Source organism: Pristiophorus japonicus, chromosome 1 (assembly GCF_044704955.1).
Source record: "Pristiophorus japonicus isolate sPriJap1 chromosome 1, sPriJap1.hap1, whole genome shotgun sequence".
Lineage (NCBI taxonomy): Eukaryota > Metazoa > Chordata > Chondrichthyes > Pristiophoridae > Pristiophorus > Pristiophorus japonicus.
Genome location: NC_091977.1, coordinates 961090 through 1090461, shown reverse-complemented (window position 1 = coordinate 1090461; position 129372 = coordinate 961090). Strand labels below are relative to the sequence as shown.

At 49.2% G+C, this 129372-nt stretch overlaps 1 protein-coding gene across 1 annotated transcript; it reads right to left on the bottom strand.

Moving 5' to 3' along the window:
* Window positions 1–15490: 15490 nt before the first annotated feature.
* LOC139261598 (uncharacterized) lies at window positions 15491–59811 on the bottom strand. Its single transcript, XM_070877074.1, has 7 exons — window positions 59707–59811; window positions 48468–48809; window positions 44613–44882; window positions 37478–37819; window positions 37130–37399; window positions 20874–20983; window positions 15491–15664 (listed from the first exon to the last, which is right to left on the bottom strand). Exons 1-7 carry the CDS (start codon window positions 59792–59794, stop codon window positions 15551–15553), a joined length of 1536 nt encoding a protein of 511 aa, XP_070733175.1. The 5' UTR covers window positions 59795–59811; the 3' UTR covers window positions 15491–15550.
* Window positions 59812–129372: the final 69561 nt, after the last annotated feature.

The following is a 129372-nucleotide window of genomic DNA, read 5'->3' as shown; positions in this document are numbered from 1 at the left end:
GGCAGAAGCTGGCTGGGAAAAATCTGCTGGAACTGGGACGACATCCGAGCGCTCTCGTCCAGCGACGATGCCTCATGTGCCCAGGTTCTGAGCATGTTTCTGTCGTTGTTTGAGCCAGGCATCGGAAGTTTCTCTGGGGCGAAGGTGCAGATCCACTTGATTCCCGGTACACGACCCATCCACCACAAGGCACGGGCGGTGCCATACATGATGTGAGTGAAAGTGTAGACAGGCTGCAACGAGAAGGCATCATCGCTCTGGTGGTGTTCAACGAGTGGGCCAGTCCGATTGTTCCGGTTCTCAAGGGCGATGGCACGGTCAGAATTTGCGGGGATTGTAAAGTAACGATTAACCGTTTTTCGCTGCAGGACCAGTATCCACTACACAAGGCAGACGACCTATTTGCGACACTGGCAGGAGGGAAGATGTTCACCAAGTTGGGCCTGACCTCAGCCGACATGACGCAGGAGCTGGTGGAATCTTCGAAAGACCTCACCTGCATCAACACGCACAAAGGTCTGTTCATCTACAATAGATGCCCGTTTGGGATTCGATCGGACACAGCTATTTTTCAAAGGACCATGGAGAGTCTGCTAAAGTCGCTTCCGCGCACCGTGGTTTTCCAGGACAACAAACTGGTCACAGGTCGGGACACCATCGAACAGTTGCAGAACCTGGAAGAGGTTCTAAGTCGGCTCGATCGTGTGGGACTCAGGTTGAAACACTCGAAGTGTGTTTTCCTGGTGCCAGAGGTCGAGTTCTTAGGGAGAAGAATCGCGGCAGACGGTATCAGACCCACCGACACCAAGACATAGGCCACCAAGAACGCTCCGAGATCACGGAACGTGACAGAGCTGCGGTCGTTTCTGGGACTCAATTATTTTGGTAATTTGCTACCCGGGTTAAGCACCTTACTAGATCCTCGACATGTGTTGCTACGCAAGGCAGATGACTGGGTATGGGGGAAATCACAAGAGACAGCTTTTGAGAGCCCAAAATCTGTTATGTTCCAACAAACTGTTTATCCTGTATGATCCTTGTAAATGTTTAGTGTCAGCTTGTGATGCGTCATCGTACGGGGTCGGGTGTGTGTTACAACAAGCAAATGAATCGGGAACATTGCAACCAGTCGATTTTGCGTCCAGGAGCTTGTCCAAGGCCGAAATTGCCTACAGCATGATTGAAAAAGCTCTGGCATGCATTTATGGGGTAAAAAAAATGTATCAGTATCTGTTTGGGCTTAAGTTCGAGTTAGAAACTCACCATAAGCCGCTCATATCGCTATTCTCAGAGAGCAAAGGTATCAATATCAATGCCTCTGCTCGAATCCAAAGATGGGCGCTCATGCTGTCCGTATATAACTATGTAATTCGCCACAGGCCAGGCACAGAGAACTGCACTGATGCTCTCAGTCGGCTATCATTGCCCACCACCGGGGTGGAAATGGCACAGCCTGCAGACTTGCTCTTGGTGATGGATGCATTTGAAAATGAAAAGTCACCCGTTGTGGCCCGCCAGATCAGGACCTGGACCAGTCAGGATCCTTTACTGTCCCTTGTAAAAACCTGTGTCCTCCATGAGAGCTGGTCCAGCGTCCCAGCGAAGCTGCATGAAGAGATCAAGCCGTTCCAGCAACGTAAAGATGAAATGTCCATATAGGGGGACTGTCTTTTGTGGGGTAATCGCGTGGTTTTGCTCAAGAAAGGCAGGGAAACGTTCATATGCGACCTACACAGTACCCACCCAGGCATAGTAATGATGAAAGCTATAGCCAGGTCCCATGTGTGGTGGCCTGGTATCGACTCAGATTTGGAGTCTTGCGTGCGCCAATGCAACACTTGCTCTGAACTGAGCAATGCACCCAGGGAGGCAGCGCTAAGTTTGTGGTCATGGCCCTCCAAACCGTGGTCGAGGATCCACATTGACTTCGCTGGCCCATTTCTAGGCAAAATGATCTTGGTTGTTGTGGATGCTTATTCAAAGTGGATTGAGTGTGTAATAATGTCTGTAAGCACGTCCACTGCCACCATCGAAAGCCTACGAGCCATGTTTGCCACGCATGGCCTGCCTGATGTCCTTGTCAGCGACAACGGTCCATGCTTCACCAGCGCTGAATTCAAGGAATTCATGACCCGCAATGGGATCAAGCACGTCACATCTGCCCCATTCAAGCCCGCATCCAACAACCAGGCAGAACGGGCAGTCCAAACTATCAAGCAAAGCTTGAAACGCGTGTGGGAATGCTCCCTACAGACTCGCCTGTCCCAAGTCCTACTCAGCTACTGCACCAGACCCCACTCGCTGCGGATCCCCCAGCCGAGCTGCTCATGAAAAGGGCGCTCAAAACAAGGCTCTCTCTCTTCCACCCTGATCTCCAGGATCACGTCGAGGGCAGGCGGCATCAACAAAGCATGTACCATGATCGCGCAAATTTGTCACGTGATATTGAAGTCAATGACCCTGTATTTGTACTCAACTATGGACATGGTCACAAATGGCTTGCTGGCACTGTCATAGCCAAAGAAGGGAGTAGGGTGTTTCAGATCAAACTTGCGAATGGACTAAGTTGCAGAAAGCATTTGAACCAAACCAAACTGCGATTCACAGACAGCCACGAGCAACCTGAAGAGGACACCACCAACTTCGACCCTCCGACACACACACACACACACACACACAGTGGCAACCCACATCACAGTTGACCACAAAGCTGAACTCATCATCCCCAGCATCCAGCAAGGCCAGCTGTGCAGCAGCCCAGCGAAGGCCCAACCAACTCACCTGTGTTTGTACCGAGACGATCAACTAGGAAGCGGAAAGCCCCAGATCGTCTCACCCTGTAAATAAGTGTACTATTGACTTTGGGAGGGAGTAATATTATGTATGTAACCCGATGTAATCAACATTCTACCGCTCTCAGAGCGTGTATCTGTTGGAGTGCCAAGGGATCCCAGCATCCCTTGGGAGCACCGTATATAAGCAGGCCTCCCATGCTGTGCCAACACTCTGGAGTTAGAATAAAGAGACAAAGTTCACACTTACTCACGTCCACAGTACTCAATCACATTACTTTATTCTGAACATAACATACCCAATGACAATTTTGACCAGTTTGCTGTTTTTAGTCACTGCCTTATCCCGGTAAAGAACATAAGAACATAAGGATTGGATCAGGAGTAGGCCATACAGCCCCTTGAGCCTGCTCCGCCATTCAATACGATCATGGCTGATCCGATCATGGACTCAGCTCCACTTCCCTTCCCACTCCCCATAACCCCATATTTCCTTATCAGTGAAGAAACTGTCTATCACTGTTTTAAATTTATTCAATGTCCCAGCTTCCACAGCTCTCTGAGGCAGCGAATTCCACAGATTTACAACCCTCTGCGAGAAGAAATTCCTCCTCATCTCAGTTTTAAATGGGCGGCCCCTTATTCTAAGACCATGCCCCCTAGTTCTCGTCTCCCCCATCAGTGGAAACATCCTCTCTGCATCCACCTTGTCAAGCCCCCTCATAATCTTATATGTTTCGATAAGATCACCACTCATTCTTCTGAATTCCAATGAGTAGAGGCCCAACCTCCTCAACCTTTCCACATAAGTCAAACCCCTCATCTCCGAAATCAACCAAGTGAACCTTCTCTGAGCTGCCTCCAAAGCAAGTATATCCTTTCGTAAATATGGAAACCAAAACAGCACGCAGTATTCCAGGTGTGGCCTCACTAATACCTTGTATAACTGTCGCAAGACTTCCCTGCTTTTATACTCCAACCCCTTTGCAATAAAGGCCAAGATTCCATTGACCTTCCTGATCACTTGCTGTACCTGCATATTAATCTTTTGTGTTTCATGCACAAGTGCCCCCAGGTCCTGCTGTACTGCAGCACTTTGCAATCTTTCTCCATTTAAATAATAACTTGTTCTTTGATTTTTTTCTGCCAAAGTACATGACCTCACACTTTCCAACATTATACTCCATCTGCCAAATTTTTGCCCACTCACTTAGCCTGTCTATGTCCTTTTGCAGATTTTTTGTGTCCTCCTCACACATTGCTTTTCCTCCCATCTTTGTATCATCAGCAAACTTGGCTACGTTACACTCGGTCCCTTCATCCAAGTCGTTAATATAGATTGTAAATAGTTGGGGTCCCAGCACTGATCCCTGTGGCACCCCACTAGTTACTGATTGCCAACCTGAGAATGAACCATTTATCCCGACTATCTGTTTTCTGTTAGTTAGCCAATCCTCTATCCATGCTAATATATTACCCCCAACCCCGGGAACTTTTATCTTGTGCATTAACCTTTTATGTGGCATCTTAAAGCAACTCTGCTTTTGCTACAAGCCTCTCCAATCTCTGAATTAATACCTTCTGCCACTTCATTGCTGCTATCAGTATATATCAATGAGTCGGACTTGAATGTTGGGGGTATGATTAAGAAGTTTACAGATGACACTAATATAGACTGTGTGGTTGATAATGAAGAAGAAAGCTGCGGATTGCAGGAAGATATCAATGTACTGGTCAGGTGGGCAGAACAGTGGCAAATGGAATTTAATCTGGCTAAGTTTGAGGTAATACATTTGGGGATGTCTAACAAGACAAGGTAATACACATTAAATGGAATGGCACTGAAAAGTGTAGAGGAACAAAGGGAGTGCAGGTCCACAGATCCCTGAAGGTAGCAGGCCAGGTAGATAAGGTGGTTAAGAAGGCATACAGACTACTTGCCTTTATTAGTCGAGGTATAGAATACAAGAGCAGGGGGGTTATGCTTGAATAAAACACTAGTTAGGCTGCAGCTGGAGTACTGTGTGGAGTTCTGGTCACCACATTCCAGGAAAGATGTAATTGCAGAGGAGATTTACAAGAATGTTGCCTGGACTGGAGAATTTTGGCTATGAGGAAAGATTGGAGATGCTGGGTCTGTTTTCTTTGGAACAGAGGAGGCTGAAGGGAGAACTGATTGAGGTGTATAAAATTATGAGGAGCCTGGATAGAGTGGATAGGAAGGAGCTGTTTCCCTTTGAAGAGGGGTCAACAACCAGGGGGCACAGGTTTAAAGTAATTGGAGGGAGGTTTAGAGGGGATATGAGGGGAAATTTGTTCACCCTGAGGGTGGTGGGGGTCTGGAACTCACTGCCTAAAAGGATGGTAGAGGCAGAAACCCTCACCACATTTAGAAAATTCTTGGAAATGCATTGAAGTTGCATGTTCAGCCATGAACTCATTGAATGGCAGTGCAGGCTCGAAGGGCCGAATAGCCTATTCCTGCACCTATTTTCTATGTTTCTATGTTTCTAAAGTGCCGTAACCTACAGGGCTATAGACCGAGAGCTGGAAAGTGGGATTAGGCTGGATAGCTCTTGTTTGGCCGGCGTGGACACGATGGGCCGAAATGCTCTCCTTCCGTGCTATAAATTTCTATGATTCTATGATCAGGAGGCCTGTAGACAACTTCCATTGCAGGTTGATCAATTCTAACCACAGAGTAACTGTTGATTGATTTCCCTTATCTATTTCTGCTTTTGCTAATGTTTTAATAGTATCTTTAATCGATAAGGCTTCACTTCGCCTCTTCCTGTGTCCCAATCCTTCCTAAAGATGGGAATTACACGCATAGAATTCTAATGAATGATTTTCAATGTAGTCAGATTTTTGTAGGTTATATTTTAAAATAGTCCATGTAAAAATGAAACAGTGGTAAAAAATGGTAAGACCTATATAGAAAGAGGCAGGATCTGTAACTCAGTGAATGTTCCCTTCTGGTTATGTCAAAGTCCTGTGAGTGACACATGGAGGTCTTTTCACTGAAGTGATACATTTTGGTCGGAAGAACGAGGAGAGACAATATAAACTAAAGGGTAATGTTGTGTATCTGTAAAACATGCACTCCCATGTCCTGCCACCAGGGAGCGCATCCCCTGAAGTCCCAAGGGATCCCAGCATCCCTTGGGAGCACTGTATATAAGCCGGCCCCTAAGGCCTGTTTCTCACTCTGGAGTGTCTTAATAAAGACTGAGGTCACTGTTACTTTAACCTCCCTGTGTGCAGTCTCACCTGTGTTAGAAACACAACAACTGGCGACGAGTATACGAATTCAACGCAAAGATGCAGCAAACTGTGGGCATCCTGGAGAAGTTCTCGGAGGGTGAGGACTGGGAAGCCTACATCGAATGGTTAGACCAGTACTTTGTAGCCAACGAGCTGGACGGAGAAGGAAGCGCTGCAAAATGGAGAGCGGTCCTCCTCACAGTCTGTGGGGCACCAACCTTCAGCCTCATGAAGAATCTTCTGGCTCCAGTGAAACCCACAGATAAGTCATATGAGGAGCTGTGTACACTGGTTCGGGAGCATTTTAACCCGAGGGAGAGCGTGCTGATGGCGAAGTATCGGTTCTACACGTGCCAGCGATCTGAAGGTCAGGAAGTGGCGAGCTACGTCGCCGAGCTAAGGCGACTTGCAGGGCAATGTGAGTTTGATGGCTACATGGAGCAGATGCTCAGAGACCTTTTTTGTACTGGGCATTGGCCACGAGATCATCCTATGAAAACATTTGACTGTAGAGACACCGACCCTCAGTAAGGCCATTGCGATAGCACAGGCGTTTATGTCCACCAGTGATAAAACCAAATAAATCTCTCAGCACACAAGTGCTAGCAATGTTCATAAATTAACTAGAACTGTGTTTGCGAGCAGAAATGTACAGGGTAGAACCCACGAGTCTGCAACTGCCAGCAGGCCTCAGGTGACCCAGATGACTCAGAGTCCACAACAAAGGATGAATGCAAGGCGATTCACACCTTGTTGGAGGCATTGTGGAGGCTTCCATTCAGCCTATTCATGCCGCTTCAAAGTGTATGTTTGCAAGAGCTGTGGAACAGACGAGCTACAAGCTCTGCAAAACCTGCGAACCACCACGTGGCAGAGGAAGATCGGTCCATGGTGGATCAAAGCAATTTCGAGCCTCAGAGAGAGGAGGCAGATGCTGAAGTACACGGGGTGCACACATTTTCAACGAAATGTCCACCGATAATGCTAAATGTAAAATTGAATGGCTTACCTGTAGCCATGGAACTGGACACTGGCGCTAGCCAATCCATCATGAGTAAAAAGATGTTTGAGAGACTGTGGTGCAACAAGGCACTCAGACCAGCCATGGGCCCCATTCACACGAAACTGAGAACGTACACCAAAGAGCTTATCACTGCCCTGGGCAGTGCCATGGTCAAGGTCACCCACGAGGGCACAGTGCACGAACTGCCACTCTGGATTGTCCCGAGCGATGGCCCCGCACTGCTTGGGCAAAATCCGCTGGAACTGGGAAAACATCCGAGCGCTATCACATGTCGATGATGCCTCATGTACCCAACTTCTTAACAAATTTTTTTAAATTTCAAAATATACTTTATTGATATAAAAAGTGGCACAATACATTGGAGGCAGTTCAGTACATTTGGATGTGGTCAGCAATTCCATACAATACATTTGGGTGCTGACGGCAGTTCCGTTCAATACATTTGCTTGCTTTATATTTCGAGGTACATTTCAGTACAATCCAGGATACATTGTAATACAGTCATCAAATTACTTTACTAGTGACACTATACGGTACACGGAATGGGTGAGGGTACAGTTACATTTCTTTGCAACATACATTACTAAACAGAACTTGCATTATACATGGAACTACACAGGTGTTTTCAGATCATGGTGCTCTATGTATACAACAAGTTTACAAGTACAGCCCGAGGGGAGTTTTATACTGATTCCAGCCCCTGGGTTTACCGTGGTGGAAGGACTTTAAACTGTGGCCCTTCCCCACCGTGCCTTTGCGGCGACTGCACCAATTGTTAGTGTGACCCTCAGCACGTACTCCTGGACCTTGGATTGTGCCAGTCTGCAACACACAGACGTGGACATCTCCTTGCTCTGGAAGACCAGCAAGTTTCGGGAAGACCAAAGTGTGTCTTTCACTGAGTTGATGGCCCTCCAGCAGCTGATGATGTCTGTCTCGGTGTGTGTCCCTGGGAACAGCCCGTAGAGCACAGAGTCCTGTGTTACGGAGCTGCTCGGGATGAACCTCGACAGCAACCACTGCATCTCCATCCAGACCTGCCTTGCAAAGGGGCAATCCCGAAGGAGATAGATGACAGTCTCGTCCGCACCACAGCCAACTCTGGGGCAGAGGGCCGTGTCTCTGAAACCCCGGCTGTGTATGAAGGATCTGACGGGTAGGGCCCTCCTCACCACCAACCAAGCTACACCTTGGTGCTTGTGTGAAAGCTCTGGCGATGAGATGTTCTGCCAGATGAGTTCGACAGTCTGCTCGGGGAACCACCCAACAGGGTCCACCCTCTCCTTCTTCCGTAGGGCGTCCAGGACCTTGCGTGCCGACCACTGCTTTATGGCCTTGTGGTCAAAGGGGTTTTTTCTGAAAAACTTTCCCACGAAGGACAGGTGGACAGGCATGTTTCAACTTGTGGGGGCGTTTCGCGGCAGCGTGGCCAGACCCATCCTTCGCAACACCGGGGACAGGTAGACCCTCAGCACGTAGTGACACTTGGTGTTTGTGTACCGTGAGTCTGTGCACAGCTTGATGCAGCCGCACACAAAGGTGGCCATCGGGATAAGGGCCACGTTCGGAACATCCTTTCCTCCACTGTCCAGAGATTTGTACATCGTGTCTCTGCGGACACGGTCTATTTTCAATCTCCAGACAAAGTGGAAGACGGCCCGGGTGACTGCCACAGCACAGGAGCGTGAGATAGGCCAGACCTGTGCCACGTACAACACCGAGAGCACCTCACTCCTGATGACCAGGTTCTTTCCTGCGATGGAGAGGGAGTGCAGCTTCCACCATCCCAGTTATTGTTTCACTTTGGTGATACGCTCTTCCCAGTTTTTGGCGCACGCCCCGTCCGCTCCGACCCATATTCCCAACACCTTCAGGTAATCTGGCTTAACAGTGAAGGGAATAAAGGATCGGTCGGCCCAGTTGCCAAAGAACATGGCCTGGCTCTTGCTGTGATTGACCTTCACTCCCGAGGCCAGTTCAAACTGGTCGCAAATTGTGAGCAATCTGCGGACCGACTGCGGATCAGAGCAAAAGATGGTGACATCGTCCATGTACAGGGAGATCTTGACCTGAGCACCTCCGCTGCCTGGGATCGTCACCCCTCTAATGCCCGCATCCTTCCTGATGGACTCGGCAAAGGGCTCGATACAGCACACAAACAAGACAGAGGAGAGGGGACAGCCTTGCCTGACTCCAGACCTGATCGGAAAGCTTTCAGTTTCCCACCCGTTGATTAGAACTGTGCTACTGATGTCTGTGTAGAGCAGTTGGTTCCAATTGCAGATACCCTCCCAAACCCCATCTTGGAGAGCATGTCCATCAGGTACGTGTGCGATATCCTGTCAAAGGCCTTCTCCTGGTCTAAGCTGATTAAACAGGTGTCCACCCTCCTGTCCCGCACGTAGGCGATCGTATCCCTGAGTTGCGCGAGGCTATCAGAGATCTTCCTGCCGGGGATCACCAGCTCCAGAGCAGACTTGACCATGTTGGCGATGACCTTCAACAGGATCATGTAGTCCATATTGAGCAGCGAGATGGGCCGCCAGTCTTTGATTCCCTCCCTCTCCCCCTTCTGCTTGTAGGTGAAGGTGATGATGCCTTTCCTCATTGATTCTTAACAAATTTCCTTCCCTTTTTGAGCCAGGCATTGGAAACTCTTCCAGGGCGAAGGTGCGGATCCACTTGGTCCCAGAGGCACGACCCATTCACCACAAGGCGCGAGGGAGAGAATAGAAATCGAGCTGGACAGGCTGCAATGCGAGGGCATCAGCTCCCCAGTGGAATTCAGTGAGTGGGCCAGCCCGATTGTTCCAGTACTCAAAATGATGGCACGGTCAGGATTTGCGATGATAAAGTTACTCTTAATTGTTTCTCGTTACAGGACCAATACCCGCTACCTAAGGCAGATGACCTATTTGCGACGCTGGCAGGAGGCAAGACGTTCACCAAGCTCGACCTGACTTCGGCCTACATGACGCAGGAGCTGGATAAGTCTTTAAAGGGCCGCACCTGCATCAACACACACAAAGGACTGTTCATTTACAACAGATGCCCGTTTGGAATTCGGTCGGCTGCAGCGATCTTCCAGAAAGACATGGAGAGCCGATTCAAGTCGGTACCACGCATGGTGGTTTTTCAGGGCGATATATTGGTCACGGGTCGGGACACCATCGAGCACCTACAGAACCTGGAGGAGGTCCTCGCGCAGGGCTGCGGCTGAAGCGGTCAAAATGTGTCTTCATGGCAACAGAAGTGGAGTTTTTGGGGAGAAAGTTCATGGCGGATGGCATTCTGTCCACAGACGCCAAGATAGAGGCTATCAGGAACGTGCCCAGGCCACAGAACGTCATGGCTACGGTCGTTCCTGGGACTCCTCAACTATTTTGGTAACTTCCTACTGGGATTAAGCACCCTCTTAGAGCCCCTACATGTGTTATTGCGTAAAGGTGAGAAGTGGGTATGGGGAAAAAACCAAGTAGTTGCTTTTGAGAAAGCCAGAAACATTTTATGCTCTAACAAGCTGCTTGTATTGTATAACACATGTAAAAGACTTGTGCTAGCATGTGACTTGTCGTCGTACGGAGTCGGGTGTGTATTACAACAAGCTAACGTTGTGGGGAAGTTGCAACCTGTCGCCTATGCTTCCAGGAGTTTGTCTAAGGCCGAGAGGGCCGACAGCATGATTGAGAATGAGGCATTAGCGTGTGTGTTCGGGGTAAAGAAAATGCATCAGTAACTGTTTGTCCTCAAATTTGAGCTGGAAACCGATCACAAGCCCCTCATATCCCTGTTCGCTGAAAACAAGGGGATAAATATAAATGCCTCAGCCCGCATACAAAGGTGGGCACTCGCACTATCAGCATATAACTATACCATCCACCACAGGCCAGGCCCCGAGAACTGTGCGGATGCTCTCAGTCGGCTACCATTGCCCACCACGGGGGTGGAAATGGCGCAGCCTGCAAACTTGTTGATGTTGGCACAGCCCGCAGACTTGTTGCTGGTCATGGAAGCGTTTGAAAATGATAAATCACCTGTCACGGCCCGCCAGATTATGACTTGGACCATCCAAGATCCTCTGCTGTCCCTAGTAAAAAAAACTGTGTACTGCATGGGAGCTGGGCCAGCATCCCCGTTGAAATGCAAGAGCCAATCAAGCCATTCCAGCGGCGAAAGGACAATCTGTCCATTCAGGCAGACTGCCTGTTGTGGGGTAACCGCGTAGTGTTACCCAAAAATGGCAGGGAGATGTTCATCTCGGATCTCCACAGCACACACCTGGGTATTGTAATGATGAAAGCGATAGCCAGATCCCACGTGTGGTGCCCGGTATCGACTCTGACTTAGAGTCCTGTGTACGGCAATGCAATGTGTGTGCTCAGTTGAGCAACGTGCCCAGAGAGGCACCACTAAGTTTGTGGTCCTGGCCCTCCAGACCATGGTCAAGTATCCATGTCGACTGTGCGGGCCCGTTTCTCAGTAAAATGTTCCTGGTGATGGTGGATGCTTTTTCAAAATGGATTGAATGTGAAATAATGTCGGGAAGCACTGCCACCGCCACCATTGAAAGCCTGAGGGCCATGTTTGCCACCCACGGCCTGCCTGACATACTGGTCAGTGACAACGGGCCATGTTTCACCAGTGCCGAATTTAAAGAATTCATGACCCGCAATGGGATCAAACATGTCACCTTGGCCCCGTTTAAACCAGCCTCCAATGGGCAGGGCAGAGCGGGCAGTACAAACAATCAAACAGAGCCTTAAACGAGTCACAGAAGGCTCACTCCAAACCCGCCTGTCCCGAGTACTGCTCAGCTACCGCACGAGACCCCACTCACTCACAGGGGTGCCCCCGGCTGAGCTACTCATGAAAAGAACACTTAAAACCAGACTCTCGCTGGTTCACCCCAACCTGCATGATCAGGTAGAGAGCAGGCGGCAGCAACAAAATGTAAACGATGGTCGCGGCACTGTGTCACGGGAAATTGATCTGAATGACCCTGTGTATGTGCTAAACTATGGACATGGTCCCAAGTGGATCGCGGGCACGGTGATAGCTAAAGAAGGGAGTAGGGTGTTTGTAGTCAAACTAGACAATGGACAAATTTGCAGAAAGCACCTGGACCAAACGAGGCTGCGGTTCATAGACTGCCCTGAACAACCCACCTTTTTCGAGCCCACAACACACACCCAAAGGATCAACGACACCACCCCAGACCAGGAAATGGAACCCAGCAAGGCCAGGCTCACCCAGCAGCCCTGCAGGACCAATAACACGCCAGCCCAGCGAGGGCACAGCCAACACACCAGAACAGACATTTGTACCGAGGCGGTCCACCAGGGAAAGGCTCCCGACCGCCTCACCTTGTAAATAGTTTTCACTTTGACTTTGGCGGGGGAGTGATGTTGTGTATCTGTAAAGCATGCACTCCCATGTTCCACCACCAGGGAGCGCATCCCCTGAAGTCCCAAGGGATCCCAGCATAAGCCGGATAAGCCGGCCCCTAAGGCCTGTTCCTCACTCTGGAGTGTCTTAATAAAGACTGAGGTCACTGTTACTTTAACCTCTCTGTGTGCAGTCTCATCTGTGTTAGGAACACAATAGGTGCAATTCTAAAGGGAGTGAATGAACAGAGAGACCTGGGGGTATATGGAGGTGGCAGGGTGGTTGACAAAATGGTTAAGAAAGCTTATGAGATCCTGGGCTTTATAATTAGAGAGAGAGTGCAAAAGCAAGGACACTATGATGAACCTGTATAAAACACCGGTTCGGCCTGTGCTGCAGTATTGTGACCAATTCTGGGCACCACACTTTAGGAGGGATGTGAAGGCCTTAGAGAGGGTGCAGAGGAGATTTACCAGAATGGTTCCAGGGATGTGGGGCTTCAGTTACGTGGATAGATTGGAGAAGCTGGGGTTGTTCTCCTTGGAGCAGAGAAGGTTGAGAGGAGATTTGATCATGAGGGGTCTGGACAGAGTAGATCGAGAGAAACTGTTCCCATTGGTGGAAGGGTCAAGAACCAGAGGACACAGATTTAAGGTGATTGGCAGGAGAACCAAAGGCGAGATGAGGAAAAACGTTTTTATGCAGTAAGTGGTTCAGATCTGGAATGCACGGCCTGAGAGGGTGGTGGAGGCAGATTCAATCGTGGCTTTCAAAAGGGAATTGGATAAGTAGCTGATGTTAAACAATTTGCAGGGCTCCGGGGAAAGGGCGGGGGAGGGGGATAAGCTGAAGTGATAGTTTTTTATTTACACAGATCCATTACCTTGGATACATTCCCGTAAATGGTCAAAAGAATGAAGTCCAAAGGAAAGGGAAATGTATTCTCATTATTGCAACATGGGTAAAGAGGAATAAGAACAGAACACGCAGGAAATACTCAGCGGGTCAGGCAGCATCTGTGGAGAGAGAAACAGAGTTAATGTTTCAGCTCGATGACCTTTCAACAGAACTGGAAGATGTTGGAGATTTGACAGTTTTCAAGCAAGTCGAGATCCAGAGAAAAGTGTGTGTGGAAAGAACAAAGGGGAAGGTGTGTGATCGGGAGAGGGTCGGAGTGATTCAATGACAATACTTTCCCATTCCATTCCCAACCAATCTCTTCATCACAATCTATCAGTGCAATCAGCAAACAATTGATTAGCAGGGCTTTTAAATGATTGTTGAGGATAAATTAATAGAACATTCCCAGAACTGGAATAATTCCCACTTTAATTTGCATATTTACTTTCCCACAACTTTTATTCATGCTGGTTCTTTTCTGTTAATCTTTCAGTCGCAGTCTGCTGCAAACAATTCCCTTGGTGAGAGCATGGAGACATCCTTCCCCTGAGATTGTCCGAGGGACTGTCTAAGGGAGAGAAAACTGTAGCCCCAGTGTGGAGCCTCACCGGCCGCGAGTGGAGATCAGCAAATCTGCCCAATGTCCGATGAATTTCCACCCTTTGTAATTTCATACAGTGACCGGGAAAGTTAGCACTTGTAAAGTAAAATAACAGATACTGAGACTGACTGGGAACTATTGAACTGTAAACTTTGGGATATAAACTAATCCAGTTACATAAAAGATTACCACAAAATAAATCCAGAATAAAAACACAAATCTATTTCTAAAGTTTCCACGATGTATCGATGTAGGTTCCTGAGGCTGCAGAACTCGATGGGCAGAGACACCATGGGCTGAATGCAGGGCTGGATTAAGGCTGTGTGGGGCCTAAGGTTAATAGGAGGGAAGGGCCTATATATGTACTATATATTGGTATCTATGGGGGATATCTAGGGGTATCTATGGGGGATATCGATGGGTATCTATGGGGGATATCTAGGGGTATCTATGGGGGATATCTAGGGGTATCTATGAGGGATATCTAGGGGTATCTATGGGGGATATCTAGGGGTATCTATGAGGGATATCTAGGGGTATCTATGGGGGATATCTAGGGGTATCTATGAGGGATATCTAGGGGTATCTATGGGGGATATCTAGGGGTATCTATGAGGGATATCTAGGGGTATCTATGGGGGATATCTAGGGGTATCTATGAGGGATATCTAGGGGTATCTATGGGGGATATCGAGGGGTATCTATGAGGGATATCTAGGGGTATCTATGAGGGATATCTAGGGGTATCTATGGGGGATATCTAGGGGTATCTATGGGGGATATCTAGGGGTATCTATGGGGGATATCTAGGGGTATCTATGGGGGATATCTAGGGGTATCTATGGGGGATATCTAGGGGTATCTATGGGGGATATCAAGGGGTATCTATGGGGATATCTAGGGGTATCTATGGGGATATCTAGGGGTATCTATGGGGGATATCGAGGGGTATCTATGAGGGATATCGAGGGGTATCTATGGGGGATATCGAGGGGTATCTATGAGGGATATCGAGGGGTATCTATGGGGGATATCTAGGGGTATCTATGGGGGATATCTAGGGGTATCTATGGGGGATATCTAGGGGTATCTATGGGGGATATCTAGGGGTATCTATGGGGGATATCTAGGGGTATCTATGAGGACATACTTACTCGACTAAATACTTTTCACATTTGACTTTGTCGTCTACATTTCCACTTTCAAAAGATAAATGAAAATACTTCATCCTTTTGTAAGGATTCACAATGATCAGACCTGATATTATAGCACTGGTCCTGTGAACAGTGCACATAACTCTCTGGGTGAATCATTTTTGGATATTTAAACATGTTTCCAGATTGTCACAGAATTTTAAACACACTTTGAGCCATAAGGACACAATATTTTGCACCTCTGAAGATATAATTATGCAGTTATATATGATATTGCTTCGCCAACCTTGTGATAAAGATTTAGGGTTAATGGTATAAAAATGAGGGCCTAAAGTCGAGGGCCGAAAAAATGAGGTCCTAAGGCTATAGCCTTCTTAGCCAATGGGTTAATCCGGCCCTGGCTGAATGGCCTCCTTCTATGCTGTACCAGTCATTCTATGGTCTCCAGATCAGGGTCAGAGTTCAGGGTCTGTAATGCGATAGCTTCTGGTGCATCATCTGTTTCATTTCCTGTCGCCTTGTGTGGGCTCCCGCTGTGCGATATCTGACAAAAGACAAGAAATGTGCTTTAAATAAAGAGTTTATGCTTCAAGAATAAACAGTGGACTGGAAGTGATGGATAAAGAGGAAGTTGAATAGAGGAGTAATTTTACAGAATGGGGAACAGAACAGAACATGGCCCACACATCACTGGCTCAGTGTTACTGAGATAATTTCAACAATTAAAGGTTCAGTCATTGGAAGAAGTAGACCTGATTAAAACGATAAACTAACTCCAGTTACTGAGAGAAGATATTGTGGAAGATTTTTCCCACTATGAATATATGAATGTAAAATAAGTTTATACTTTTGAGGTTAAAGGTCATGGCCATAGTGTGACCACATTTCTAAGAGGTTCTCCCTGTGGTTGACTGACCTCACCAGTAAAGTTACCTCGTTGAACTTATAACTCTGCTTCTGACACAACAATGGTCTCCTCCTGAAGCTACTGATCCTGTCTCTTTTGTTACCTCCCTGAGCTGTGATCTGCTGTGACGTTTATCAGAATCATTCATTTTCACAAAATCAGTCATACTGTTCAATTTATTGTCATTTTTAATCTTACTTTTCAAATAATATTGGTTTCTGGCAACATGGAAGTCATTAACTTCCAATATCAAAGAGGAATATGTTTGATAGTAAATTAAATGAACATAGAAACATGAACATAGAAAATAGGTGCAGGAGTAGGCCATTCAGCCCTTCGAGCCTGCACCGCCATTCAATAAGATCATGGCTGATCATTCCCTCAGTACCCCTTTCCTGCTTTCTCTCCATACCCCTTGATCCCTTTAGCCATAAGGGCCATATCTAACTTCCTCTTGAATATATCCAATGAACTGGTCTCAATGAGTCTCTGCGGCAGGGAATCCCACAGGTTAACAACTCTCTGAGTGAAGAAGTTCCTCCTCATCTCAGTCCTAAATGGCCTACCCCTTATCCTAAGACGGTGTCCCCTGGTTCTGGACTTCCCCAACATCGGAAACATTCTTCCTGCATCTAACCTGTCCAGTCCCGTCAGAATTTTATATGTTTCTATGAGATCCCCTCTCATCCTTCGAAACTCCAATGTATAAAGGCCCAGTTGATCCAGTCTCTCCTCATTTGTCAGTCCTGCCATCCCAGGAATCAGTCTGGTGAACTTTCGCTGCACTGCCTCAATAGCAAGAACATCCTTCCTCAGATTAGGAGACCAAAACTGAACACAATATTCCAGGTGAGGCCTCACCAAGGCCCTGTACAACTGCAGTAAGACCTCCCTGCTCCTATACTCAAATCCCCTAGCTATGAAGGCCAACATACCATTTGCCTTCTTCACCGCCTGCTGTACCTGTATGCCAATTTTCAATGACTGATGAACCATGACACCCAGGTCTCATTGCACCTCCCCTTTTCCTAGTCTGTCACCATTCAGATAATATTCTGTCTTCGCGTTTTTGCCCCCAAAGTGGATAACCTCACATTTATCCACATTATACTGCATCTGCCATGCATTTGCCCACTCACCTGACCTGTCCAAGTCACCCTGCAGCCTCTTAGCGTCCTCCTCACAGCTCACACTGCCACCCAGCTTAGTGTCATGTGCAAACTTGGAGACATTACACTCAATTCCTTCATCCAAATCATTGATGTATATTGGAAAGAGCTGGGGTCCCAGCACTGAGCCCTGCAGTACTCCACTAGTCACTGCCTGCCATTCTGAAAAGGACCCGTTTATCCCGACTCTCTGCTTCCTGTCTGCCAACCAGTTCTCTATCCACGTCAGTATATTACCCCCAATACCATGTGCTTTGATTTTGCACACCAATCTCTTGTGTGGGACCTTGTCAAAAGCCTTTTGAAAGTCCAAATACACCACATCCACTGGTTCTCCCTTGTCAACTCTACTAGTTATATCCTCAAAAAATTCCAGAAGATTTGTCAAGCATGATTTCCCTTTCATAAATCCATGCTGACTTGGGCGGATCCGGTCACTGCTTTCCAAATGCGCTGCTATTTCATCCTTAATAATTGATTCCAACATTTTCCCCACTACTGATGTCAGGCTAACCGGTCTATAATTACCCGCTTTCTCTCTCCCTCCCTTTTTAAAAAGTGGTGTTACATTAGTTACCCTCCAGTCCATAGGAACTGATCCAGAGTCGATAGACTGTTGGAAAATGATCTCCAATGTATCCACTATTTCTAGGGCCACTTCCTTAAGTACTCTGGGATGCAGACTATCAGGCCCTGGGGATTTATCGGCCTTCAATCCCATCAATTTCCCTAACACAATTTCCCGCCTAATAAGGATTTCCTTCAGTTCCTCCTTCTCACTAGACCCTCGGTCCCCTAGTATTTCCGGAAGGTTATTTGTGTCTTCCTTAGTGAAGACAGAACCGATTTGTTGACTTGGTCTGCCATTTCTTTGTTCCCCATTATAAATTCACCTGATTATGACTGCAAGGGACCTACATTTGTCTTCACTAATCTTTTTCTCTTCACATATCTACAGAAGCTTTTGCAGTCAGTTTTTATGTTCTCGGCAAGCTTCTTCTCACATTCTATTTTCCCACTCCTAATTAAATCCTTTGTTCTCCTCTGCTGAATTCTAAATTTCTCCCAGTCCTCAGGTTTGTTGCTTTTCCTGGCCAATTTATATACCTCTTCCTTGGATTGAACATTATCATTAATTTCTCTTGTTAGCCACGGTTAAGCAACCGTCCTCTTTTTATTTTTACTCCAGACAGGGATGTACAATTGCTGGAGTTCATCCATGTGATCTTTAAATGTTTGCCACTGACTATCCACCGTATCATTTGCCAGTCTATTCTAGCCAATTCACGCCTCAAACCATCGAAGTTACCTTTCCTTAAGTTCAGGACCTTAGTTTCTGAATTAACTTTGTCACTCTCCATCTTAATAAAGAATTCTACCATATTATGGTCACTTTTCCCCAAGGGGCCTCGCACAACAAGATTGCTAATTAGTCCTTTCTCATTACACATCACCCAGTCTGGGATGGCCATCTCCCTCGTTGGTTCCTCGAGATATTGGTCTAGAGAACCATCCCTAATACACTCCAGGCAATCCTCCTCCACCGCATTGCTACCAGTTTGGTTAGCTCAATCAATATGTAGATTAAAGTCGCCCATGATAACTGCTGTACCTTTATTGCATACATCCCTAATTTCTTGTTTGATGCTGTCCCCAACCTCACTACTACTGTTTGGTGGTCTGCACACAACTCCCACTAGCATTTTCTGACCTTTGGTATTCCGTAGCTCCACTCATACCGATTCCACATCATCCAAGCTAATGTCCTTCCTTACAATTGCATTAATTTCCTCTTTAACCAGCAACGCCACCCCGCCTCCTTTTCCTTTCTGTCTATCCTTCTTAAATGTTGACTACCCCTGGATGTTGAGTTCCCAGCCTTGGTCACCCTGGAGCCATGTCTCCGTGATGCCAATGACATCATTACCGTTAACTACTATCTGCGCAGTTAATTCGTCCACCTTATTCCGAATACTCCTCGCATTGAGGCACAGAGCCTTCAGGCTTGTGTTTTTAACACACTTTGCCCCTTTAGAATTTTGGTGTCATGTGGCCCTTTTTGCTTTTTGCCTTAGGTTTCCCTGCCCTCCACTTTTACAATTCTCCTTTCTATCTTTTGCTTCTGCCCCCATTCTAGTTCCCTCTGTCTCCCTACATAGGTTCCCATCCCCCTGCCATATTAGTTTAACTCCTCCCCAACAGCACTAGCAAACACTCCCCCTGGGACATTGGTTCCGGTCTTGCCCAGGTGCAGACCGTCCGGTTTGTACTGGTCCCACCTCCCCCAGAACTGGTTCCAATGTCCCAGGAATTTGAATCCCTCCCTTGTGCACCACTCCTCAAGCCACGTATTCATCTGAGCTATCCTGCGATTCCTACTCTGACTAGCACGTGATTAGTTATCCTGAGATTACTACTTTTGAGGTCCTACTTTCTAATTTAGCTCCGAGCTCCCTAATTCGTCTCGTAGGATCTCATCCCGTTTTTTACCTATATTCTTGGTACCTATATGCCCCATGACAATAATTTGAATTCTAGAATATTGGACTCAATGTGAGCAATCTCCTTTGATTTTCCATTTTAATTTTATTCACTGATAATCAGGTACGGCTCTCAGAGATCTCTCTGACATTCCAGGCTGGAGCTCACACACACACACAGAGGTTGGGGTGAATAGTATAGACTAAATTTAGGGGAGGCTAGATAAGTACACGAGGGAGAAAGGAATAGAAGGATGTGTCGATTGGGTGGGAGGTGGCTCATGTGGAGCATAAACCCCGACATGGACCAGCTGGGCCGAATGGCCTGTTTCTCTCTGTGAATTCTATGTAAACATCCTGAACAATACAGGTTACCTCACATCCTTCATGTAAGTTCAAACCTTCCACTAGTTACCACATTGCTGTGCCTCTCACCCCAACAGTTCCCATTCTACAATTCCTCGCACACAGCCCTGAAACACTCCTTCCTCGAACACTACCCCAACTGGGCTCTCCCAAACAGAAACTTTCCTTTTGAATGGACTGAGATTTGACCGTGAGTTAATCAGGTGAACCAAACCTACCACAGAGGAAGTGGTTTACAGAGCGACAAATTCATTTCTATGCCCCAACACTCCTGCAGCTCTCTGGCGCCACCAGGCCACAGCAACAGGAATAACAGCAACGTTAAAATGATCAAACTCATTGCCAAACAAGCATTTGTATTTTGAGTTCATCTTAATTTTTACAGGTCGTGCTTTAACTGTTCAACTATTGGTTCCTGACAACTTTCAAGTTACTAATTTCCAAGAGGAATACTTGTGACAGTAAATGAAAAATAGTCAAAGATTGGGCCCCTAGTTTGAGCATTGTCCAATCATTGTCCAGCTATGGCCCTCCGAGATCTCCCTGATTCCTTCCTCAGAGCCTGGTGGAAAGTGGCAGCAGGGAAGTTAGTGCTGTTTGAATCAGGAAAAACATTCAAAGCTGTAAGAATTTAGCGAATTTGGAACAATTGCTTTCTTTAAATGTGCCAATCAATGATTCTTTAAATTCAGTACAATGTACAATATTTAAATAACATTTAAAAATACAGTTTGTGACATAATATCTGTTCAAAGAACATCAGTTTATCCGTGTCAAGTGACAGCTCGGCACTAATTCCTGATTTACTGGAAAGCTAAAAGAAATTCTTACTCTGTTCATCCTCTTCAAGCAGGAAATGAGTCCGACAGCAATGCCCAGTTTAACCAACAAGTAGCCCGAAACTGTGACCATCCAAATGGTCGGAAGTGGTCTCACTCTCACTGTGAAGGACAAAGTTAGAGTTTCAGTTTCACTCTCCATCTCGTTGAATATTTAAATACTCCTGTCAGTCATTCTATAAAAGATGTGGAAAGTGAAAACATTCAGCTTTAAACACTGGGAGCCAGAGGGCCAAATATTTCCACCAAGACCAAGTCCACGTCTTCTTTTTGTCCCATTTTATGTGTCTGGATTTGACTATTTTCATCAGATTATAGTGGGTGCAATAGCTTTAAATTAAAGTGAGCAGCTCTGAGGGAAAAGGGAGCGAATTAACGGGCATCAACTGGATGTAGACGTTAACCATCAAGGTGTCAGACAGACCCAGATCTGGAACTGGCATCACTAAAAAACACCCACGGTAACAAGGTGCAATTTTGTTGGAACTGTTCATATCTACCAGTCCGATCATGCGTGTTTTTAAAGTTCCGTGTGTTCTTGCAATGTTTATCTATGGAAGTAAAGTTCCCTCGACACTGTCCCATCAAACACTCCCAGGGCAGCTACAGCACGGGGTTAGATACAGAGTAAAGCTCCCTCTACACTGTCCCATCAAACACTCCAAGGGCAAGTACAACACGGGTTAGATACAGAGTAAAGCTCCTTCTACACTGTCATAAGAACATAAGAACATAAGAATTAGGAACAGGAGTAGGCCATCTAGCCCCTCGAGCCTGCTCCGCCATTCAACAAGATCATGGCTGATCTGGCCGTGGACTCAGCTCCACTTACCCGCCCGCTCCCCGTAACCCTTAATTCCCTTATTGGTTAAAAATCTATCTATCTGTGACTTGAATACATTCAATGAGCTAGGCTCAACTGCTCCTTGGGCAGAGAATTCCACAGATTCACAACCATCTGGGAGAAGAAATTCCTTCTCAACTCGGTTTTAAATTGGCTCCCCCGTATTTTGAGGCTGTGCCCCCTAGTTCTAGTCTCCCCGACCAGTGGAAACAACCTCTCTGCCTCTATCTTGTCTATCCCTTTCATTATTTTAAATGTTTCTGAAAGATCACCCCTCATCCTTCTGAACTCCAACGAGTAAAGACCCAGTCTACTCAATCTATCATCATAAGGTAACCCTCTCATCTCCGGAATCAGCCTAGTGAATCGTCTCTGTACCCCCTCCAAAGCTAGTATATCCTTCCTTAAGTAAGGTGACCAAAACTGCACGCAGTACTCCAGGTGCGGCCTCACCAATACCCTGTACAGTTGCAGCAGGATCGCCCTGCTTTTGTACTCCATCCCTCTCACAATGAAGGCCAACATTCCATTCGCCTTCCTGATTACCTGCTGCACCTGCAAACTAACTTTTTGGGATTCATGCACAAGGACCCCCAGGTCCCTCTGCACCGCAGCATGTTGTAATTTCTCCCCCATTCAAATAATATTCCCTTTTCCTGTTTTTTTTCCAAGGTGGATGACCTCACATTTTCCGACATTGTATTCCATCTGCCAAACCTTAGCCCATTCGCGTAACCTATCTAAATCTCTTTGCAGGCTCTCTGTGTCCTCTACACAACCCGCTTTCCCACTAATCTTTGTGTCATCTGCAAATTTTGTCACACTACACTCTGTCCCCTCTTCCAGGTCATCTATGTATATTGTAAACAGTTGTGGTCCCAGCACCGATCCCTGTGGCACACCACTAACCACCGATTTCCAACCTGAAAAGGACCCATTTATCCCGACTCTCTGCTTTCTGTCAGCCAGCCAATTCTCTATCCATGCTAATACATTTCCTCTGACTCTGCGTACCTTTATCTTCTGCAGTAACCTTTAGTGTGGCAACTTATCGAATGCCTTTTGGAAATCTAAATACACCACATCCATCGGTACACCTCTATCCACCATGCTCGTTATATCCTCAAAGAATTCCAGTAAATTAGTTAAACATGATTTCCCCTTTGCATGTTGTATCTGCTTGATTGCACTATTCCTATCTAGATGTCCCGCTATTTCTTCCTTAATGATAGCTTCAAGCATTTTCCCACTACAGGTGCTAAACTAACCGGCCTATAGTTACCTGCCTTTTGTCTGCCCCCTTTTTTAAACAGAGGCGTTACATTCGCTGCTTTCCATTTTCCAAGAGTAAAGCGATAAATACCAATGCATTGGCCCGCATCCAGAGATGTGCGCTCGCGTTGTCCGCATACAACTACGCCATCCGCCACAGGCCAGGCACAGAAAACTGCGCCGAGCAGCAGTCGGTGAGAGGCGGGAGCAGCGTGGTGAGGCCTATAAAGGCCCAGCGGGTGTTCCACAGGCAGTCGGTGAGAGGCGGGAGTCGAGGTGAGGCCTATAAAGGCCCAGCGGGTGTTCCACAGGCAGTCGGTGAGAGGCGGGAGTCGAGGTGAGGCCTATAAAGGCCCAGCGGGTGTTCCACAGGCAGTCGGTGAGAGGCGGGAGTCGTGGTGAGGCCTATAAAGGCCCAGTGGGTGTTCCACAGGCAGTCGGTGAGAGGCGGGAGTCGAGGTGCGAGGTGAGGCCTATAAAGGCCCAGCGGGTGTTCCACAGGCAGTCGGTGAGAGGCGGGAGCAGCGTGGTGAGGCCTATAAAGGCCCAGCGGGTGTTCCACAGGCAGTCGGTGAGAGGTGGGAGTCGAGGTGAGGCCTATAAAGGCCCAGCGGGTGTTCCACAGGCAGTCGGTGAGAGGCGGGAGTCGAGGTGAGGCCTATAAAGGCCCAGCGGGTGTTCCACAGGCAGTCGGTGGGAGTCGAGGTGAGGCCTATAAAGGCCCAGCGGGTGTTCCACAGGCAGTCGGTGGGAGTCGAGGTGAGGCCTATAAAGGCGGGGCTTGTGCACCTCCAGCCGGGAGAAAAAGCAGAAAAGAAGTAGAAAGGAATCAAAAGGTGACGTCACAGCCAAAGGGGTAAGTGATTGGCTGGTGATTGGTGAGTAGTTTTTCTTTTTCTTTTTTATTTCAGGAAGTAACCTGTAACAGTGTTGTCACCAATTTAAGGGTATCTAAGGGTTAATTCATGGCAGGAGAGCTCGGTCACGTGATATGCTCTCCTGTACCATGTGGGAACTCAGGGATATTTCCAGTGTCCCTGACGACTACATCTGCGGGAAGTGTATCCGCCTCCAGCTCCTGACAGACCACGTTGCGGAATTGGAGCTGAGGGTGGATTCACTCTGGAGCATCCACGATGCTGAGAATGACGTGAGTAGCACGTGCAGCGAGTTGGTCTTACCGCAGGAGAAGGGTCCACAGCCAGCTAGGGAATGGAAGACCAGCAGGAAGAGTAGTGCAAGGAAGGTAGTGCAGGGGTCCCCTGCGGTCGTCCCCCTGCAAAACAGATACACTGCTTTGAGTACTGTTGAGGGGGATGACTCATCAGGGGAGGGCAGCAGCAGCCAAGTTCATGGCACCGTGGCTGGCTCTGCTGCACAGGAGGGCAGGAAAAAGAGTGGGAGAGCAATAGTGATAGGAGATTCAATTGTAAGGGGAATAGATAGGTGTTTCTGCGGCCGCAACCGAGACTCCAGGATGGTATGTTGCCTTCCTGGTGCAAGGGTCAAGGATGTCTCGGAGCGGGTGCAGGACATTCTAAAAAGGGAGGGAGAACAGCCAGTTGTCGTGGTGCACATTGGTACCAACGACATAGGAAAAAAAAGGGATGAGGTCCTACGAAACGAATTTAAGGAGCTAGGAGCTAAATTAAAAAGTAGAACCTCAAAAGTAGTAATCTCGGGATTGCTACCAGTGCCACGTGCTAGTCAGAGTAGGAATCGCAGGATAGCGCAGATGAATACGTGGCTTGAGCAGTGGTACAGCAGGGAGGGTTTCAAATTCCTGGGGCATTGGAACCGGTTCTGGGGGAGGTGGGACCAGTACAAACCGGACGGTCTGCACCTGGGCAGGACCGGAACCAATGTCCTAGGGGGAGTGTTTGCTAGTGCTGTTGGGGAGGAGTTAAACTAATATGGCAGGGGGATGGGAACCAATGCAGGGAGACAGAGGGAAACAAAAAGGAGACAAAAGCAAAAGACAGAAAGGAGATGAGGAAAAGTGGAGGGCAGAGAAACCCAAGGCAAAAAGGGCCACTGTACAGCAAAATTCTAAAAGGACAAAGGGTGTTAAAAAAACAAGCCTGAAGGCTTTGTGTCTTAATGCAAGGAGTATCCGTAATAAGGTGGATGAATAAACTGTGCAAATAGATGTTAACAAATATGATGTGATTGGGATTACAGAGACGTGGCTCCAGGATGTTCAGGGCTGGGAACTCAACATCCAGGGGTATTCAACATTCAGGAAGATGGAATAAAAGGAAAAGGAGGTGGGGTAGCATTGCTGGTTAAAGAGGAGATGAATGCAATAGTTAGGAATGACATTAGCTTGGATGATGTGGAATCTATATGGGTAGAGCTGCAGAACACCAAAGGGCAAAAAACATTAGTGGGAGTTGTGTACAGACCTCCAAACAGCAGTAGTGATGTTGGGGAGGGCATCAAACAGGAAATTAGGGGTGCATACAATAAAGGTGCAGCAATTATAATGGGTGACTTTAATATGCACATAGATTGGGCTAACCAAACTGGAAGCAATACGGTGGAGGAGGATTTCCTGGAGTGCATAAGGGATGGTTTTCGAGACCAATATGTCGAGGAACCAACTAGGGGGGAGGCCATCTTAGACTGGGTGTTGTGTAATGAGAGAGGATTAATTAGCAATCGCGTTGTGCGAGGCCCCTTGGTGACCATAATATGGTGGAATTCTGCATTAGGATGGAGAATGAAACAGTTAATTCAGAGACTATGGTCCAGAACTTAAAGAAGGGTAACTTTGAAGGTATGAGGCATGAATTGGCTAGGATAGATTGGCGAATGATACTTAAGGGGTTGACTGTGGATGGGCAATGGCAGACATTTAGAGACCGCATGGATGAACTACAACAATTTTACATTCCTGTCTGGCGTAAAAATAAAAAAGGGAAGGTGGCTCAACCGTGGCTATCAAGGGAAATCAGGGATAGTATTAAAGCCAAGGAAGTGGCATACAAATTGGCCAGAAATAGCAGCGAACCCGGGGACTGGGAGGAATTTAGAACTCAGCAGAGGAGGACAAAGGGTTTGATTAGGGCAGGGAAAATGGAGTACGAGAAGAAGCTTGCAAGAAACATTAAAACGATTGCAAAAGTTTCTATAGATATGTAAAGAGAAAAAGGTTAGTAAAGACAAACGTAGGTCCCCTGCAGTCAGAATCAGGGGAAGTCATAACGGGGAACAAAGAAATGGCAGACCAATTGAACAAGTACTTTGGTTCGGTATTCACTAAGGAGGACACAAACAACCTTCCGGATATAAAAGGGGTCAGAGGGTCTAGTAAGGAGGAGGAACTGAGGGAAATCCTTATTAGTCGGGAAATTGTGTTGGGGAAATTCATGGGATTGAAGGCCGATAAATCCCCAGGGTCTGATGGACTGCATCCCAGAGTACTTAAGGAGGTGGCCTTGGAAATAGCAGATGCAATGACAGTCATTTTCCAACATTCCATTGACTCTGGATCAGTTCCTGTAGAGTGGAGGGTAGCCAATGTAAACCCACTTTTTAAAAAAGGAGGGAGAGAGAAAGCAGGGAATTATAGACTGGTCAGCCTGACCTCAGTCGTGGGTAAAATGACGGAATCAATTATTAAGGATGTCATAGCAGCACATTTGGAAAGAGGTGACATGATAGGTCCAAGTCAGCATGGATTTGTGAAAGGGAAATCATGCTTGACAAATCTTCTGGAATTTTTTGAGGATGTTTCCAGTAGAGTGGACAAGGGAGAACCAGTTGATGTGGTATATTTGGACTTTCAGAAGGCTTTCGACAAGGTCCCACACAAGAGATTAATGTGCAAAGTTAAAGCACATGGGATTGGGGGTCGTGTGCTGACATGGATTGAGAACTGGTTGGCAGACAGGAAGCAAAGAGTAGGAGTAAATGGGGACTTTTCAGAATGGCTGGCAGTGACTAGTGGGGTATCGCAAGGTTCTGTGCTGGGGCCCCAGCTGTTTACACTGTACATTAATGATTTAGACGAGGGGATTAAATGTAGTATCTCCAAATTTGCAGATGACACAAAGTTGGGTGGCAGTGTGAGCTGCGAGGAGGATGCTATGAGTCTGCAGAGTGACTTGGATAGGTTAGGTGAGTGGGCAAATGCATGGCAGATGAAGTATAATGTGGATAAATGTGAGGTTATCCACTTTGTTGGTAAAAACAGAGAGACAGACTATTATCTGAATGGTGACAGATTAGGAAAAGGGGAGGTGCAACGAGACCTGGGTGTCATGGTACATCAGTCATTGAAGGTTGGCATGCAGGTACAGCAGGCGGTTAAGAAAGCAAATGGCATGTTGGCCTTCATAGCGAGGGGCTTTGAGTACAGGGGCAGGGAGGTGTTGCTATAGTTGTACAGGGCCTTGGTGAGGCCACACCTGGAGTATTGTGTGCAGTTTTGGTCTCCTAACTTGAGGAAGGACATTCTTGCTGTTGAGGGAGTGCAGCGAAGGTTCACCAGACTGATTCCCGGGATGGCGGGACTGACCTATCAAGAAAGACTGGATCAACTGGGCTTATATTCACTGGAGTTCAGAAGAATGAGAGGGGACCTCATGGAAACGTTTAAAATTCTGATGGGTTTAGACAGGTTAGATGCAGGAAGAATGTTCCCAATATTGGGGAAGTCCAGAACCAGGGGACACAGTCTAAGGATAAGGGGTAAGCCATTTAGGACTGAGATGAGGAGAAACTTCTTCACGCAGAGAGTGGAGAACCTGTGGAATTCTCTACCACAGAAAGTTGTTGAGGCCAATTCACTAAATATATTCAAAAAGGAGTTAGATGAAATCCTTACTACTCGGGGAATCAAGGGGTATGGCGAGAAAGCAGGAATGGGGTACTGAAGTTGCATGTTCAGCCATGAACTCATTGAATAGCGGTGCAGGCTAGAAGGGCCGAATGGCCTACTCCTGCACCTATTTTCTATGTTTCTATGTTTCTCAGTCGGCTGCCATTGCCCACCACGGGGGTGGAAATGTTGCAGTCCACAGATCTAGCCATGGTTATGGAAACATTTGAGAGTGAGCAATCACCTGTCACTGCCCGACAGATCAAAACCTGTTCAAACCAGGACACGTTATTATCTCTCGTCAAAAGCTGTGCGCTTTACGGGAGCTGGTCCAGTGTCCCAGTGCAAATGCAGGAAGAGATAAAGCCATTCCAGCAGAGCAAAGATGAAATGTCTATACAGGCAGACTGCCTTCTGTGGGGCAATCGAGTAGTGGTCCCCAAGAAGGGCAGAGACACTTTCATCAATGACCTCCACTGTACCCACCCAGGCATCAGAATGATGAAAGCGATAGCCAGATCCCATGTGTGGTGGCCCGGTATCAATATGGACTTAGAGTCCTGCGTTCACAGATGTAATACATGCTCGCAGTTAAGCAATGTACCCCGAGAGGCGCAGCTCAGTTTATACTCTTGGCCCTCCAAACCGTGGTCTAGGGTACACGTGGACTGTGCAGGCCCGTTCTTGCGTAAAATGTTCCTTGTGGTTGTTGATGCATACTCCAAGTGGATTGAATGTGAGATAATGTTGACTAGCACGTCCGCTGCCACTACTGAAACCCTGTGGGCCATGTTTGCCACTCACGGCTTACCTGATGTCCTGGTGAGCGACAACGGGCCATGTTTTACCAGTGCTGAGTTCAAAGAATTCATGACCTGTAACGGGATCAAACATGTCACATCTGTCCCGTTTAAACCAGCGTCCAATGGTCAGGCAGAGAGAGCAGTGCAAACCATCAAGCAAGGCTTGAAGAGGGTAACTGAAGGCTCACTGCAGACTCGCCTATCCCGAGTCCTGCTTAGCTACCGCACGAGATCCCACTCGCTCACTGGGATCCCACCTGCTGAAATGCTCATGAAAAGAGCACTTAAGACAAGGCTCTCGTTAGTTCACCCTGATCTACATGAACAGGTAGAGAGCAGGCGGCTTCAACAAAGTGCATACCATGATAGCGCAAATGTGTCAGGCGAGATTGAAATCAATGATGCTGTATTTGTATTAAATTATGGACAAAGTCCCAAGTGGCTTCCTGGCACTGTCGTGGCCAAAGAGGGGATCAGGGTGTTTCGGGTCAAACTTTCAAATGGACTCATTCACCGGAAACACTTGGACCAAATCAAACTCAGATTCACGGGCTACCCTGAGCAACCCACCTTGGACCCTACCTTTTTTGATCCTCCAACATACACACCAGTGGCAACCGACACCACGGTTGACCACGAAGCAGAACCCATCATCCACAGCAGCCCAGCAAGGCCCAACACACCAGGCAGCCCAGCAAGGCCAGCTGCACAGCAGCCCAGCGAGGGCCCAACAAATGATTCAGCAACACCAGCTTTCACACCGAGATGATCAACCAGGGCAACAAAGGCCCCAGATCGACTCACATTGTAAATAGTTACACTATTGACTTTGCGGGGGGGGAGTGTTGTTCTATATGTGGACTTGTATTTACTCTGTACAGCCACCAGAGGGCTCATCCTCTGGAGTCCTAAGTGATCCCACAATCCCTTGGGAGCACAGGTATTTAAGGAGGCTTCACAGGTTGGAGAGGCACTCTGGAGACCTGCAATAAAAGACTAAGGTCACACTTTACTTTGAGCTCACAGTGTTCAGTCTGACTCTTTCTCCATACACAATATCCTCAATACACGGGCAGTGACCCCGTGCATGATGTCACTGAGGCGCAGCATGTAGATTAGGAAAAGGAAGGAACATTATATTCGGAAACAACCAGCTGCCTTTTTCAACCTCATCTACGTTTTTGCTTTTCCACAGGTATCTAGTCTGTTTATGTACCAGGGCAGAGAAAAACTCCAGAACTTTAGGTGGGCTTTCTTACCCTCCAGATGGTGGGCAGCACATTCTGGACCTTTTCATGGCATCGCCCTGTGACCAAATATCCCCAACACTCCAGGTTCATGCTGGACCCCTGCAAACTCTCCTCCTCCACCACATACTGTACCACCTCTTCAGACCTCCCTTCCCACAGCCTCCACTGTTGGCCATGATAACCACTGCTGAAACCCTCATCATTGCCTTTGTTACCTCGACACTTCACTATTCCAAAGCACTCTTGGCTGGCCTCTCACATTCTACCCTACGTAAACTAGAGATGATCCTAAACTCGACTGCCCGTGTCCTAACTCGCACCAAGTCCCACTCACCCATCACCCTCTGTGCTCGCTGACCTACATTGGCTCCCAGTTAAGCAACACCTCGATTTCAAAATTGTCATCCTTGTTTTCAAATCCCTCCATGGCCTCGCCCCTCCCTATCTCTGTAATCTCCTCCAGCCCCTCACCCCCCGCCCCCCCATCCCCCGAGATGTCTGCGCTCCTCTATTTCTGCCCTCTTGAACAGCCCTGATTAGAATCGCTCCACCATTGGTGGCCATGCCTTCTGTTGTCTAGACCCCAAGCTCTGGAACTCCCTGCCTAAACCTCCCCGCCTCTCTAGCTCTCTTTCCTCCTTCAAAACACTTTTTAAAACATACCTCTGACCAAGCTTCTGGTCACCTGCCGTGATTTCTACTTATGCAGCTCGGTGTCAAATATTTGTCTCATAATATTCCTATGAAGCACCTTGGGATGTTTCACTACGTTAAAGGCGCTCTATAAATACAAGTTGTTGTGTTATTGTTGTTGTGCAATGAGTTAATGGAACGTTTTGACCAAAATCTAGGCAGCCTGTGGCTCCTCTGCTCCCTCCTCTCCCCCATCTTACACACTGCTTAGTGATCCAAGGAGGAAGACATTCACTAATCGCCCAAGGGTTGCTATGGTAACTGTGCTTACACTTTGCCTCCTTTTACAATCTGACCTTCCAACACAGGCTGTCAGCACTTCACTGCAAGTTTAATGGGGCATCAAGGTGGGAAAATGTACAGCTCTCTGACAACTGTTCACCCACTTTCCAAATACACAGAAACACTGTACACCCGAGCACACTGCCAACACAAGATATCTGCACACTGCGTGTTCACAGACTCACAAACGGTGGAAGTTAGGCTCGGTCTAGGGTGGCACTGTCTCTGCTCACAATACCAGAAAATGTCTCTTCTATATCTGCTAACAGAAGGCTGCACAGGTGAAGAGATTTGTACCTGAGGGGGACCTCCCAACCAGTGCTCACTGACTGAGAGTAAACTCAGCAATTCCACACTCCCAGTGTAAATGTTTCTGACAGTGAAATGGGGAAGAAGTTGTTTACTTTTCATACCAACATTAATCCCCGGGAATGTCCCTGCCCACAATCTGCCTGTGGAGTTCCCAAATTAGCTCATTTACATACATTATAGGGAGGGCCAGTGGATTTGCAGCCTTGAGTTTCCTGCTTTTGATCTCACAATGCACAAGCCCGAGCAGACTGCCGAACTCGTCTGGCAGAACGTCTCATCGCCAGAGCTTTCACACAAGCACCAAGACTAGACACCAAGCACCAGGGTGAGGAGGGCCCTACCCATCAGACCCTTCAGGCACAGCCGGGGTTTCAGAGACACGGCCCTCTGCCCCAGAGTTGGCTGTGGTGCGGATGAGACAATCCTCCATCTCCTTTGGGATTGCCCCTTTGCAAGGCAGGTCTGGATGGAGATGCAGTGGTTGCTGTCGAGGTTCATCTAAGCAGCTCCGTAACACAGGACTCTGTGCTCTACGGGCTGTTCCCAGGGACACACACCGAGACAGACATCATCAGCTGCTGGAGGGCCATCAACTCAGTGAAAGACGCACTTTGGTCTTCCCGAAACTTGCTGGTCTTCCAGAGCAAGGAGATGTCCACGTCTGTGTGTTGCAGACTGGCACAATCCAAGATCCAGGAGTACGTGCTGAGGGTCACACTAACAATTGGTGCAGTCGCCGCAAAGGCACGGTGGGGAAGGGCCACAGTTTAAAGTCCTTCCATCACGGTAAACCCAGGGGCTGGAATCAGTATAAAACTCCCCTCGGGCTGTACTTGTAAACTTGTTGTATACATAGAGCACCATGATCTGAAAACACCTGTGTAGTGCCATGTATAATGCAAGGTCTGTTTAGTAATGTATGTTGCAAGGAAATGTAACTGTACCCTCACCCATTCCGTGTACCTTATAGTGTCACTAGTAAAGTAATTTGATGACTGTATTACAATGTATCCTGGATTGTACTGAAATGTACCTCGAAATGTAAAGCAAGCAAATGTATTGTATGGACTTGCTGACTGCATCCAAATGTACTGAACTGCCTCCAATGTATTGTGCACATTTTTATATCAATAAAGTACATTTTGAAATTTAAAAAAAAGGAGGGATCATCATCATAGGCAGTCCCTTTTGGGAGCTGAGTGTTTGAAGTGTTGCTGCTCAGTGGCACTCTCTGTGGATTGGCCATTCATGTGCTAATTGACTAATTGCAGAAACTCATCTTTCCAGTTTGGCTGGGTCTGGTCTTTTTGCTCGGGACAAGCACCAATTGTAGAAATCTGCACGTCGAACGACCAACGGTCAGCCAAGGTGCCGGACTGGCACCACGAAAGATTGAAGGCTTCGGCCAAAACACAAGCCGAAAGGAGGAATCTGCAAATGGATGGTGGCCAACCAAGCGGTGAACCAGGGCGTCCGAAACACCATCCGAGTGAGGGTGAAGAAAGTGGAAGGACAGACAACGATGCACCGGGACCTCTTCGTGAAGAAAGTCCTGCTTGGAACCTGTGGCATGAAAGTCGCGGATATCTTCACCTTGCAGGACATCCCGAAGAGAGGTTACTTTGATGTGTCCTTCAGAAACGTCACCCTATGCCTGAAGTTCCTGAGGGGATTGAAGGAGGTGAGTGAACCACTGCGGTCAATGCTGACTTGGGAACCACTGTTCATCCTCCCGTCGCAGAGAAGACGCACTATCACAGTGCAGATGTACAACCCCCACATCCCGGTCATTGATGTGCTGACATTCCTCACCAGGTATGTCGATGGGGCAGGAAACAGCATCGACCTGAAAGACCTCCACGGGATTTGGACCAGCAAGTGCCAGATCCAGGTCACCATGAAAGTGGACGCCAGCGGAACCATCCTGCACCCTCCCTCCAGCTTCACCATCGGAGGAAGTCGGGGCTACATGGTGTACGCCGGACAACCCAACGTGTGCCGGACCTGCGGGAAGGCAGGCCACGTGGTGGCAAGCTGCACAACTGTCATCTGCTGCAACTGCAAGAAGGAAGGCCACCAGACAAAGGACTGTAAGGAGACCAAGTGCTGCAACCTTTGTGGTCAGGCTGGAGATCTGTACAAGGCCTGCCCCAAGCACAATGTCAGCTCTGCGCAGGCGGCAAAGAACATGGTGACATGTGAGGAGAAAGCTGAGGAACACAACACCCCAGAGGAGACCGACACCGCCCTCCCTCCCAACACACCGTGCGAACAAACCACTGCCCTAGTCGACACTGACCGAGAGGAGGAAGGGCAGTCTGCCACAGCAAGCCGCCAGACACTAGCACCCAGCAGTGAAACTCCCCCCGAGACACCGAGTCCATGGAAGAGGAGGGAGCAGGAGCAGAAGGAAAACACGAATGGCAGCTCGTCAAGATGAAGAAGAAGGCGGCCCACAAGTCAAGGGAAAAGAGGCCTCCTGCAGAAACGAGAGGCAAAAGACAGCTACTGTCCACGACGGACAGCAGTGGCTGCAGCTCACCCGATGACGAAGGGCGAGGCAAAAGCCCCCACTACCACCAGCAGAAGGGGCAAAACACCAATGTGACCAGCGCAGTCCAGCTCCGGGACCCTGGGAGCAGTGATGTCACCAATACCCCCCGCTCCGGATCTCTGGGAGTGACGAAGTGACAGATGCACCCCCGCTCCGGATCTCTGGGAGCGATGAAGTGACAGATGCCCCCCGCTCCGGATCTCTGGGAGCGATGAAGTGACAGATACACCCCCGCTCCGGATCTCTGGGAGCGACGAAGTGACAGATGCCCCCCCGCTCCGGATCTCTGGGAGCGATGAAGTGACAGATGCCCCCCCGCTCCGGATCTCTGGGAGCGATGAAGTGACAGATGCCCCCCCGCTCCGGATCTCTGGGAGCGATGAAGTGACAGATACCCCCCCGCTCCGGATCTCTGGGAGCGATGAAGTGACAGATACCCCCCCGCTCCGGATCTCTGGGAGTGATGAAGTGACAGATACACCCCCGCTCCGGATCTCTGGGAGCGATGAAGTGACAGATACCCCCCCGCTCCGGATCTCTGGGAGCGATGAAGTGACAGATACACCCCCGCTCCGGATCTCTGGGAGCGATGAAGTGACACATGCCCCCCCGCTCCGGATCTCTGGGAGCGATGAAGTGACAGATGCCCCCCCGCTCCGGATCTCTGGGAACGATGAAGTGACAGATGCACCCCCGCTCCGGATCTCTGGGAGCGATGAAGTGACAGATGCCCCCCCGCTCCGGATCTCTGGGAACGATGAAGTGACACATGCCCCCCCGCTCCGGATCTCTGGGAGCGACGACGTGACAGATGCCCCCCCGCTCCGGATCTCTGGGAGCGATGAAGTGACAGATGCACCCCCCGCTCCGGATCTCTGAGAGCGATGAAGTGACAGATGCCCCCCGCTCCGGATCTCTGGGAGCGACGAAGTGACAGATGCCCCCCCGCTCCGGATCTCTGGGAGCGACGACACCACAGGGGATGCACACAAGGAACAACCAACACCAGGCAAGGGCAGCCCAGTTAACATGGAGGTCTCCCGTCCACACTGCTGGTGTCCTCTGGTCAAACCATCCCCAAGGCAGAGGACAACCCATATCTCAGCCAAGGTGCAGTAGAAAAGTTTAAAGTTAACCTATGTATACGGGAACAGGCCACAGGGCCAAAGGACTGCGTGTTTGAAATGTAATGTTTGGATTGTAATCACCAATTTAAAAATGGGTTTAAAGATAGCATCCATTAACGTGCGTAGCATTAAGTCATCTACGCGATGTGTTTCCACCTTGGGGTACCTCGCCAAGGTCAAGGCAGACCTGCTGTTCTTGCCGGAGTGTGGCCTGCCGCACTTCAGCAGTTACCGGCAGTGGTCGCAATGGACCATCCGTCTGGTCAGGAGGCAACGATTGCCGGGCCTCCGGCCTGGGCATTCTGCTGCGGGGAGGTCACTTCACCATCACCGAAGTTAAGGAGGTGGTGGGCGGCCGCCTCCTCGTAGCAGATGTATTGTATAAAAATGTTCCTCTAAGGCTAATTAACGTGTATGCCTCACCTCTCAGAAGCCAGCGACTGGCCCTCCTCCAGCAGCTCCCACTGCTGCTGGCGACATCCAGACCGGTCGTTCTGGGCGGTGATTTCAACTGTATCATCGATGTGGCTGGACGATCCAGCAGAGCCGACAGCAAACTGGACGCCACGTCCAGACTCCTGATGGACGCGGTAAAAGATGCCAAGCTGTGCGACATCTTCAGCAACCCTGCAGACGGAGCACCGCGCAGATACACCTGGTCGAGACCAGACGGGTCCGTCCATTCCAGAATAGACTTCCTGTTTGTGTCCCACACGCTCAAGGTTGATCCACATACGTCACGCCGGTGTTCTTCTCTGACCACTGCCTCCTACTGGCCGACTGCCTCCCACAGGAAAGCCAGAAAGTTGGCAGGGGGATATGGAAGCTCAACATGAAACTGTTGACCCCGGAAAACATTGAGGAACTCAAGAGGGATTACAAAGGTTGGAGAACTGTAAAACCCCTCTGTGATTCCCCGATGCACTGGTGGGAAACAATCAAGACAAACATCAAGAGGTTCTTCATCCTCAAAGGTGTTCAGCAGGCAAGAGGGAGACAGAGGGAATTGTCCCAACTCCAGAAGAGTATGCAAAACCTGTTCCTGCTGCAGTCGATGGGGGTTGATGTCGCGGAGGAACTCCAAGAGGTGAAGGGCCAGCAAGTCTCGCTCTTTGCCTCAGAGTCCTCCAAAATCATCTTCCGCTCCAGAGTCCGCTCCGTCGAGCAGGATGAGACGTGTTCGCGTTTCTTCTTCCAAAAAGTACACAGGGGGAGCTCTGTGATCACCAGCCTAAAGGAAGAAGACGGTTCTGTGACGTCTTCGCAGCCCGACATGCTGAGGTCCAGCAAATCCTTCTATGCCGGGCTGTACGACGTCAAGCCCACAGACCGTGTGGCCTCTCAGTCTTTCCTGTCGTCTATCTCAGAGATCTTAGATGACAGCGAGTGGTAGAGTCTGGACCACCCACTAACTCTGGACGATCTGACAAAGGCCGTCTGGTCCCTGGCGACAAGTAAAACTCCCGGAAGCGACGGCTTACCGGTCGAGTTGTATTGGGCTCTGTGGGACTGGATGGGCCCAGACCTGCTGGAAGTGTACGGGGGTATGCTTCTGGCTGGCAGTATGTCAGAATCAATGAGGAAAGGCATCATCACCCTCATCTACAAGCAGAAGGGGGATAGGGAGGAAATCAAAAACTGGCGGCCCATCTCGCTGCTCAATGTGGACTACAAGATCCTGTCAAAGGTCATCGCCAACAGGGTCAAGTCTGCTCTGGAGCTGGTGATCCACCCGGACCAGACCTGCGCTGTCCCCGGCAGGAAGATCTCTGATAGCCTCGCGCTACTCAGGGATACGATCGCCTACGTGTGGGACAGGAGGGTGGACACCTGTTTAATCAGCTTGGACCAGGAGAAGGCCTTTGACAGGATATCGCACACGTACCTGATGGACGTGCTCTCCAAGATGGAATTTGGGGAGACTTTCAATTGCAATATTTGCAGCTGGGAATTATTTGCTCTGATTTTTCGGAGCATTCTGATTGATTCTGTGTCAGAAAACCAACAGAAATGACTTCTGTACCACTGGATTGTCAAACTTAAATGCTTGTCCTGTCTCAGTGAGTTTACCAAGAGCGTAGTTGAGGCACACAGACCAGGAAAGTTCCTCGCTCGATCCCAGGCTGTGCTGAGTTATCTCAGGGTAGATTTCCTGAGGCTCTGAAACACTGTACAGCTTCACACACAGGATATAAAGGAGGGGTTACTCCAGGCAACAAGAACAATAAGTGACAAGAATTTCCTGTGGAGATTATAAGATTAAAGAGCAAACCCTGAGTCACTTACCACTGGGCTCCAGATAGTACGGGACTAAAACCTGGGGCCGGTTTTGATAAAACACAGCACATATCCAGTTCCCTCTGCCTCTGTCAGCTTTCTGAATAATCAGTTGCAATGATTTCTCTTCCCCATTCCGTCCATTCAATGTTTTCTCTCCAACAGTTCTGCCGTCACTATTGATCCAAACCAGTCTCATTGGTTCAGTGACATCAGACACAGAGCAGGTCGGGGTAACGGTGTCTCCCTCAGTCTCTGCATCAGATGGTTCAGCTGTGACTGTGGAAACAGGAAAATCATTCAGCTTTTACACAATGACTTTATCATCGAAAACACCAGCAACATTCTGTGTCCTACCTTTAACTGTGATTAGTTTAATGGTCACAAATTTACGTGATCCCAGAGAACATGTGTAAACTCCTGCATCGTCAAACAGTACAGGGACAATCCTCACACTGAAGATATAACCATTAAAATGTCCCACTGTGGGCACCAGTCGACTCCCAAAGTCAGTCCTGTTCACATCGATAGGCTGAGATTTCGAAGCAGTTGCTATTTTTTTCTCCTGATTTGGAAGATGATGTGAGCTCCAGGTCCATGCAGCAGCATTGTAAGTAGAGGCAACAGAATAGCAAATCAGGTCGAGTTCACTGCGATCTGTGCCTGACCGATAAAGTGTGTAACTCTCTTGATATAAATCTGTGATAGAGAGACAGAGAACAACGTGTTAGAATTTAACAGTTTCTAAGGTAGAGAGAAAAGCCAGAATAATTATTGGCAAAAATTATATAAAACTATTTTGTGTTTTGATTATCATAACTAGCCACGCCTCTCGCCAAGCTGTCCCAGTACAGCTACAACACTGGGATCTACCCGACAATGTGGAAAACTGCCCAGGTATGTCCTACAATCAAAAAGCAGGACAAATCCAATCCAGCCAATTACCGCCCCTTCAGTCTACTCTCAATCTTCAGCAAAGTGATGGAAGGTGTCGTCAACAGAGCTATCAAGCAGCCCTTACTCACCAATAACCTGCTCACGATACTCAGTTTGTATTCAGTGGAGTGGTTCATTCACAGTGAGCATCTGTCTCCTTCTGTATTGAACATTCTGCACAGACTTTATACCTGTGCCTTTTCTATTCTTTCTTTGTTACTTTCTTTCTTTCTCCTGATATTTCTTTCACTATTTCCACTAAAGCCTTCACATTTTCTCAGCAAGACTAACCCAGAGTCATTTTAATTGCTTTTGCAATACAACTTGGCAGTTGACAAGATTGGAAAATTGGAAAACCTTTCCTTATTGTCCAAGGGGCAATCACGATACTTTCTTTCAAAAACATGGGGGTAATTTGGCCTTGTGCGATAGTGTAAAAGAGGTGATAGTGAATGTGATATCTGCCTTACCACATCACAGACACACACATGCACAAGATGGCTCGACAGGAACTTGTTATGTCTTGTCACATGATGCTTGCATTGAATTTGCATGAGAAGTTGCATTACCACAGTAGTCCACTAAGTGGAGCTCTATTACACTTCTCCCTTAATGAAGAAGTAATCATAACAATGCAGCTCCAACAACACTCAAGAAGCTCGACACCATCTAGGACAAAGCACCCATTTGATTGGCACCCCATACACCACGTTAAACATTCACTCCCTCCACCACCGGCGCACCGTGGCTGCAGTGTGTACCATCTACAAGATGCACTGCAGAAACTCGCCAAGGCTTCTCCAAAATCACCTCCCAAACCCGCGACCTCTACTTCCCAGAAGGATAAGGGCAGCAGGTGCAAGGGAACACCACCACCTCAACGTTCCCCTCCCAGTCACACACCATCCCGACATGGGAATATATTGGCCGTTCCTTCATCATCGCTGGGTCAAAATCCTGGAACTCCCTCCCCAACAGCACTGTGGGAACACCTTCACCACACGGACTGCAGCGGTTCAAGAAGGCGGCTCACCACCACCTTTGAGGGCAATTAGGAATGGGCAATAAATGCCGGCCTTGCCAGCGATGCCCACATCATTGGGAACAAATAAAAATAAACTGCCTTTAACCCCTACTTTTTTATTCACCTTCCTTTTAATCCAGTTTTCTATCCTCCTCCAAATTCCATGCCCCTTAATCTTCTCGAGTAATCTCTTGTGCAGTAATCTTATCGGATCGACTAGGCTTATATTCACTGGAATTTAAAAGAATGAGGGGGATCTCATAGAAACATATAAAATTCTGACAGGACTGGACAGGTTAGATGCAGGAAGAATGTTCCTGATGTTGGGGAAGTCCAGAACCAGGGGTCACAGTCTAAGGATAAGGGGCAACCATTTAGGACCGAGATGAGGAGAAACTTCTTCACTCAGAGAATTGTGAACCTGTGGAATTCTCTACCGCAGAGAGTTGTTGAGGCCAGTTCGTTAGATATATTCAAAAGGGAGTTAGGTGTGGCCCTTACGACTAAAGGGATCAAGGGGTATGGAGAGAAAGCAGGATGGGGTACTGAAGTTGTATGATCAGCCATGATCATATTGAATGGTGGTGCAGGCTCGAAGGGCCGAATGGCCTACTCCTGCACCTATTTCCTATGTTTCTAAACAATCACCATACATAATTTGCATGGTTAAACACAACAAATATAGACTTATTTTTCCATTTTTACAAATCAAACTTTACCACTTGTTTTCTGTTTCGAAGAGGATACCTTCACTCTCGAACAGATCTTTCCAAACTTGGTGTCGAACTTAAACTCATTCTAGGCTGAGCCTGAGGAGAGTTTTTCTTCAAGGGCAACCCTTGATCTACATTTTGACTCTCTACAACTTCAGACTGTCTGTCTGCCTGACTCAGACTCAGACTTAAATTCTGACTTTCTCTTGTACTTGTTTCTAGTACATCTGATGTAGGATTTGCTACTGGTACTCTACTTGTAATAAGACTATCTGTCTCATCAGAAATAATCGAATCATTCCAACTTTCAACTCCTTCCACATCTGTCGGTAAAATATGATCAATGTGAACAAACCTAACCTTTCCATGATCAAACATCTTGTCCAAATATGTTCGAGAGTCGCATATCCTCACTACGCTTCCTGGTAACCATTTTAACCAATTATGGTGATGGTTCTTCACTCTCACCTTCTGATTTAATTTCACACTTCTCTCTCTTATTTTACCTCTATCATGATTCTCTTTCTGTCTTAGTTGTTTCCCTTCTACTAACTGTGCCAAGTTTGGCTTCAACAACGAGAACCTGATTCGTGGTTGTCGTTTGAGAAACAATTCTGCTGGTGTTCTACCAGTAGTTGTATGAGGAGTATTACGATACATAATCAGAACATTTGCTAGTTTGTGATCCAATGACAACTGCCATTTCTTTGGATTTGGATCCAATATTTGCTTGTTGAGGACAGGGTTTTACAATTTGTACTGTGCACTCGGTGCACCATTTGAAGCAGGGTGGTAAGGTGGAACCTTGGTATGTTTCACACTGTTCCTGCTCATGAACTGTGAAAATTCTTCTGAACAAAATTGCGGCCCATTATCAGAAACAATTTCTTCTGGGAGACCATATGAAGAAAACAATATTTGCAAATTGTCTATTGTTTTATTTGTTGTTATTTTCTGCATCGGAAATACTTCTACCCATTTCGAATGATTATCAATCACAATGAACAATTGTTGTCCTTCTAGCTCAGCAAAATCTACATGTAACTTTTGCCACACCCTGGGAGGCCATTTCCATGGCTGTAATGGTACTGATGGTGATATCGTGCTTACCGATTGACATATTGTACACTGACTGATGATGCACTCTGTATCTTTACCTAGACCTGGCCACCATAAGTAACTGAGTGCAAAACTCTTGGTCAGGCACATTCCCAGGTGCTGGTCATGAAGATCTCCTAACAACTTGGACCTGAACTTATTTGGGATAACTACTCTTGCACCCACATGATAAATCTTTATCGACTGATAATTCATTCCTATGGACAAAGTATGGATGAATATCTTTCTCTGATATCTGGTTTGGCCAGCCATTTGCTATACAATCATACACCTTTGACATAACTGAGTCATGCTTAGTTGCTCTACCAAGTTCTTCAGCTGTGACAGGCAAGTGATCAATGTATGAAAAATAGAACACTTCTTCCTCATTGGGTGTAACTTGTGATGGGGATGGCAACCTGGACATAGCATCAGCATTACCATCTGACTTAGGTACAACAACAATGGGTATAGCCCAATACTTAGGTCTACTTTAGAGATAATGTTCTCAGTTTCTAGTCTTTTGAGTACTTGATCAACTTTCTCTTTGAGTTCGTATGGCATGGGATATGGCTTGCAGTAAACTGGTCTAGCATTCTTCTGTACCCTGACACTCACCTTGAAACCTAGGATTGCACTGCCTGTTTCACGGACACCTTTGGATACTGTTTGATGACATCATCCTTCGATGCAAATCTCGTTTCAACTCAAAAAATCTCACTCCAATCCAGTTTCAATGATCCCCACCTATTTCTACCTATTAAGGCTTGTCTCCTGCCATGAATAAGAGAGGTAAGCTCTGAAACTGATCCTTGTATTTTACCAGTACGGTAATACATCCTACCACAGGGATTTGCTCTCCTGAGTAGCCTCGCAGTTCTATGTTTGACTTTTCCAGTGAAAAATCACTCAACTTGTCGAGATATAACAATTCCAGTACTACGCTCACGGATGCACCAGTGTTGATTTCCATGGGTATCCTGGTTCCTGCAACGTCTACTTGGATGACGATACTTCATGAATCGTTGTTAGGTACCGTTGTGCTCCTGATGACGTGTGTCTTCAGAACCTCCTCATCCTGTTGCTTCTGTTCAATGCTACATAGTCTCTGGTGATTTCTACTGATAGTTTACCCTTCAGTCGGCATGCCTTCGCAAGATATCCAGTTTTCTTGCAGAAGAAACATTCTGCCTTCACATACGTACAATTTTGAGCGATGTGTTGTCCCAATCACCGATAGCATGACTTCAATGCACTGTTACCTTGGTCAGTTGCGGAGGCCTTGGGGCCCAACTGCTTTTTACTTCTAGCCTGAAGCCGATTCACTTCGGTTGTCTGAAGACTGGAAATGGCGTGAAATTCTCAGGAATATTGGTCTGCCATACCCATCGACATAGCTGTCTTGCAAGCTAAATCAAAAGTCAAGTTAGGGGTTGTCAACAACTTTCTTCTGATTGCTTTATTTTTCATCCCACAGACAATGTGGTCACGCAATGCTTGGTCCTGAAAGTTTACGAAATGACAGTGAATGGAAAGCTTTTTTAAAGCTACAATGTACTCACTGATACTCTCGTCAATGAATTGATTTCATATTCCAAAACATTAACTTTCAGCAACTTCCAGGGGCTCAGGACTGTCGTGCTAACAATCTCCGTCAGTGGCGGGCCCTTTGTCTTGTCAGGAACAAGCACATTTTTCAGGGTTTCATCCACCTCCAGGCCTGATTAAGTCAGGAAAATAGCCCGTTTTCTTTCTAACACCACCCGGTTACGGTTTTCATCATCAGGGACTTTGATGATACTATTTGCGGTGAAAAACATTTCTAGCCACTCCATGTATGCTCCGAAAGTCTCTCAGTCAGGCTGGAACTCACCCAAGCACCCTATTATTCCCATAGGTGTGGCCATCTGGACTCTGGCAATGTCAACAGTGTGCTTGAAATTTACCTTGGATTTTTAGTTGTGTTGCAAAACAAAGAACCTCTCAAAGTCTCTCTGCTGGTTGGCTGGAACAGCCACCAAAAAAATTTCAGCTCGGGAATCCAGAAATCCCATCCTACATCGCCAATGTGATATCTTCCTCACAACATCACAAACACACACATACACAAGATGGCTGTACTGGAACTTGTCAGGTGACCTTGTCACATGATGCTTTTATTGTATATACGTGAGTAGTTACATTACCACAGTAGTCCACTAGGTGGATCAGTAGTCCACCAGGTTGAGCTCTATTATGTGATAGTGTAAAACAGCTGGTAGTGAATTGGAAACACATTTTACATCTCACAAAGATAACTTACTATTGCACAAAGTCAAAATGACCCATCCACATTCTCTCCCACACTAAAACCTCCTACTTTGTCTACACACACACTGAAAACCTATCTCTGACCAAGCTTTCAGTCACCTCTCTTTCTCACTAATACCGATGTCCACTTCATTCTTCCTCAGTGAAGCATCGTTTTATTTCTTTCTTCAAGGTGCTGTTACTGAAAGCATTTTCTGTTTTTGTTTTATCTCCGGTACCATTTATTAAAAAAACGCTGCAATTCAGATTTTCTACCTTCCAGTGTTGAACTGCTTCATTTACTTTAACAATTCTAGACAAGATAAACCAACATTGACTGCAGCCTTGTCACTCTCCTCCACTTGCCTCTCAACAGCTGGTGAAGTGGTTCCCCATTCAGTTACCTGTACAGAACCGGCCACATTATAACCACCCACCCTCCCTCCACTCCCAATCTATTGATATCAGATGCTAACGACCACACAGCACCATAACTGTTTGTACACTTCTGGTACGACCAATGATGTTCAACCAAAGTCACTCAGTATTGTCCCCTATGTGTGTGTATTGGGAGAGCACTGAGTAGTCAGTCAGGGCTGGACTGTAATTCTGTGCCCTTGCAGTGAATAAAGTGAACCATATTTAGAAAATAATTGTCTCTGTGTTATGGTCATTGATGAGTTGTGTGAGAATGTTTCTGTTCACCTTTAACCCTTTAGCTATTTATTATCCAATCCATCAAGATCTGGTTGTTGATATTTGCCCAGTGTATTGCAATGTTATATTTACACCAATGTTCCAAAGAGAAAATACAGCCCAGTCTGTAGTAAAAGCATCTGATGTCTCTGTGCTCCCTGGACATTGTGTGGAACAGTGTTATTTCAGTAACTCTTTAATATCTACTGTAAGGTAGTTCTGGGCTTACCCAGATCCACATCAATAGTTTTGATGCTATTTTAATAAGAGTATTTTTTCTACACTTCACACAAATACACATTCTTATCTTCTGTTCCAAAGCCCCACTCCCAGCTTTTCCTCTCTCCCTCCCCCAAAGCCCCACTCCCAGCCTTTGTCGTTTCCCCCTGCCCACCATCTCTCCTCTACATTCCCAACATTTCCATCCTTCCCTCTCCCGTTCATGGCCACTGATTCCCTGCCCTTCCCTCTTCCCTTCGTCCTGCTCCCGGCTCAGTGCTTATTTGAAGCTGAGAGTATGCAGCGCCTGGAATCACTTCCAATAGCAGCAGAACTGGGTTAGAAGTGACATTGAGGGGAGAGAGGCCAGTTTGTGTTCAATGCTGATATGTGCACCAGGCCCCCACATGCTGACTGTGGGCATGGTGCTGATGGTTGTAATGTATGGTTCCACTTTATATGTAACAGTTTTATATTAGTAACTCTTTAATATCCACTGTGAGGTAACTGCACTTACTGGGGTACACAGAGAAATGTGCTTTTCCTGTGAGAATACTGGATCCATTTTCCTGCACTTCACACGTGTACAACTCCTGATCCTCTACTGCAACGTGTCTGACTATCAGATAGACTGTGTTATTTAGTCGGATCTGATCAGTGTTCCTCCTGTCCTGCTGAGATGAGTCTCTGTGTTTCCATTGAAGACTGACTGTATCTGAGAGTTTGGAGATGGTACAGCTGAGTGTAACGTCACTGCCCACCACAGCTCTCTGTGGACTTCTCTCAACTGTGAAAAACAGATCAATAAGATTTAGTGTACGTCGTGACATGTACAATCCAATGATTAGGTTCTAACTGACAGTAGAATGTGCCCATTATCAATACTTGTAACTTGCTGCATTAAAGAGTCAGGCCAGGTTACACACAGTGCATTTTAATCAGTAAAATATTGGGCCCGAAATCTCTCGGTCCTGCTCCACCAATGTAAGTGAGGCAGAGTGGGGTCGATGAACTTTACCCCTGACCCTGCTGGAGTATCCGGGGTCAGGTCAAGGTTACACTGTATGGATGGTATTTGGGGATGGTCAGGTGAAGAAACTCACCAGAGGAGGGTGTGCTAGAAATGTAGCACCATATTATCAGACATGGAGAGGGCTCCAGTCCTACTCAGTTCTCTATGGGCCGAGCACACTGCAGTAAGACCAGCCAACACATGCACTGGGAGCCTGTTCACAAAACCCACCTCAAAGGTCATTACAGTCCCAGACATTATTTAAATGAGTGTGCTCCCAGAATGCTCCTGAGCAGAGCTCCAATCATTGAGCCTCCACGAGGAATGGAACTTCAGGAGACACTTGTTCTAAAAATGTTCACCCTGACGTTCAGTCCCACCAACAACATAACAAGTAAAAATCAAATCTTCAAAAGGGACTTTATTTCCAATGCCAGGCAATACAATGGTGGCATCCATTAGGTGCTGGCACCCAACACACTGGTGCCCGACCCATGTGGCATTCCCCATGTACCACGCACGATGTACCATGAGTGCCACTAACACGTGTAAATGGGTGGACTTTCTATCATGGTCAACTCGTGCTGGTGCAGTTTGGGCCAACACCTCAGGAACAATTTTCTTTTCTCTTGTCTATTGAATAGAGTAGGCTGAGGGGTGACCTGATAATGGTCTTTAAAATGATGAAGGGTGTTGATCGAGTAGATACAGAGAGAGAGTTTCCACTTGTGGGGAAGAGCAGAACTAGAGGCCACCAATATAAGATAGTCACCCAAGAAATCCAATGGGGAATTCAGAAGAAACTTCTTTACCCAGAGAGTGGTGAGAATGTGGAACTCACTACCACAGGGAGGGGTTGAAGTGAATAGTATCGATGTATTTAAGGGGAGGCTGGATAAGCATATGAGGGAGAAGGGAATGGAGGGTTATGCTGATAGATTTAGATGAGGTAAGACGGGAGGAGGATCCAGTGGAGCATAAACTGGACTGGTTGGGCCGAATGGCCTGTTTATGTTCTGTATATCCGATAGCTGAAGGCGTGGTCACCGATGGTGAGATGAAGGAGGGGATTTACAAGAGGCGAGAGTTAGAGGAATGCAGTTATGGGGCATGGAAGGGATGGGTTGCATGGTTAGTGGAGGTTACAGTGACCTAAGGGTGAAGCCATGAAAGGATTTAAACACAGGGATGATAATCTTCAATTAGATTAATTGTGGGATCCAGAACCAATGTAGGTCCTCAAGAACAAGGGTGATGGATGAGTGGAACTTGGTGTTGGATAGAAATTGGACATCAGAGTTTTGAACAAGCTGAAGTTTACAGAGGGTAGAGGGTGTGATGCCGGCCAGGAAAACATTGCAATAGTCAAGTCTGGAGGTGACAAATACACGAATGAGAGTTTTAGCGGCAGATAGGCTGGAGTAGGGGAAGAGTCGGGCGGTGTTGCAGAAGTGGAAGGGATACTCTATCTGTAACTGATATATAGCCACCATACAACCACAGGCGGCAGATGGATGTTTGATATTAACAATCAATTTAGTGGTTGGAGATCAATGGCTCATTCTATGTTTCCGAAACCCCTTAGTGACCCCTCGGGGCCATAAAAGGAGCAGTGAGCGATGGCCATGGGCAGTGTGGAGACCCCGACCTGCGAGGGAACATCAGCGGCAGGTCAGGGCCATAAAAGGAGCAGTGAGCGATGGCCATGGGCAGTGTGGAGACCCCGACCTGCGAGGGAACATCAGCGGCAGGTCGGGCCATAAAAGGAGCAGTGAGCGATGGCCATGGGCAGTGTGGAGACCCCGACCTGCGAGGGAACATCAGCGGCAGGTCGGGCCATAAAAGGAGCAGTGAGCGATGGCCATGGGCAGTGTGGAGACCCCGACCTGCGAGGGAACATCAGCGACAGGTCGGGCCATAAAAGGAGCAGTGAGCGATGGCCATGGACAGTGTGGAGACCCCGACCTGCGAGGGAACATCAGCGGCAGGTCGGGCCATAAAAGGAGCAGTGAGCGATGGCCATGGGCAGTGTGGAGACCCCGACCTGCGAGGGAACATCAGCGGCAGGTCAGGCCATAAAAGTAGCAGCAAGCGATGGCCATGGACAGTGTGGCTGCATACCACGACAAGGTACTGCGCGAGCTGGTGCAGGAGGGCGACGGCAACCAAGAGTGAAGTCATCAAGGTCCAGGTCAGTGATTGGAGCGTGGGCAGATACAGCAGGAGCAGCGAGGTCGGGGCGAAGGAGCTGTGAGAGACTGTGGAGGGAGGTGATCGGGGCCCAGGGGAGGCATGAGTTCAGGGCCAGGGGCCCAGGGGCAGCATGGTCCAGCCCACACTGCGATATGTGTGCGCACTAGGTCCGTGCAGCAGAGCAGGTCTCCAGTTGTCTTGGGTAATCCTTGCCACTGGACCAAGACCTAGCTCTGTCAAGTCCGTGTGGTGGCTGGTGTGCAACGGTCACCCCACGTTAAAAAATCCACGCACTGACATCTTCCACCCTTCAACATGGAGTTCGGGATCGGGAATATTAGGTCCTTCATTGAAACACCTGTGAACTCGTCCTTTTTTTGGCGTTTCGAGGACCGCCTATGATGATGATATCCGATGTATTCCTATGTAATGGTCCAGGGACAGTACCGTCACGATCATATTTTGTCCATGATGATATTTCAGGATAGGATGATATTTTGTATCAAGTTCATTTGACGGTGACCTTCGCCTCATTTAGATGTTCCACCCATCAATCAACCAGGATGTGAAGCTGTTCAGCAACATCTTTTGTTGGCACCATTTAAAGATTTTGATTTATTTACACTAAAGATTTTAAATATTATTGAATTGACACAATATACCTATTTTTCTCCGTCATGTTCCTTCCCGCTTTCCTGAAGGCGTTAACTCTTTGGCAGAGCACAAGTTCCACAGACACCCCACATCCTCTGGGACCTGAACCAAGTGCCACATCTAACGGTTCAGTGGGCACCAATCAGGAGCAGTGATACTGGCCCATCGTATACCTGTCCCACAGTGCTGAGGCCTATTACTACAGTGACCTACTGTTGTGGTAACAGTGTTCACTGCATCTTACAGGGAGTGCGTCAGTGTACAGACCATAATACTCTCTGTGGGCTAGATTCCTCCGTTTGCTATTTCTGGTGAAATTATCAACACATTTTTACTCATGTTGACTATTTCAGGAGAAACAACGAACAAAATCTTTCCCCTGTTTAATGAGAGCTGCTCTCTGCACTGGGTGATATCAATCTCACGTGGTCCTGGCAATCTCTCATCATTACATGTGAAATTATTTACCGAGAATCGTTTTGTTGACCTTTTTCTGCTCTTTGTCCCACTCACCTTTGATCCCAAATAGTTCGTACAGTTTCAGGGTTTTATTACTCGGCTGTGTTTGAGTTAAGATGAACGATCCCGCAAGTTTAAATGTGAGATTGTAAATTCTCAGATTGATGGTACCAGGATCCTGCCGTGCTTTACTGTACAAGTCCTGATCTCCAGTCTGATCATTCCATTGTGCGTCCCACCAGCCCGAACTCCTCTTGTGAAAAGTAACCAGCCGCTGCATTACTTGCCCTGAGTGTGCTTTCCATTCCCAGACAACAGGGCCATCCCCAGGATTGTCTGGTCCTTTTAATGGAATTTCAGCTCTCTCATCTAAAAAATAAATATGATTGGTGTTTCCTGTTGGAAAGAGAAACAATGTCAGCACTTTGATATCAAATCACAATTCCTTAATCCATGTTAGTAATTATTTATATAGTTCATTTATTTACAGTCATATTTGTATATTTAACTGATCATGTTACCTTCACTGCAGTCACTATTACAGAGAAAAACAGAACAATTCCATTATACATTCAGTGTATCCATTACTAGAGTGATAAAACATACAGCATTACTACAATTATCAACATAAAAAGAGAGGAAATAGTTCATTCCAGGTTACAGGATATAAAGGCTCCAAATATCTTTAAAAAAATGTATTCATGGGATGTGATCGTCACTGCCAAGCCCGACATTTATTGTCCATCGCTAACTGCCCCTTGAGAAGGTGGTGGTGAGCCGCCTTCTTGAACCGCTGCAGTCCGTGTGGTGAAGGTGCTCCCACAGTGCTGTTCGGGAGGGAGTTCCAGGATTGTGATCCAGCGACGATGAATGAACGCCGATATATTTCAAGTCAGGATGGTGTGTGACTCGGAGGGGAACGTGGAGGTGGTGGTGTTCCCATGTGCCTCCTGCACTTGTCTATCGAGGTGGTAGAGGTCGCGGGTTTGCGAGTTGCTGCCGAAGAAACCTTGAGAGTAGTCTGATCGGGCTGTAATTGGCCAGATTGGATTTGTCCTCCATTTGTGGACAGGACTTACCTGGGCAGTTTCCCACATTGTCAGGTCGATGCCAGTGTTGTAGCTGTACTGGAACAGCTTGGCTAGAGACGAGGCTAGTTCTGGAGCACAAGTCTTCAGCACAACAGTCAGGATGCTGTCGGGACCTATAGCCTTTGCTGTATCCAGTGCGCTCAGCCGTTTCTTGGTATCACGTGGAGTGAATCGACTTGGCTGAAGTCTGGCTTCTGTGATGGTGGGGACCTCAGGTGGAGGCCAATATGGATCACCCACTTGGCACTTCTGGCTGAAGATGGTTGTAAACGCTTCAGCCTTGTCTTTTGCACTCACGTGCTGGGTTCCGCCATCGTTGAGGATGGGGATATTCATGGAGACTCCTCCTCCAGTTGTTACATTCATGACTGGATGTGGCAGAACTGCAGAGCTTTGATCTGATCCGTTGATTGTGGGATCGCTTAGCTCTGTCTATAGCATGCTGCTTCCGCTGTGTAGCATGTATGTAGTCTTGTGTTGCAGATTCTCCAGGTTGGCACCTCATTTTCAAGTACGCCTGGTGCTGCTCCTGGCATGCTGTTTCTCCACTCCTCATTGAACCAGGGTTGGTCTCCTGGCTCGATGGTAATGGTAGAGTGAGGGATATGTCGGGCCATGAGGTTACAGATTGTGGTGGAATACAATTCTGCTGCTGCTGATGGCCCACAGGACCTCAGGGATGACCAGATTTGATCTTCTAGGTCTGTTCTGAATCTATCCCATTGAGTACGGTGGTAGTTCCACACAACACGATGGAGGGTGTCCTCAGTGTGAAGATGGGACTTTGTCTCCACAATGACTGTGTGGTGGTCACTGCTACCAATGCTGTCATGGACAGATGCATCTGTGACAGGTAGATTGGTGAGGACAAGGTCAAGTAGGTTGCTCTCTCGTGTTGGTTCTCTCACCACCTGCCGCAGGCCCAGTCTGCCAGCTATGTCCTTCAGGACTCGGCCAGTTCGGTCAGTAGTGGTGCTACCGAGCCGCTCCTGGTGATGGACATTGAAGTCCCCCACCCAGAGTACATTCTGTGCCCTTGCTACCCTCAGTGCTTCTACCAAGTGGTGTTGAACATGGAGGAGAACTGATTCATCAGCTGAGGGAGGGCGGTCGGTGGGAATCAGCAGGAGGTTTCCGTGTCCATGTTTGACCTGAAGCCATGAGACCTCATGGGGTCCGGAGTCAATGTTGAGGACTCCCAGGGCCACTCCCTCCACACTGTATACCACTGAGCCACCACCTCGGGTGGGTCTGTCCTGCCGCTGGGATGGTGATGGAGGAGTCTGGGACATTGGTTGAAAGGTATGATTGTGTGAGTATGACTATGTCAGGCTGTTGCTTGACTGGTCAGTGGGACAGCTCTCCCAATTTTACCACAAGTCCCCAGACATTGGTGAGGAGGACTTTGCCGGGTGGGCTGGGCTGGGTGGGCCGTTATCGTGCCCGAAGCCAGTGCCAAGGTCGATGTCGGGTGGTCCGTCCGGTTTTATTCTTATTATTGTTTTTCATTGCGGTTTGTTACAACTGAGTGGCTTGCTATGTGATTGCAGAGGGCAGTTAAGGGTCAACCACATCTGAGGCCTTGCAGAGAGCAAGGGGAGAGGCGTTGAAGTGTGTCAGCACACTGTGTGGAGCATCCACATAGAGCTTCCTTCAGTTCCCCAATAGTGCTCCGGGTCCCACCCCCAAAGGAAGTGCAGCGCGTGAGATTGTGTTCCACTTCCTGTGTGGGGCAATTCCGGGCGCTCAAAGTCCTGGCCCCAGAAACTTACTGCCCCAATCAGGGCACAGGGCAAGCTTTCCCCCAAAGTATTGTTAGATCATTGTGGCCAGTGATTATTCCTTTTCTCTGTACTTCAGCAATTGTAAAAATGTTTTTTTGAATTAATTCTTGTGATATGAGCATCACTGCCAAGGTCACCCTTTATGGGCCCTCCCTAATTGCCCGTGAGAAGCTGATGGTAAGTCGCCTTCCTGAACCGCAGAGGGCAGTTCAAAGTCAATCACATTGCTGTGGGTCTGGAGTCACATGTAGGCCAGACCGGGTAGGGCATTAGTGAACCAGATGGGGATTATAACAATCAGATAGTTTCATGGTCACCATTACTGATAATAGCTTTTCATTCCAGATTTTAACTCACTGAATATTTTATTCCCCAGTTGCCGTGGTGGGATTTGAACTCTGGCCTCTGGATCATTTGTCCAGGCCTCTGGATTACTGGCCCAATAACATAACCACTATGAACATAAGAACATAAGAAATAGGAGCAGGAGTAGGCCATACGGCCCCTCGAGCCTGCTCCCCATAATCTCTTATTCCCTTATCAGTTAAGAAACTGTCTATCTCTGTCTTAAATTTATTCAATGTCCCAGCTTCCACAGCTCTCTGAGGCAGCGAATTCCACAGATTTACAACCCTCTGAGAGAAGAAATTTCTCCTCATCTCAGTTTTAAATGGGCGGCCCCTTATTCTAAGATTATGCCCCCTAGTTCTAGTTTCCCCTATCAGTGGAAACATCCTCTCTGCATCCACCTTGTCAAGCCCCCTCATAATCTTATACATGTTTCGATAAGATCACCTGTCATTCTTCTGAATTCCAATGAGTAGAGGCCCAATCGACTCAACCTTTCCTCATAAGTCAACCCCCTCATCAACCCAGTGAACCTTCTCTGAACTGCCTCCAAAGCAAGTATATCCTTTCGTAAAAATATGGAAACCAAAACTGCACGCAGTATTCCAGGTGTGACCTCACCAATACTCTGTATAACTGTAGCAAGACTTCCCTGCTTTTACACTCCATCCCCTTTGTAATAAAGGCCAAGATACCATTGGCCTTCCTGATCACTTGCTGTACCTACCTACTATCCTTTTGTGTTTCATGCACCAGTACCCCCATGTTACTGTTACAACTCCTGGTCAACTGTGGCTGTGACAGTGACAAATGTACTTCAGGTTAATATATTCCGATACTTCCAGGTGGCCTCTGGTGACAGTGGTCACATCATTCAGTCAATAGTCCATCACTACCAATAACAGAACTGCACTTTCTCCTTTGATTCATGAGGTGCCTTCACTCTAAGCACAGCAGTAAACAAATATTATTGGATACTCAAGGGTAACAGTACAATCCCCATTGTAACAATTTTTAAATTTACTTGTTCATAAATGAACTTAGCTGAAGCGATAAATTCCAAGTATCTGTGACTCTAGATTAAATAGCAATTCACATCACAGTTACCAAAAATAAAAGTGTTCCATGCTCAATGTATACACAGTGAAGTTTAAACACAGAGGTCGAGGAATTGGCCTCCTGAGCACCTCCCGTTGTTACCTCTGGGGGGCGATACTGGTCCCTAAACATTTACTGACCATCTGCAGCGAGAAGATCAACTCAACAGTTGTTTATCGCACTGGAGGGAGGTACACAGTGGTGTACCCCAGGATCGGTATACAGTGGTGTTCCCCAGGGTCGGTACAAAGTGGTGTACCCCAGGATCGGTACACAGTGTCGTTCCCCAGGATCGGTACACAGTGGTGTACCCCAGGATCGGTACACAGTGGTGTTCCCCAGGATCGGTACACAGTGGTGTACCCCAGGGTCGGTACACAGTGGTGTTCCCCAGTGTCGGGACACAGTGGTGTTCCCCAGGATCGGTACACAGTGGTGTACCCCAGGGTCGGTACACAGTGGTGTTCCCCAGGGTCGGTACACAGTGGTGTTCCCCAGGGTCGGTACACAGTGGTGTTCCCCAACGTCGGTACACAGTGGTGTTCCCCAGGGTCGATACACAGTGGTGTTCCCCAACGTCGGTACACAGTGGTGTTCCCCAGGGTCGGTACACAGTGGTGTACCCCAGGGTCGATTCACAGTGGTGTTCCCCAGAGTCGGTACACAGTGGTGTACCCCAGGGTCGGTACACAGTGGTGTACCCCAGGGTCGATACACAGTGGTGTTCCCCAACGTCGGTACACAGTGGTGTTCCCCAGGGTCGGTACACAGTGGTGTACCCCAGGGTCGATTCACAGTGGTGTTCCCCAGAGTCGGTACACAGTGGTGTTCCCCAGGGTCGGTACACAGTGGTGTTCCCCAGGGTCGGTACACAGTGGTGTTCCCCAGAGTCGGTACACAGTGTCGTTCCCCAGGGTCGGTACACAGTGGTGTTCCCCAGGGTCGGTACACAGTGTCGTTCCCCAGGGTCGGTACACAGTGGTGTTCCCCAGGGTCGGTACACAGTGGTGTACCCCAGGATCGGTACACAGTGGTGTTCCCCAGGGTCGGTACTGGGACCGCTGCTTTCTGCAAAGTCTCTGCTCCACGGCTCTACTCAGTGACCCCCCCCTACCCCCCGGCCCAGTGTGCACCCCCCACCAGATCAGTGACCCCCCCCCGCTACCCCCCCGGCACAGTGTGCACCCCCCACCAGATCAGTGACCCCCCCCGCTACCCCCCCGGCCCAGTGTGGCCCCCAGCCCAGTGCCCAGTGTGCCCAGTGTGCCCCCCAGCCCAGTGCCCAGTGTGCCCAGTGTGCCCAGTGTGCCCCCAGCACATTGCCCAGTGTGCCCCCCAGCCCAGTGCCCAGTGTGCCCCCAGCCCAGTGCCCAGTGTGCCCCCCAGCCCAGTGCCCAGTGTGCCCCCAGCCCAGTGCGCAGTCTGCCCCCCAGCCCAGTGCCCAGTGTGCCCAGTGTGCCCCCCAGCCCAGTGCCCAGTGTGCCCAGTGTGCCCCCAGCACATTGCCCAGTGTGCCCCCCAGCCCAGTGCCCAGTGTGCCCCCAGCCCATTGCCCAGTGTGCCCCCCAGCCCAGTGCCCAGTGTGCCCCCAGCCCAGTGCGCAGTCTGCCCCCCAGCCCAGTGCCCAGTGTGCCCCCCAGCCCAGTGCCCAGTGTGCCCCCCAGCACATTTCCCAGTGTGCCCCCCAGCCCAGTGCCCAGTGTGCCCCCAGCCCAGTGCGCAGTCTGCCCCCCAGCCCAGTGCCCAGTGTGCCCCCCAGCCCAGTGCCCAGTGTGCCCCCCAGCCCAGTGCCCAGTGTGCCCCCCAGCCCATTGCCCAGTGTACCCCCCAGCCCAGTGCCCAGTGTGCCCCCCAGTGCCCCCCAGCCCAGTGCCCAGTGTACCCCCAGCCCAGTGCCCAGTGTGCCCCCCAGTGCCCCCCAGCCCAGTGCCCAGTGTGCCCCCAGTGCCCAGTATGCCCCCCAGTGCCCAGTGTGCCTTCCAGCCCAGTGCCCAGTGTGCCCCCCAGTGCCCAGTGCCCCCCAGCCCAGTGCCCAGTGTGCCCCCAGTGCCCCCCAGCCCAGTGCCCAGTGTGCCCCCCAGCCCAGTGCCCAGTGTGCCCCCCAGTGCCCCCTCCCCCTGCCCACTGCCCATCGCGCTCCAGGAAGGAAGTGGAACCTTACTGCCCACTGGGCAAACGGAAAATGTTGTAAAAGTTTGAAATCATTCGCGTTTGGAACTAATTTTTTAAACTTTTAAAAGTTAACAGCCCACACGTGGTGCTCCCCAATTTCAGCCCCGATGAGTCTCTGATTCTAAAGGAGCAGGGACATGAAAATTATGGGTCTCAATTTTCCCCAGTGATTTGTGCCGTTTTTTTGGCCTAAATTTTAAAGATTGTGTGCCAGCGTAACTCAGTTAGTTACGGTTTGTTTGAGACATAGTAACCTGATGTCTGTGTCATTTTTACACAATTATGCAAGTTTGGCCAACTTCCATTTCTCCGAGGACAGCGAATGTGGCCACTCCTAAAAAACCTTCTGGTCACTTACAAAAAACCAGCGCACGTCAAAAAATCAACGCAGAAAAGCACCGTTGTGTTTCGGTGAAGTTTTGGAGGGAGTCACGAACACATAAATACACATCATCGGGCTTCATTTGTCCAACTGAAGATACAGAGAATGGAGCTTTCGTGCAATTCTTTAAGTTTGGATAATTTTTAAAGTGCCACGCCCCCACCGGACATCTCCAAACCGGGCTCGAGGGTCGGAGCGTCAACCGGCAGAATCAGTCCCTCGCCCGCACACAGGGGCTCGGGGCTCGGCTCGAAAAGCCCAGCGGGGTGGGCTGGGGGGTGGCGGGGGGTGTGGAATCTGAACTGAAGGGATGAGAACCCTTACACTATGTCACTCTGCATCAAATAAATCCAGCGGGGGGAGGTTCCCGATCTATGCAAACCCATTGCACATGCTCAGACCTGGGTGTGGTCCATACTGGGACATTGACCTTGGGGAGCGAGACAACAAAGAAACTTGTCCTGCCTGTCATTTTGAGCTTCTTGCAAAGATACAATTTAATCATGGGGGCAATAGTGACAATGTCATACTACGTGCAAGCCTTCTGCATGATGGTGCTGCGGAGGAGACAATTGATTAGACACCATCGTGTGAGGAACCTCAGAACATGTAGGATGATGGGCAGGAGGCCTTACCCACCTCGGGTATATTGAGACAGGTGTTAGTACCTGCACCTGAGTGATGCAGACTGTGTCAGAAGGCTGCGTTTCCACAAAAAAGTTGTAACTGAGATCTGTGAGTTAGTGAAAGCAGACCTGCAACCTGGAAGCGTCAGGAGGATTGCTTTGTCAGTTGAAGTGAAGGTTCCAGCTGCACTTTCATTCTATGTATCTGGATCGTTTCCAGCTACAACTGGGGATGTGTGCGCCATTTCTCAACATGCAACACATGTCTGCATTCGACAGGTGACTGCTGCAGTATATGCCCGGAGGAATGACTACATGTCCACCCAGGCAATGCGTGAAAGGGCTGTGGGCTTCTCCAGGATTGCTGGCTTCCCAAAAGTACAGGGCAATATTGATTGTACCCACATCGCCTTGCGTGCATCTTGGGAGGAATGCGAGTTGGAAAGGAACAGAAAAGGCTTCCGCTCCATTAATGTGCAACTCGTGTGTGACGATATGAATCGCATCATGTCAGTTGATGCAAGATACCCTGGGAGCACCCATGATGCATTCATCCTATGCAAGAGCGCTATATCTACCATGTTTCAGCAGCAGCCAGAAGGGCAGAACTGACTACTGGGAGACAAAGGGTACGGCCTGCCACCTGGCTCATAATGCCCTTGTGTATAACCCGGACGGAAGCTGACCGGGAATACAACATGCCGCACATTGCGACGCACAGCATAATAGAGAGGACCATTGGCATCTTGAAACAGTGTTTCCGATGCCTGGACCATTCTGGAGGCTACTTGCTATACTCCCCTGAGATTGTCGGTCAGTTCACTGTTGTGTGCTGCATGCTGCATAACTTAGTCATGAGGCAGCAGCAGCTGGTAGCGAAGACCCACCTGAGGTGAGAGTGGCTGATGATGATGAGGAAGCTGCAGATGAGGAGGAGGAGGATGAGGAGGAGGAGGAGGAGGAGGAGGAGGAGGAGGAGGAGGAGGAGGAGGAGGAGGAGGAGGAGGAGGAGGAGGAGGAGGAGGAGGAGGAGGAGGAGGAGGAGGAGGAGGAGGAGGAGGAGGAGGAGGACGAGGAAGCCATGCAACTACCTGAACCCAGAGTACGATGGCGGAGGAGAGCGGGCCTTCGTGCTCCTTTAACGATTGCTCGAGCCTTGCACCAGCAGCTCATCCATGAACACTTTGCTGCCGAGGGATCAGCGGCAACTATTCCGTAATGTTAATTGTGTTAATGGAACAAATCATGGAAATGATTCTTGTTTACTTCAAAATCTTGTGTTAGTAATGGAACAAATAATGGCAATGATTCAGTTATAATTTAAAATATATTTTATTCAAAAGTTTAAGAAACATTTGTTTGTACTTACCTTTAATAAAAATATTCTTGTATCAAACTTTAAAGTTTTCAGTTAAGATCACTTACAAACTTTAACAATGCTGACAAATCTAAGATCACTTCAAACTCTAAGATCATTAAAAACTTTAAGATCACTTTGAAACTTTGAAACTTGTAAATTTATATAACTTACAAAAATGTTTAATTTGAGAACAGTGACAACAGTAACAGCAATAATAAAAAGAACAGCAGCAGCAAAGAAAGGCAGCACCCATCTCTCCTCCACCTTATTCTCAGACCGCCCGCTGCACTTGGTGTTGGTGACACGCATCGTTTCTTGGGTTGGTACCAAGCTTATTCTTTCGAACATCTCGGATATTGCGCACTTCTTGATGGGGGGGTCGGGGGGTGGGGGGAGGGGCGGTAATGTAGAAGGCCCGACTTGGGCCCCTTCAGAGGCTGGTCTGGGGATTGGAGTGGGAGTGGCAACTGATTCTGTCAATGGGCGCAGGGACTGAGCGCGTTCCCCTATTGCAGCAGCTAACTCCGACATTCCCTCCCTCATGTGCCCCGACTGCGTCTCACCTACCTGCAACATTCCCTCCCTCATGTTCACTAACAGTGTGTCACCTACCTGCAACATTCCCTCCCTCATGTTCACTAACAGTGTGTCACCTACCTGTGACATTCCCTCCCTCATGTTCACTAACAGTGTGTCACCTACCTGTGACATTCCCTCCCTCATGTTCACCGACAATGTATCAGCCACCTGCGAAACTCCCTCCCTCATGTTCCCGCAGTGTTTCCATTTCTACTGAGAGTGTTGTTACTTCTCCCGACAGTCCTGATACCTCATCACCCACCCCACTATTGGTGTCCAGGAGTGATCGTGTAAGGTCAATGCTCTCCGCACTCATTGTCATCATCTGAACCACATCTGTTAGATCCTGCAGCTGAGGAGAGCGCTGTCGAGCTCTCCTTCCCCTCCTCACCCTGGGTGTGGCTCACTACATCCCACTGGGACCCACAGCCTCGGACAGTGGGACCCTGGGTGTGGCTCACTACATCCCACTGGGACCCGCAGCCTCGGACTGTGGGAACCCATGGAATGTCCCAGCAACACTCGTACCACTCAGGAAAAGGGTTGGCACCTCAATGGGGGACACCTGCACCTCCTCCAGAGTGAGTACAACCCCTCCCCCTCACCCTCATGCTCTTGGTCTGGAAGGTGGGATTGTCTCGTCCGCGTCTCAATCTTCTGCATCGTCAAGGTTGGCCTCAAGTTCTGCAAAATATAACAGAACAGACAAATGGTTAGCAGCAGAGGAGGGGCCAGGGTGGATGGTAGGAGTAGGCTCACACAGTGCAGGCAGCAGGCTGATTTGAAGGACCACGATGAATGATAGCACATTGCATCAACTGAAGTGTAGCTGATGGAGACATCCCCATGAACCGAAGCGTGGCTAGCCCGCGCGGTACTTAACATTTAGCAAAGGCAGACTGTGGAATTTGCAGGACTTACCCTCTCCCTCGAGTGTGGGCCCAGCTTGTGTCGTGGTGATTGCTTTTCTCCAGGCAGGACCATCAAAGCAGTGAGCCTCTCTTCCAAGGGTGTCAGTGGGTGCAGGTTTACCAGGCTCCTCCTGTTCGAGTTCTTTCCCTTTTGTTGTGTGCCAGCTTCCTCTGCAAAGATGAAAACATAACTTTTGAGGGAGGGTGTCTTTCTGCTGGGTGGGACATGCAGCTGGTCACATTTACAATTGCAATTCCATTGAATAAATGAAAATATTCCTTACACTGACTACTTGACCAAGGTCCTGCCACTTCTCTCTGCACCGACCTCCAGACCTCGGGGTGGTCAGCATTGCACCGTAATCTTCTGCAAGTTGGTTCCAGCGTTTCTTCATTTCTTTTGGTGAAACTTTTATGTGACCTCTGCTGGTGTCCAGCTCGTGCCATCTGGCCTCAATCACAGTAACTAGTGCGTCCACTTCACCCTGTAAGGAATTCTAGGTCCTTGTGCCGCGTTGCATCTTGTATTGCAGCTCGGATTTTTCCAATGAGAATTAAAGTTCTCACACCCAACTGGTCCTTTACAAATGGCCGAAAGCAGACCGAGAGCTGTCCTGTACATGCGCGCCCATAGCAATCACGTCAAAAACGTCCATTTTTTTCACGCATGCGCAGAAGGGGGGCATTGTTTTTTCGGTGGAGACATTAGGCTCCACCTCCTGAAGATACAGGGCAGGCTGCGTGGCCCCAATTTCAAACAATAGAACGGGGAAACTTGCTACTTATTTTTTTGGAGTTGAGGCGTAACTCTGGCAATACGCTAAAAAACGGCATTGGGGAAATTTGAGGCTATAGACCTTACGTACTTCCTGAATACCCGCTGAATGAATTCATTAAACAGTGATACAGTAAAACTGTGATTGGTGAAAATAAGACACTTACTGTGTGTGAGAACAGACGGAAGGAGAAACACACAGAAACTGAACATCAAACCAGCTGGCATTTTGCTGCAGACAAATCGTCGACTCATTTCACAGATTCACTCTCTTTCCCTGTAAGAAATACACACATAGATACAGATATATATTGTACCAGAAAACCACCAGACGTAAAACTGAGGCACATTTCTTCAATATGTTTAACACTTCGGACTGTGAAGAAAAATAAAACAGATAAAACAGCTTACCAAATGATTTCCTCACGCATGGGAACACCATCGCCTCCAAGTTCCCCTCCAAGTCACATGTCACCCTGTCTATATTCTTGAACTCCCTCCCTAAGGGCATTGTAGGAATATCTTTGCCACACGGACTGCAGCGGTTCAAGAAGGCGGCCCATCACCAGCTTCTCAAGGGCAACTAGAGATGGGCAAAAATGCCAGCCTTACCAGCGACGCCCATATCCCGAGAAGAATTATTAATGAAATATATTTGAAAGACCTTTACCAGGCCGTTATGCACCCCGGCAAAAAGGTATTACAGGATACCATCTCACAAACTGATGTAAAAACATAAACTACTGGTCGAGATTGGGGTTAAAAGAACTAGTTAGCAAAAGGAAAGTCTTGGTGTGACTATCACTAACACTGAGCCAAATCAGAGTTAACTTAGTTCCATCACACCTGACCACCGCTCCATTTTGCACCTCAGTTGTGTGATCTATTTGGCAGCCTTCCCTCAGATTGGTGCTCTCTGTAGTGACCAATGAAACTCTTTGTAAATGAGGTTGTATCAAATCAGCAGCCTGGAGTTGCAAGCTATCTTGAGGCTGAGACTCATAGGCCAAGAAACTCAATGGGGCAGCGCCCATTTTTTGGGCACAAGCTGGATCCCTAATCTTCCAATATGGTGGGCAGCGATGTCATAGGGTTGAGATGATTGGCTTGAAATTGTCACAACCATCGTCGTCGCTCATTCCCACTGATACCAGTTTTACAGGGGCTCCTTACTGCCTCACTTGGTTAAATGCTGTCTTGATTTCAAGCACAGTATATAAGTACCAGTTCTTTCTCTCCAATGCGTGTGTGCATGCACATACACGTGTGTGCGTGTGTGGAACTGGGTTGGAGTGAAGCTGAAGAGACACCATTCCTTGTACAAGATCCCCCACTTTGTGCTTATTCTCTCAGCAGCATTTCTTGTTCTCTACATCTCAGGCAGAATCTATACAAGTAACTGATTCGCTCCAGGATTCGGTTCTCTCTGATGGATACAAAGATAATTGCTCACTAAATTCTTCAATGGCGTCACTCCTTTCTATAGAGACATTGAAGATTACATCAGAGCAAGTTGTCCCGTTGTGTCTGTGCCAACACTTTGCTCGAACAATCCAAAAACTAATCCCACTGCCCCACTCTCTCTCACAGCCCGAAATCTTACCCCGCTTCAAATATTTATCCAATTTTCCCTTAAAGATACACAAACGTATCTGTGAGAGTGTTCCACTGAGCCACGGCTGACACCTTATATACAGAGTCTTGTGTCTGAAAGTTAGGTGAAACTAATCATTTTTATATTTAGTGTTACAAATAAAACGTAGAATACCAACTCCGAAACACGAGCTAAAATGTTTTCTTATAAATCTTTGAAATGTCGGACAATAATGAAATGGTGGTGGGCTTGTTTAATTGGTCCTGACTTTGGTCATGTGAGAGACCCAAAGCAGTAGATAGTTATCTTAGTGTCACTGTTTCGCATTAACCACATTTACATCCTTCACTGAACTGTCAAGGCCCAGGTAACTGTAAATGGGAAGTAATCCTTCCGTTTAAATATTTCCAAACAGAATTCTTGAAAGGCAGTAGGGGTTAAATTGAATAACCCCTGAGAACGTGATAGAGCGTTCTAATCTCTATCAATCAGGACTCAACCCAAACATTCATGTGTTTCACCTCACCCTCACACACTTAGCACTTTTGCAATCCTCCAACCTACATCTCACAGCTTGCACACACAGGCAGCTATTCAACCATGTCAGTCACATCACCCGGACAGATTGCACAATACTCACTGACACACTTCCATCTTTCTCGGTGGAGAAGGTAATGCAGAACCGGATGAAGCAGGGACTAACCGGAGAGGGTGAGGCGTGCCTGCATGTTGGAACCTCTATGGAGATACGATGCTGGCCATTTTGGGAAGGGCCATTGTTGAGGCCGTGGCCACCAGCGGGGCTGAGACCATTGAAGATAAGGGTATCCACATTCCTAATCCTCCTTCTCTCATCCCACCTCTGTCCCATCCCACAATCTCTTCTGACTGAGAAGCTGCAGATGGTGTAAACAAGCACTTCTTACTTTCTCCTCGCCCCTCACCACAACCCTTCACGTGTCACTTTTCATTTGAAATAGCCAGGAACGACAAGCTGCCCAGACAGTGGAGGCAGAGCAGGAAGACACACCGTCACTGGGTTTCACAGTCGCAGCCACCAGCTCACATACTGACATTGTGTGTAATTGCGAGAGGAAAGAGGTGGGATCTGCACACGGTGAGACACTGGGCACAAGTGCGCTGCAGCCAGGGCAGGGGGAAATGACAGCTCAGGTAGCAGCTCGCCGCAGGTTGTGGTCACGCACTAGTTCTGATACAGAGGACTCAGCTAATGACTTCGATGGGCCAGGCTACACCAGAGGCTGCTGGGTGGACACACCGGAAAGCCTGCCAGAAGCCTACCTTCAATGTTAAGGAGCATGGACAACTCAGGCACTAACTTGGCACAGGGCTTTGTGCAGAGCTTGGAGCCCATCATTTCCAACATGGAACGGGTGGCTACCTCCAGCAGCACACCTGTGAAACCAACCAGGACACAGCGTCTGATGGCCAATGTCCCAGCATCCATTGCAACACAAGCAGCACCCACCCAAAGTCTGAGTGTTGCAGAGGAAGCTCAGACTGTTGTCAGGCAATCTCAGCTTGTGGTCATTGGATCCTCAGACTGTTGTCAGGCAATCTCAGCTTGTGGTCATTGGATCCTCAGACTGTTGTCAGGCAATCTCAGCTTGTGGTCATTGGATCCTCAGACTGTTGTCAGGCAATCTCAGCTTGTGGTCATTGGCAGCTCAGACTGTTGTCAGGTAATCTCAGCTTGTGATCATTGGAGGCTCAGACTGTTGTCAGGCAATCTCAGCTTGTGGTGATTGGATCCTCAGACTGTTGTCAGGCAATCTCAGCGTGTGGTCAGTGGATCCTCAGGCTGTTGTCAGGTAATCTCAGCTTGTGGTCATTGGATCCTCAGACTGTTGTCAGGTAATCTCAGCTTGTGGTCATTGGATCCTCAGACTGTTGTCAGGCAATCTCAGCTTGTGGTCATTGGATCCTCAGACTGTTGTCAGGTAATCTCAGCGTGTGGTCATTGGATCCTCAGACTGTTGTCAGGCAATCTCAGCTTGTGGTCATTGGATCCTCAGACTGTTGTCAGGTAATCTCAGCTTGTGGTCATTGGAGGCTCAGACTGTTGTCAGGCAATCTCAGCTTGTGGTCATTGGATCCTCAGACTGTTGTCAGGTAATCTCAGCTTGTGGTCATTGGATCCTCAGACTGTTGTCAGGTAATCTCAGCTTGTGGTCATTGGATCCTCAGACTGTTGTCAGGTAATCTCAGCTTGTGGTCATTGGATCCTCAGACTGTTGTCAGGTAATCTCAGCTTGTGGTCATTGGATCCTCAGACTGTTGTCAGGCAATCTCAGCTTGTGGTCATTGGAGGCTCAGACTGTTGTCAGCAGGTTTGTAAACAGGGGTAAGTTGAGGTGCCAGGCGCTCCACCATCAGTTTAAGTGAAGGAAAGTGAGCTGCACTGTGACTAACTGGCTGATCTATCTCGGAGTGAATGTGGCCGGCTGCAATATCTCAACATCTTTGCTTTGTGAAGGGAACACAAACAATGAAAACATCAACCAGCAGATTAGAGAGAAGGTTGTGAGCTTTGAAAGGTTGGTATTAACCTATTGATCTTCTATCATGTTTTGTGAAAGTCAGAATGAGCAATATGAACAGTTTAACAGATACAGTAATACTGATGCACAGTAGGATGGAATAGTTCATTTTGTTGTTGGCAGATTATCCCTGGCATTGCTCATAGGTAGTCTGGGGCCTGCAGCCTGGTTACTGAGCCCCACTCTCAGATCCATCACTGCGTGCTCTCTCTCTCTGCTCTGAAAATGTAGACAACCACTTATCATTGGTCCATCTCCCATGGCATTGCTCAGCATAGTCTGGCAGATGGGCAATAGTCACAAATCCTTACTGGGACCCACTCTAAAGTCCCAGACAGACATTCACTCTCAGCTACCTGCAACTACACAACAGAGATTAAAGGAACTGGTTCATCCCCCGTGACCTTTCTCTCGGGCAAGTCTAATTGAAAAGCCCTGGCTCCAGCAACACAGAGTCCAGCAAGAATTGGTCTCAGCTCCATATAAAGCTTCCCCCCCCCCAGCTCCTCCATCTCCCTGGCACCGACACAGCATCAGTGTGTCCTGATCAATGCTGTGCTGCACCACTCTTGATTTGAGCGTCCAGCTCTACAGCGCTCCAAACCCAAGAAACACAAACGCTGCTTCAGAAGGAGATTGGAGCGCTGGAATCATCCTCCACCCAGAGATGGGGACACGGAGAAGGCAAACAATGCCATCCCTGCCCATCGCCCTGCACCCTCTTCTCTGGGTCGTAACCGTATGCAAACCTGTTATTGCAATCTAGCCCATCCAATCATTGTAACCTAAAGCCAAAGGGTTTTTGCCAAACACAGTTGCATCAAGGTGGGGCCCCTTTAACTGGATGGGTCAATCTGTACATCACAGGGTAAGCCTGACCCTACACTGTGCATCACAGTGAGATCAGACCTCACAATAGGTTTGTTAAAAGCGGTAACTTGAGGCACCACCAGTTTAAGTGAAGGAGAGCGAGCTGCACTGACTGTGATCTCTCTAGGAGTGAATGTGGCCGGCTAGAAGACCTGGTGAAGGGAGCGTGAACAATGGAATCATGGCCAACCAGCTGACAGTCAGAAGGCTGTTGGTATAGAAAGTTTGTTTATTCCAGCTTGTATAATTCCCCATTAAAGTCAGAGTATGTAACAGCATAGTCCACTGCAGTGACCGTGCAGACATCAATGCTCAAATCCTGCAAACTAAAACCAGATCAGTGCACGTTCATTGTTTTGATTTTTTTTTAAATTCGTTCATTGGATGTGGGCGTCGCTGGCAAAATCAGCATTTATTGCCCATCCCTAATTGCCCCTTGAGAAGGTGATGGTGAGCCACCTTCTTGAACCGCTGCAGTCCGTGTGGTGAAGGTTATCCCACAGTGCTGTTAGGGAGGGGGTTCCAGGATTTTGATCCAGCGACGATGAATGAACAGCGATATGCTTCCATATCAGGATGGTATGTGACTAGGAGGGGAACGTGGAGCTGATGGTGTTCCCATGTGCCTGCTGCCCTTGTCCTTCTAGGTGGTAGAGGCCGCGGGTTTGAGAGGTGCTGCCGAAGAAGCCTTGGCGAGTTGCTGCAGTGCATCTTGTAGACGGTGCATCTGATCAGCTGGTCCCAGACCCTGGGATAATCTGTGGGACAAGGACTCAATGAGGAAGTCTTATCCCAGGTGTGACTGGTGTCCTCTGATCTTGCCAATCCCTGGATCCTTGCCAAGGACCTCCTCCTAGGTCAGCTGGCTCAGGTACTGCCACCAAAATCCCTCCAATGGTGTCAGAGAAGCTCGTTGTGGCAGTCATGCTGGTTCACCTGATGGCATTGCACCCATTCTGGACCATCTCGCGGATTCTGAAGGTGAACATTGCCCAACTCCAGAACCTTTAATACTCAGATGGCATCAGAATGTGTGACCAGTAACATTACATGAAAAGAAACAAGTTGGGCTTTTGCACCCAGAATCTCTTGTAAGCATTTACAGTTTAAATGGTTTACTATACAAGGGTAGCTCTAGAGTACCTGTAGTTGTTTTTTGCAATGTTGAGAGGTTTTTTAAATCTGTAATTTCTTCTTCTGCTAGAGGTACACGGTTGGCGTCAGAATGAGAGAGCGGAAATAGATGGTTTTATCAAAGTACTTACAGTCAAAAGTTGTGAGTAATGAAATCACAAAGACAAGTGGATCAGATACACAAGAGAGAGCACATTGTGACAGAAATCAAATCAAAGCCAGCAGAGATACCACAAAAGGGGAACATCATCATCATAGGCAGTCCTTCGGAATCGAGGAAAACTTGCTTCCACTCTTAGCATGAGTTCTTAGGTGGCTGTACAGTCCAAAAGGGGAACAATGCAACTGAAATTCTCCTCACACCATCCCTCTGTGTCCCATCCATTTCTCAGTGCCAACTCTACATCCGATCATTTGTTTTTAATTTGACCAATAACCAATATGCGCCCCCACCCTTTCACCCCCCCCCACCACCTCCACAGACCCATCTAGCCCTCATGTCCCTGCATCGGCATCAAGCACCAACCCTGCTCCAACTCCAGGCTCAGTTCGGCACTGCTTTGAGTTAACAGCACTGGCACTGGGCAAAGCCCAGTCTGTGCAGTCATCTCCAAGCAATGCTGGCCAGAGGTCCACCTTGGGACTAAACAGGAAAGTCTCATGAGTGGACGCTCTGGTTGTTGCCCCGATGGTGTAGAGTGGGACAGGTTGGTTAAGGCCACCAGCCAGCCAGTCTCTGCCATTCCAGTCCACACCACCGGGACCATCTGAGTACCGGTGGTGTCTCTGTGGAGTGCAGCCAGAGCTAAGTCCACGGCACCATGGGTGGCTCAGCTGCACAGGGCGGGAAGGAAGAAGAATGGAAGAACTATAGTGTTAGGGGATTCGATAGTCAGGGGAGCAGACAGGTGTTTCTGCGGCCGCAGGCGTGATGCCACCTCCCTGGTGCCGGTGTCAAGGATATCACTGAGCGGCTGCAGGGCATTCTGGGGAGAGATGGTCCATATCGGGACCAAGGTGGTTAAGAAGGCATACAGAATGCTTACCTTTATTAGCTGAGGCATAGAATATAAGAGCAGGTGGGTTATGCTTGAATTGTATAAAACACTGGTTAGGCCACAGCTGGAGTACTGCGTGCAGTTCTGGTCAACACATTACAGGAAGGACGTGATTGCACTGGAGAGGGTACAGAGGAGATTGTCGAGGATGTTGCCGGGACTGGAGAGTCTTAGCTATGAGGACAGATTGGATAGGCTGGGGTCTGTTTTCCTTGGAACAGAGGAGGTTGAGGGTATGATTGCACTTGCACAGAAGAAAAAATTGGAAAGCGCATTGATAGTGAAGCAACAAGAAATACTACAGAAGTTCGCTGAGGAACAATTCAGTTTCATCCCAACAGGAATGCAAGAGCTAATGATTCACAATCCTCAATCAGGTCATTGAGGTGTATAAAATTATGAGGGGCCTAGATAGAGTGGATAGAAAGGGCCTACTTCCCTTAGCAAAGGGGTCAACAACCAGGACCATAAAATTAAAGTAATTGGTAGAAGGTTTAGAGAGGATTTGAGGGGAAATGTCTTCACAGAGGGTTGTGGGGTCTGGAACTCACAGCCTGAAAGGGTGGTAGAGGCAGAAACCCTCACCACATTTGAAAAGTATTTGGATGTGCACCTGAAGTGCCGTAACCTGCAGGGCTATGGACCAAAAGCTGGAAAGTGGGATTCGGCTGGATAGCCCCTTTGTTGGCCGGCGCGGACACGATGGGCTGAAATGGCCTCCTTCCGTGCTGTAAACTTCTATGATTCTATGATTCTAGATTATCAAAAGGCCTTCGATAAGGTACCACAAAATAGACTGATGAACAAGGTCAGAGAATGCGGTCAGGCGACAAGTAGCAGAATGGATAGCTAGCTGGCTTCAAGACAGAAAACAGAGAGTGTCAGAAGGAGGGTAATGGTGTTCCACAAGGATCGGTACTAGCACCACTGCTGGTCACAATTTATATTAACCATTTAGACATTGGAATCAAAAACACAATTTCTAAATTTGCCGATGACACCAAATTGGCAGGGTAGTCAATTCTGAGGAGGACTACAACAAATTACAGGAAAGCATTAATAAACTTGTAGAATGGGCATCGAATTGGCAAATGAATTTCAACACAGTTAAATGTGAGGTATTACATTTTGGTAAGAAGAATAGGGAGGCCACTTATTACTTGGAGTCTGGGTGGGGTAGAGGAACAAAGGGATCTTGGAGTACACATACACAAACTGCTAACAGTAGCAACACAAGTTAACAAGGCCATTAAAAAAAAGCAAACCAAGCACTAGGGTTTATTTCCAGAGGGATAGAATTTAAAAGTATTGAAGTTATGCTAAACTTGTATCGAAGCTTAGTTAGAACACACTTGGAATACTGCATACAATTCTGGCCACCTTATTATAGAAAGATTTAGAGGCACTGGAGAGGGTTCAGAGAAGATTTACAAGGATGATACGAGAAATGTGAGGGTATACCTATTAGGAAAGGATGAACAGGCTGGGTCTCTTTTTGCTTGATAAAAGGCTGTGGAGTAACCTGATAGAGGTCTTTAAAATTATGAAAGGTTTTGATAGACCGGATGCAGATAGAGTTTTTCCACTTTACGAGTTTAAACTAGCTTGGCAGGGGGTTGGGAACCTGAGAACACATTCAATAGGGAAGGAAGTAAAGCAGAAATTGGATAGCAAGAATTTAGAAAGCGAATCTGTAAGGCAGAGGAAACAAGGGTTACTAAGTAATAATCAAGTAGGTCTTCCTGTGCTAAATGGTATATACTTTAATACAAGGAGTATAGCGATTAAGGCAGATGAGATAAGAGCACAGGTAGACCCTTGGGAGTATGACATTATAGCCATTACAGAAACATGGCTGAAAGAGGGGCAGGTTTGGCAGATCAAGATTCCTGGTTACAGGATATAGGATTTTTAGCCAAGACAGAAAGGAGGGGGGGGTAAAAAGGGTGTGTGGGGGGTGGGGGGGGAGGTCATCGGTCCGACTTCAGAAGCTCACAGGAGTCATTTGAAGATTAAAGACGAGCCTACATTTTTTAGGCAATCTTTATTTTTCATTCCAACATTTTGTCCATTGTCCAACTGGAATTTAGGGTGAGAAGGGCAGACCCTGCAAGGGAACAGAATCTCTGGCCCCCAGGACAAATTGATCAAAATGAGTGTATTCCATGGGAGCCAGCGCCAGATCCAATCAATAAACTGCACCATCTTGCCAGCTTCTGACTGGGGATTGTCCTTGGGCTCAGTTATTGACTGGGTGAACTCTCTGAGCCACACACCAGGCAGGTCCCAGAGACAATTCCCAGTCTGTACATACAAATGTACAAAAAGACTATCAGTAGAGAAAGACTCTGACAGAATAACCTCGCATGTTCCTGTCCCACCTTCCAGTAACACTATCTCTCAGAACATACAAAGAAACGTGGCCAATTCAGGAAAAGCCTCCGGGCAATTGCTCTCCAACTTTCTGAGGCTCCAGGGAGAGCACTGTTGCTCCGGTAACATCACAATCTAAAGTGTCCACTTACCCCCTGTAACTGGCAATGTCCTCTCAGAAACTTTTCAACTTCCCCTTTTAAAGGTCTGTAGTGAGCCCACACTCACCATATGATCTCACACTCACTCTGAGTTCATGACCCTCCTGTCCTCCCTCAATCACTCCCTCCATGTAAATTCCTCAACCCATATTCACGGAAACCTCCTTGACCTTGCAATCTCTCCTTGCCTTGTTACTCCAACAGTGTCAATTATAGATGAGGCCATCTCTGACCATTTCCTTGTATCGCTCTAGACCCACACCTACCTTCCCCAAGACAAACCTACTTCCTTCTGCATCAGTCCCTGGAAAAAAAACTCTCTCCAAACTCTCTTACAACTGCACTTATCAACTCAAAACGGTCCAATCTTTGGCCCTCTTTTAACAATGGCATTTCTGCAGCCACCGATCTGCTCAACCACACCACCACCACCACCTTTGATTCCCTAGTCCCTATTAAAAATAATACGCTCTCCGTTACCCCTGGTACAACCCTCATCCCACTGACCCGCTCTCTTCACATAGCCCTATGTCAATCCCAAACTAATCCCGCTATCCCACTCTCTGCCCATAGCCTTGTATCAATCCCAAACTAATCCCACTGCCCCGGTCTCTCCCCATAGCCTTGTATCAATCCCAAACTAATCCCACTGCCCCGGTCTCTCCCCATAGCCCTGTATCAATTCCAAACTAATCCCGCTGTCCCGCTCTCTCCCCATGGCCCTATGTCAATCCCAAACTAATCCCGCTATCCCACTCTCTGCCCATAGCCTTGTATCAATCCCAAACTAATCCCGCTATCCCACTCTCTGCCCATAGCCTTGTATCAATCCCAAACTAATCCCACTGCCCCGGTCTCTCCCCATAGCCCTGTATCAATCCCAAACTAATCCCACTGCCCCGCTCTCTCCCCATAGCCCTGTATCAATCCCAAACTAATCCTGCTGTCCCGCTCTCTCCCCATGGCCCTGTATCAATTCCAAACTAATCCCACTGCCCCGCTCTCTCCCCATAGCCCTGTATCAATCCCAAACTAATCCCACTGCCCCATACTCTCCCCATATACCAGTGTCTGCCAAAACCTAAGTCCACTGCCCCGCTCTCTCCGCATAGCCCTGTATCAATCTCAAACTAATCCTACTGCCCCACTCTCTCCCGATAGCCCTCTGTCGCTTCACAGATATCTCCCCGAGGGAGAGGGACTGAGAGACACCAGTCAGTGTACAGACATGTTCCCGAGAGAGAGGACTGAGAGACACCAGTCAGTGTACAGATATCCCTGAGGGAGAGGGACTGAGAGACCCCAGTCAGTGTACAGATATCCCTGAGGGAGAGGGACTGAGAGACCCCAGTCAGTGTACAGATATCCCTGAGGGAGAGGGACTGAGAGACACCAGTCAGTGTACAGATATCCCTGAGGGAGAGGGACTGAGAGACACCAGTCAGTGTACAGATATCCCTGAGGAAGAGGGACTGAGGGGGTATTGAGTCAGTGTACAGATATCTCCCCGAGAGAGAGGGTATTGAGAGACAGCAGTCAGTGTACAGATATTCCTGAGGGATAGGGACTGAGAGACACCAGTCAGTGTACAGACATTTCTCCGAGAGAGGGTACACCAAACAGTGTACAGATATCTCCCAGGCCAGGTACAGCTATGGAATTTCCAGCCCAGAGAGAGGGATAGAGAGAAAGACCGAGAGGGGAAATTGCTTTGTTTTTTTAATACCAGATTTATTTAGTATTTAAAAAAATTCAGCTTTACAAGAGCCCAAGCTGGGATTTGAACTTCACATAACTAATGCAGGTTGATCACACCTCTGGTAACATCACCACAACACCAACACATCTGATACAGTCTGGGATGTCAATAAACATACCCAAGAGATGCACAAACACGCATGCTGGACACGAGACTCCCAAAGCAAGCGCTCTACTCGGAACTCCTTCATGGCAAACGAGCCAAAGGTGGGCAGAGGAAACGTTACAAGGACACCCTCAAAGCCTCCCTGATAAAATGCAACATCCCCACCGACACCTGGGAGTCCCTGGCCAAAGACCGCCCTCAGTGGAGGAAGAGCATCCGGGAGGGCGCTGAGCACCTCAAGTCTCATCGCCGAGAGCATGCAGAAATCAAGCGCAGGCAGCGGAAGGAGCGTGCGGCAAACCTGTCCCACCCTCCCCTTCCCTCAACCAATATCTGTCCCACCTGTGACAAGGACTGTGGCTCTCGTATTGGACTGTTCAGTTACCTAGGGACTCATTTTTAAGAGTCTTCCTCGATTCCAAGAGACTGCCTAGGATGATGATGATGGATCTATCTTTTCCCATCTCCCTCTTGTCTTTCAGGACTATCAACACCCCCAGGGCACACTGGCAGACATTGCTTCACAATTTAATTGTCCCAGCTTCTTTACTGTAAACACTTCCCATTCTCGCTACATCACAGCCACACTCTTTCATTCTCACACCATTCAACCAATTTTTCCAGGTGAATATTTACAAAATAACAACTCAATCTGGGGTTTAAAAACTAAACTATCTTTCCGTTTCAACAACAAGAGCTTGTATGATCCATTTGTATTTGTACTTGCAAAACTATATCATCACATTAAATGGTTCAAGCTCACCATTTTCCTCAGAATGGGCACTTGGTGCGATACCTGCCCTGGGAGTGTTTGATGGGGCAGTGCAGAGGGAGCTTTACTCTGTATCTAACCCCCTGTACCTGCCCTGGGAGTGTTTGATGGGATAGTGTAGAGGGAGCTTTACTCTGTATCTAACCCCGTGCTGTACCTGCCCTGGGAGTGTTTGATGGGGCAGTTACAGGGAGCTTTACTCTGTATCTAACCCGTGCTGTACCTGCCCTGGGAGTGTTTGATGGGGCAGTGCAGAGGGAGCTTTACTCTGTATCTAACCCCCTGTACCTGCCCTGGGAGTGTTTGATGGGGCAGTTACAGGGAGCTTTACTCTGTATCTAACCCCGTGCTGTACCTGCCCTGGGAGTGTTTGATGGGACAGTGTAGAGGGAGCTTTACTCTGTATCTAATCCGTGCTGTACCTGCCCTGGGAGTGTTTGATGGGACAGTGCAGAGGGAGCTTTACTCTGTATCTAACCCCCTGTACCTGCCCTGGGAGTGTTTGATGGGGCAGTGCAGAGGGAGCTTTACTCTGTATCTAACCCCCTGTACCTGCCCTGGGAGTGTTTGATGGGGCAGTGCAGAGGGAGCTTTACTCTGTATCTTATCCCATGCTGTACCTGCCCTGGGAGTGTTTGATGGGGCAGTGCAGAGGGAGCTTTACTCTGTATCTAACCCCATGCTGTACTTGCCCTGGGAGTGTTTGATGGGGCAGTTACAGGGAGCTTTACTCTGTATCTAACCCCGTGCTGTACTTGCCCTGGGAGTGTTTGATGGGGCAGTTACAGGGAGCTTTACTCTGTATCTAACCCCGTGCTGTACCTGCCCTGGGAGTGTTTGATGGGGCAGTTACAGGGAGCTTTACTCTGTATCTAACCCCGTGCTGTACCTGCCCTGGGAGTGTTTGATGGGACAGTTACAGGGAGCTTTACTCTGTATCTAACCCCGTGCTGTACCTGCCCTGGGAGTGTTTGATGGGGCAGTTACACGGAGCTTTACTCTGTATCTAACCCCGTGCTGTACCTGCCCAGGGAGTGTTTGATGGGGCAGTTACAGGGAGCTTTACTCTGTATCTAATCCCGTGCTGTACCTGCCCAGGGAGTGTTTGATGGAACAGTTACAGGGAGCTTTACTTTGTATCTAACCCCATGCTGTACCTGCCCGGGGAGTGTTTGATGGAACAGTTACAGGGAGCTTTACTCTGTATCTAACCCCGTGCTGTACCTGCCCGGGGAGTGTTTGATGGGGCAGTTACAGGGAGCTTTACTCTGTATCTAACACTGTGATGTACCTGCCCTCTCGGTCTCTCTCTCTCTGTCTGAGGGTTCAGGTACAGAGATTATTAAAATGTCATGAACAGGTATGGAAAATAATCAAAAAGGCTAATGGAATGCGGGCCTTTATATCTGGAGAACTTGAGTACATGAAGTTATGCTGCAGCTGTACAAACCCTGCACCACACCTTCGGGAGGATATATTGGCCTTGGAGGGAGCGCAGCGTAGGCTCACCAGAATGATACCTGGACTTCAAGGGTTAAGTTACGAGGAGAGATTAGACAACTTAGGGTTGTATCCCCTGGAATTCAAAAGGTTAAGGGGGGAATCTGATCATAGTTTTCGGGATATTGGGCTCATGTTTCGGCCTGAGTTGCTCCTATTTTTTTGGAGCAACTAGTTTAGAAATTGCAATTCTCGGTATTTAGTTTGCTCCAGTTCTAGTGAGTTAGAATCGTTCCATTTCAGAACAGATTTTTTTTTCAAAAGGGGGCGTGTCCAGCCACTTACGCCTGTGTTGCAAGTTTAGGCAGTGAAAACTTACTCCAAACTAACTTAGAATGGAGTAAGTGTAGATTTTTGTACGCTCAGAAAAACCTTGCCTACACTTAGAAATCAGGCGAAGGGATGGAGAGATGGGCGGGGGTTGGGGGGAGGAGGAGGAGAAGAAACGAAGAAGCCGAACCCGCCGAAGACTTCAGGCAGCTGCCGGGCCACCGTCACCACCGACTTTTCGGGCGGGGCCCGCCCCCAGCGAGATGCCGGGTGGGCGGGTCCCGCCGCCGATGAGGTAAGTACTCGGCCGGGGATAGGGGTGACGTCCCTTCGGCCAGGGATAAGACCATCGGCTGGAGACAGGACGCGCTGGGAGGGCCGGGAGCTACCGCGCACGCGCACAGTTGCCGGCACTGTTTTTGGCGCAGGGCTGTAGCACTGTCCCCAGCAGCTCCTGCTGTGCCGCGCCGGGCTGGAAACGGGCCGACAGCTATCGGAGGATCGCGAGGTCAGTATTCGGCGCAATTTCTGTTCTACAAATTAGGCGAGCCGCTCCGATGTGCGCTGTTCTAGCGGGGGTCCAAAACTTCAGCCCATTAAGGGGAACAGACAGAGTAGATAGAGAGAAACTGTTCTGCTGGTTGGGGCGGGGGTGTCTAAAAATTAGAGCCAAACCTTTCCGGAGTGAAGTTCGGAAACACTTCTACCCACAAAGGGTGGTAAAAGTTTATAACTTTCTTCCGCAAAATGCAATTGGTGCCAGTTCAATTGTTAATTTTAAATCGGAGATTGATAGCTTTCTGTTAATCAAAGATACTGAGGGATATGGGCCAAAGGCGGGTCGATGGAGTTAGGTCGCAGATCAGCCATAACCTCAGTGAATGGCGGAGCAGGCTCGAGGGGCTGAATGGTCTCCTCCTGTTCCTGTGTTACTTCTCTGGAGCAGTCTGTAACACTCCCGCTGTGAGTGCAACACTGACAGACTCGGCTTGGCATGTTTTCTGCTCTTCTCCCTCTTTCCCCCCACAGACCTATGGATTAATCAATTCATCCTTTCTGGATTTCAGGCTGGAGATGTGTGCAGCAGCAGCATTTTTTGTAAGCCGACTGAGAGAGATGTAAGGGGCCTGTGTCCCTGGGCTTTCAGCTGCTGCATCCCAGAGTGAAAGGAAATGAATGGTCAGCCATTAATCCCTCTGCTGGAACCTGTTGTGTATCTGTAAAACATGCACTCCCATTTTCCGCCACTAGGGAGCTCATCCCCTGATGTCCCAAGGGATCCCAGCATCCCTTGGGAGCACTGTATATAAGCCGGCCCCTAAGGCCTGTTCCTCACTCTGGAGTGTCTCATTAAAGACTGAGGTCACTGTTACTTTAACCTCCCTGTGTGCAGCCTCATCTGTGTTAGGAACACAACAACTGGCGATGAGTATACGAATCCAACGCAAAGACGCAGCAAACTGTGGGCATCTTGGAGAAGTTCTCGGAGGGTGAGGACTGGAAAGCCTATATATTTTGTAGCCAACGAGCTGGATGGAGAAGGAAGCGCTGCAAAAAGGAGAGCGGTCCTCCTCACAGTCTGCGGGGCACCGACCTACAGCCTCATGAAGAATCTTCTGGCTCCAGTGAAACCCACAGATAAGTCGTATGAGGAGCTGTGTACACTGGTTCAGGAGCATCTTAACCCGAGGGAGAGCGTGCTGATGGCGAGGTATCAGTTCTACACGTGCCAGCGATCTGAAGGTCAGGAAGTGGCGAGCTATGTCGCCGAGCTAAGGCGACTTGCAGGGCAATGTGAGTTTGATGGCTACCTGGAGCAAATGCTCAGAGACTTTTTTGTACTGGGCATTGGCCACGAGACCATCCGATGAAAACTTTTGACTATAGAGACACCGACCCTCAGTAAGGCCATTGCGATAGCACAGGCGTTTATGTCCATCAGTGTTAACACCAAACAAATCTCTCAGCACACAAGTGCTAGCAATGTTCATAAATTAACTGGAACTGTGTTTGCGAGCAGAAATGTACAGAGCAGAACCCACGGGTCTGCAACTGCCAGCAGGCCTCAGGTGACCCAGATGACTCAGAGTCCGCAACAAAGGATGAATGCAAGGCAATTCACACCTTGTTGGCATTGTGGAGGCTTCCATTCAGCCTATTCATGCCACTTCAAAGGGTATGTTTGCAAGAGCTGTGGAACAATGGGGCACCTCCAATGAGCTTGCAAACGAGCTGCAAGTTCTGCAAAACCTGCTAACCACCACATGGCAGAGGAAAATCAGTCCATGGTGGATCAAAGCAATTTCGAGCCTCAGAGAGAGGAGACAGATGCTGAAGTACATGGAGTGCACACATTTTCGATGAAATGTCCACCTATAATGTTAAACGTAAAATTGAATGCTTACCCGTAGCCATGGAACTGGACACTGGCGCTAGCCAATCCATTCGAGTAAAAAGATGTTTGGGAGACTGTGGTGCAACAAGGCATTCAGACCAGCCCTGAGCCCCATCCACACGAAACTGAGAATGTACACCAAAGAGTTTATCACTGTCCTGGGCAGCGCCATGGTCAAGGTCACCTACGAGGGCACTGTGCACGAACTGCCACTCTGAATTGTCCCGGGCGATGGCCCCACACTGCTTGGAAGGAGCTGGCTGGGCAAAATCTGCTGGAACTGGGATGACATCCAAGCACTATCACATGTCAATGAGGCCTCATGTACCGAGGTTCTTCACAAATTTCCTTCACTTTTTTAGCCAGGCATTGGAAACTTTTCTGGGGCGAAGGTGCGGATCCACTTGGTCCCAGAGGCATGACCCATTCACCACAAGGCTCGAGCGGTACCTCACATGATGAGGGAGAGAGTGGAAATCGAGCTGGACAGGCTGCAACGCGAGGGCATCATCTCCCCAGTGGAATTCAGCGAGTGGGCCAGCCCGATTGTTCCAGTACTCAAAAGTGATGGCACGGTCAGGATTTGCGGCGATTATAAAGTAACTATTAATCGTTTCTCGCTACAGGACCAATACCTAAGACAGACGACCTATTTGCGACGCTGGCAGGAGGCAAGACGTTCACCAAGCTCGACCTGACTTCGGCCTACATGACGCAGGAGCTGGAGGAGTCTTCGAAGGGCCTCACCTGCATCAACACTCACAAGGGACTGTTCATCTGCAACAGATGCCCGTTTGGAATTGGGTCGGCTGTAGCGATCTTCCAGAGAAACATGGAGAGCCGACTCAAGTCGGTACCACACACGGTGGTCTTTCAGGACGACATATTGGTCACGGGTCGGGACACCGCCAAGCACCTACAAAACCTGGAGGAGGTCCTCCAGCAACTGGATCATGTAGGGCTGCGGCTGAAGAGGTCGAAATGCGCCTTCATGGCAACAGAAGTGGAGTTTTTGGGGAGAAAGATCGTGGCGGAAGGCATTCAGCCCACAGACGCCAAGACAGAGGCTGTCAGGAATGCGTCTGGGCCACAGAACATCACGGAGCTGCGATCGTTCCTGGGATTCCTCAACTATTTTGGTAACTTCTTACCGGGGTTAAGCACCCTTTTAGAGCCCTTACATGTGTTATTGCGCAAAGGTGAGAACTGGGTATGGGGAAAAAACCAAGTAATTGCTTTTGAGAAAACAGGAAACATTTTATGCTCCAACAAGCTGCTTGTGTTGTATAACCCGTGTAAAAGACTTGTGCTTGCATGTGATGCATCGTCGTACGGAGTCGGGTGTGTATTACAACAAGCTAACGTTGCGGGGAAGTTGCAACCTGTCGCCTATGCCTCCAGGAGCTTGTCTAAGGCCGAGAGGGCCTCCAGCATGATTGAGAAAGAGGCATTAGCGTGTATGTTCGGGGTAAAGAAAATGCATCAGAACCTGTTTGGCATCAAATTTGAGCTGGAAACCGATTACAAGCCCCTCACATCCCTGTTCGCTGAAAACAAGGGGATAAATACTAATGCCTCAGCTCGCATACAAAGGTGGGCACTCACACTATCAGCGTATAACTATACCATCCGCCACAGGCCAGGCACCGAGAACTGTGTAGATGCTCTCAGTCGGCTACCATTGCCCACCACGGGGGTGGAAATGGTGCAGCCTGCAAACTTGTTGATGGTGGCGCAGCCCGCAGACTTGTTGATGGTCATGGAAGCGTTTGAAAATGATAAATCACCTGTCACGGCCGGCCAGATTAGGACTTGGACCATCCAAGATCCTCTGCTGTCCCGAGTAAAAAACTGTGTACTGCATGGGAGCTGGGCCAGCATTCCCGTTGAAATGCAAAAGCCAATCAAGCCGTTCCAGCGGCGAAAGGACGAGCTGTCCATTCAGGCAGACTGCCTGTTGTGGGGTAACTGCGTAGTGCTACCCAAAAAGGGCAGGGAGACGTTCGTCTCGGATCTCACAGCACACACCTGGGTATTGTAATGATGAAAGCGATAGCCAGATCCCACGTGTGGTGGCCCGGTATCGACTCTAACTTAGAGTCCTGTGTACGGCAATGCAGCGTATGTGCTCAGTTGAGCAACGCGCCCAGAGAGGCACGACTAAGTTTGTGGTCCTGGCCCTCCAGACCATGGTCGAGGATCCATGTCGACTATGTGGGTCCGTTTCGCGGTAAAATATTCCTGATGGTGGTGGATGCTTTTTCAAAATGGATTGAATGTGAAATAATGTCGGGAAGCACTGCCACCACCACCATTGAAAGCCTGAGGGCCATGTTTGCCACCCACGGCCTGCCTGACATACTGGTCAGTGACAACGGGCCATGTTTCACCAGTGCTGAATTTAAAGAATTCATGACTCGCAATGGGATCAAATATGTCACCTCGGCCCCGTTTAAACCAGCCTCCAATGGGCAGGCAGAGCGGGCAGTACAAACAATCAAACAGAGCCTCAAACGAGTCACAGAAGGCTCACTCCAAACCCGCCTGTCCCGAGTACTGCTCAGCTACCGCACGAGAACCCACTCACTCACAAAGGTGCCCCCGGCTGAGCTACTCATAAAAAGGACACTTAAAACCAGACTCTCGCTGGTTCACCCCAACCTGCATGATCAGGTAGAGAGCAGGCGGCAGCAACAAAATGTAAACGATGGTCGCGCCACTGTGTCACTGGAAATTGATCTGAATGACCCTGCGTATGTGCTAAACTATGGACATGGTCCCAAGTGGATCACGGGCACGGTGATAGCTAAAGAAGTGAGTAGGGTGTTTGTAGTCAAACTAGACAATGGACAAATTTGCAGAAAGCACCTGGACCAAACGAGGCTGCGGTTCACAGACTGCCCTGAACAACCCACAGCAGACACCACCTTTTTCGAGCCCACAACACACACCCAAAGAATCAACGACACCACCACGGACCAGGAAATCGAATCCATCACGCCCAACAGCCCAGCAAGGCCAGGCTCACCCAGCAGCCCTGCAGGGCCAACAACACGCCAGCCCAGCGAGGGCACAGCCAACACACCAGAACAAACATTTGTACCGAGGCGGTCCACCAGGGAAAGAAAGGCTCCCGACCGCCTCACCTTGTAAATAGTTTTCACTTTGACTTTGGGGGGTGCGGGTGATGTTGTGTATCTATATGCATGCACTCCCATGTTCCGTCACTAGGGAGCTCATCCCCTGAAGTCCCAAGGGATCCCAGCATCACTTGAGAGCACTGTAAATAAGCCGTCCCCTAAGGCCTGTTCCTCACTCTAGAGTGTCTTATTAAAGACTGAGGTCACTGTTACTTTAACCTCCCTGTGTGCAGTCTCATCTGTGTTAGGAACACAATAGAAGTGACAGAGGTTCCCCACAAAAGCTAACTTTAATTCAGGCTCCGTTTGATTGTGTAGGCCCCGCAACCCCCGACCCTGTAAAACTGCTGTCCGAATAACGGCCATTGCTCAGAAATAAGATTCGCTGCATCGATCAAAGGCTCTTATCCGTGTCTTCTTCCTCTCAGGGAGACAGTCTGTGTGTGTGTGTGTGTGTGAGTATCTCTCGTTCTCTGTCTCTGTGAATGTCTCTCTCTCTGGCTCTCTCTCTGTCTCTCTGTCTCTGTCTCCGAAGGATCTGGGGGTCCTTGTACATGAAACACAAAAAGTGAGTTTGCAGGTTCAGCAAGTAATCAAGAAGGCAAATGGAATGTTGGCCTTTATTGCAAGGGGGATGGAGTATAAAAGCAGAGAAGTCCTGCAACAACTGTTTAGGGCACTAGTGAGACTACAGCTGGAGTACTGCGTACAGTTTTGATCTAATTTAAGTAGAGATACACTTGCATTGGAGGCAATTCAGAGAAGGTTCACGAGGTTGACTCCTGAGATATCGGAGTTGTCATATGAAGAAAGGTTAAGCAGGTTGGGCCTATACCTATTGGAGTTTAGAAGACTGACAGGTGATCTTATTGAAACATATAAGATTATGAGGAGGCTCAACAGGGTAGATGCAGAGAGGATGTTTCCCCTCGAGGGGGAATCTAGAACTAGGGGGTATAGTTTCAGAATAAGAGGTCGCCCATTTAAAATGTAAATGAGGAAGAATTTCTGCTCTCAGAGAGTTGTGAATCTTTGGAATTCTCTACCCCAGGGAGCTGTGCAGGCTGGGTTATTGAATATATTTAAGGTGGAGATAGACAGATGTCTGACTGATGAGGGAGTCAAGGGTTATGGGCAGAGGGCAGGTAAGTGGAGCTGAGTCCATGATCAGATCAGCCATGATCTTATTGAATGGTGGAGCAGGTTCGAGGGGCCAGATGGCCCACTCCTGGTCCAGTTTCTTATGTTCTTATGTCTTATGAATGTTCGAAGTCTCCCTCATCATTTAATCAAAGCAGCCAATTCCAGGTTCTAGCTTTTCTGTAAAAGTCTCTGAATGAACGGTTTGAACAGACACCCTGCACCAATTCGAATGATGAGGATAATTATCTGGGCTGTGACAAAACTCACTGATATTATTCTAGCTCTGGATGCTGAGCTGTGTTGTAAACCATCTCCCACCATGCATGGTTCCCAAGAGTACAGTGGGGCATTTTGCTACGTTAAACGCGCTTTATAAATGCAAGTTATTATTGTTGTGTATTGATTGAAAGGTTTTATCTCTCCAGGTTATCTGGGAAGATCGGGGGGTTTCTGCAAGTCTGTGCTTATGTCCTCCTGTGTGGTCCCGATATCTCCAGTAGTGACCAGGCTCTCTAATGCGTTGTTCTCATTGTTCAGTACAGGCAAGGACACAAACATCTCCAAGAGAAAGCTGCCAATTAACAATTCTCTCCTGCACTTTCCTGCCTCTCACTATAATGTACCCGTAGGTGCTCTCACACGTCTGTCCGTCACCGAGGACAATGCCCCGAGACCCCATTTGGTGGGGCACTTTCTCTGCTTCCATCACACACCTTCAATCACTGCCTCTCACACCATTTTACTCAATCCATTAATTACCATTTTGTCTCATTCCTGAGCTCTGGAGGAACTTTACTGTCCAACACAATATTATCATCAACCTGTAAAACATAAGAGTTCATTCCCAACTTGGGCCAAGTCAGCAATGCATTTTTGTTTATTTTATCATTTCAAACTTATCCCAAATCCAGAGAACAATATTGTGGGACTGGCAGGACTTGTCATTGTTCAATTTTATATCCTTGCCCCACAGCATTGGGCAGGAAGCACTTAGCCTGGAGCCTTTGAAACAAATGATGGTCCCCAGGAGATTACATGGTGGTGGAGTGGGGGTGAGGGACGGAAGGAGTGGTCAGTCATTGATGCTCTGGCCATCATGGTGTGGGCCAGGCTTGATGGACCGGCTGGTCTTTTCCTGCCCGTCAATGTGTAATAATGTGCGGCTTGTGTTCCGTACATCAGAATTCTGTTCCATTTCACACCAACACTAAAAGGACACAGGCAGGCAAATGTTGCCAAGGCAGGGACTTCATTTCCCAGAGGCTGTGCTCTAAAGGATCATTTCATTCATTATGAACCTTGCTCATTATATTTCTGTGTTGTGTTGTATCTCTAGTTTTTAGATAAATATTTTCTGCTTCATGGTTTTAATAAATTATAAATACCTGTAAATATATTTTAGTCAATTCAGCATCTTTTTAAAAACCTTTTCCTCAGTTCAATATTCTGCCATTTCTGAAGCAGTGTTGCACTGGGAGACTACAGCTCATTCAGTCTGCAGCTTATTACACATTGGGTCATTGTTAACCTTGCAGTCCATGCTGCTCTGTAAATGCAGGCTACAGTAAAGAGATAGCTCCCAGATAGTGGTGACACAGCCTACTGCTAGGGAGTGGGTCAGGATCACAGAGTGAGAACTGCTATCTAAAATAAGTGAAGTGAAACGGGAACAATAGCAATCTGTTTTTATGGATGAAATTCAAAGTTTGTTCTACACAATACAACATCAAACAATGATTTCAGATTAACAACAACTTGTATTTATATAGCGCCTTTAACGTAGCTTCACAGGAGTTTTATGCGATTAAAAACTGACACCGAGCCACATAAGTAGAAATTAGCACAGGTGACTAAAAGCTTGGTCAAAGAGATAGGTTTTAATGGGCGTCTTGAAGGAGGAAAGAGAGGTAGAGAGGCGGAGAGGTTTCGGCAGGGACTTCCAGAGCTTGGGGCCCAGGCAACAGAAGGCACGGCCACCGATGGTTGAGCGATTATAATCAGGGATGCCCAAGAGGGCAGAATTTGAGGAGTGCAGATATCTCGGGGGGTTGTGGGGCTGGAGGAGATTACAGAGATAGGGAGGGGCGAGGGCCATAGAGGGATTTGTAAACAAGGATGAGAATTTTGAAATAGAGGCGTTGCTTAACCGAATGTAGGTCAGTGAGCACAAGGGTGATGGCTGAACTGGACTACGTGCGAGTTAAGACACGGGCAACCGAGTTTTGGATGACTTAAGGTTATGTTGAGTCATGAGAACCAGCCAGCCAGGAGTGCATTGGAAGAGTCAAGTCTAGTGTAGGCATGGCTGAGGGTTTAAGTAGCGGATGAGCTTGGCAGGGGTGGAGACAGGAGATTTCATGGAGGTGGTAATAGATCGTCTTAGTTATGCTGCGGATTTGTGGTCAGAAGCTCATTTTAGGGTCAAATATGACACCAAGGTTGCGAACAGTCTGTTTCAGCCTCAGACAAAGGTTGGGGAGTGGGATGGAGTCAGTGGCCAGGGAACAGAGTTTGTGGCGGGGACCAAAAACAACGGCTTCGGTCTTCCCAATATTTAATTGGAGAACATTTCTGCTCATCCAGTACTGGATGTCGGACAAACAGTCTGACAATTTAGAGACCGAGGAGGGATCGAGAGAAGTGGTGGTGAGGTAGAGCTGGGTGTGATCAGCGTACATGTGGAAACTGACTCCGTGTTTTCGGATGATGTTGCCAAGGGGCAGCATGTAGATGAGAAATAGGAGGGGGCCAAGGATAGATCCTTGGCGGGGGGGCACCAGAGGTAACGATGTGGGAGTGGGAAGAGAAGCCATTGCAGGAGATTCTCTGGCTATGATTAGATGGATAAGAATGGAACCAGGCGAGTGCAGTCCCACCCAGCTGGACGATGGTGGAGAGGCGTTGGAGGAGGGTGGAGTGGTCAGCTGTGTCAAAGGCTGCAGACAGGTCGAGAAGGACGAGGAGGGAGAGTTTACCACAGTCACAGTCACACAGGATGTCATTTGTGACTTTGATGACAGCGGTTTCAGTACTGTGACAGGGGCGGATATCTGATTGGAGGGATTCGAACATGGAGTTGCAGGAAAGATGGGCATGTATTTGGGAGGTGACAACACATTCAAGGACTTTGGAAAGGAAAGGGAGGTCGGCAGTAGCTTGCAAGGACAGAGGGGGAAAGGTTTAGTTCTTTGAGGAGGGGTGATTGATGACAGCAGATATGAGCGAGAGGGAGACAGTACCTGAGGAGAGTGAACTGACAACAATATCAGCTAACATGGGAGCCAGAAATGGAAGTTGGGTGGTGAGCATTTTGGTGGGAATAGGGTCAAGTGAGCAGGAAGTGGGTCTCATGGGCAGGATGAGCTCGGAAAGATCATGAGGGGAGATCGGAGAGAAACTGGAGAAAGATGCAAGTTCAGGGCTAGGGGAAGGGGAGAGCCTCAGAGAAAGCTTGGCCCAGTGGGCTAGGGGAGTGGGGGAGCCTCAGAGGTAGTTTCACCCAGTGGGTTAGGGGAGGGGGGAGCCTCAGAGGAGGTTTGGCCCAGTGGGTTAGGGGAGGGGGGAGCCTCAGAGGTAGTTTGACCCAGTGGGCTAGGGGAGGGGGGAGCCTCAGAGGTAGTTTGACCCAGTGGGTTAGGGGAGGGGGGAGCCTCAGAGGTAGTTTGACCCAGTGGGTTAGGGGAGGGGGGAGCCTCAGAGGAAGTTTGGCCCAGTGGGCTAGGGGAGGGGGGAGCCTCAGAGGTAGTTTGACCCAGTGGGTTAGGGGAGGAGGGAGCCTCAGAGGTAGTTTGACCCAGTGGGCTAGGGGAGGGGGGAGCCTCAGAGGAAGTTTCACCCAGTGGGTTAGGGGAGGGGGGAGCCTCAGAGGAAGTTTGACCCAGTGGGCTAGGGGAGGGGGGAGCCTCAGAGGTAGTTTGACCCAGTGGGTTAGGGGAGAGGGGAGCCTCAGAGGTAGTTTGACCCAGTGGGCTAGGGGAGGGGGGAGCCTCAGAGGTAGTTTGACCCAGTGGGTTAGGGGAGAGGGGAGCCTCAGAGGTAGCTTGGCCCAGTGGGCTAGGGGAGAGGGGAGCCTCAGAGGTAGTTTGACCCAGTGGGCTAGGGGAGGGGGGAGCCTCAGAGGAAGTTTCACCCAGTGGGTTAGGGGAGGGGGGAGCCTCAGAGGTAGTTTGACCCAGTGGGCTAGGGGAGGGGGGAGCCTCAGAGGTAGTTTGACCCAGTGGGTTAGGGGAGGGGGGAGCCTCAGAGGTAGTTTGACCCAGTGGGTTAGGGGAGGGGGGAGCCTCAGAGGTAGTTTCACCCAGTGGGTTAGGGGAGGGGGGAGCCTCAGAGGTAGCTTGGCCCAGTGGGTTAGGGGAGGGGGGAGCCTCAGAGGTAGTTTCACCCAGTGGGTTAGGGGAGGGGGGAGCCTCAGAGGTAGTTTCACCCAGTGGGTTAGGGGAGGGGGGAGCCTCAGAGGTAGTTTGACCCAGTGGGTTAGCGGAGGGGGGAGCCTCAGAGGTAGTTTGACCCAGTGGGTTAGGGGAGGGGGAGCCTCAGAGGTAGTTTCACCCAGTGGGTTAGGGGAGGGGGGAGCCTCAGAGGTAGTTTGGCCCAGTGGGCTAGGGGAGGGGGGAGCCTCAGAGGTAGTTTCACCCAGTGGGTTAGGGGAGGGGGGAGCCTCAGAGAAAGTTTGGCCCGGTGGGTTAGGGGAGGAGGGAGCCTCAGAGGAAGTTTGGCCCAGTGGGTTAGGGGAGGGGGGAGCCTCAGAGGTAGTTTGACACAGTGGGTTATGGGAGGGAGGAGCCTCAGAGAAAGCTTGGCCCAGTGGGTTAGGGGAGGGGGGAGCCTCAGAGGTATTTTCACCCAGTGGGTTAGGGGAGGGGGGAGCCTCAGAGGTATTTTCACCCAGTGGGTTAGGGGAGTGGGGAGCCTCAGAGGAAGTTTCACCCAGTGGGCTAGGGGAGGGGGCAGCCTCAGAAGAATTTTGGCCCAGTGGGTTAGGGGAGGAGGGAGCCGCAGAGGTAGTTTGGCCCAGTGGGCTAGGGGAGGGGGGAGCCTCAGAGGAAGTTTGGCCCAGTGGGCTAGGGGAGGGGGGAGCCTCAGAGGTAGTTTGGCCCAGTGGGTTAGGGGAGGGGGGATCCTCAGAGGTAGTTTGACCCAGTGGGTTCGGGGAGGGGGGAGCCTCAGAGGAAGTTTGACCCGGTGGGTTAGGGGATGGGGGAGCCTCAGAGGAAGTTTGGCCCAGTGGGTTAGGGGAGGGGGGAGCCTCAGAAGAAGTTTGGCCCAGTGGGCTAGGGGAGGGGGGAGCCTCAGAGGTAGTTTGACCCGGTGGGTTAGGGGAGGGGGGAGCCTCAGAGGTAGTTTGACCCAGTGGGTTAGGGGAGGGGGGAGCCTCAGAGGTAGTTTGACCCAGAGGGTTAGGGGAGGGGGGAGCCTCAGAAGAAGTTTGGCCCAGTGGGTTAGGGGAGGGGGGAGCCTCAGAGGTAGTTTGGCCCGGTGGGCTAGGGGAAGGAAGAGAACTCACAGAGGCAGCTGATCAAATGGTGTCAATCTCTGAGACAAAGAAGTCCATGAGCTCCTCACACTTGTTGGAGGTGAGTGTGGTGGAGACAGGGGAGAGGGGTTTAAGAAGACGGTTAGCAGTGGAGAATAGTAACCGGGGTTTATCTTTGCATTCAAGAATGATTCTGGAATAGTGAGCAGTTCTTGGCAGACGAGAGCAGGACCCGATAATGCTTTACGTGCTCCAGCCAGATCTGGCGATGAATGGCTAAACCAGTTCTCCGCCATATCTGTTCAAGTCTGCGACCCTTGGGCTTATGGGAATGAAGATGAGGGCTGTAGCAGGGGGAACGGCCAGGGTGAGAGAGAGTAATAGTTTTAATCGGGACTCGAGCAAAGGTATTGTTAGGATGTGATTGAACAGATTGCTAGCTGTAGAAATGTCATGGCGAATGGAGGTCCAAAGACTGCTCAGATTCATAAGCGCAGTTACTGGAGTCCTCCTCAACCGTCTTCTTCCCGTAGCCGAGGAACTCCTCCTGGAATCACAGAGCGGATTTCGTCCCCTACAGGACACGATGGATATGATTTTTGCAGCGCGACAGCTACAGGGAAAATGCAGGGCACAGCGCCAGCCCTTATACATGGCCTGCTTCAACCTTACAAAGGCCTTTGGCACTGTCAACCACGAGGGTCTATGGAGCGTCCTCCTCCGTTTTAGATGCCCCCAAAAGTTTGTCACCATCCTCCGCCTGCTTCACGACGACATGCAGGCCGTGATCCTTACCAACGGATCCATCACAGACCCAATCCACGTCCGGACCGGGGTCAAACAGGGCTGCATCATCGACCCCTCTTCTCAATCTTTCTCATTGCCATGCTCCACCTCACAGTCAACAAGCTCCTCGCTGGAGTGGAACTAAACTACAGAACCAGAATCCGGCCCAGGTCCAAGACCACCCCAACCTCTGTCGTCGAGCAACAGGACGCACATACAGAGACTGAACTCCAGGACATAGTTGACGTATTTACCGAGGCGTACGAAAGCATGGGCCTTACGCTAAACAACCGTAAGACAAAGGTCCTCCACCAGCCTGCCCTCACGGCACAGCACTGCCCCCCAGTCATCAAGATCCACGGCACAGCCCTGGACACCGTGGACCACTTCCCATATCTCGGGAGCCTCCTATCAAGAAGAGCAGGCATTGATGGCGAGATCCAACACTGCCTCCAGTGCGCTAGTGCAGCCTTCAGCCGCCTGAGGAAAAGAGTGTTTGAAGACCAGGCTCTCAAAACTGCCACCAAGCTCATGGTCTACAGGGGCTGTAGTAATACCCGCCCTCCTGTATGACTCAGAGACATGGACCATGTACAGTAGACACCTCAAGTCGCTGGAAAAATATCACCAACGATGTCTCCGCAAGATCCTACAAATCCCCTGGGAGGACAGACGCACCAACATCAGTGTCCTTATCCTGGCTAACATCCCCAGCATTGAAGCACTGACCACACTTGATCAGCTCCGCTGGGCAGGCCACATAGTTTGCATGCCAGACACGAGACTCCCAAAGCAAGCGCTCTACTCTGAGCTCCTTCATGGCAAACGAGCCAAAGGTGGGCAGCGGAAATGTTGCAAGGACACCCTCAAAGCCTCCCTGATAAAGTGCGACGTTCCCACTGACACCTGACCAAAGATCACCCTAAGTGGAAGAAGTGCATCCGGGAGGGCGCTGATCACCTGGAGTCTCAACGCCGAGAGCATGCAGAAATCAAGTGCAGGCAGCGGAAGGAGCATGCGGCAAACCTGTCCCACCCACCCCTTCCCACAACATCTGTCTGTCCCACCTGTGACAAAGTCTGTGGCTCTCGTATTGGACTGTTCAGCCACCGAAGAACTCACTTCAGGAGTGGAAGCAAGACTTCCTCGATTCTGAGGGACTGCCTATGATGATATGAGAGCCAGGAGTGAGTTTTTTCCAAGGGCAGATACAGGAGAAAGTAGGGTTGGGGGGACAGGGCGCGGTAGGGGGATGTGGTGGAGAGTGATACGAGGAAGTGCTCATACACGGCCTTATCTGCGATGGGCGAAATTCAGTTTTTTCTACACAACACAACATCGAGCAATGATTTCACATTAAATCTCATCAGGTTTTGTTTATCCATAACTGATCAATATAATATAGCTGTAGCCTCCAATGCAAGTATATCTTTCCTTTAATACGGAGACCAAAACTGCACGCAGTACTCCAGGTGTGGCCTCACCTATACCCTGTTCAGTTGTAGCAGGACTTCTCTGCTTTTATACTCTATCCCCTTGCAATAAAGGCCAACATTCCATTTGCCTTCCTGATTACTTGCTGTACCTACATACTAACGTTTTTGTGTTTCATGCACAAGGACCCCAGGTCTCTCTGTACTGAAGCACTTTGCAATTTTTGTCCATTTATATTATAATTTTCTTTTCTATTATTTCTGCCAAAGTGGATAACCTTACATTTTCGCACATTATACTCCATTTGCCAAATTTTTTCCCACTCACTTAGCCTGTCTATATCCCTTTGCAGAAATTTTGTGTCCTTCTCACAATTTGCTTTCCCACCCATCTTTGCATCATCAGGAAACTTGGCTACATTACACTCGGTCCCTTCATCCAAGTCATTAATATAGATTGTAAATAGTTGAGGCCCCAGCACCGATCCCTGCGGCACCCCACTAGTCACTGTTTGTCAACTGGAAAATGATCCATTTACCCCGACCCTCTGTTTTTTGTTAGTTAGCCAATCCTCTATCCATGCTGATATATTACCCCCAAACCTGTGAGCTTTTATCTTGTGTAGTAACCTTTTATGTGGCACCTTATCGAATGTCTTTCTGGAAATCCAAATACACCACATCCACTGGTTCCCCCGTATCCACCCTGCTCGTTACTGTTATGTATGCATGCCAATGATGTAATGATGTACTGTAACACTAGATCTGAATGTACCTTCACCCTGTATATACCACACCTGTACACCAGAGGGTGCTGCTGCTGCAGACCCAAGGGTCACCTGTACACTGCAGGTAACCCAGTATAAAAGGGAGCTCACCTCTTGGTGTCCTCACTTTAGCAGCTGCAATAAAGGACTGCAGTCTGTACAGTTCAAGTGCCATACCCTTGCCTCGTGGAGTCATTAACAGAGTGCCTACATACACAATAACTGACGATGAGGGCACAACATGTCGAATCTCAGCAACGTTCAACAATTCACCGATGGGGAAGATTGGGACGCCTTCGTGGCAAGGTTAGAATGCTTCTTCATTGCCAACGACCTGGATGGGGACTCACCGGCCACACTGGCGAACCGCAGGGCCATCCTATTTAGCAGTTGTGGGCCCACTATCCAAGGCCTCATCAGTGACCTACTAGCCCCAGCGAAGACAACAACCAAGAGCTATGGCGAGCTCGTAACCCTAATGCAAGAGCAACTGAAACCCAAAGAGACCACCCTCATAGCCAGGCACTGGTTTGACACTCACCGGCGACCCGAAGGCCAAACATTTGCTAAGTACTCTGCAGATTTAAGAAGGTTGGCTGCACCGTGTGATTTTGGCGACCAGTTGACTGAAGCGCTAAGGGACATATTTGTTATTGGAATCGGCCACGAGGGCCTCCTCCACAAACTGCTCTCTGCAGACATCACAGTCACCTTGCAGAAGGCAATTAAAGTGAGCCAGGCCGACATGATTTCGGTCGGCGACTCCAAACGAATGATGACCCACACCCAGGAGTCTAAACCGACGAGCGCAGTGAATAGAGTGGCAAATTTCAAAGGCAGAAATGTTGCCCCGAGTCCCGCAACCCTGAGTCTGTCACATGGGGCCAGCCGGCTAGCCCCATGCTGCGCTGTGGAGGAAATCACAGGGCCCATCAGTGCCGCTACAAAGTGAAAGGCTGCAACGTGAAAGGTCACCTTCAGAGAATGTGCAGAAAAAGCTTTACTCACCGCTGAAGAGTTGGCTGATCACCTGGGCTCCGACATTGATGAAGGTGAAGCTGTTCAACCTCTGGAAGAAGAATATGGAATTTATACCTGCTCCACCGAGAGTTCCCCGTGGAAGATGGAAGTGGACATCAACGGAGTTCCAATTTTGATGGAGATCGACACAGGGATGAGCCAGTCTTTGATGAGCTAGATGACATTTGAAAAACTTTGGTTCAATCCCGTCAAACGACCAAAACTGTCTCCTGTCCAGGCAAAACTGCTCACCTACACCAAAGGCACCATCCCAGTCGTTGGCAGCGTGGGTGTCCAGGTCTCCCAGGGCGGCGTGATGAACAAGCTCCCACTGTGGATTGTTGCCAACGATGGTCCAACGATGCTGGGAAGAAGTTGGATGAAGCAGCAGCATTTTCCCAACGACAGACGTTAGGCTAACTGGTCTATAGTTTCCTGCTTTTTGTCTGCCTCCTTTTTCAAATAGGGGCGTTACATTTGTGGTTTTCCAATCTGCTGGGACCGCCCCAGAATCCAGGGAATGTTGGTTGACAGTCCGCTCCCATCGGGCAACAGGACCTCGCTGGACATCAACCCAGGATTTGGAGACTGGAATCCTCGCCTCCGTTCGCCGGGGCAGAGGAAACAAGTAGGGATTGTAATAAAGAGGTAAAGAGAAAGTGTGTGGTGAAATAGCCCCAGCCATGAGGAGGTTCAATGTGTCTCAGATACTGGGACAAGCCCAGCAGCAAGCAATGGCGGGTTCGATGTGTCCTGGACACTGAAGTAAACTCAATCGCAACGATGAGGAAGGTCGAGTTGATCGTGGAGTAATCACAAGCAGTGTGTCTTGAGGCCACACGGACAGTCAAACATCTCCCAAATCAGACGGTGCCCTTGTGGATCAGGGGATGGGGAGATGGGGGCCACCTCAGAGAGAACACAGGATGGTCTAAGCTGGCCTTCCAGCGTATGTATGTGAACGCATGAAGCGTAGTAAACAAGGTCAGTGAGCTACAGGCACAAAGAGCCGCAGGGGAATAGGATGTTGTGGCATTAACTGAGACCTGGCTCAGGAAAGGGCAGGATTGGGTATGAAATATTCCTGGTTATAAGCTGTTCAGGAAAGATAGGGAGGGAAAGTTAGGAGGTGGTGTGGCAGTATTGGTTAAGGAGAATGTTACAGTGCTGGAGAGGGAGGGTCCTGGAGGGGTCAAGGACAGAATCTATATAGCTAGAGTTAAGGAATAGTCGAGGTACCATTACACCACTCGGTGTATTCTATAGACACCAAATAGTGGGAAAGATATGGAGGAGCAAATTTACAGAGAAATTATAGAGAGCACCAAGAACTATAGAGTAGTATAATAATGGGGGACTTCAGCTATCCTGATAAAGACTGGGATAGTAATAGGGGGATAATCCTGGGTTCCACCCTGGGGTTTGTGTCGTGTGGTATTGTATTCTGATAGCCAGATGGTGCGACCATTTCAACCCCGCCCTCGACACAAGTGAAGGATTTTCTTAACCGCCTGCAGGTACAGCAGGCGGTTAAGAAAGCAAATGGCATGTTGGCCTTCATAGCGAGGGGATTTGAGTACAGGGGCAGGGAGGTGTTACTACAGTTGTACAGGGCCTTGGTGAGGCCACACCTGGAGTATTGTGTACAGTTTTGGTCTCCTAACTTGAGGAAGGACATTCTTGCTATTGAGGGAGTGCAGCGAAGGTTCACCAGACTGATTCCCGGGATGGCGGGACTGACATATCAAGAAAGATTGGATCAACTGGGCTTGTATTCACTGGAGTTCAGAAGAATGAGAGGGGATCTCATAGAAACGTTTAAAATTCTGACGGGTTTAGACAGGTTAGATGCAGGAAGAATGTTCCCAATGTTGGGGAAGTCCAGAACCAGGTGCCACAGTCTAAGGATAAGGGGTAAGCCATTTAGGACCGAGATGAGGAGAAACTTCTTCACCCAGAGAGTGGTGAACCTGCGGAATTCTCTACCACAGAAAGTTGTTGAGGCCAATTCACTAAATATATTCAAAAAGGAGTTAGATGTAGTCCTTACTACTAGGGGGATCAAGGGGTATGGCGAGAAAGCAGGAATGGGATACTGAAGTTGTATGTTCAGCCATGAACTCATTGAATGGCGGTGCAGGCTAGAAGGGCCGAATGGCCTACTCCTGCACCTATTTTCTATGTTTCTATGTTTCTATGTTTCTATGTTGCAGGTTGTCTGTGTCAGGATGTACCTGATGGTACTCCTGTGCTATTTTTTACCCCTTACTTTTTCATTCATAGCCTTTCGAGTGTCCTGGAGCGAAGGGTTCATTCACCATGTGCTGCAGACTTGGGATGAATTTAGCTTTTTCAGCGCACTGCTGCCCTCTTTCAGTGGGAAGGTGTTGCGACAGCAAACATCTCTTCTGTTTGAAGAAGTGCATTTTAAACATGGTGTGAAACCTGTGCAAACAGACACTTATCGACAGTACCAAATAACTTGCACTGTGAATGATACAAGAGTGGCTCTGAAACCACGGACACGTTCAGATTACAATGTACTGAGCGCCTTCAATGCAGCGAGCCCTTGTGCAGCTTAAAAGACAGGCCGGCACTGGAAGATGTGCACCCCTGACCTTGCACGGACCCAGGAGAAGCACGCACCTGAACTCACCTGGTCCGGTTATCCGCCTTTCGAATCTGTACCGCCATTCAGTATGATCATGGCTGATCCTCTATCTCAACACCATATTCCCGCGTTTCCCCATACCCCTTGATGTCTTTTGTTTCTAGAAATCTATCTATCTCCCTGCGACCTTCAATGCTTCTTCCAAGTGGTGGTGAACATAGAGGAGAACTGATTCATCAGCTGAGAGAGGGCGGTAGGTGGGAATTGTCATGTATGTAACCTTTTTGTAACAACACTGCAATACTGTAATGTACATAAGAAATGCACACCTTGACCACAGGGGGTGAACTTGTGGGAGACACTCCTCACCTGGTCATCCAGGTATATAAAGGGAGGTCCCACGCAAGGCCATCACTGCTTGGTCCTGTGGATAAAGGTTCAGGTCATGGAGTGACCTTGTCCATAGAATGTGCCTCGTGTGGATTTGTGGTATTGTGTAAGGACTTTACATTGGCGACGAGAAACGGGAATCAACGACCCACGAGAATGGCCACGGGTAGCACAGAGGAACGGTATTGTGTTGGTGAGGACTGGGATGATTTCATTGAGAGGCTCCAGCAGAGTTTTGTCACGAAGGACTGGCTGGGAGACGCAGCAGCTGACAAGCGAAGGGTTCATCTACTGACCAGCTGTGGACCTAAGACTTACGCGCTCATGAAAGACCTGCTAGCAACCGAGAAGCCGGCGGACAAAACCTTTGAAGAGCTCAGCAAACTAATCGGTGAGCACCTTAAACCGGCGAGCAGTGTACATATGGCCCGACACAGATTCTATACACACCGATATCGGGAAGGACAGAGCATACCGGATTTCGTTGCGGAGCTCCGGCGATTGGCCAGCCTCTGTAAGTTCACAGATGCCTGCAGGGGGGAGATGCTAAGGGATTTCTTTATTGAGGGCATTGGTCATGCTGGGATCATCAGAAAGCTAATTGAGACCAGGGACTTGACCTTGGAAGCGGCGGCGTTGATGGCTCAGACATTTATGGCGGGGGAGGAGGAAAACAAGATAATATACGCGCACAATTCTGCCTCCAACGTGGCGATGGATCAGAGAGTCAATATCATAAACGCGACACAGAGCCCCGCAGGCAGGCAAGGGCAGTTCGACACACCCCAGGCAGCAATAGACCCAAGAGTAAGTCTCTAACAGAGACAATGGCAGGCTGAACGGACATTTACGGTCCCCCCAGTGGACAATGCGGCCCGGGATGGGGCCATTGACACCCACTAACAGGGTGCTCAAGAGCAGTCAAAGGGACAATCAGCGAGGAATGCCTTGTAACAGCTCTTTTGTTCACAACAATGGGAATCTCAGTTCATGCTGGAGGTGTGGGGGCAGACATACTGCCAGGACTTGCAGGTTTCAACAGTTCGTCTGCAGAAATTGTAACTTCGGTGGCTATTGAGCCAGAATGTGCAGAAAGCCTGTAACCAGGCCAATATACGAGGCGGATGAACCAGATGAGGGGTCTGTGAGGCAGGATGACGCTTGGGGCAAATCACTGGATGCTGAAGTTCAGCGGGTTCATGTGGCAAACATTCACAGCTCATATACCAAAACGCCACCTATGATGATGAAAGTCCTATTAAACGGCATCCCTGTATGCATGGAGCTAGACACGGGGGCCAGCCAGTCACTCATGAGTGTTCAAGAATTCGAAAAGCTGTGGCCACTCAAAGCCAGCAGACTCAACTAGAACGCATTGAGACGCAATTACGGATGTACACCAAAGAAATCATTCCAGTGCTAGGCAGTGCAATGTTGGCGGTCACACACAATGGATCGGTGAACCGGCTGCTGCTCTGGATTGTCCCGGGCAATGGTCCCACACTGTTGGGGAGGAGCTGGTTAGTTGAGATGAACTGGAAATGATGGGACGTGCACGCCATATCATCTGTGGAGTGAAGTTCATGCTCACAGGTCCTACAGCAATTTGAGTCAACCTGGCGTCGGGATGTTCAAAGGTACCAAAGTAGTGATACGCATCACTCCAGATGCCAGATCAGTGCACCACAAAGCCAGAGCTGTGCCGTATGTGATACGGGAGAAAATTGAGAGTGAGTTGGTCCGGTTGCTGAGAGAGGGCATCATCTCACCCATTGAATTCAGCGACTGGGCGACCCCCATCGTTCCCATCCTAAAAACGGATGGCTCGGTCAGGATCTGTGGCGACTACAAGGCCACTATCAACCAGGTGGCCCTACAAGACCAATACCCGCTCCCGAGAGCGGAGGACCTTTTTGCCCCATGGCAGGTGGCAAGCTGTTTCCCAAGTTGGATCTCACTTCAGCCTACATGACCCAAGAACTGGCCAACGAATCTAAACTACTGACCACCATCACTACGCACAAGGGACTGTTTGTTTACAACAGATGTCCGTTTGGCATTCGATCAGCGGCTGCGATGTTTAAAAAAGGGGGCAGACAAAAGGCAGGTAAGTATAAGTCAGTTAGTTTAACATCTGTCGTGGGGAAAATGCTTGAAGCTATTATTAAGGAAGAAATAGCGGGACATCTAGATAGGAATAGTGCAATCAAGCAGACGCAACATGGATTCATGAAGGGGAAATCATGTTTAACTAATTTACTGAAATTCTTTGAGGATATAACGAGCATGGTGGATAGAGGTGTACCGATGGATGTGGTGTGTTTAGATTTCCAAAAAGCATTCGATAAGCTGCCACACAAAAGGTTACTGCAGAAGATAAAGGTACGCGAAGTCAGAGGAAATGTATTAGCATGGATAAGAATTGGCTGGCAAACAGAAAGCAGAGAGTCGGGATAAATGGGTCCTTTTCGGGTTGGAAATCGGTGGTTAGTGGTGTGCCACAGGGATCGGTGCTGGGACCACAACTGTTTACAATATGCATAGATGACCTGGAAGAGGGGACAGAGTGTAGTGTTACAAAATTTGCAGATGACACAAAGATGAGTGGGAAAGCGGGTTGTGTAGAGGATACAGAGAGGCTGTAAAGAGATTTAGATAGGTTAAGCGAATGAGCTAGGATTTGGCAGATGGAATACAATGTCGGAAAATGTGAGGTCATCCACCTTAGAAAAAAAAACAGTAAAAGGGAATATTATTTGAATGGGGAGAAATTACAACATGCTGCGGTGCAGAGGGACCTGGGGGTCCTTGTGCATGAATCCCAAAAAGTTAGTTTGCAGGTGCAGCAGGTAATCAGGAAGGCGAATGGAATGTTGGCCTTCATTGCGAGAGGGATGGAGTACAAAAGCAGGGAGGTCCTGCTGCAACTGTACAGGGTATTGGTGAGGCCGCACCTGGAGTACTGCGTGCAGTTTTGGTCACCTTACTTCAGGAAGGATATACTGGCTTTGGAGGGGGTACAGAGACGATTCACTAGGCTGATTCCGGAGATGAGGGGGTTACCTTATGATGATAGATTGAGTAGACTGGGTCTTTACTCGTCGGAGTTCAGAAGGATGAGGGGTGATCATATGGAAACATTTAAAATAATGAAAGGGATAGACAAGATCGAGGCAGAGCGGTTGTTTCCACTGGTCGGGGAGACTAGAACTCGAGGGCACAGCCTCAAAATACGGGGGAGCCAATTTAAAACCGAGTTGAGAAGGAATTTCTTCTCCCAGAGGGTTGTGAATCTGTGGAATTCTCTGCCCAAGGAAGCAGTTGAGGCTAGCTCATTGAATGTATTCAAATCACAGATAGATAGATTTTTAACAATAAGGGAATTAAGGGTTATGAGGAGCAGGCGGGTAAGTGGAGCTGAGTCCACGGCCAGATCAGCCATGATCTTGTTGAATGGCGGAGCAGGCTCGAGGGGCTGGATGGCCTACTCCTGTTTCTAATTCTTATGTTCTAATGTTCTTATGTTCAAAGAAACGTGGAAAGCCTGCTCAAATCCATTCATGAACAATCGTATTTTAGGACGACATCCTCATCACCGGTCGTGACACTGAGGAACACCTCCACAACCTGGAGGAGGTGCTATGCCGACTGGACCGGGTAGGCCAGCGACTCAAGAAGTCTAAGTGTGTGTTTTTAGCTCCCGAGGTCAAGTTTCTGGGCAGGGGGGTTGCTGCAGACGGTATTCGGCCTACCGAATCCAACATGGAGGTGATTCGACGAGAGCCCAGACCCTGCAACACGTCGGAGTTGCGTTCATTTCTGGGACTCTTGAACTATTTTGGGAACTTTCTGCCGAACTTAAGCACATTGTTGGAGCCGCTACACATGCTCCTGCGTAAGGGTTGTGATTGGTTTTGGGGGGACTGTCAGGAATGGGCTTTCAATCGGGCGCGGAACCTACTTTGTTCAAATAAGTTGTACGACCCCCGTAAGAAATTGGTTCTGACATATGATGCATCGTCCTATGGGGTTGGGTGCTTGTTGCAGCAGGATAACGCTGAGGGCAGCTACAACCTGTGGCTTATGCTTCCAGGTCGCTCTCTCAAGCTGAATGGGGATATGGGATGCTTGACAAGAAAGCACTTGCATGTGTCTATGGGGTGAAAAAGATGCATCAGTATCTTTTTGGCAGGAGGTTCGAATTAGAAACGGACCACAAGCCATTAACATCCCTGCTGTCAGACAGCAAGGCCGTCAATGCCAACGTGTCAACCCGCATACAGCGATGGGCTCTCACGCTGGCTGCATACGACGACACCATCTGGCACCAGCCCGGCACTGAAAACTGCGCTGACGTGCTCAGCAGGCTTCCACTGGCCACCACTGAGGGGGCAGCGGAGCAAAGCGCTGAGATGGCCATGGCTGTCGATGCCTTTGACAGCGCAGGCTCCCCCATCACAGCCCGCCAGATCAAAATCTGGACAGACATCCCCTCCTATCTCTGATTAAGAAATGTGTCCTGACTGGGGATTGGGCGCCCGCACACGGAGCATGCTCCTGAGGAGGTCAGACCGTTTCACAGACGGATGGATGAGCTCTCCATCCAAGCCGACTGCCTACTATGGGGCAGCCGGGTAGTCATGCCCCAGAGGGACAGGGAAGCATTCATCAGGGAACTCCACAGTGAGCATCCAGGCATTGTGCTGATGAAGGCCATTGCCCGGTCACATGTTTGGTGGCCGGGAATTGATTCAGACCTGGAACACTGTGTTCGCAGGTGCACGACGTGTGTCCAGCTGGGTAATGCCCCCAGGGAGGCCCCGCTCAGCCCGTGGCCCTGGCCCACCAGGCCATGGTCACGTATTCACGTAGACTACGCGGGCCCGTTCATGAGAAAACTGTTTCTCATTGTGGTTGATGCGTACTCGAAGTGAATCGAGTGCATCATTTTGAATTTGTGCACGACATCCACCACCGCGGAGAGTCTGCCCACGGTCTTTGCAACCCACGGCTTGCTGGACATCCTTGTTAGCAATAATGGCCCATGTTTCACAAGCTACGAATTCCGGGAGTTCATGCCGGGTAATGGCATTAACCATGTCAGGATAGCACCGTTCAAGCCGGCCTCCAATGGCCAGGCGGAACATGCGGTCGAACTCATAAAACAAGGCATGCTCCGGATTCAAGGACCCTCCCTTCAATGCCGCCTATCGCGCCTCCTGCTGGCCTATCGGTCCCGACCGCACTCGCTCACGGGGGTCCCGCCCGCGGAGCTACTCATGAAACGAACACTCAAAACTCGGCTGTCCCTCATTCATCCAGTCCTGTCCGACATTGTTGAGGGCAAGCGGCAGTTCCAAAACGAGTACCGTGAAACTCAAGGGGGAGATGTATAGAAATTGATGACCCCGTATTTGTTCTCAATCACGCCGTGGGGCCCAAATAGCTCGAGGGTACTGTAATAGAGAAAGAGGGCAATAGGGTCATCGTGGTTAAACTTAACAATGGGCAGGTATGCCGCAAGCATCTGGACCAACTTAAAAAAAAGGTTCAGCGTGGACACTGAGGAACCTGAGGAAGATCATGGGATGGTATTCACACCACCGCCAGTGAAGGAGCAACAAGAACATTCAGCAGCATGCACAGTCCCTGCGGTCAGCCCGGACAGGCCGGAATCACCACAGGTGACAGACACTCACGCCAAGGCTCAACAACCAGAGCCTCAACTGCGGCACTCCATGAGAGAGCGCAGACCACCCGAGAGACTTAACCTGTGATCCCAATGAGATGTTGAGGGGGAGGTGATGTCATGTATGTAACCTTTATGTAACAACACTGCAATACTGTATATACGTAAGAAATGCACACCTTGACCACAGGGGTGAACTTGTGGGAGACACTCCTCACCTGGTCAGCCAGGTATATAAAGGGAGGTCCCATGCAGGGTCATCACTTCTTGGTCCTGTGAATAAAGGTTCAGGTCATGGAGTGACCTTGTCCATAGAATGTGCCTCGTGTGGGTTTGTGGTATTGTGTAAGGACTTTACAGGAATCAGCAGGAGGTTTCCGTGTCCATGCTAGACCTGAAGCCATGAGACCTCATGGGGTCCGGAGTCAATGTTGAGGACTCCCAGGGCCACTCCTTCCCACTGAGCCACCACCTCGGGTGGGTCTGTCCTGCCGGTGGGAAAGGACATACCCAGGGATGGTGATGGAGGAGTCTGGGACATTGGTTGAAAGGTATGATTGTGTGAGTATGACCATGTCAGCCTGTTGCTTGACTGGTCAGTGGGACAGCTCTCGCAATTGAGGCACAAGTGCCAGATGTTACTGAGGAGGAATTTGCAGTGTTGACTGGGCTGGATGTGTCATTGTCATGTCTGAAGTGGATGCTGAGTTCGATGCCGGGTGGTCCGTCCGGTTTTATTCTTATTATTGGTTTTCGTGGTGGTTTGTTACAACTGACTGGGTGCTGGCCCATTTCCGAGGGCAGTTAAGAGTCCACATTGCTGTGGGTCTGGAGTCACATATAGGCAATTATGGAAAAGGTGGCCGCCGGGATGGCAGCTCCCTAGGGAGCTCCCCGACCAAAACAACTTTACCTTCGTCATCTCCCGCCATCCGCCAATTTTAACCCTCAACCTCCCGCATCCCACTGTCTAAACTTTCCCGAACCTTTATAGACCCTAATACAGGGTGCATTTTTCTTAATATTTTACTTCACATCCTAATCCTACAAATCCCACAAATCCCACAAATTTGGGCCTACCTCAGTCGCGAACCTCCCCTCCAAACGGCCACACCTCTCACCGGTGACAATGACCAGACTACCAACGACCAAGCCTCCTGCAACGGCGACCTGGACCTGGACCTCTTTCTTCAACGTTTACTCAGGTGCCCCACTGGATCCTCGATCCTCGACAATGCCGGCGAGCCAGGTGAGCCTCCGACCAGTCGATCGGGCATCCACCCCTCTAACCACGATCGGATCTCCTCCAGCGACGATCGGGCCCCCTCCCAACGGTGCAGCTGGGCCTCTCCTCCACAACTACAAGTAATGACGATCCCCGATGTCTGATGAACCAAGTCAGTCTCTGACCAGGCGATTGGGCCCCTCCCAACGGTGCAGCTGGGCCTCTCCTCCACAACTACAAGTAATGACGATCCTCGATGTCTGATGAACCAAGTGAGTCTCTGACCAGGCGATTGGGCCCCTCCCAACGGTGCAGCTGGGCCTCCCCACACAACTACAAGTAATGACGATCCTCGATGTCTGATGAACCAAGTCAGTCTCTGACCAGGCGATTGGGCCTCTCCAGCGGAGAACGGGCGCCTCCCCTTCAACGACGATCGGACCATTCCCAACGACGACCGGGCCATTCCCAACGACGATCGGGCCATTCCCAACGACGATCGGACCATTCCCAACGACGATCAGACCATTCCCAACGACGATCGGACCATTCCCAACGACGATCAGGCCATTCCCAACGACGATCGGACCATTCCCAACGACGATCGGACCATTCCCAACGACGATCAGACCATTCCCAACGACGATCGGACCATTCCCAACGACGATCGGACCATTCCCAACGACGATCAGACCATTCCCAACGACGATCAGGCCATTCCCAACGACGATCGGACCATTCCCAACGACGATCGGACCATTCCCAACGACGATCGGACCATTCCCAACGACGATCGGACCATTCCCAACGACGATCGGACCATTCCCAACGACGATCGGGCCATTCCCAACGACGATCGGACCATTCCCAACGACGATCGGACCATTCCCAACGACGATCGGACCATTCCCAACGACGATCGGACCATTCCCAACGACGACCGGGCCATTCCCAACGACGATCGGACCATTCCCAACGACGATCGGACCATTCCCAACGACGATCGGACCATTCCCAACGACGATCGGACCATTCCCAACGACGATCGGACCATTCCCAACGACGACCGGACCCCCTCCAGCGGCGATTGGGACTTCTCAAGCGACGGCAGCAATTGGGCCTCCTCCTCTTCAGCGACGATTGGGCCTCTCCTTCCCCGCTGATGACCTGGCCTCTTCTCCCCCAGCACGTGGTGTGTACCATGGCTGTGACCACCCTGACCTTCCACACTGAACTCCAATGCCTGCCCCCAACCAAGCAGCAGACCACCTGCCATTAAGGGCGCTACTCAACGCCGAGCCTGCGGCCAACATCTCGCCATCGGCAACTCGGCTCATATAGCAGTGCCTGGTCCCCGGTCGTCTTGCACTCCCTTGCCACTGGACCAAGACCTTGCTCAGCTAAGCCCATGTGGTTACCACCCCACGTTAAAAGAACTCATGCACAGGCATCTTCCACTCATCTAATATGAAGTTCGGGACCTGGAACATCAGGACGCTAATGGACAACTCCAACAGCGACCGGCCGGAACGCCGCACCGCTATAGTTGCCCGGGAACTTAGATGCTTTGACATCGACATCGCTGCCCTAAGCGAGACCCGGTGGGCAGGGGAAGGCCAGCTCAAGGAACATGGTGGAGGTTACACCTTTTTCTGGAAAGGAAAACCAGACGAAGAACGCCGCCTTCATGGAGTCGGCTTCGGCGTCAAAAATGAACTGGTCGGCCGCCTCAAAGACTCCCCCTGCGGGGTTAATGAACGCCTCGTGACTCTTCACCTTACCTTATCCCGGAACCAATGCACCACAGTCATCAGTGTGTGCGCCCCAACATTCGATGCAACGGATGAGGGTTTTTATTCCAACCTCGATACATCCGCGACCCCACGGGTGACAAATTGATCATCCTAGGTGACTTTAAAGCCAGGGTCGACAAAGACACAGCCCTCTGGGGAGGTGTGATTGGCAGAGAGGGGGTAGGGAAATCCAACTCCAATGGCACCCTACCCTGACAAGAACATGAACTCCTCTTCACCAACACCCTGCTCCGCCAGAGGGACAAATATAAGGCATTGTGGCAACACCCTCGCTCCAAACACTGGCACCTGCTCGACTATGTCATCGTCCGAGCCAGGGATTGCAAGGATGTGCGCATCACCCGCGCCATGACAGGAGCTGATGACTGCTGGGCGGACCATCACCTAATCCAATCCGTCATCAATATTAACATAGCCCCAAAGCAGAGGGGACAGCAGAAGCAGTGCCGCAAAAAAGTTAATGCCGGGGCACTTAAAGATCCAACTAAGAGAGCCCTATACAGCCAGCGCCTCACAGCTACTCTGGCGTGCCTTGATGACCCTGAGATGCTGAATGCCCACAGCACTTGGTCTGCCCTCCAGGTCTCCATAATCAGTATCTGTGACGAGACACTTGGTTACTCAACCAGAAAACACCAAGACTGGTTTGATGAAAATGATCAGGAGATCCAAGAACTAATACATCGTAAGCGCAGAGTATTTCTGAGTCTCAAGCAACAATCCAACTCTGGAGCTGCAGAGCAACGTTACAGACGGCTCAAGGCTGAGGTCCAACAAAAAACCCAGGACCTAAAGAACAGGTGGTGGATGGAGAAAGCACAGGAGATACAACAACTGGCCGACAGCCATGATATGCGAGGATTCTTCATCGCAGTCAAGGCCACCTACGGTCCAAACTCCCAAGGCCCTACCCCACTCCTGGACAAAAACGGGGAAACACTCATCAAGGACAGAGAGGCTGTCGGGGCCCGCTGGACGGAGCACTTTGAAGATCTCCTCAACCGAGACTCTGCCTTTGACTCGAGTGTTCTCAACTACATCCTGCAGCATGCAACCCACAACCAACTCAGTGAAACCCCAATGCTGCAGGAGTTAGGCAAAGCCATAAAACTGCTCAAGAATAACAAGGCTGCAGGTGCGGATGGAATTCCTGCTGAGGGGCTAAAGTATGGTGGAGAGGCGCTGTTGGCGCGGATATATGACCTCATCTCTCTCATTTGGAGGGATGAGAGCATGCCGGGAGATCTCAGAGATGCAGTGATCGCGACCATCCTTAAAAAGGGGGACATGTCCGACTGCGGCAACGACAGGGGAATCTCCCTGCTCTCAGCCACTGGGAAGGTAGTCGCTGGAGTTCTCCTCAACTGAGTTCTCCCTGTGGCCAAGGAGCTCCTCCCGGAATCACAGTGCGGATTTCATCCCCTACGGGCCACAACGGAAATGATCTTTGCAGCGCGACAGCTGCAGGAAAAATGCAGGGAGCAGCACCAGCCCTTATACATGGCCTTTTTCGATCTTACAAAGGCCTTTGACACTGTCAACCGTGAGGGCTTATGGAGCGTCCTCTTCCGTTTTGGATACTTCCTCAACTTAGAGCGGTCTTTGGCCAGGGACTCCCAGATTTCAGTGGGTATGTTGCACTTTATCAGGGAGGCCTTGTAACGTTTCCTCTGCCCACCTTTGGCTTCTTTGCTGTGAAGGAGTTCCGAGTAGAGCGTTTGCTTTGGGAGTCTCGTGTCTGGCATGCTAACAATGTGGCCTGCCCAGCGGAGCTGATCAAGTGTGGTCTGTGCTGCGACACTGGGGATGTTGGCCTGGTCGAGGACACTAACGTTGGTGCGTCTGTCCACCCAGGGGATTTGTAGGATCTTGTGGAGACATCATTGGTGGTATTCCTCCAGCGACTTGAGGTGTCTACTGTACATGATCCATGTCTCTGAGCCATACAGGAGGACGGGTATCACTACAGCCCTGTAGACCATGAGCTTGGTGGCAGATTTGAGGGCCTGGTCTTCAAACACTCTGTTCCTCAGGTGGCCGAAGGCTGCACTGGCGCACTGGAGGCAGTGTTGAATCTCGTCATCAATGTCTGCTCTGGTTGATAAGAGGCTCCCGAGGTATGGGAAATGGTCCACGGTGTCCAGGGCCGCGCCGTGGATCTTGATGACTAGGGAGACAGTGCTGTGCGGTAAGGACAGGCTGGTGGAGGACCTTTGTCTTATGGCTGTTTAGCGTAAGGCCCATGCTTTCGTATGCCTCAGTAAATATGTTGACTCTGACTTGGAGTTTGAGCCTCTGTATGTGCGCATACGCAGGCGTCGTCCGCGTACTGTAGCTCGATGACAGAGGTTGGGGTGGCCTTGGACCTGGCCTGGAGATGAAGAAGGTTGAACATGTTGCCACTGGTTCTGTGGTTTAGTTCCATTCCAGCAGGGAGCTTGTTTACTGTGAGGTGGAGCATGGCAGCGAGGAAGTTTGAGAAGAGGGTTGGAGCGATGACACAACCCTGCTTGACCTCGGTCCGGACGTGGATTGGGTCTGCAATGGATCATTTGATAAGGATCACGGCTGGCATGTCATCGTGGAGCAGGCGGAGGATGTTGACGAACATTTGGGGACATCCGAAATGGAGGAGGACGCTCCATAGACCCTCGCGGTTGACAGTGTCAAAGGCCTTTATAGCCCCTTGACTATCCACTGTTGGGATATTGTTTGTGTCCTCTACAATAAAGACTGATACAAACGTATGGACCAAAATCTTCCAGCAACACTGAACATGCGGAAGAGATAAGTTGCAATTAAAATCCTTAACAGTCAGGAGCTGAGCGGTGTAAGGGGAGGAGAATAAACCTAAAATAGTACATTAAATATTATCTAAAATTTCATTATAAGGCTCAGAAAATAATTTAAAGGTAGTATTTCTCCAAACCGCGGCCCAGGTTCTCCTGAATTCCAAGGTGTGTAAGGAAATCAAACATTAAAAGCCCTTTCATAAACCACAGGGGTTCTGGCAATTTTCTGATCACAAAGCACTGTCAGTCCTTGTCAATGTCTCGTGTTCTATTTGCCGGTGTTTCCCGATTCTGCCGGTCTCTCTGGCTCTCTTCAATCAGTGTGTGGCTACCTGCAGGCTGATTCTCAACGAAAGTCCGTGTTTGTGTCGTCAACAAAAACAGAAAATCTTTCCTTTATATCCAATACCTCGATATCGCTTCTAAATTGTGGTGCCCTGAACTGGAAACTGTTCCCCAACTGAGGCCCAGGTACGGCACAACTTCTTCACTGTTGTACTCTATTTCACGATTTATGAAGCCAAGGGCCCTGTGTACAAAGTACCCCAGGTTCCTTGTCGCATGAGCAATGAACATTTTAAATCAGTCTCCAAAAATACAGAGTGTGTAAAATCAGATAGGGGATAGATCTTTATCAATGATTAAACTTTCACAAATGATTAAAGTTCAGTTGTTGAAGTTTCCCTCAGTAACCAGGTTAGCATTTCTTTCATTCTGCTGAACAGCGCTATCAGTTAATGCATATTAATTCATCCTTTCCCCATCAGCGTTTAATTACTTACATGCAATTATTTTAAAATATTTTACATTTTAAATCTTACTTTCCGAACCCAGGCTCCCTCTGCGGGCACCGAACCTCTAAACAACAAGGAAACACATTAAAGGACAATAGATTATTATATGTTACAGGAGACAAATTAAACTTCAGACTGTGATGTTAATCTGTGTTGGAGGAACGGCTGTGCAGAGGGGCGGGATGGATTTGTGTGAAACAGTGGAATGATCACAATGTTGTAAATGTTCTTAATGTTCAATAAATATTAATATAAAAAGGCTCTGTGTTCAGCTCAGTCTCCTTTGGAGGTGTGGGTTCCAATCTGACATTCCTTATGTTTAATGCGGAACCTATTTGTTTTGCCAGCACTGTGTGGGGTTTTGGAACATCCATGTGACTTCTCACATTACTTCACTTCAATTTAAAACGTTGATATCAAAATTACTTCCCAAACCGGGAATCGAACCTGGGTCGCTGTAATCATCAGAATGGTTTTGGGCATCGTTTAAATGTGCCCTTTAAATATCTCACACTACTAATTTAAAAACACGATTAAAACTTGTTTGGGTGTAAAAGTTGATTATTATAAAAGCACCAGGCAGCGCCCGCAGTGAGACAGAGTGGAACTTCTCCTGAAGTTGGTGCTGCGAAGTAACCGCTGAGCTAAAGCTGGCACTGATCATAGGGAGAGAAACCACTCAATATAACCACTCAGCTCACAACTATCAGGGGCAGTGCAGTGTGCTCAACATCAAACCCCCCTTTCTTATTCAGCACAGCAAGAAGAGACATGCACGGGAGACAGCCGTCACAAAGTGTCATTAAATACACAAATACAAGTAACACTTCAGACCAAATCTTTTCACTGTCAACTTCTTTCTCCTTATTTCAAATCTTACTGTGTTGAATCTTAAAATCAGCGCCGTGGGATTTTATCTTCACTACTGATTCTATTTTCTGTGCACGGTAGGAATAACCGGTCCTGTTCAATTTGACAACGGTTGCCCCAGATTCCTGGTGTCATCAGCAATGAACATTTTGAACCAGACTCCTAAAATACAGTGTTTCTAAAAAAATATTAATTCATGGGATGTGAGCGTCGTTGGCAAGGCTGGTATTTATTGCCCATCCCTAATTGCCCCTTGAGAAGGTGGTGGTGAGCCGCCTTCTTGAACCACTGCAGTCCGTGTGGTGAAGGTACTCCCACAGAGCTGTTAGGGAGGGAGTTCCAGGATTTATAACCCAGCGACGATGAAGGAACGGTGATATATTTCCAAGTCGGGGTGGTGTGTGACTGGTAGGGGAACGTGGAGCTGATGGTGTTCCCATATGCCTGCTGCCCTTGTCCTTCTGGGTGGTAGAGGTCGCGGGTTTGGGAGGTGCTGCCGAAGAAGCCTTGGCGAGTTGCTGCAGTGTACCTTTTAGACGGTGCACACTGCAGCCAGGGGGCGCCAGTGGTGGAGGGAGTGAGTGTTTAAAGTACTGGATGGGGTGCCAATCAAGCGGGATGCTTTGTCCTGGATAGTGTCACACTTCGAGTGTTATAGGAGCTGCACTCATCCAGGAAAGTGGAGAGTATTCCATCACACTCCTGACTTACATAGAAACATAGAAAGTAGGTGCAGGAGTAGGCCATTCGGCCCTTCGAGCCTGCACCACCATTCGTTATGATCATGGCTGATCATGCAACTTCAGTACCCCATTCCTGCTTTCTCTCTGTATCCCTTGATCCCTTTAGCCGTAAGGGCCACATCTAACTCCCTTTTGAATATATCTAATGAACTGGCCTCAACAACTTTCTGTGGTAGAGAATTCCACAGGTTCACAATTCTCTGAGTGAAGAAGTTTCTCCTCATTAAAGTCCTAAATGGCTTACCCCTTATCCTTAGACTGTGACCCCTGGTTCTGGACTTCCCCAACATTGGGAACATCATCCCTCCGACAGTGCGCTGCTCCCTCAGTCCTGCCCCTCCAACAATGCAGCGCTCCTTCAGTTCTGTCCCTGCGACAGTGCAGCACTCCCTCAGTACTGCCCCTCCGACAGTGCGGGGCTCCCTCAGTTCTGTCCCTCCGACAGTGCGGCACTCCCTCAGTACTGCCCCTCTGATAGTGCAGCACTCCCTCAGTACTGCCCTACCAACAGTGCAGCACTCCCTCCATACCGCTCCTCTGACAGTGTAGCACTCCCTCAGTACCGCCCCTTGTACATTGTTATATTTGTACTTCAAATATTTACTTTATTAAATATTAACCACAAACGTGACTCATTTAATATTTTCAAATATTTAATTGAACAAGTTTTCAAAAAGTTTCCGCCGTTTCGAACTGGGGGTTTTGCACATGTTGGCTGAACGTGATAACCACCACACTACAAAAACACTGTGATAAAATCCTTGGTCTTATTTCTGGAGGCCTGGACTACAACAGCAAATAAGTAATGCAAACTTTTCTAAATCGCTGGTTAGGCTCAGCTGGAGTACTCAGGGCATCACACTTTAGGGAGGAATAGTGATAGGGGATTCAATTGTAAGGGGAATAGATAGGTGTTTTTGCGGCCGCAACCGAGACTCCAGGATGGTATGTTACCTCCCTGGTGCAAGGGTCAAGGATGTCTCGGAGCGGGTGCAGGACATTCTGAAAAGGGAGGGTGAACAGCCGGTTGTCATGGTGCACATTGGTACCAAAGATATAGGTAAAAAAAGGGATGAGGTCCGACGAGACAAATTGAAGGAACTAGGAGCTAAATTAAAACGTAGGACCTCAAAAGTAGTAATCTCGGGATTGCTACCAGTGCCACGTGCTAGTCAGAGTAGGAATCGCAGGATAGCTGAGATGAATACGTTGCTTGAGCAGTGGTGCAAAAGGGAGGGATTCAAATTCCTGGGACATTGGAACTGGTTCTGGGGGAGGTGGGACCAGTACAAACCGAACGGTCTGCACCTGGGCAGGACCGGAACCAATGTCCTAGGGGGAGTGTTTGCTAGTGCTGTTGGGGGGGAGTTAAACTAATATGGCAGGGGGATGGGAACCAATGGAGGGAGACAGAGGGAAACAAAATGGAGTTAAGAAGCAAAAGACAGAAAGGAGATGAGTAAAAGTGGAGGGCAGAGAAACCCAAGGCAAAAAACAAAAAGAGCCACTGTACAGCAAAATTCTAAAGGGTCAAAGTGTCAGAAAAAGGCAAGACTGAAAGCTCGATGCCTCAATGCGAGGAGTATTCGGAACCCAGGAGAGGGCTCTGAGCTAGTTAGAGTGGGTGAGAGCTCAGATGAACAGGACCCCAAGAAAGAATGCAAAAGGCAGGAGGCAACAGAGCAGAGTAGCACTGGGGTAAGTGTAAACCACAAGGTGATAGGAAGGGACAATATGTATGAATATAAAGGGGCTGCAGGAGGGGTCAAAACTAAAAATCATGGTTTAAAAACTAGTATGAAAACACTCTACCTAAACGCACGCAGCATTCGAAATAAAGTAAATGAGTTGACGGCACAAATCATTACAAATGGGTATGATTTGGTGGTCATTACAGAAACGTGGTTGCAGGGTGGCTAAGACTGGGAATTAAACATACAGGGGTATCTGACAATTCGGAAAGATAGACAAGAAGGGAAAGGAGGTGGGGTAGCTCTGTTAATAAAGGATGATATCAGGGCAGTTGTGAGAGACGATATTGGCTCTAATGAACAAAATGTTGAACCATTGTGGGTGGAGATTAGAGATAGTAAGGGAAAAAAGTCACTGGTGGGCGTAGTTTATAGGCCCCAAAATAATCACTTCACGGTGGGGTGGACAATAATCAAGGGAATAATGGAGGCATGTGAAAAAGGAACGGCAGTAATCATGGGGGATTTTAACCTACATATCGATTGGTCAAGTCAAATCGCACGGGGTAGCCTTGAGGAGGAATTCATAGAATGCATACGGGATTGTTTCTTAGAACAGTATGTTACAGAACCTGCAAGGGAGCAAGCGATCTTAGATCTGGTCCTGTGTAATGAGACAGGAATAATAAATTATTTCCGAGTAAAAGATCCTCTCGGAATGAGTGATCACAGTATGGTTGAATTTGTAATACAGATTGAGGGTGAGGAAGTAATGTCTCAAATGAGCGTACTATGCTTAAACAAAGAGGACTACAGTGGGATGAGGGCAGAGTTGGCTAAAGTAGACTGGAAACACAGACTAAACGGTGGCACAACTGAGGAACAGTGGAGGACTTTTAAGGAGCTCTTTCATAGTGCTCAACAAAAATATATTCCAGTGAAAAGGAAGGGCGGTAAGAGAAGGGATAACCAGCCGTGGATAACCAAGGAAATAGAGAGTATCAAATTAAAAACCAATGCATAGAAGATGGCCAAGGTTAGTGGGAAACGAGAAGATTGGGAAAATTTTAAACGACAGCAAAGAATGACTAAGAAAGCAATAAAGAAAGGAAAGATAGATTATGAAAGTAAACTTGCACAAAACATAAAAACAGATAGTAAAAGCTTTTACCGATATATAAAACGGAAAAGAGTGACTAAAGTAAATGTTGGTCCCTTAGAAGATGAGAAGGGTGATTTAATAATGGGAAATGTGGAAATGGCTGAGAACTTAAACAATTATTTTGCTTCGGTCTTCACAGTGGAAGACACAAAAACCATGCCCAAAATTGCTGGTCATGGGAATGTGGGAAGAGAGGACCTTGAGACAATCACGATCACTAGGAGTGTCGTGCTGGACAGGCTAATGGGACTCAAGGTAGACAAGTCCCCTGGTCCTGATGAAATGCATCCCAGAGTATTAAAAGAGATGGTGGAAGTTATAGCAGATGCATTCATTATAATCTACCAAAATTCTCTGGACTCTGGGAAGGTACCAGCGGATTGGAAAGCAGCTAATGTAACGCCTCTGTTTAAAAAATGGGGCAGACAAAAGACAGGTAACTATAGGCCGGTTAGTTTAACATCTGTAGTGGGGAAAATGCTTGAAGCTATCATTAAGGAAGAAATAGCGGGACATCTAGATAGGAATAGTGCAATCAAGCAGACGCAACATGGATTCATGAAGGGGAAATCATGTTTAACTAATTTATTGGAATTCTTTGAGGATATAACGAGCATGGTGGATAGAGGTGTACCGTTGGATGTGGTGTATTTAGATTTCCAAAAGGCATTCGATAAGGTGCCACACAAAAGGTTACTGCAGAAGATAAAGGTACGCGGAGTCAGAGGAAATGTATTAGCATGGATAGAGAATTGGCTGGCTAACAGAAAGCAGAGAGTCAGGATAAATGGGTCCTTTTCGGGTTGGAAATCGGTGGTTAGTGGTGTGCCACAGGGATCGGTGCTGGGACCACGACTGTTTACAATATACATAGCTGACCTGGAAGAGGGGACGGAGTGTAGTGTAACAAAATTTGCAGATGACACAAAGATTAGTGCGAAAGCGGGTTGTGTAGAGGACACAGAGATTTGGATAGGTTAAGCGAATGGGCTAGCAGATGGAATACAATGTCGGAAAATGTGAGGTCATCCACCTTGGAAAAAAAACAGTAAAAGGGAATATTATTTGAATGGGGAGAAATTACAACATGCTGCGGTGCAGAGGGACCTGGGGGTCCTTGTGCATGAATCCCAAAAAGTTAGTTTGCAGGTGCAGCAGGTAATCAGGAAGGCGAATGGAATGTTGGCCTTCATTGCGAGAGGGATGGAGTACAAAAGCAGGGAGGTCCTGCTGCAACTGTACAGGGTATTGGTGAGGCCGCACCTGGAGTACTGCATGCAGTTTTGGTCACCTTACTTAAGGAAGGATATACTAGCTTTGGAGGGGGTACAGAGACGATTCACTAGGCTGATTCCAGAGATGAGGGGGTTACCTTATGATGATAGATTGAATAGACTGGGTCTTTACTCGTTGGAGTTCAGAAGGATGAGGGGTGATCTTATAGAAACATTTAAAATAATGAAAGGGATAGACAAGATACAGGCATAGAGGTTGTTTCCACCGGTCGGGGAGACTAGAACTAGGGGACACAGCCTCAAAATACGGGGGAGCCAATTTAAAACCGATCTGAGAAGGAATTTCTTCTCCCAGAGGGTTGTGAATCTGTGGAATTCTTTGCCCAGGGAAGCAGTTGAGGCTAGCTCGTTGAATGTATTCAAATCATAGATAGATAGATTTTTAACCAATAAGGGAATTAAGGGTTACGGGGAGCGGGCGGGTAAGTGGAGCTGAGTCCACGGCCAAATCAGCCATGATCTTGTTGAATGGCGGAGCAGGCTCGAGGGGCTGGATGGCCTACTCCTGTTCCTAATTCTTATGTTCTTATGTAAGTCAAGGCCTTCGAGAGATTTACGTGATGGATGAGACGGATGAGGAATTCAGTTCGGTGGAGAGATTGCAGAAGCCGGGATCATTCTGCTCAGAGCAGAGGAGGTGGACAGAAGAATCAGAGGTGACATGAGGAACATTATTCACGCAGTGAGTTGTTGTGATGTTGAATACACTGCCTGAAAAGGCCTGGAAGCAAATGACCAGTAAAGTTCGAAAGGGAATTCGATAAATACTTGAAGGGAAAATATTGCCGGGCTATGGGGGCAGAGCAGGTGGGGTGGGATTCATTCGATAGGTCTTTCAGAGAGCTGGTACAGGAATGATGGTTTAATAATATTAAAAGGAATATTTTTGACTTGTGCAGTTCTCTTAATTAGGTGGGGGAAAATAGAGTACGATAGTAAGCTTGCAGGGCACATAAAAACTGACTGCAAAAGCTTCAATAGATATGTGAAGAGAAAAAGATTAGTGAAGACTAATGTAGGTCCCTTGCAGTCAGAATCAGGTGAATTTATAACGGGGAACAAGGAAATGGCAGACCAATTAAACAAATACTTTGGTTCAGTCTTCACTAAGGAAGACACAAATAACCTCCCGAAAATACAAGAGGACCGAGGGTCTAGCGAGAAGGAGGAACTGAGGGAAATCCTTATTTGGCAGGAAATGGTGTTAGGAAAATTGAGGGGATTGAAGGCCGATAAATCCCCAGGGCCTGATAGTCTAGGGCCAGAGTACTTAAGGAAGTGGCCCTAGAAATACTAGATGCATTGGTGGTCATTTTCCAACATTCCTTGGACTCTGGATCAGTTCCTATGGATTGGAGGGTAGCTAATGTAACCCCACTTTTTAAAAAAGGAGAGAGAAAACGGGGAATTATAGACCAGTTAGCCTGACATTGGTGGTGGGGAAAATGCTGAAATCGATTATTAAAGATGTAATAGCAGCGCATTTGGAAAGCAGTGACAGGATCAGTCCAAGTCAGCATGGATTTATGAAAGGGAAATCATGCTTGACAAATCTTCTAGAACTTTTTGAGTCTGTAACTGGTAGAGTGGACAAGGGAGAACCAGTGGATGTGGTGTATTTGGACTTTCAAAAGGCTTTTGACAAGGTCCCACACAAGAGATTAGTGTGCAAAATTAAGGCTCATGGGATTGGGGGTAATGTACTGATGTGGATAAAGAACTGGTTGGCAGACAGGAAGCAGAGAGTGGGAATAAGCGGGTCCTTTTCAGAATGGCAGGCAGTGACTAGTGGAGTACCGCAAGGTTCAGTGCTGGGACCCCAGCTATTTACAATATATATTAATGATTTGGATGAAGGAATTGAGTGCAATATCTCCAAGTTTGCAGATGACACCAAGCTGGGTGTCAGTGTGAGCTGTGAGGAGGATGTTATGAGGCTGCAGGGTGACTTGGACAGGTTAGGTGAGTTGGCAAATGCATGGCAGATGTGGATAAGTGTGAGGTTATCCACTTTGGTGGCAGGAAGGCAGATTATTATCTGAATGGTGACAGATTAGTAAAAGGGGAGGTGCAACGAGACCTGGGTGTCATGGTACATCAGTCATTGAAAGTAGGCATATCGGTACAGCAGGCAGTAAAGAAAGCAAATGGCATGTTGGCCTTCATAGCGAGAGGATTTGAGTACAGGGGCAGGGAAGTGTTCTCACCTGGAATATTGTGTGCAGTTTTGGTCTCCTAATCTGAGGAAGGACATTCTTGGTATTGAGGGAGTGCAGTGAATCACCAGACTGATTCTTGGGATGGCAGGACTGACATATGAAGAAAGACTGGATCTCATCGAAATATATAACATTCTGACGGGTTTCGACAGGTTAGATGCAGGAAGAATGTTCCCGATGTTGGGGAAGTCCAGAACCAGGGGTCACAGTCTAAGGATAAGGGCTAAGCCATTTAGGACCGGGATGAGGAGAAACTTCTTCACTCAGAGAATTGTGAACTTGTGGAATTCTCTACCACAGAAAATTGTTGAGGCCAGTTCGTTAGATATATTCAAAAGGGAGTTAGATGTGGCCCTTACAGCTAAAGGGATCAAGGGGTATGGAGAGAAAGCAGGGAATGGGTACTGAGGGAATGAACAGCCACTGCCCTTTGTGTGAAGAAGTGTTTCCTGACATCACCCTGAACAAAGCTGGCTCTGATTTGAAGGTGATGCCCCCTTGTTCTGGAAATAGTTTATCTCTATCTGCGCTGTCCAATCTTGTAATGATCTGAAACACCTCGGTTAGATGGCCCCTCAATCTTCTCTACTCGAGGGATTACAAGCCCAGTCTGTGCAGCCTGTCCCCGTCATTGAGCCCTTTCAGCTCCCGGTAACATTCCGGTGAATCCGTGCGGCACCCTCTCCGAGGCCGATCTGTCCTTCCTGAGGCACGGAGCCCAGAACTGAGTGCAGTGACTCCAGGTGGGCCCAGAGCCGAGCTTTCTATAACTGCAGCACAACTTGTAGCCCTTGGGATTGCAGCCCTCGGCCCTTCCTTCCTTCTCGATGTGTGTCGCTGCTGTTGTGCCTCCTGTCGGTGGAGCTGAGCAGTTGGAAGGAGAAGATGGGGCGTGACGCGGTAAACACTCACCACCAGGACCTGACTGACCAGGAGGACCAAGGTGATGCTGTCCTGGTGGAGCAGCCGACCCATCCTGCCGTGGAGCTGTGCGCAGCGGTGGAGCAACTTTACAAGGATGGCATCCTCACCGTGGGTTGTGTGGGAGAGTTGGCACAAGCGGAGAATTGGGCTTTTAAGGTGGTCGATGCAGTGGGTGGTAACCGCGGGCAACCAGCAGCTTGCTCCCTTGTCTTTGAGGAGCCTGTGTTTCCCTCGCCGGGAAAACAGAGCCATCCATGCAGTGCACTTGGCTACCGCCAGGTGGCAGTGCTGCAGAAAGCCCATTGCTCAACTTGTTTAAAGTCTGAACACAATGTCCAACTGTTCCTGCTTCATAGCACATCTTCATCCTCGCTCCCTCCTCTTTTCTCCACACACAGGCATCTTTCCAATGGGGGTCACTAGGTGGCAGTCAGGATCAGCAAGCCGGGCTGGGTCCTCAGGTCTCCCACCCTGGGGCACTGAGGCTAAGTGTCGCGCCCCTACAGGCACTCTGCCTGAGGCTAACTAACTCAGCACAGACCGGGGACTGAAGCTGTGTCATCGTGGTGTGTGTGTGTGTGTGTGTGAGTGTGTGTCACTCGGTGTTTGTGTGTGAGGGGAGGTGGTGTGGTGTGTGTGAGTGTGTGTGTGTGTGTGAGGGGAGGTGGTGTGGTGTGTGTGAGTGTGTGTGTCACTCGGTGTTTGTGTGTGAGGGGAGGTGGTGTGGTGTGTGTGAGTGAGTGAGTGTGTGTCACTCGGTGTTTGTGTGTGAGGGGAGGTGGTGTGGTGTGTGTGAGTGAGTGAGTGTGTGTGTCAGTGTGAGGGGGGTGGTGTGGTGTGTGTGAGTGTGTCACTCGGTGTTTGTGTGTGAGGGGAGGTGGTGTGGTGTGTGTGTGTGTCACTCGGTGTTTGTGTGTGAGGGGAGGTGGTGTGTGTGTGAGTGAGTGAGTGAGTGTCACTCGGTGTTTGCGTGTGAGGGGAGGTGGTGTGGTGTGTGTGAGTGTGTGTGTGTGTCACTCGGTGTTTGTGTGTGAGGGGAGGTGGTGTGTGTGTGAGTGAGTGAGTGAGTGTCACTCGGTGTTTGTGTGTGAGGGGAGGTGGTGTGGTGTGTGTGAGTGTCACTCGGTGTTTGTGTGTGAGGGGAGGTGGTGTGTGTGTGAGTGAGTGAGTGTCACTCGGTGTTTGCGTGTGAGGGGAGGTGGTGTGGTGTGTGAGTGAGTGAGTGTGTGTGTCAGTGTGAGGGGGGTGGTGTGGTGTGTGTGAGTGTGTGTGTGTGTGAGGGGGGTGGTGTGGTGTGTGTGAGTGTGTCACTCGGTGTTTGTGTGTGAGGGGAGGTGGTGTGTGTGTGAGTGAGTGTGTGTGTGTCACTCGGTGTTTGTGTGTGAGGGGGGGTGGTGTGGTGTGTGTGCATCAGTGTGTGTGTGTGTGTGAGGGGGGGGTGGGGTGGTGTGTGAGTGAGTGTGTCAGTGTGTGTGTGAGGGTGGTGTGTGTGTCAGTGTGGGGGGTAGTGTGTGTGTGTGGAGGGATAGTGTGTGTGTGTGTGTGTGGAGGGATAGTGTGTGTGTGTGGGGGAGTAGTGTGTGTGTGTGTGGGGTAGTGTGTGTGTGTGTGTGTGGGGGGGGGAGTGGTGTGTGTGTGTGTAGGGGGTAGTGTGTGTGTGTGGAGGGATAGTGTGTGTGTGTGGGGGGGAGTGAGTGTGGGGGGGGAGTGTGTGTGTGTGTGTGTGTGGAGGGGGGGGGGAGTGTGTGTGTGTGTGTGTGAGGGGGGGGGGAGTGTGTGTATGTGTGAGGGGGGGAGTGTGTGTGTGTGTGGGGGGAGTGTGTGTGTGTGTGTGTGTGGGGGGAGTGTGTGTGTGTGGGGGGAGTTTGTGTGTGTGGGGGGAGTTTGTGTGTGTGTGAGGGGGGGAATGTGTGTGTGAGGGGGGAGATGTGTGTGTGAGGGGGGAGTTTGTGTGTGTGTGAGGGGGGGATGTGTGTGTGTGGGGGGAGATGTGTGTGTGAGGGGGGAGATGTGTGTGTGAGGGGGGAGATGTGTGTGTGAGGGGGGAGATGTGTGTGTGAGGGGGGAGTTTGTGTGTGTGTGAGGGGGGGATGTGTGTGTGTGGGGGGAGATGTGTGTGTGAGGGGGGAGATGTGTGTGTGAGGGGGTAGATGTGTGTGTGAGGGGGGAATGTGTGTGTGGGGGGGATGTGTGTGTGAGGGGGGAGATGTGTGTGTGAGGGGGGAGATGTGTGTGTGAGGGGGTAGATGTGTGTGTGAGGGGGTAGATGTGTGTGTGAGGGGGGAGATGTGTGTGTGAGGGGGGAGTTTGTGTGTGTGTGAGGGGGGGATGTGTGTGTGAGGGGGGAGATGTGTGTGTGAGGGGGGAGTTTGTGTGTGTGTGAGGGGGGGATGTGTGTGTGTGGGGGGAGATGTGTGTGTGAGGGGGGAATGTGTGTGTGGGGGGGGATGTGTGTGTGAGGGGGGAGATGTGTGTGTGAGGGGGGAGATGTGTGTGTGAGGGGGTAGATGTGTGTGTGAGGGGGTAGATGTGTGTGTGAGGGGGGGGATGTGTGTGTGAGGGGGGGGATGTGTGTGAGGGGGGGATGTGTGTGTGAGGGGGTAGATGTGTGTGTGAGGGGGTAGATGTGTGTGTGAGGGGGGCGGTGTGTGTGAGGGGGGGATGTGTGTGTGTGTGGGGGAGGGGAGCTGTGTGTGTGGCGGGGGGTGGTTTGTGTGTGTGTGGGGGGGGTTGGGGGTGTGTGTGTGTGTGTGTGTGAGTGAGTGAGTGTGTGTGTCAGTGTGTCTGTGTGAGGGGGGTGGTGTGGTGTGTGTGTGTGTCACTCGGTGTTTGTGTGTGAGGGGAGGTGGTGTGGTGTGTGTGAGTGAGTGAGTGTGTGAGTGAGTGTGTCAGTGTGTGTGTGTGTGTGTGAGGGGGGTGGTGTGTGTGTCAGTGTGGGGGGTAGTGTGTGTGTGTGGTAGTGTGTGTGTGTGTGTGTGTGTGGGGGGGATTGTGTGTGTGTGTGAGGGGAGTGTGTGAGTGTGGGGGGGGAATGTGTGTGTGTGTGGGGGGGGAGTGTTTGTGTGTGTGGGCGGGGGGGGGAGTGTGTGTGTGTGTGTGTGTGAGGGGGAGGAGTGTGTGTGTGTGTGTGGGGGGGATTGTGTGTGTGTGTGGGGGGGATTGTGTGTGTGTGTGAGGGGAGTGTGTGTGTGTGTGGGGGGGGAGTGTTTGTGTGTGTGGGGGGGGGGAGTGTGTCTGTGTGTGGGGGGGGAGTGTGTGTGTGTGTGGGGGGGGAGTGTTTGTGTGTGTGGGGGGGGGGAGTGTGTGTGTGTGTGGGGGGGAGTGTGTCTGTGTGTGGGGGGGGAGTGTGTGTGTGTGTGTGGGGGGAGTTTGTCTGTGTGTGGTGGGGGAGTGTGTGTGTGTGTGTGTGGGGGGGGAGTGTGTGTGTGTGTGGGGGGAGTTTGTGTGTGTGTGTGGGGGGAGTTTGTGTGTGTGTGTGGGGGGAGTTTGTGTGTGTGTGTGTGTGTGGGGGGGGAGTGTGTGTGTGTGTGTGTGTGTGGGGGGAGTTTGTCTGTGTGTGGGGGGGGAGTGTGTGTGTGTGTGTGGGGGGGGAGTTTGTGCGTGTGTGTGTGTGAGGGGGAGGAGTGTGTGTGTGTCTGTGTGTGTGGGGGGAGTTTGTCTGTGTGTGGGGGGGGAGTTTGTGTGTGTGTGTGGGGGGAGTTTGTGTGTGTGTGGGGGGGGAGTGTGTGTGTGTGTGGGGGGAGTTTGTGTGTGTGTGTGGGGGGTGTGTCTGTGTGTGTGGGGGGAGTTTGTGTGTGTGTGTGGGGGGAGTTTGTGTGTGTGTGGGGGGGGGAGTGTGTGTGTGTGTGGGGGGAGTTTGTGTGTGTGTGTGGGGGGTGTGTCTGTGTGTGTGGGGGGAGTTTGTGTGTGTGTGTGGGGGGAGTTTGTGTGTGTGTGTGGGGGGAGTTTGTGTGTGTGTGTGGGGGGAGTTTGTGTGTGTGTGTGGGGGGAGTTTGTGTGTGTGTGTGGGGGGAGTTTGTGTGTGTGTGGGGGGGGGGGTGTCTGTGTGTGTGGGGGGAGTTTGTGTGTGTGTGTGGGGGGAGTTTGTGTGTGTGTGTGGGGGGAGTTTGTGTGTGTGTGTGGGGGGAGTTTGTGTGTGTGTGTGGGGGGGGGGAGTGTGTCTGTGTGTGGGGGGGGAGTGTTTGTATGTGTGTGGGGGGGGGGAGTGTGTGTGTGTGTGTGTGTGAGGGGGAGGAGTGTGTGTGAGTGTGAGGGGGAGGAGTGTGTGTGAGTGTGGGGGGGGAGTGTGTGTGTGTGTGTGGGGGGGGGGAGTGTGTCTGTGTGTGGGGGGGGAGTGTTTGTATGTGTGTGGGGGGGGGGAGTGTGTGTGTGTGTGTGTGTGAGGGGGAGGAGTGTTTGTGTGTGTGGGGGGGGGGGGGAGTGTGTCTGTGTGTGGGGGGGGAGTGTGTGTGTGTGTGTGAGGGGGGGGAAGTGTGTCTGTGTGTGGGGGGGGGGGGAGTGTGTGTGTGTGTGTGTGGGGGGAGTTTGTGTGTGTGAGGGGGGGGAAGTGTGTCTGTGTGTGTGTGTGGGGGGGGAGTGTGTGTGTGTGTGTCGAAATCTCGACCTCCGAAAAGAATGACTCCGACACTTACAGCTCCGGTAGAAGTTTCCTTTTTAATTTACTTGCTCGCAAGGGGTAGGTTTCACTCAGTCAAGGGCTAAGTGAACACCTCCGAAATGGTTCAGTTTAACAAGATATTTATACAGTAAAACCCAAGTTCTGGCCTCTCCCTGTGTATTGCTCTGTCTCACAGTCAGTGAATACAGATAAAGAGTTAATTACTATATCCTGGTCCTGACATGGTGTCCAGATATTTCCTTTTGTCAGGGTTATCAGAAAGCCAAACGGCCATTACTCCATGAGTCATAGGTAATGGGCTATCACCTGTCTTGTATTGTGTCAGGATTGTTCCAATTTCCTGGTCAGTTTATCTGTTTGCATCAAATGGATGAGGTCTCGGAAAGAGATAATGGCTAGAAGATAAGGGTGGGGTGACATGGAACTCCTGTAGTGTAGACAATAGGAGAGCACCATGGGGGGTTACTTGTCTCAGCATGACTTGTCTCCTAGCTGTCTGATGGCCATCAGCCATCTCAAACCAGGTTTAGCTGTTTATGCAAGCTGACTGCTAAAATGCAGAAAGTTCTGGAAGGGCCAGGACTCCATTTTAATCAAAAGGCACACAAATACCGTATGGTATCAGCTTAGATAAAAAATACTTTCCACAGTGTGTGAGGGGGGGATATGTGTGTGTGGGGGGGGGATGTGTGTGTGGGGGGGGATGTGTGTGTGGGGGGGGGTGTGTGTGTGTGTGGGGGGGGATGTGTGTGGGTGGGGGGAGTGTGTGTGGGGGGGGGGGGGAGTGTGTGTGTGTGTGGGGGGGAGTGTGTCTGTGTGTGGGGGGGGAGTGTGTGTGTGTGTGTGGGGGGAGTTTGTCTGTGTGTGGTGGGGGAGTGTGTGTGTGTGTGTGTGGGGGGGGAGTGTGTGTGTGTGTGGGGGGAGTTTGTGTGTGTGTGTGGGGGGAGTTTGTGTGTGTGTGTGGGGGGAGTTTGTGTGTGTGTGTGTGTGTGGGGGGGGAGTGTGTGTGTGTGTGTGTGTGTGGGGGGAGTTTGTCTGTGTGTGGGGGGGGAGTGTGTGTGTGTGTGTGGGGGGGGAGTTTGTGCGTGTGTGTGTGTGAGGGGGAGGAGTGTGTGTGTGTCTGTGTGTGTGGGGGGAGTTTGTCTGTGTGTGGGGGGGGAGTTTGTGTGTGTGTGTGGGGGGAGTTTGTGTGTGTGTGGGGGGGGAGTGTGTGTGTGTGTGGGGGGAGTTTGTGTGTGTGTGTGGGGGGTGTGTCTGTGTGTGTGGGGGGAGTTTGTGTGTGTGTGTGGGGGGAGTTTGTGTGTGTGTGGGGGGGGGAGTGTGTGTGTGTGTGGGGGGAGTTTGTGTGTGTGTGTGGGGGGTGTGTCTGTGTGTGTGGGGGGAGTTTGTGTGTGTGTGTGGGGGGAGTTTGTGTGTGTGTGTGGGGGGAGTTTGTGTGTGTGTGTGGGGGGAGTTTGTGTGTGTGTGTGGGGGGAGTTTGTGTGTGTGTGTGGGGGGAGTTTGTGTGTGTGTGGGGGGGGGGGTGTCTGTGTGTGTGGGGGGAGTTTGTGTGTGTGTGTGGGGGGAGTTTGTGTGTGTGTGTGGGGGGAGTTTGTGTGTGTGTGTGGGGGGAGTTTGTGTGTGTGTGTGGGGGGGGGGAGTGTGTCTGTGTGTGGGGGGGGAGTGTTTGTATGTGTGTGGGGGGGGGGAGTGTGTGTGTGTGTGTGTGTGAGGGGGAGGAGTGTGTGTGAGTGTGAGGGGGAGGAGTGTGTGTGAGTGTGGGGGGGGAGTGTGTGTGTGTGTGTGGGGGGGGGGAGTGTGTCTGTGTGTGGGGGGGGAGTGTTTGTATGTGTGTGGGGGGGGGGAGTGTGTGTGTGTGTGTGTGTGAGGGGGAGGAGTGTTTGTGTGTGTGGGGGGGGGGGGGGAGTGTGTCTGTGTGTGGGGGGGGAGTGTGTGTGTGTGTGTGAGGGGGGGGAAGTGTGTCTGTGTGTGGGGGGGGGGGGAGTGTGTGTGTGTGTGTGTGGGGGGAGTTTGTGTGTGTGAGGGGGGGAAGTGTGTCTGTGTGTGTGTGTGGGGGGGGAGTGTGTGTGTGTGTGTCGAAATCTCGACCTCCGAAAAGAATGACTCCGACACTTACAGCTCCGGTAGAAGTTTCCTTTTTAATTTACTTGCTCGCAAGGGGTAGGTTTCACTCAGTCAAGGGCTAAGTGAACACCTCCGAAATGGTTCAGTTTAACAAGATATTTATACAGTAAAACCCAAGTTCTGGCCTCTCCCTGTGTATTGCTCTGTCTCACAGTCAGTGAATACAGATAAAGAGTTAATTACTATATCCTGGTCCTGACATGGTGTCCAGATATTTCCTTTTGTCAGGGTTATCAGAAAGCCAAACGGCCATTACTCCATGAGTCATAGGTAATGGGCTATCACCTGTCTTGTATTGTGTCAGGATTGTTCCAATTTCCTGGTCAGTTTATCTGTTTGCATCAAATGGATGAGGTCTCGGAAAGAGATAATGGCTAGAAGATAAGGGTGGGGTGACATGGAACTCCTGTAGTGTAGACAATAGGAGAGCACCATGGGGGGTTACTTGTCTCAGCATGACTTGTCTCCTAGCTGTCTGATGGCCATCAGCCATCTCAAACCAGGTTTAGCTGTTTATGCAAGCTGACTGCTAAAATGCAGAAAGTTCTGGAAGGGCCAGGACTCCATTTTAATCAAAAGGCACACAAATACCGTATGGTATCAGCTTAGATAAAAAATACTTTCCACAGTGTGTGAGGGGGGGATATGTGTGTGTGGGGGGGGATGTGTGTGTGGGGGGGGATGTGTGTGTGGGGGGGGGTGTGTGTGTGTGTGGGGGGGGATGTGTGTGGGTGGGGGGAGTGTGTGTGGGGGGGGGGGGGAGTGTGTGTGGGGGGGGGAAGTGTGTGTGGTGGGGGGGGATGTGTGTGTGCGGGGGGAGTGTGTGTGAGGGGGGAGATGTGTGTGTGAGGGGGGAGATGTGTGTGTGAGGGGGTAGATATGTGTGTGAGGGGGTAGATGTGTGTGTGAGGGGGGGATGTGTGTGAGGGGGGGATGTGTGTGTATGTGGGAGGGGAGCTGTGTGTGTGGTGGGGGGGTGGGTGTGTGTGTGTGTCAGTGTGTCTGTGTGAGGGGGTGTGTGTGTGTGTGAGTGTGAGTGAGTGTGTGTGTCAGTGTGTCTGTGTGAGGGGGGTGGTGTGGTGTGTGTGTGAATGTGTGTGTGTGTCAGTGTGTCTGTGTGAGGGGGTGTGTGTGTGTGTGAGTGTGAGTGAGTGTGTGTGTCAGTGTGAGGGGGGTGGTGTGGTGTGTGTGTGTGTGTCACTCGGTGTTTGTGTGTGAGGGGGGTGGTGGTGTGTGTGTGTGTGTCACTCGGTGTTTGTGTGTGAGGGGAGGTGGTGTGGTGTGAGTGAGTGAGTGTGTGTGTCAGTGTGTCTGTGTGAGGGGGGTGGTGTGGTGTGTGTGCATCAGTGTGTGTGTGAGGGGGGGGTGGGGTGGTGTGTGTGTGTTTAGTGTGTGTGTGAGTGAGTGTGTCAGTGTTTGTGTGTGTGAGGGGGGTGGTGTGTGTGTCAGTGTGTGGGGTAGTGTGTGTGTGTGTGTGGGGGGGGGGATTGTGTGTGTGTGTGAGGGGAGTGTGTGTGTGGGGGGGGAGATGTGTGTGTGAGGGGGGGGAGATGTGTGTGTGAGGGGGGAGATGTGTGTGTGAGGGGGGGGATGTGTGTGTGGGGGGGGATGTGTGTGTGAGGGGGGAGATGTGTGTGTGAGGGGGGGGAGATGTGTGTGTGTGGGAGGGGAGCTGTGTGTGTGGCGGGGGGGCGGTTTGTGTGTGTGGGGGGGGGGGTGGGGGTGTGTGTGTGTGTGAGTGAGTGTGTGTGTCAGTGTGTCTGTGTGAAGGGGGTGGTGTGGTGTGTGTGCATCAGTGTGTGTGTGTGTGAGGGGGGGGTGGGGTGGTGTGTGTGTGTTAGTGTGTGTGTGAGTGAGTGTGTCAGTGTGTGTGTGTGTATGAGGGGGGATGTGTGTGTGTCAGTGTGGGGGATAGTGTGTGTGTGTGGGGTAGTGTGTGTGTGTGTGTGAGGGGGGAGTGAGTGTGGGGTGGGAGTTTGTATGTGTGTGGGGGTAGTGTGTGTGTGTGCGTGAGGGGGAGGAGTGTGTGTGTGTGGGGGGGGGGATGTGTGTGTGTGTGCGTGAGGGGGAGGAGTGTGTGTGTGTGGGGGGGAGTGTGTGTGTGTGTGTGTGGGGGGGAGTGTGTGTGTGTGTGGGGGGAGTTTGTGCGTGTGTGTGGGGGGGGGGATGTGTGTGTGAGGGGGGAGATGTGTGTGTGAGGGGGGAGATGTGTGTGAGAGGGGGGAGATGTGTCTGTGAGGGGGGGGATGTGTCTGTGAGGGGGGGGATGTGTGTGTGTGTGGGAGGGGAGCTGTGTGTGTGGCGGGGGGGTGGTGTGTGTGTGTGTGTGTGTGTGTGTGTGAGGGGGGGATGTGTGTGTGGGGGGGGGGATGTGTGTGTGTGAGGGGGATATGTGTGTGTGTGTGGGAGGGGAGCTGTGTGTGTGACGGGGGGGGCGGTGTGTGTGTGAGGGGGGAGATGTGTGTGTGTGTGGGAGGGGAGCTGTGTGTGTGGCGGGGGGGTGGTGTGTGTGTGTGTGTGTGTGTGTGAGGGGGGGATGTGTGTGTGTGTGGGGGGGGGTGGGGGTGTGTGTGGTGGGCGGGTTGTGTGTGTGTGTGTGTGGGGGGGGGGGTGGGGGTGTGTGTGGTGGGCGGGTTGTGTGTGTGTGTGTGTGTGAGGGGGGATGTGTGTGTGTGTGTGGAGGGAGGTGGGCATGTTACTGATAATTTCCCTGGATACCAAAGCTAGCAGAGACATTCTGGATGGTAAGGTGAGCTGACACTTGACTCACACTTGTCTACATTGATATTCAGCTACCAATTACTCTCCTAGTCTCCAAGTGTATTAATGTCTCACTGAATTTTGTCACAGACTTCCTCAGTATTAACCGTACCTCCCAATCTGGTGTCATCGACAAATGTTGAAATGCTACTTCCGATTCCCGAGTCCATGTGGTTTATGTAGATTGTGAACAGCAGTGCTCCCAGCACCGATCCTTGTGGAACATCACTTCCCACCTTTTGCCAGTCTGCCTCGCTACACTCTGTTTTCTGTTTTGTAACCAGCTTGCTATCTATAACAGTGTGTACAATCTAGAAGCTGACCAAGTTTGGGCCGTGTGGAGTGAAGGGCCAGGCAGCAGAATGGATGGACAGATGGTGACAAAACATAAATCAGAAAGTTGGAGTTAAGGAAGGATTGTTGCCAACTTGCCATCCATTCTTGGGCTGTAAACCTTTGTATACATAGAGCACCATGATCTGAAAACACCAGAGCCATGTATAATGCAAGTTCAGCAACTGTTTAGTAATGTATATTGTAAAGAAATGTAGCTGTACCCTCACCCGTTCCGTGTACCGTATAGTGTCACTAGTAAAGTAATTTGATGACTGTATTACAATGTATCCTGGATTGTACTGAATTGTACCTCGAAATGTAAAGCAAGCAAATGTATTGAACGGAACTGCCGTCAGCATCCAAATGTATTGTATGGAATTACTGACCACATCCAAATGTACTGAACTGCCTCCAATGTATAGTGCAAATTTTTATATCAATAAAGTATATATTTTGCAATTAAAAAAAAATCCATTCTGCGACCCGGCCTTTAACTCCACAAGGCCTGACATTGGTCATCTTAGAAGATAGTACACACTTCAGGCACAGTGTGCCAATGATGGGGCTGGATATTGAGACCTGTGGCAGGAGGGCTGGTGAAATGGATGTCTCTGTCCCGTGTGTTTGAAGCATCACTCGTGGCATTTTTTACTGTTTCCATTTAAAATATTCTTGTTGCCAGTTTATTACAGACATTGAAAGCCTCTGGGGTGGGACAGACAAATAATGAAGCATCGTAAGTTTCTCTCAGAATGACAGCCCTTCAGTCATGTTAGAAAACACAGTTAGAAAACATTTAGCAGTTTAATCAGATTGGGCGAGGCCTGAGGTGTGAGTTAGTAATGGAAAAGTGGTGGCCAGCGTGCTTCACACCAGGGCAGAGGACCCGGGCTCTCAGGTTTCTGTACGCTTTATTTAATCATTCAGTTTATTGCTTAAGTTTTCAGATGACACTAAACTGGGTGGCGGTGTGAGCTGTGAGGAGGATGCTAAGAGACTGCAGGGTGACTTGGAGAGGTTAGGTGAGTGGGCAAATGCATGGCAGATGCAGTATAATATGGATAAATGTGAGGTTATTCACTTTGGGGGCAAAAACACGAAGGCAGAATATTATCTGGATGGCGGCAGATTAGGAAAAGGGGAGAGGCAATGAGACCTGGGTGTCATGGTTCATCAGTCATTGAAAGTTGGCATGCAGGTACAGCAGGTGGTGAAGAAGGCAAATGGCATGTTGGCCTTCATAGCTAGGGGATTTGACTATAGGAGCAGGGAGGTCTGACTGCAGTTGTACAGGGCCTTAGTGAGGCCTCACCTGGAATATTGTGTGCAGTTTTGGTCTCCTAATCTGAGGAAGGATGTTCTTGCTATTGAGGAGCGTAGCGAAGGTTCACCAGACTGATTCCAGGGATGGCTGGACTGGCATATGAGGAGAGACTGGATCAACTGGGCATTTATACATTGGAGTTTAGAAGGATGAGAGAGGATCTTATAGAAACGTATAAGATTCTGACAGGGATGGACGGGTTAGATGCGGGAAGAATGTTCCCGATGTTGGGGAAGTCCAGAACCAGGGGACACAGTCTTAGGATAAGGGGTTGGCCATTTAAGACTGAGATGAGGAGAAACTTCTTCACTCAGAGAGTTGTTAACCTGTGGAATTCCCTGCTGCAGAGAGTCGTTGATGCCAGTTCATTGGATGTATTCAAGAGGGAGTTAGATATGGCCCTTACAGCTAAGGGGATCAAGGGGTATGGAGAGAAAGCAGGTTAGGGGTACTGATCTGAATGATCAGCCATGATCTTATTGAATGTTGGGCAGGCTCGAAGGGCCGAATGACCTACTCCTGCACCTATTTTCTATGTTTCTATGTAAGCTGAATCGGACAGGCGGGTGATCTTGGTGACCGGCGGAGCGGGGGTTCCCAAAGGATGCCTCTACGTGTGGGAGCCCTTCTCTGCACCTTTGGTGATCTGGCTGGAAAGTATTGCATAGATCGCCCTTCCGGACTCTGAGGCCACAGGTGTTTTTTACGAGTGACAGCAGCCCACAGGCTATATATATTTTCAGTGTGAGAGATTGCAGCCCCTTTATTATTACCCTGAAGTGCCTGTTCCTCAACTCCTAATTATATTTGAGCCCCATGCTCCTAATCTTAGGCCGCCCGGTACAGAGGGGTGTGGGTAAGGTTGGAGATCTTCTCCTGGCCCTCTGGGCTTGGCCGAAACAGCAATTTGATGGTCCAGGATGGCCAGGGCCCATGGAGTGGGGTGGATCTGGCTGCATGCCTCTCTTTCGCAGTCTTGTCCATGCCCAGATGGCCCTGGAGAGGGAGAATCTGATGTCCACCGATACACTTGATATCTTCCTCGACCGGTGGGTACCGCAGGTTAGAGAGGTGATAATCATCCTCACAATCACATAATGATTGAATTATTATTAGCGTGTGTCACTCTTTGTACATACTTATTATTGGACGTGTGTTAGAAACATAGAAAATAGGTGCAGGAGTGGGCCATTCGGTCCTTCGAGCCTGCACCGCTATTCAATGAGTTCATGGCTGAACATGCAACTTCAGTACCCCATTCCTGCTTTCTCGCCATACTCCTTGATCCCCCTAGTAGTAAGGACTATATCCAACTCCTTTTTGAATATATTTAGTGAATTGGCCTCAACAACTTTCTGTGGTAGAGAATTCCACAGGTTCACCACTCTCTGGGTGAAGAAGTTTCTCCTCATCTTGGTCCTAAATGGCTTACCCCTTATCCTTAGACTGTGACCCCTGGTTCTGGACATCCCCAACATTGGAAACATTCTTCCTGCATCTAACCTGTCTAAACCCGTCAGAATTTTAAATGTTTCTATGAGATCCCCTCTCATTCTTCTGAACTCCAGTGAATACAAGATCCAGTCTTTCGTGATATGTCAGTCCCGCCATCCCGGGAATCAGTCTGGTGAACCTTCGCTGCACTCCCTAAATAGCAAGAATGTCCTTCCTCAAGTTAGGAGACCAAAGCTGTGGCCTCACCAAGACCCTGTACAACTGTAGTAACACCTCCCTGCCCCTGTACTCAAATCCCCTCGCTATGAAGGCCAACATGCCATTTGATTTCTTAACCGCCTGCTGTACCTGCATGCCAACCTTCAATGACTGATGTACCATGACACCCAGGTCTCGTTGCACCTCCCCTTTTCCTAATCTGTTGAGCTACGTCACTTGCCTTAATGGTTTGGGTTGCCGTTTGATGACACTGGGACAATTTATTGCCAGCCCCAATAGGTCGTGAAGACAGGCCCAATCTGAACCAGTGAATGATCTGCGGGGTTTTCAATGGCAGTAGTGTTACCCAGGATCCCCCACGGGAAAGAAAGTGTCCAAAAAAGAAGTAGAAAGAAACAGAAAGGTGATGTCACAGCCAAGGGGGTAAGTGACTGGTGAGTAGTTTTTCTTTTTTCTCTTCTATAACAGTGAGTAAACTTTGGCATTGTTGTTGCCAATTTAAGTATATCTAAGGGTTAAGTCATGGCAGGAGAGCTCGGTCATGTGTTATGCTCCTCCTGTACCATGTGGGAACTCAGGGACACTTCCGGTGTCCCTGACGACTACGTGTGCGCGAAGTGTATCCGCCTCCAGCTCCTGACAGACCGCGTTGCAGAATTGGAGCTGAGGGTGGATTCACTCTGGAACATTCACAATGCTGAGAATGACGTGAATAGCACGTTTAGTGAGTTGGTCTTACCGCAGGTGAAGGGTCCACAGCCAGCTAGGGAATGGAAGACCAGCAGGGAGAGCAGTGCAAGGAAGGTAGTGCAGTGGTCCCCTGCGGTCATCCCCCTGCAAAACAGATACACTGTTTTGAGTACTGTTGAGGGGGATGACTCATCAGGGGAGGGCAGCAGCAGCCAAGTTCAGGGCACAGCAGGGCAGGAAAAAGAGTGGGAGAGCGATAGTGATAGGGGATTCGATTGTAAGGGGAACAGATAGGCGTTTCTGCGGCCGCAACCGAGACTCCAGGATGGTATGTTGCCTCCCTGGTGCAAGGGTCAAGGATGTCTCGGAGCGGGTGCAGGACATTCTGAAAAGGGAGGGTGAACAGCCAGTTGTCGTGGTGCACATTGGTACCAACGATATCGGTAAAAAAAGGGATGAGGTCCTACGAGACGAATTTAAGGAACTAGGAGCTAAATTAAAATATAGGACCTCAAAAGTAGTAATCTCAGGATTGCTACCAGTGCCACGTGCTAGTCAGAGTAGGAATCGCAGGATAGCTCAGATGAATACGTGGCTTGAGCAGTGGTGCAGCAGGGAGGGATTCAAATTCCTGGGGCATTAGAACCGGTTCTGGGGGAGGTGGGACCAGTACAAACTGGACGGTCTGCACCTAGGCAGGACCGGAAACAATGTCCTAGGTGGAGTGTTTGCTCGTGCTGTTGGGGGGGAGTTAAACTAATATGGCAGGGGGATGGGAACCAATGCAGGGAGACAGAGGGAAACAAAAAGGAGACAAAGGCAAAGACAGAAGGGAGATGAGTAAAAGTGGAAGGCAGAGAAACCCAAGGCAAAAAACAAAAAGGCCCACTGAATGTAAAGGGGCTGCAGGAAGGGTCAAAACTAAAAATCATGGTTTAAAAACGAGTAATAAAACACTCTACCTAAATGCACGCAGCATTCGAAATAAAGTAAATGAGTTGACGGCACAAATCACTACAAATGGGTATGATTTGGTGGCCATTATAGAAACATGGTTGCAGGGTGGCCAAGACTGGGAATTAAACATACAGGGGTATCTGACAATTCGGAAAGATAGACAAGAAGGGAAAGGAGGTGGGGTAGCTCTGTTAATAAAGGATGATATCAGGGCAGTTGTGAGAGACGATATTGGCTCTAATGAACAAAATGTTGAATCATTGTGGGTGGAGATTAGAGATAGTAAGGGGAAAAAGTCACTGGTGGGCGTAGTTTATAGGCCCCCAAATAATAACTTCATGGTGGGGCGGACAATAATCAAGGAAATAATAGAGGCATGTGAAAAAGGAATGGCAGTAATCATGGGGGATTTCAACCTACACATCGATTGGTCAAATCAAATCGCACGGGGTAGCCTTGAGGAGGAATTCATAGAATGCATACGGGATTGTTTCTTAGAACAGTATGTTACAGAACCTACAAGGGAGCAAGCTATCTTAGATCTGGTCCTGTGTAATGAGACAGGAATAATAAACGATCTGCTCGTAAAAGATCCTCTCGGAATGAGTGATCACAGTATGGTTGAATTTGTGATACAGATTGAGGGTGAGGAAGTAGTGTCTCAAACGAGCGTACTATGCTGAAACAAAGGGGACTACAGTGGGATGAGGGCAGAGTTGGCTAAAGTAGACTGGAAACACAGACTAAACGGTGGCACAATTGAGGAACAGTGGAGGACTTTTAAGGAGCTCTCAACAAAAATATATTCCAGTGAAAA

Excerpts from the sequence above, each read along its gene's own strand:
- LOC139261598 (XM_070877074.1), bottom strand. The coding sequence starts at position 59,794 with ATGAGTCGACGATTTGTCTGCAGCAAAATGCCAGCTGGTTTGATGTTC. Across the intron at positions 48,810-59,706 it reads TCCGTCTGTTCTCACACACA|GAAACACCAATCATATTTAT; the intron begins GTAAGTGTCTTA and ends TCTTTCCAACAG. Across the intron at positions 37,400-37,477 it reads TAAACTAATCACAGTTAAAG|TCACAGCTGAACCATCTGAT; the intron begins GTAGGACACAGA and ends CTGTTTCCACAG.